Source organism: Calypte anna, chromosome 1, assembly GCF_003957555.1.
Source record: "Calypte anna isolate BGI_N300 chromosome 1, bCalAnn1_v1.p, whole genome shotgun sequence".
NCBI classification, from domain to species: domain Eukaryota; kingdom Metazoa; phylum Chordata; class Aves; order Apodiformes; family Trochilidae; genus Calypte; species Calypte anna.
The window spans coordinates 173326956-173465442 of NC_044244.1; the positions used below are offsets into that span (position 1 = coordinate 173326956).

The 138487-nt window shown below is 37.8% G+C and overlaps 1 protein-coding gene across 2 annotated transcripts; it reads left to right on the forward strand.

The window, feature by feature from the left end:
- The first annotated feature begins 25004 nt into the window (after positions 1–25004).
- Positions 25005–107627, forward strand: TRPC4 (transient receptor potential cation channel subfamily C member 4). 2 transcript variants are annotated; one of them, XM_008490107.2, is made up of 10 exons: positions 25005–25409; positions 47556–48074; positions 68683–69019; positions 82073–82212; positions 89330–89643; positions 91764–91959; positions 93636–93830; positions 102462–102503; positions 104230–104319; positions 106553–107627. In XM_008490107.2, the coding sequence occupies exons 1-10, from the start codon at positions 25032–25034 to the stop codon at positions 107267–107269; spliced, it is 2928 nt and encodes a 975-aa protein (XP_008488329.2). In that variant the 5' UTR covers positions 25005–25031; the 3' UTR covers positions 107270–107627. The 2 variants fall into 2 exon arrangements, with proteins under 2 accessions (XP_008488329.2, XP_030310159.1); XM_030454299.1 differs by lacking the exon at positions 47556–48074 and having other exon boundaries at positions 25032–25409.
- Positions 107628–138487: the final 30860 nt, after the last annotated feature.

Consider the following 138487-nt stretch of genomic DNA (forward strand, 5'->3'; position numbering starts at 1 on the left):
TTTTATCCTGATTTTTGGCAGCACATTGACTATTTGTAAATTGTAAGAGCTTATCAGCACACTCATTAGTTATTTTGACTAACCATATACCAAAAAAGTTTTAATGTGATTTGAGTTGTGAATTAATGACACACAAGATATTAAGTATGGAAGTCTGAAGAGAAAAAAAGGCCCCAAAAATACACTCAGACTACCTAACTGTTACAAGTTGTGCATTCCAGGCTGGCTTCCTGGGCAGGTGGGGAAGAGTCACCACCTTTGGCATCTTCTTTGCATGTTATTAAATTTTTCTGAAGAATTAATTTTTGATAAGTAATAGAAAAGATAAACAGAGTAGTGAGGGACAAACTGGATGCACCTTGCTCTAAATTTTCCTAAGTTCATAAAGAAATGCAATGCCCAGGGCTCTCTGCCTCTGAGTTGAATGTTTTTGGTACTGAGAGAGCAAAGGAAAGGAGAAGGTAACTACATAGGCAATCTGTTTGGTCATTTTAACCTTATTTTCGAGGAAATTACCTGGGTTGGTTCTGTTGTGGGGATGAGAGTGAAGATCACAGAGTGTAATTTAGCTGTTCCACACTCTCTGCTTTGAGTGGGGTTAAATCAAGTGGTATCTGGAGCTCTGCAGCAAAATTCCATGCTTGGAGCTACAAGAAAGTGGGACAAGCAGCTGTGCTGGAAAATGCAAGAACAAATTATCTGATGAAAATTTAACTTTTGAATTATATAAAGCAGGAGAAAAAGAAATACCAAAGAAGCAGTTTAATTTATTGACAGATTTGACAACATGGTGTCTCAGCTACAGTCTCCACAAGCTGGAGTTGCATGGATAACCACCTGTCATTTTTGCCATTTCTGTTCCAGCTCAGCAGGTTCCTGCACCACACCAGAAGGAGCTACATATTCACATCACATTCTGGAACTCCATGTTTAAATTCCCTGGCAGCAAATAAATCCAGCAGCAAACAGAGCTCTGATCCAAACACTGAGGAGGGATTATGTGTGTCTATATACAGTTCATAATGACATGTACATATCCTGAATGGGCACTGATAGGTTGCCTGGGAAAGGGCTGTACAGCCATATGCCAGCATTTACACCACTAAATACAAAGGCAGAAGATGCTTCCTGGTATTAATGAAGGACCAAACCCACCCTAAACCCATCAGAACACAAATTCTGAGCACATCCAAGGGACAGGGCAAGGTTATATTTTCATATATCAACACAGCACACTGTTTTAATTCAGAAAAGCTACAGGGAGTGTAATTTATTTTAGATTATAATTGCTGGGTTTCTCTTCTTCCATAAAAAGGAAATCACCAAAGCTGAGGTTATTATTATAACTTTAATTAGATATTTCCACACCTTCTAGCTTTCAGCTTATTGTTTGTCCCCAGCTTTCTCAGCCTCTATTGCTCTTCTGTTGAAATAGGTGTGGTATGGAAGAACTACTACAGCAGCCATTTAAAAAACAGAAATCCTCTTCTAAACCAGTAGTACTTGCTAGTAGTTATTTATACACTTAGTAGTTATAGGTGAAAAAACCAACCAAACAACAACAACCTTATTGGTTTTGGGTTTTTTTCAAATTTGGTTATTTTGTTTAGAATTAAAATTATGCAAATTGAATACAACTTTATGTAAGAAAATAATTTATTTGTCTAATAGTTTCTGTTGTGAGCTATTTCTGCAAGCAGGAACTTGTTCATACTCACAGCAGTGGATGATGATGCAATAATTCACCTGATTATCAGTTAAAATACTGTTCTCAAATCTGAATCTGGTAACCCAGAAGAATAAATACTCCTCAGGTTCATACTAAAAAATGTTTGATTTGAGAAAATTTGTGAGAAGTAAAACCTGGTTTATATTCCCTAAAATACGGGCTTATTAGAAAAAGAAAGAAATAACTTCACTCTTTCTTTGATTCTCTGACTCTTATCATTCTCTAGAAATAAATATCTTAAAAGATGTTACTATAAATTACTGAAGTAATCTCAATTATGGATGTTATTTGGTTTGAACAATTCTGATGGGACTTAAAAAATGGAGGATTTTTTCCCAGGTCTGACCCAAAACAAAAAAAATTCAAGCTGAAAAGATGCTCATTTCCAACTCATTTGTGTTCCTTTTTCAGACCTCTTTTTGTATTAACATTTTCCACACTTTATTTCAAAGACACTGTGGCAAAGAAGAAAAAAATTATGATTCCTACATTTAAGGCAAAAGTTAATAATCGTTGATTTAAGGCAGAAATTAGTCTATGTTACTGTTAAAGAACGAATTGCCCAAAGACCAGCTGTTGGAACTGTATGTAATGATACCATATTTGGTGATCTGTGTTAATATATTCTGACTAATTTCAAAGAAATTTGGTAATCATTTAGTAATAATTTAATATTCATATCAGCTATATGTTCTGTTATATTTAATAATTAAGGTGGGGCCACTAATAGTCAGTGAGTGTTTTTAGTTTAAGATTCTATTTTCAACACTTCCTTCAGGAATGTTCATATGAAGAGGACATACTATGTACACTCAAGGAGTAAGTGTCACTGATGCATTAAAAACAAAAAATAATAATCTTAGAGCAGTTTCTTAAATAGAATCTCTAATATGGATTAGAAGAATCTTAACATGACCTAGAGAGATGGAAAAAAACCTTCAATTAGTTAGAAGCCTTGAATTACTCTACTCTTCTTAAGTTTGGAGAGATATCTTTGAAAATATTTTCCAAAAAATATTTGTCATTTAGTTGGATAAGAAAGGCTGTAGTCACCAGAAAATACACCTACACCTCTAAAACTCTTATGGAATGGACAAGTGCTTTTGTTGGCCTAGATGATGTCATTTAGTGACGTAGTAGAATTATTTCAGAAAATTCAGATATTCCACACTTTCTCCAGTCTAAGGTGGATTGCACTCTTTCTGCCAGCTTTCTGCATCTGGTTTTCATGGGTGCTGGCATCTGGACTTCCCAAGTCATTGTATGGATCACTTTCTTCCCTCTCTGCAAGTCTCCTGGATCACTCCCCAACCCCTTGCAGACCTGAATTAGTGACAGTTTTCTCTATGAACTTATTTCCTTCGTCTCAGTTTGAACTCATTTTGATCTTTGCTTGATCTCATTGACATTGAAAATGTTATAATTTGAACTAGTCCATCATAAAATTGCAGGTGTTCTTGCCTCCTGAGTTAGTAGAGGTAGATGCTTCTAATAACAAAGTGGCTGTCTTTGTGGAAGAGCTTTCTCTGGTTAAAAACAGGAAATATGCTTATTTAATTATTATTAAATAATAAACATGCATTTTCACAGCTTACTGTCAGGGTCATCTTGTTGACCACAGTTTTTCTTTAGAACCACATGGAAGAAACTTTGATGTATTAGAGATGTTGAGGTTCTGTTCCATAGCAGCTACAGTGTACATGCTGCAAGGGTAGTTGTTTCTAAACATTTATTTTTATGTAGTTTCTGATGTGGCCTTAGTGTCTCTTTAAGGCTGTTGTGTGGGAATGAAATGTTTAGTGCTGGAGGATCAGAGCCAAAAATAGAAAAGAAATAGTTCTGAACATAAGCAACCCGACGAAGTACAAAACCTAATGATGAATATCATTATTAAAAATTGGAAATGGTGGTAGAAATGCTACCAAAGTATTAATTTCTAGTAACAGCTTATTTGTTCTATCACCAGTAAGATAAGTGTGCTGGAGAAACTCAATAGAAAGATGTGAAATTGAAGGTAGTAAAGTTTCCCATCACCAAGTTTTAAAAGCTGCAGTTCACACTCTATTACCACAGCAAGTCTACAGAATGCTTCCTTCTGGCTACTCTCCTGACCAAATTAATTCCAAAATAAAAGCAAAATGTGCAGAAGCTGACCTCTCCTGGAATTCAGTCTTTTGAATCTACACCAGGTGAAAAACCTATTTAAAAATGTATGGGCTTTTAAATCCAATTAATTCTTTACAACCACTGTTGTCACTTGAAGGTGGCACTTCCTAAATAGTATATGAATACTTGTGATGATGTTTCAGCCCATGTGTCGGGGGGGGGTGGTATGTGGGGTAGATGTTAATGTTTCGGTTTACAAGGCAAAGGGTCGTGGAATGTTTTCAGTCTTGAATTTGGCCCAGGAATGAGCCCTGTGGCTGCTTGGGAAGAAAATTCTCAGCTGAGAAGCAAAACATTCCACAGTCCTTAACCAACTGAAACATCAACATCTGACCTTCATGCAGTGGCATGAATGAAAGATTTAAAATCCAATATTCATACCATTTTAGATCTGAGTTCTCCAATGTGCCTGGCACTGTTTTGTGGTGACTCTGTGATTTTAAGTTACATATTGTACAAGGGACATTGTGTTCACCTAACGAGAAAGAGAAGAATAAGTGTCCTCATTGCCTTTACTTAAGTGTCCTCATTACCTTTATTTAGCAAGTATATAAATGACTACAGGGTTTTTAGTAAAATAAGTTAACGTAGATTTATTTTATAAGTGAAAAGCAAGTTTCCTTAAAGATATAATAGTAGGCTCCCAAAACTGATTATCAGAGTGACTATTTCAAAACATGAATTAAACTAAAACCTATTTGTATTAGGGAAGCAACTCTGAATCTATAATAAAGACCTATAAAGACCTAAATAACCATATATCCAAAGCACATTTTTAATATATTAGTAATCTTTCTCCTTCTGCCTTTCATAACTCTTCTGTGGCCCACATGGAAAGCAGTTTGTGGGCTAAATTAATTTTCTGGATAGCATACTAAAAGTCTTCTAATTATTTAGGTATGTCTAAATCTAAGCCTCCCTTATAGTCTTCAAGATCTCCAGGAGAAATTGATTTGATCCTAAAGGAAGTACCCAAGATATATACAGAGAACCTCCTTTTGCAGTGGCCTTTTTTGCCTTACACTGACCGTAGAGCAGGAATCCTCTAAGTTAATCAACTAAATTTAACAAATCCAACTGTAGACAACTAAATTAAGACAACTAAACTTAGGTGGGAGGAATTCCTCCACAACAGCTTACATGCCAGTTAGAAACGATGATCTCACTGTCGTGGGCAAAGATGAAACTGGCTGTTTGTCTTGGGGAGAGTGAAGGCATAGTATCAGAACGTGGGAAATCTTGCACACTTGCCCCATTCTGTGTCTGTTTTGAGAAGCTACTGTAGACAGGCATTAGTCACTCCAGGATGTTCTTCATGCAGTTTGCTTGGAAATTGATGGGAATTTCATTGCTATCTTGTTGTGATTAGATAATTCTTTTTTGCCTGCATTCTCTCACTCACAATGAGCTAGTTTGTTATACTCTTAAACTGTCAAGCCCTGGGTACACCTGCAGTATGAATTAATGGCCAGGAATCAGTAAAAGTACAGAAAAATCTCAGTTATTTTTTCAAACTATGTTTCTGGCATAGTATGCAATACTGGCATTTATAGCTCTGTTTCCTTTTTCATACATCATCTCTTGCATTCCAAAGTAACTTTTGCAATAACTACCATGATGACTTTGCATTTTAGATATCAGCTTCTAGGTATTCCAGTAAGATAAATTATGTATTTATGTGAATTATGAGGTATTTTGTATTTATTGACTGTGGAAGGTATGGTTCAGAACATCTTATTTTAGCTACATTCTTTCTTGATTTACAAGCTCAGGATGGAGGAGTTAGAAATACTCACCAGTTGGCTGACTTGGCATCTGACCTGTTTGAGATGGAGAGTGATGGTCTTAGAGGAGTAGTAAATTTTTTTAGTGCATTAACTTGCTACAAAATTACAGCCTTTCCCCCTTTAACGCTATATTGCAACTAGTCCTTGGAGTTTAATTATTCTGCAAATGTCCAGCTATTAAAAAGTCATAGCTGGATCCACTTTTAAAGGTTGTTTAAGCAGCAGGAAAACATCTCACATCCCCTTTACCTGGCAACCTACCAGACTACTTGGCATTTGTCTTCATCCTCCACCTGCGTTTTTCAAACTTGGCAAGCAGAAGATTCAAGTCATATTCATGTATTTGCAGAGGAAACATCCATGCAGAAGATGTATTTTATCCATATGATGATCCCTGTAATTTAGAATACTGCCACATCTACTAAAGCAAACATTAATAAAGAAAAACTGTCTAATGTGAGGAGCTCTTCTTCAATTTATTTTAGTAAAATCAGAAATAGTATCACAATACAACGTAGCTTCATTTAGGCATTTGTGGGTAGTGTGAGGAGAAGGTTATCTTAAGAAAAAGGATATTTAAAGCATCTTTATTCAGACTCAACATAGCGGTAACAACAAAGCAGATCTGCTTTTAAAAAGGCAACATGATAATTACTTCATCAACTCTTTTGTTTTTCTAGATGACAAGGTTCATTCTTACCTGAAAATGAACATAAGGAATTGAAAATCCATCAATTATTGTTTCTAGGAGACTTTTCCAGAGGTATTTTTAAGTGGAAAATAGTTTGCCTTGTTTTGCTGTCTGACACAATATTTTACTACCAAGGGTGTGATTTTCAGAATAGTAGAATTTTCTGTAGAATAGTTAGTAAAGCAAATTAATCTTTCATAGTATTCTGCCCATGTTAATCCAATACTTACAACTGTTTTACAAAACTTAAAAAAAGGTGTAGAATCTTCTTTCAGTCAAGAAGAAAAATAAATTAGAGGTAACTAGAGACAAATGACTTTTGACTTGTTGTGGAGATCAATAGAAATGGTGGATAGAGTTTAAAAAATATAATTTAAAAATTCTGTTGTGCCATCCAAAACAGGATGACTTTTCCTTGTTTCATGATTGTATATGGCCTACTTGATCTGTACTGTAGAATGTATGGAAAGCATAAATCCAAATTTTATTCCATGCATATTAAGAGCCAAGATTATACACCAGCAGAACAACATTTTGCCACACTTGGTTGTAGTTATAAAGCTTATAGGGAAAAAAATCACTTTATAATTTTCAGTTTATTCTCTGTATTTGTAGACCATGTCATGAATTTGAACATATTCTGATTGCAGTCCTGCTGTTATTCTAACATTGTGCTTGGTAAAAAGAATGTCTTGAAATCCTCTCCTCCCTGAAGGTTTGTATTTTATCTTCTAAACCTTTAGTACTAGCCAAGTGCTATCAGCAGTAGTCTCTAGCATCACAGTCTTGTCACTTGACATCTCTACTTCCTCTCATAGCTCTGCCATCAGGCTGAGCAGATAGATCACCCACTTGGTCACAACAGGGGAGCTCTGTCTGGATTGCCAAATCAGTTCTGGAAAGTGCAGAAGATAGAGCATCCTGATGGGTGAACACCATAGCCAAGCTTCTTCTGGGAGGTTGATGGTCACCAGTTCAACTCACTTTTTGAGCTGACAGGCTGATAGTACCCTTCTTGCATGCCCTTCCATGATTGTGCTCTCGTTTGCTATAGCTTTTAATATTCTGTCACTTTCAGCACCCCTCTTGAAGGATTAAGCTTTTCAGTGCATAGAGTAGGAACCTGTTCATTCACTAAAGATCATGATATATGTAACCAAACCATTTCCCTGATCAAGCTAAGTGCTTGTTAAAAAAAAATAAAAATAACCAGCTCCATGTACTAGCATCCAGACTGTCAACTACCAATAGCCAGAGGGAACTTTTTTAGATATTTAGTGGTCAAAGCAAATTATGTCAGTGCTAGAGTTTCAACTCTGAAAACAATTGATTCAGTTATTCTATCTGCTTCTACAGTATTCTGGTATCATTTCAGCAAAGGACCCTCTAAATTAATATCCTGGTTTTCCTTCTCCTGCTATGCTTTGTTTGGCACTGCAGAGCAGCCTGGAGAATGTGGATTAGATTCCTCCACAGGACCCAGAGCCAGTGCATGCACCCCAGGAACTGCAGCTGCTAACACTCACCTCACAGAATCAGGATAGAACTCATCTGAAATAAATCTCTTGAAATACAGGGCTCTCAGCAATTTTCGTGTCATTTTAGAGGTCTGCTTTATTGCACTGCATTATTTGCTGAGGCAGATATAGTCAGATTGTCTATTCCTCTAGGCATCACAGCAAGAAAAAATACTGCCCAAGCTCCAGGGTGCTGTCATGCCCACTGAAGGCTTGCAGATGTTTTTAAGGAGCACAGAGCAAGTCTCAATAAGCAAACTGTTGCCTTCCTTATGCCTTCTTTCTGTCACAGGGGAGATCTGTGGTAGCAGGTGTTTTTCTGAACATAGCCAAGAAAGACTGGGGCTGTTGTCATGACAGGCACAGATACACCTGGTCCTCCTTCCTCTTTGGTGGTTGCTCTTGATCAGGCTTGTTTGGCACAGTTAAAAGCAATGTTGGAGTGTTTAGCTATTTTAGCAGTCACTCAGCTCCTCTCATCAAATCACACTGGACTTGTAGAGTAGAAGCAGAGCTGGTCACCAGCCAGTTTGATTCTTCAGTTCTGCCTTCTCACCTGACACAAACTGAGGTTTGGCCGACAGGCTGCTAACAGTTTTCTGTTAGCCAGCCAGAAGGCTGGTTTGTTTTCCTTTACACTTGCTGCTTTTGGTTTAGTCTGGTTGTGGGGGCTTTTTTTGGAGGAGACGTGTGGATGAACTGAAAAGTTGATTGTCAAGGTATATAGGTAAGGATAAAGACCCTTGTTTTAGAGGTAGCGTGTGCTACTGTAGTCGTCGTATGATGTCACCCCTGAAATATGACAGCATATGACAGCAAGCTGTGAATGCACTAGAAAGCTTTGCCCATTGTCCCCTAGCAAAATGCAGACATACAGCAAAATCTTTTTAGTTAGCAGGTGTCACAGATGAAAACAACTTGGATGAATGGTTGTCAATAAGCAGGCTGTTAGTAAAATTTACTTAAGTAGGTCAGTCTGAGTATATTTAGAAGTAATGGGGTGAAAGTTAGCAAAGTAAAATATCAGCTAAATATCTGAAAAGCATTTTGAATAGTGAAGTGTGTTGGACTGTGAAACTTTCTCTTCTAGTGTTGAAATACTTGCATATGTATTAATCATTTATATTCTGTGCTATTTTGCCTTTCAAATGTATGATAATCATGCATCTATGAAAATTATTGGTGCCTCTGATTTAATCCTAGCAGTTATACGTCTTTTGTGGGGCAAATGGTGAGCCAGATATCATAGATCAGAAATAACCAGATGGCAGCCCAGAAGGGCTCTGACATCTGCTTGAATGTGGAGTAACGGGTACCAAACTGTGGGATGATGACAACGTGTTGCCTGTTAGCACTCTGTGTCAAGGCAAAAGCTTTAATTGCCCCAAAAGTGGAGCAGTGCCTGCAACAGCCTCATATGTGCCAAGCAGTAACTGCTAACATATCATATCTTCATTTTCTGATCAGATACGGATTTAATGGCAGAAATTCTTGACTTCCCTTTTAGTAGCAACAAGTGCCTGGCAAACTGTAGATCATGCTACTGCAAAGGCATCTCCCATCCACCCCTTCATGTTGCCGGTATCTTTGAAGTCTCAGTCTTTGCTGACCTTCTAAAACCATGGGCAGAAGAGGCATGATCCTTTACACCCTCTAACTTGGTGTGTGGATTTTTATAGACTGCACAGCAGCGTGCAGTTTGACAGTAACACCCCCAGTGCTGCAGCTGCCTTGCTGCACATAGTGGGCATTGCTCCTTCCCAGCAGACATCTGAACTTAGTGTGCTCCTTGGCTCTTGCTAAGGAATGACCTGGCAGAGAATACCTGCTGTAGAGGCAGCCAGTTTTGCCTGTCATGACTTCCACTTCACCCAGTTCAGGGGAACTGGCTCTTCTTTCCCTACTGATGTTTTGTGTTCAGCTACTGTTAATTACAGTGGGCAACAACAAGGAGGATGGCTTACCAGCATCTCTAGTTCTCCAGCAGAACCACTCTCTGGATGTGTGTGGGGCAGAACAAGCCTTGCCTGTCAGTCCAGAAAGGCATGGGTTGGTGTCATAACTATTAGTTCTCTGTGATTATCTCTGGTACCCTAATGTGTCATCTTGTGCCCTTACACCAATATTCAGGCAGCTGAATTCTGCTCAGTGTGTGGGATTTGCCTAAAGATCTACATGCAGGTGTTCATAAGTATGCTGGGTGAGAGGAAGCCTAGGAAGTGCTGCAGCTTACTGGCGTGTAGATACCTAAGGCAAGTTGAATCACTCTGCACATGCTGCTAATTCTGACAAAGGCTGTGATGATAAAGTTGCCTAAAGGTAGGTGTCTAGTGAAGTTTGAGATGGCATCCAGCTTGCCTTCTACCTGTGGTCAAAGAAGGGTAAGTCCCCAGGGATGTGTCAGGCACATAGGGTATCTTAAAGTTCATTAGACTGTCTAGAAAATATAATTCCATTCTGACTATTCACTGACAACAGAGGGATTTTAGGGACTTACCTCAAATGTCGATCTCTACATTTAGACATTCAACGTAGGTGTCTTAACCCTGAAATGAATCCCACCCACACTTTTATCCTTCAAAAAAAAAAAAAAAAAATGTAAGGACATGAGATTGCTTGAAGCAAAATGCATAGAACTTGCCAGTAAATGACTGTCAAATATGTGCAGCACTTTGACACAGCTCTCATCCAAACAGGTGGTTGTTTTCCAGAAATAAATATGAGTATACTTTTAGGGTCCCCTGCCACTACGTGTGATTCTTAGTTCTGTGTTACATCCATATTCAGATGGACATGTTCTGCTGCTTGGTCCACTGCCCATTTGTTGTTGTTTTGTTACAAATTAGTTTGTGGCACAATCCTGTCAGTTGTTAAGACACTGCTAAAATGGTGATTTTTTTTTTTTTGCTCTTACTGCTCTCCACAGCATGCAGGATCAAGATACCCTCGTTCAGTCAAACTGAGTAATTGTTTCTGAGCAGAAGCGAAGGGTTTTATTACCAGCTGTTTTTAATACCTTGAGATTGGCCTTATGTTTTCAGACAATTAGCTCCATTAAGTTCTTCCTGACATGCTGCTGTGCAATGAGCACACTATTAGGAGTGGAACTACTCTGCAAAGATGATGTATAAATTATACTACCCTTGAATTAGTCCTGCTTGGCTCAGTATCTAAGCAAGAAGCAACTGAGTGTTATTAGTCACTGGTAACAGTTTGACCTCTGAAAGACAAAGCTTCTCATTTTTACTATGAGATTGGTTACTGCAAATGACATTAAACTTCTTCCAGAATTTCCTTACTTAACTAGAATTGACTAAGCACTCAAGCAGAGCATGTACCCATGGCTTGTTTCAAACAGTGAGTGTAGAGGATGGATAGCCTTAATTTTTTTCTGCTTTAAGAAGGTATCTTGATTCTTAATTTTTCCCAAAGGGAATGTTCTTTCCATTCCAGATATCTTCATTTAAAATTAAATTATTTGAAGTTATTTGTCTTCTTTTCTCCTCAGAGCTCTGGTAAAGCAGTGTCAACTGTTATTATGGTGGATGATAATACTTTAACAGTTCCTGATTACTTGTCAAGGGCCATTGCATGTCTGGAGATGTGGCTCTCCATGGAAAGAATGTCACTACATAATTTTAGATTTCCTTGAAAAGAATCCTCTAATGCTGGCTAGAACATCAGGGCACTGACCCACTTCAGTGATACACAGTGTTCAGCATAGGTGGCTGTGACTGGTGTGGTATGGTGCTGATGTGACTCATATTGGGCAGCACAGCCAGGAGGGACCAATGGAGATCTCTGCTCAGGACACTGGTATGGTTGTGGGAAAGCAGTGGTTGGAGGGCATGTTGTTATGATGAAATTCACAAACTGTGCTTTCAGGGAAGATACTACTGTCAGGACAGAATAATCTGTTCCTTATTTAGATAATTCACCCCCCGCACATGGTATTTCTAACTGAGTATTTGTTAATTTTTCAGCATATTATCTTCAGTTTCGTTTGTATCCCTCTGTTTTACCATTTTATCTGTGCTGGATACTAATTCTTTTTTTCCTCAGGTCCTGAAAATTCCAACCAACTTTGTAGATAATTTTCTCTTTTGCTTTGCCTATTTTATTCTAGCAAGTTTTCCTGGAAGTGAAAGTTCTTGTCGTGGGTCTTTGTCTTTCATCTTGCACTTGGAACGTGAAACCAATTTGTTTGGTGTTGATCTCCTGTGCTCCAAAATTTATGTGTAAACACCATGACATGTTCCAATTTAGCCTGTACCCACTTGGATGGAACCTGATGTTATTTTTTAAGAATCATGTCAAAAGGTGGAACAGTGTTCTGATTATTCAGAACATTGGTCTGATCTCATATTAGCATAGAAATCTAGTAAGTGAGAAGATGCAGTGTAAAATGCTGCAGATATAATATAGTATCTAATGAATCTTAAAAAGATCAATTTTTAATAGCCACATGAAACTGTTCTCATTCATATTAGTTATACATCAGTTTTCCTTGCTCACAGGATTAGGTTTAATTTCAGAAGTTGAGGATCAGAATAGGATTATTTCAATATTGCCCTATTCCCTGATGTCAGAAGGAATTCCTTCTTAAAGGGATGGCACTGCAGGTAGTCTGTCTATGTCTGCTAAAGAAACTAATCCTTCATTTAAGATGAATCCCAGAATAACTCAAAAACTCAGTCAAATAGCCTAAGATGTTATTGTTTTCCACAAATGTATCATGAAAGGACGTGTTGAGGAGTCTGAAGTTATTCTGTAAGCAGGTGCTAGGACTAATTTCAGACTGAATATTAGGTTTGTTAAAAAGTATGTTTTGCAGAGATGTTCTACTAGGTGCACGGAGTCAAGTTTTTAAGCTGCTTTTAAAACAGAACATGAAGATTACTTACTAGAAGTAGATAGCAGTGTTACTAATAGCCTTTGGTTTATGTGGATTGTTCTCAGCTTCATATACTAAACATATATTTAAAAGAAAAAAATATTTACACATGGAAGCTACATCACTAGTAGTGGAATTTAAAAGAAATTCAGACATTCAGTATGTAACTGCACAGTGCTAGAAGGCAGGGAGTATGGAGAATGTAGGATACACCTGCACAGTGATGTTTAATTACAATAGGTTGCATCTGTGTATTTGAAGGTCATCCTCTTTAGGTAGTTTAAGGTAGATTTTAGCTCTTAGAAAACTAATTTCAAGGAGAAGTAAGTATTACTTCCCTTATCAGTGGGTTTTATGCATATATTCCTTGAACACGGGTGAGCTTTAATCTTTCAGGATGTTTCATGAGATTTCCATTTTCATGGTTTTTCCAGTTTTCCACTGGTTTACCACAGTATCTGAAGCAGGACTGTACCACAACTCATGGTGCAGGCCGTCTCCTGCTGCTATATATATATATTCATACTCAGAAGGCAATTAGAGTAAGAAATAGATTTCCTGGCAAGGAAAATCTTTCCAAAACAAGATAGGACCCTAGCTTGCAGCTGGGTTATTGCTGTATCTGGTTTGCAACAGTGACAGGAACCTGCATATCAGAGGATATTCCTACTCAGGGTAGACACGTGTCTTCCTTTGTATGTTTGTTTTCCTTCAGGTTTTACCAAACACAATTTGGTTGTGGTAAATAGTTCCTTTTCAGTTTGCCAGCCTTTCAGAAGTTGGGTTCCCTAGGGATTGATATTGGGCCCAACACTGTTTAATGTCTTTGTAAGTGATCTGAATGGTGGGATCAAGTGTACCCGGATAGAATTGTGGATGAATCCAAACTGAGTGGGAAAGTGGACACTTAGGAAAGGAGAGACACTGCAGAAAAGACCTGGATAGGCTGGAATAGTGGGCTAACAAGAACCTTATGAAGATCAACATGCACAAGGTCTTGCATCTGGGAAAATATAATCCAGGACTGCAGCATGGGCTGGGGAGTAATTCTGTGGAAAGGTGCCTTGGGCTTGGTGGTACCTTCGAAAGGGGGTCTTGGTGGACAACAAGCTCAGTATGAATGGACAGTGTGCTACAGTGAGAAAGAAAGCCAGCAGGATGCTAGGCTGCATCAGCAGGGACATGACCAGTAAAGCTAAAAAAGGCATCATTTAACTCTACTCAGAACTTGTCAGGCCAAACCTGGAGTACTCTTTTCAGTTTTGGTCCCCACTATATAAAAATTGTGTGGACAAGCTGGAGAGGGTTCAGAGGAGGGCCACAAAGATGACTGTAGGACTGAGGAGCCTGCTGTATGAGGAAAGGCTAAAAGAATTGGGTGTGTAAAGCCTCAAGTAAAGAATCACGAAATCATTTAATTACAGAATAATTTGGGTTGGAAGAGACCTCTAAAGGTCATGTAGTTCAACCCCCCTGCAGTAAGCAGGGACCCCCTCAACTAGATCAGGTTGCTCAGAACCTTGTCAAGCCTCAACTTGAATATCTCCAGGGATGAGGCCTCAACTATCTCTCTGGACAACCTTTTTCATTTTTCCACTATCCTAATGGTAAAGAGCTTGCTTTTAACTTCCAATCTAAATCTGCTCTTGTCTAATTAAAACCATTGTCATCACCCTGTCACTCCAGGCCCTTGCAAACAGTCCATCTCCAGCCTTCCTGCTGGCCCTCTTCAAATATTGGAAGATCACTATTAGGTCTCCCCAGAGCCTTCTTTTCTGTGGGCTGAACAACCACAGCTCCCTCATCCTGTCTTCTTAGAGGAGGTGTTCCAACTCCCTGATCATTTTCATAGTCCTCCTCTGGACCTGGTCCATCAGATCCATGTCCTTCCTGTACTGAGGACTCTAGAGGTGGATTCAATACTCCAGGTGAGATCTTACCAGAGTAAAGTGGCAGAATCACATCTCTTGATCTGCTGGCCACTCTTCTTTTGATGCAACCCAGGATGTGTTTGGCCTTTTGGGTTGCAACTATGCACTGTTGGTTCATGTCCAGCTTTTCATGCAGCAGCACTTCCAAGTCCTTTTCTGAAGGTTGCTTTCTAAAACCTCATCCCCAAGCGTGTATTTAGAGTGTACGTTGTCCCGACCCAGGTGCAGGACCTTGCACTTAGTTCATCTGGGCCCATCTGTCCAATTTTTCCAAGTCCTTGTGGATGGCATCCTGTCCCTTGCTGGTTTGTTGACAGGACCACTCAGCTTGGTAGCATCGACAAACCTACTAATGGTGCACTCAATCCTGCTGTCTATTTCACTATTAAAAATATTAAACAGTACAGGTCCCAGTATGGAGGGACACCACTTGTGACTGGTCTCCATGTGGAATTCAAGCCATTGACCCCTACCCTCTGGATGTGACCATCCAGACAATTTCTTGACCAATGAACAGTTCTCTGATCAAATCTCTCCAACTTTATGTGTAGGACATTGTGGGGGACCATGTCAAAGCCCTTGCAAAAGTCCAGATAGATGACATCCACTGCTTTTCCCTTGTCAACTGATGCAATAACTCCACTGTAGAAAGCCACTAGGTTGGTAGAGGCCAGATTTGCCCCAAGTAAAGAAGGTTTAGTGGACACCTTATCTCCATGTCCAGTACTTGAAGGGTGGCTACTAAGAAGATGGATACTACCTTTTTATAAGGCATCACATGGAAAAGATGACTGATAATAAGTGTAAGTTACTCAGATTCTAGTTGGACACAGAAGAAGAAGTTTTCACTTTGATGGGTGAGAACAATCATCCACTAGATGGTTGATTCTCCAGCACTGGGTATTTTTAAGATTAATTTGGACAGGTGCTTTACCTTCTTTTCTAGATCGTGCTTTCTCCAAGAAAGGTTGGAACAGATGGTCCCTTCCAACCTGGTATTCTATGATTCAAAGTCTTATTTTTTTGTTTTCAAAGTTAACTTTCTGAACATCTTTCATTCTGAAATTCCTTTGCATTCAGGCATTCAGGCCTAGAATCATCCCCAGCTATGACAGTCAAAAGAAAAATGGAGATTTGACTGAATTACTTGTAGCAACTTTTCTTCTCTTTCTCCCCTAACTTTAGGAGTCCAAGGTAAATGCATCCCAATTTAGAAACCTTAGCAAGCTGTCTAAATTTAGGCAGGTTGAATCTATATGCAGCACCTCTGAATGTAGTATTATCTACAGTATTGACCCTCTACATTCATTAGTGTGAGATGGTTGTAAAACAGTAAACACTGCAAAATTCTCTTTTTAACCACCTAAAGATGTTTTTCCCCACTGGTAGCTAAACTAAATTAAACCCAAATAAAGAGTAAATTAATGGCATATATTTATATTCAACCTATCTTACCTGATAAATAAAATAATGGCAAGTATATTTAGAAGAAAGTCTTCCACAATATAGTTGCTGTGGTTCATAAGGAAAATTTGACATTCGGAGTCAGAGACAGTATTACTAACAGAGATAGAGAACTGTGTGATACATGTAAATAAAGAGAAAACTGGGTAAAACTTAACCACTGTAGAAAAAGCTGGTTGATATTAAGGCTGGAGATAAAACCTTACATGTGTATGCACCATTGCAGAATTAAGTAAATTTATTTTGTTTTGTTCCTGAGACCTTTGTCTTGGGTTAGTGCAGTGGTGTTTTGGAAGCTGAGGGGCTCCAGTGAGAAGCTGTTGGGAGCTTCCCTGGCTTCTATTCTGCCCCCTTCTCTGGCCAAGGCTGAGTAGATACTGGAAGCTGGGATGCGCCTTTGTGAGTCACATAGTCAAGAAAGGGAAAACAAAAATGAAAAAAATGAAAAAAAACCAAAACAAGCACCTGCAGAGCAGAGGAGAGGAGGAGGTCAGAGCAATGGCAGAGAAAAGACACCAAGGTCAGTGAGAAAGGTGGGAGAGAAAGTGCCCAAGCAGAGATTTCCCCACAGCCCATGGTGAGGTGGCAGCTCTCCCCCTGCAGCCCATGGAGGAGCGTGGTGGAGCAGTTCCTGAAGGGGCACGGTGGAGTAGTCACTGAAGGATGACAGTGGGCAGATGTGGGGAGCTGCTGCTGGGGAGTGTCATAGGTGGGCAGATGTGGATCTGCATCCCTGGAGGACCCTGTGTCAGGGGAGGTGACTGCTCCTGCAGCAGCCGTGACTCTGTGTGCAGCCTGGGCTGGAGCAGTCTGTGCCTGAGGGACTGCACCTGTGGGAGGGACTCATGGCCAAGGGGTTCTTGAAGGACTCTGCCATGAGAGAGATCCACCTCTGAAGTGGGGAAAGGCTGTGAGGAGTCCTCCCTCTGAGGAGGAAGGAGCGGTAGAAACACCATGTGACCCTAAACCCCTTTATTGCCTTAAGACCAGGAATAAGGGATGGGTGGGGGAAGGTCTGTCTGTGTTTTCTCTTTTTCCTAGTAGATTAAATTAGGTGGGTATTTTTCTTCCCAAATTGAGTCTTTCTGGTTGTTGCCCATTACCACAACTGGGGAATGAGAACCTCCCTACCCTTGTCTTGATTAACAAACCTTTGGGTATATTTTTTCTTCACTATCCCACAGTCCCACAGCTGGGGTAGGGGGTGAGTGAATGGAGGCCTGGTTGCTACCTAAACCATGACACCTGTCCATCCCCATTTACAGGAGCAATGGAGGGAAAGGTGGGTCAAGCAGAGAGATCCCAAACACTTCTAAGAGGGAGTCTGTTTTATTCAAGGAGAGATTGTCTGATAGAGCTGCCCAAGATAGAGAGGCTGTATTTGGGGATGGAGGAAGCATCTTCCAGCCCTGGCTTCTCAGGACCATGAAGCAATGCTGATTTTCTCTTGACCTGCTTTATGACAGAGTTCAGATGAGGTATTTGAGCTAACTCTTGAATATGTGACTCTCTTATACCAGCTGAGATTCTTGATAGCTAGAATAATGTTTCAGAGAGTTTCAAAGAGCAATCAAGTTTCATTTTGCTAAAATTATAATAGCACTGTCTGTTCTCTTCAGCTTTTATTTGATTGTCTTGCTAAGCAAGTGTTCCCAAATCGAGAATTGGTTGCAGTTCTGAATTAAGCTAGTTTGTGTTTAGATGAACTTGTCCCCTCTGACTCTAGGAAACATACCACAGATGCTTCAAAATAAAGTTGCTTACTCCCTAGTTCCAGAGATAAATCTGAATGATTACTTTTTAAACTGGATGAGTGAAAACCTGTCCTAATATAGTACAGAATTAATCCTTTGCCAGTTGGAAATCATTACAAGATATATTTTCCACAGTAAAGTTTTCTACATCAATTTTTTCGTATTTCCATCTCTGTCAAATATAATTTCCTCTAAGTAACATACTGGAATAATGCTATGTTTGGGAGAGAAATCATTATTTAGGAGAGAAGACTTTACATAATATTTCAGAAAGCAGCTTGTGAGTCTTGAGAAGATGGATTTGTTAAGATTTTCAGGTGATCTGGTTTTGTGTTGTAATACAGTGATGTAAATTCTGACTTTTCCCACCCACGGAGGAAAGTATAAACTTCCTCAAGAGTCCTCTGAACTTCTTATCATTACTATTTACATTTTTTACTCCTCATTTTGCAGGACACTTTTAATCCTGGATACTTGAGCATAAGCATAAATCACAATTTACCATGCAGGCACATTTTTTGAGAGAAATATTCTCCTTGATTTAATATAATACCTCATCAAGCTATGCATTAGGGTATTTTCTGTGCTATAAATTTAAAGATCCTGAGTGACATGAAGCTGTCATTTCATGACTTCTGGCAAATAGAAGTTGTCAGACTTCAGGTTTTCTGTCAGGTTTTCTATTCCATTCTTTAAGATCATTATTGCTATAGGGGCAGGAAGGGGTTACTCATCACAGAAGAATAGAAGTTATTGAGAAAAAAACCCCATGATTTTTATCAGGCTTTGGTCCAGGTAGTAATTAGGTTTTGATGTTAAGCTACTTAAAGAAAACAATTATATATTTGATTGATTCCAATCAAATTCCTTTATTCAGGTTTATAGCCAATAGGCAACCATTTTTTTCTAGACTTGTATAATTACATTTTGTGTTATATAGTTAATTAGATTGTGGAACACTGTCTGCCACAGAGTCTAATTGTTTTGCTTTGATTCAATTTAATTTTTATTTGATCAGCTGTTATAATTATTTTTAATTGAGTTAGTGTGATACTATTGGCAACTGAGCTTAGGTAATAAGTTCCCCTGATTCTGTCTTTTTATGAAGTATTTTAATAAAATATATTAAATAAAATATATTAAATTAATATAGTTTTAATAAAATATACGTCTCTGAACATGTGAGGGCAGAACCATTAAAGATCTGAGTGGAAACAGGCCAATAAATTTTAAAGACTGATCCGTTTCCCCACCTAGTCTTTAATTCTTGCCAGTTTTTGCTTTATTTTAGTTCAGCTTTTTTCAAGGTTCCCACAAAATACACATACAGCAGTAACCAATATAAAAATTTTTACTGAGTTTATACTCAGCAGATCTCTTTACTGAGCAGATCTCTTTGCAGCTGTCTCTCTATCAGCTGTAAACACCAAGGGTGTGTGTTAACTTATCCTTGAGTTGGCTCATCTTGGACATCTGAAAATGGACCCACATTGGAGTGTTTTTATTAGCAAGTCTTTACTAAAGGTATTTAAGCAGTCTGCCTACACCCTCCCTTTTCTGGCCAAACTGCTGCTGGGAGTGTCATCACACGAAGTGTGGAAAGACAAATGGATCAGCATGTAAACACATCCTGAAGCATAGAAAAGCTACTGCCACTTGTACCTTAACTCCCACAAGGAATCCTTTTGTCTTCTACTTCCCAAGCTTCTCTGCCTCCTCTTTTCCTCTTCAAATGAACTTTACAGGCAGACACAACTATTATTTGATTTCTCAGCAGAAAGTGTGTACTTATTTTTTCTCCCATGCTTTTCTTCTGTGGAGATAAAAAGCCCACCTTCTCTGTGAGCAGGGGACAGCCCACTCCTGAGAAATGTTGCTGTGCTGTACGGAAATTGCAGGACCACATCCACAGAGTCACAAGGTCAGTGCTACTGTTAGAAATGCTGGAGGAGAACCTTCTGTGTAGCCAGATGACACTGAAGAACTTTCTCTTAAAAACTATTTTGGAGAGCTGCTTGAATTTACCCAGGAGAATAACACCAGCCAAGGAGACTGGGAGGTCAGCTCAGCTGGATGGCACAGTCACTCATTAAGATCATTATCTGTGTTATTGCCTTCTCTGTTCTTTCCACCCCAAACTGGCTCCCTGGTGCATGTGGGCTGGGCTGATATCTTTCATGCTTCAATCATTTCAAAGAACAAGTTAATGTCAGTCAGGGGAAAGCAGTCTTTCTCTCCTTTGCTCTGGTGTCAGGCTTTAAGGCTTCAGTATTCCCCTCTGAGCAGGAACAAGTAGTTCAGGCTTCAGGATCTTTATGTTAAAAAGATATTTGCATATGGCTACCCATCAGCAAGAGGTAACAATGCATGGTGTTTTTTTCAAGGAGTGTCTCTTTCTAGTTTAAATGTGAGTAGGAAGATGAACTAATTTAACATGTACTAGAGAGCTATTATAATCTAATGATATTTCTGTGTCCTTGTGGTGCTAATTTTTTTTCATGTGCAGAACTATCTGGTTTTTTCACCCAAATGGTAAGTGAAATTAAGCTTAGTTTTAGCTGTATTTGAAGCAGTACTTGAATACCTCTGATTTGCGCAGATATAGAGCTTTAAAATACTGCATGCCTAGCCCAAAAATGGTTTTACACTTAGATATTAATAATTTCTAGTATCTCTCAACAATGGCTTTTATTGGGGTTTTTTTTGCCTTTTTTTCCCCCCTTATGCACCTAAAATTCATCTTCTGGTATTTCTGACCTGCAGTGGACATTGTTAAAACAGTCCCTGGAATGGTGTTGGCTGAACCCAATTGACATCTTTCTTCACAGTTTCAAGGCACAGTTTAGTAATTAGCATGGACTGGAAATTATTCCCAGTAGACAGCTCTCATTCAGCTGTCTTATTTTGGACCGAGGGAGTTTAACAGTATGAGCAGAGCCTATCCAGTTGACTTCAATGCTAGGCACACGTTTAAATTACTTTACTGAACATATACCTATACACCAGTTTCGGGATTGTTAGGTTCAGAAATCAAAGGATTATCTGCATTTTTTTTTCTTGTTCAAGTGGAACATTGTGTTCTGGTGATTGAAAGTGAAGGATCTTCATGCTTCATTTGGATTGGGGTTTATCAGAGCTAGAGTATTTAAAAAATTCCTTTTTACTGTGTATTGAATAGAATTCTGTGTCAGGTAAAAGCTGGAATGTCACAGAACTATTTTAGAAAGAAAATGTCATAGTTTCATGAATATAAAAAATGTCAGAAACTTTACCATGAAAAATGCATATGAAATAGTTTCAGAAGATCACAGAGAAATCAGCATGGTATTTAACTGTTCTAAATGTTCTTGGTTCCTGAGGAAGGTGCTTGCATAGCTGCTTCTTATGAAGTTTCACATTTTTGCTTCTGCAAAGCAAACTTGGCAAATTCAGGTTTACTCTTGATGACATCATAAAAGAAGCTATATAGTATAATAATGCTACAGTAAGTGTAACCTAGGGATCTGTGATGGAAACACAAGCGTCTTTAGAAGAGCCGCAGAAACACAGAATACCAGGTTGTAAAGGAGCTCAAGGATCATCTAATCCAACCTTCCTGGCAAAAGTCAAGTCTAGAAAGGTGGCCCAGCACCCTGTCTCGCTGGATCTTATTAAGAGTCCAGTGTTGGGTAATCCACCACTTCTCTGGGGAAATGATTCCATTGTTTTTTCTCATCGTGAAAAATTGCCCTATTGAGTCCAATTGGAATCTTCCCAGGAGTAACTTGTACCAGAAGGGCAGTGCCAAGGAAGATTTCAGAAGTCACACATATGGATACTATGTGCATTCTATGTACATCTGTGTGCATTCAGCTGCCCATCTGCTGAAGATTTGTTGTCTTTGGGCATCTTCTTCTATGTCTGAAAGGTTTATGAAATAGTAAACACTGTGGCCAGCAACAAATGGAGTTTGTCACAGAGGCCTTTGGTGCCTGCTGGTGGGTCACTCTGGCACTCCTTCCTTTCCCTCACATCTGGCTATGACAGTGTTTCAAGGTAGAAGACAACATGCAAGAGAATGCAAGCCAGAGGCCTCTGGAAAAATGGTGGGAATATGACTGGCAGCAAGTAAGGCAAAAGCAGAGGTTGAATAAAAGCCAAGAAATTTTGATTGCTTTTTTTAAGCTTTAACTTTGATAGAGAGACTTCTAAGTACCGTTGGATACAGTATGTATGTATACACATGATACAGCATCAGAAGGCAATTTCCAATTATTTCTTTTCAGCATCTATAAAATTAATAATATCACCTTGTCTTAAAAAAATTGTCCTTCAACATTTGCATGGAGGGGGCATTCACCACTTCTCTGGGCTTCCAGAATATCACCAACCTATATGTCCTATTTAAACCTACTCTCTTTCAGTTTAAAGCTTCTGGCCCTATTCTTCTCATTACAGGCCTTGGTTAAAAAACTCTATTAGTCCTTATCATAAACCCCTTCTATGTAATTAGAAGCCACCATAAAGTTTCCCCAGAGCCTTCTCTTCACCACTATGAACACTAATTCTAAGCCTTTTTTGGAGGAGAGATGTTCCATCCCTCTGACCATTTCTGTGGCTCTACTCTGGACACACTCTGACAGGACCACCTCTCATACTGGGGACCCCAGAACTGGGGTGGCATCTCACCAGAAAGTAGTAGAGGAGCAAAATTACCTCTTTCAGCCTGCTGGCCACACTGCTTTTGCTGCAGCCCAGGATAGTTTGCTTATGGGCTGCAAATGCTCATTGCAGGGTCATGCCCAACTTTTCATCTGCTAGCATTCCCAAGTCCTTCTCCACAGGGTTGCTCTCAATCCATTCATCACCCAGCTATATGACCCTATTTGATTCTGGTTGTTTTTTTTTTTTTCTACTTGTGGGGAAGTTAGGCTAAGTGTTTTGTTGTTTTTTAACTCTATTTGGAGAAATGTACATGTTCAAAAGTTATATTTTCTGCAGTGATATAATTATTTTATAAATACTATTTTGAAACTAATACCTCTTTCTTTTGCATGCAGTGAGGTTTTTTTTCTAGCAGGAATCTTAATCCCAAGGCATTTCACAACTGAGTTCACATTTAGTCAACACAATTTTGAAACATTTTGTGCATATTTGGGCCTAGTTACTCATAGAATCATAGAATGTCAGGTTGGAAGGGTTGATCCAACCCTTCTAGTATTATTGGTTGCATGATATGACCCACACCCTGTCGAGCTGTCCACATCCTTTTTGTACAGCAGGGACCAAAACTGAATGCAATACTCCATGTGCAGTCTGACATGTGCCCAGTAGAGCAGGATGATGACTTCTTTGTCTCTGCTGGTGATGCCCTTGTTGGTGCAGCCCAGCATCCTGTTGGTTTTCTTTGCTGCTGCAGCATACTATTATGCCTGTGGTCCACCAAGACTTCCAGGTCCCTTTCCACAAGGCTGCTCTCTAGCCAAGTGGATCCAGGTCTGTAATGCACCCCTGGGTTATGTGTTCCCAGGTGCAAGACCTTGCACTTCTCTAAATTGAATTTCATGAAGTTCCTATTAGCCTACTTATCCAGTCTGTGGACTAATACATACTTTATGTATTAGTAGATCACAACACTGATCAGTGTACTATTACTTTTTAAAGCAGTAGCAGTTTTCAGTGCTATCAGTTGGGTCAGAGTAGTCATCAAATGTTTTGCAAAGCCACTTCAAAGAGTTTCTTTTTTCTTTCAAAAATACAAACCAACCCACAGATTGTGTAGAAAGAAGGTATTGCAGTATTTCTCCAAACTGACCAAAAGAATTTATTTTGCTTTACCAGGTCTATTACATGTTATTCCTCAAGTCAGAGAGGGATTCTCCGCATGCTGAATATATTGTGTTAATTACAGCACATCCTAAATGTACTCGGTCAGGATTATGGGAATGAAAAATTTATCTTGTTATTGTTGTTAGAAGGAATTGTATTATTATGTTATTGCACAAGTTATGCAGATTAAAAGAGAAGGCATTAAATGCTTCATTATATTTAAGATTTCAGTGTTGTTTATCGTTGCAGTGTTTCAGTACTAATCATAGTTTAGAACTGAAGATTTCAGAATCAAAATTATTTTTATCTACCAGTCCTTGGGAATTTATCTCATAGGGAATTTGTTTTTTTTTTTTAAGCTCTGCATTCTTCTTTATATATGAGTAAGTGCTGGTTGGAAAAGAATTTTATATGAATGCTTTTCTAATAGAATACAAGGTTGAATCAAAATCTTAGTAGGAGAGCTGTGCAATCTGTGCAAGCCACAGATAAGTCAGGGTATTTCAGCAGCATTAGGAAGGTGTAAATGCTAGTAACTGTTTTAACTCATATTATTTCTACCAAAGCCAAAGAAACAGATAAGAAACTGTATTTAGTTGTCTGCACAAAAGTATCCAGTGACACTTGGGTTGTGTAGAATATCAGAGATATTTTCATGGAGCTACCACGTGTGCACAGGCCTTGTGAAAGACCCAAGCCTTGCTGGAGTGTAGATAGATAACTGATGTGTCTCAGAGAGGCCTGGGTACTTTAGATGGGCAACTGAACCAATCTCTAAATAACACAACTACCATAATAACAATCTTAGAGGGCTCTGTAGTTCTGTAGGGCTCTGTAGAGTGCTCTGTAGTTTACTGAGCAGCAGCAACTGTGTATGAATATACTCCTAATCTGGGGGAATCACGAGGTAGTGGAACTTGATGAAGAAATTAAGAATGAAGTAGAGCTACACATTTGCTAGTAATGATGTGTTGTATCACCTCATGCTTGCCACATGTTTAAAGAAAAGATAAAAGTGGTTGGTTTGAAAGACCATGGCTGACAGATATTCTTTAACCTGTTAAATTGTAACAACTTTTTAGAAATTTTTGGTTTTCATGTTTTGCTGGTGATATTACACATTATATTGATAGATAACTTTTGTACTTGTTTCATCATAACATCTTATTATGAGTTTTAAATATTTACGTGCTGCATGTATTAATTTGGTACAGTGAACCCCCAAAATATACTACTGATTTAATCTTTCTTTTTGTATTTCAGAGACAAAGTATTATAATGGCATAAAATATGGCACAGTTCTACTACAAAAGAAGTGTCAGTGCTCCCTACAGAGATCGTATCCCTCTTCGTATTGTACGGGCAGAGTCTGAACTGTCTCATTCAGAGAAAGCCTATCTGAACGCCGTGGAGAAAGGAGATTATGCCAGTGTAAAGAAAGCTTTGGAGGAAGCAGAAATTTATTTCAAGATCAATATTAATTGCATTGATCCCCTGGGAAGAACTGCACTCCTAATTGCAATTGAAAATGAGAACCTTGAGCTCATTGAGCTGCTCTTAAGTTTTAATGTGTATGTGGGAGACGCTTTGTTGCATGCCATAAGAAAGGAAGTTGTTGGTGCTGTGGAGCTGCTGTTAAACCACAAGAAGCCCAGTGGGGAGAAACAGGTATGTGCAGGATTTTCTTAAAGTTTGTAGTCTGCTCCAATGCAAAAAGAATTTTGCAAAGGGACTAAGCAAAATGAAAAACAAAAGCAGCCATCATCCTCTCACGTAAGTATTTAAAATAAGAAAAACAGTAATTTTGATGTTGTATGCATTGAATTTATTTGTGTTCAGACATCATAGAATGGTTTGGGTTGTTGAAAGATCATCTAGTCCTGCCTCTGTGCCTTCTTGGCAGGACAGCATTCAATCTCTTCATCCTCCAGCCTGTATTCATATCAGGGATTGCCCCAGCCCAGGTGCAGGGCCTTTCACTTGACATTGTTGAACTTCATGAGGTTCACATGGTGCCTGCTTCTTGAGCCTCACAAAGTCATCTCTGTCATTCAGTCAAATTTGCAGAAGTGCACAAGGTTTATATAGTTTAATATAGTTAAGTCAAATGAGATCTAGCTTCCAATAAAATAGGGTAAAAACATCCTGCATCCTTCCTTCCTCCAGCCTGAATAACAATGTTTTTCACTTACAGATGAGTGAATGGTTAACTGTCTTCTATACAAATCCAGAACAGGGCTCATATTTAACTTTTCACACACAAAACCCCCTTTTTGGAAGACTGTGCTGTACAAAAGCCAAACTTCTTCAAGTCAGAGCTTTGTGTCCACTATAAATCCACTCAGGAAAATCTGGAACAGTTAAGTTTTGCTCATGAGACCTCTGACATGGTGACCTTCCTGCAGATATTAGTGGGAAGTCCTAATAATTGAAAGATGCAAACCATTCCAAAGAGAATAGTAGTGGTAAGATGTGATCCATTTTAATTAATTGTGAAACTTGCTTTAAAATCGGTGAAGGTTTCAGCCCCTCCGTGTGGAGGTCACCACCTCCTAACTCAGCAAGACAACACTGGGAGGTGTGACCCAATTGGTAAGAACTTCAGCCTGGTCTCCAGGAGTTGTCTGTCCTATCATACACAGCTAAAAAAGTATAAACATCTCTACCTTCCTCAGTCTTCTCTCAAAAGAAAAAAACCATTACATACATTCTCATTCATCATAGCTACGATACCTGCTCTTTTTCCCTTGCACTGCCTTGAGGCATCTCTAGAAGTAGCTAGCCTTTTGCACATCCTCCCTATTTTAATAAACTAGTGGAGAAAGGATAATATAGCCCATGAATTACATTATGCCTAGGACTCTTCCAGGAAGAAAAAAATAGTAAAAATACTTACAATATTGTAGTGCATTGTATTTTTTTTCTATTTCGATTTTCATGCATTATAGGTACTGTGTTAATGTATTTCAGTGAATACTGTGTTGAAATTATTGCAGCCCTTTCACAGATAATGCATACAATATTCTTTAATTAGAGTATATTGTACTTGCTGTGGATAGAATTGCATATAATAGGTAAAGAGTGTAATTTTTGCTGAAACAGGAACACAAATTCTACGCTTTTCTGTTCTGGAAAGAAAGAAATACAGTAGGTCTTTGTACAAATTTGGTGACTGCCTTCTCTTTTAGACTGTAAAAACAGAGCTCCTTTATAATGGCAACAGATTTATGTCAGAGAAAGAGAAAAAAACTATATTCACATTTTGATTAGCTCATTTCAATATTTCTTAACTGACAGTGCAGATGAGAATACAGTGTATGGGAATTTCTTAATGCAAGGAACCAGGATCTGGAGGTATTAGTGCACAGACTTGTGCCAAGCCAGGTAAACCACTTTTGTCTCCATTCTCCATCCTTTATAGTGGAAGTTGTCATTTGCAGAGTGGAGTTAATCTCACTTGACAGTAGCCACCCAAGTCTGTCTCATCTCTGATCTTGGTTTGTAAGGCTCCCCTTACAAATAGAGAAAAATGTAGATCACCTGGGAGCAACTCATGCTGTCTTTCTCAATTAAGATGGCATGAACCACTTTGCAGGATAGCAAGTGAGAGTCTACAAATTTCAGGCTCTTCAGATTTTCAGAATTTTTTGTATGTGCCACTGCAATGGAAACACTTGAATACAAATAATAAAATTTGTTTTAGGTGAGCTTCATGTTACAGAAGGCAAAAGGTAGGCTTGCTTTTTTTGTGTGTATTACAGTATTAAATTAGCCACAAACTGCTTTATTCCAAATTAGAGATTAGTTCTCTGGACTAGAGTTTAAGCATCTTGTTTCAGTGCCAGACTCCACTGCTGGCTGGTATGAAGAGTGCTGCTTCTCCCTGTCTTCCTTTGTTTCCCTAATTGTACTTGCTGAGAGTCTTCCCATTACTGTAAAGCATGAAGAATAACCATGAATCATTTGAGTACTGAGTGAAGACACATCCTTTTGTGTCTGTACAAGGTTAGGCTTGCCCATTGCAAAATGCAAGTATGGCTTGCAAGCCAGTGCTTGCAGAAAATGGTCTTCAAACAAGTAGGTTATTTACACACAGATGCTGCTTTTTGCACTGGGGACCCTGACAACCATTAAGCATCTGTTGGTGTCATATGGGTAGATAATCACATTGGTTCATTTTTAAGAACAGGTCATGCTGAAGGTTACATTTTTGCAGTCATGCTTTAATAAGGCAGATGCAATTGTACATATGTAATATGTTCAAACATACCTTCTGGCTGAAAAATAATAACAATAGGCTAAATATATGAAATCTGTATGCAAACAACTATATATTAAAATTTGTATTTTCAGTGTTAACTTACAATTACAGGTTTCAGTGTTTAGTTACACTTTTCCCCTGGAGAACCAAATTCCTTCTGAAACTCTTATTTCAAGCTACAACTTTGCTTTTTAATAATTATTTAATTTGTAAATATTTGCTGTGTTGTTTATAATGATTCATTTTCAGAGTCTGTACTTTGAATTACATATTTTCTTGTTTTGTTTTTTTTCCCTACTTTGTGTAAAGCTGGTCCTGTGTGGTAAAATCATGGCTCCTTGAAGGTAGTTGGAGTTTTGCCATTGATTCAGTGAGGTCAAGTTTTCACCCTTTTGCTGTTTTTTTTTCCCCTTAATGAAAAGTTATTCCCAGAGGAGGCAGATTAGAAAGCATGAAAAAAAAAATATCTTTGCTAGATACTGCCAAGCTCAATAAAAATTTTAGATTCCTAAATATTTCATGAGTGATGAAAGCTGTGAACATTCAAATGTAGAAACCTGATATTATTTAGACTCATGATTTACAAATACATGAATTAGTTCTGAACATTTTATATTCATGAGCTAATATACTGTGTTTGATTGCATAGCCAGTTTCAGCTTCATCCTCATACAGTAATGTAATTATATTTGTAAATTGAAAGAATCTTTAACCAAGAGCTCATTGACAATGTCAGAGAGGCAGAAGAAAATAACCATTTGCATCAACAGAAAGCTACAATTCTCCAGGACAGCTGATACATCTTTTGAAAGATATATCAAAACTGGATTCTTTAAACATTTAAATGTTTAGAAAGAAAAGGGTAAAAAATTAAAAACATGTTAATTTTGAGTAAGGATCAACGCATTTAGTTAAAATAATATATTTTTGCATTTTGGAAAAGTTTTCCAACTAATGTCTTCAAAATTAAGAGATGCCACTGAATCTTAAGTCTGTAATAATTTTCCTCTTCAGCAAAGCAAAACGAAACAAACCCCAACAAATACCACCCCCCAAAAAACCCAACTAACCAAGCTAAGAAAACTTAAAAAAACAAAACAACAACCCAACCAAAACAGTCAGAGCTCCTTGAAGTTATATCTAAACTCCCTAATGTACCTAACACTCAGCTATTGGGCTCTGCCTAATACCCATACATGTTGTGCTTTGCATGTCCAAGACCACATCTTACAGTGGGTTTAGGATGTTTATCAATATACAACTACATCTGGTGCCACCTGGTGACTAAAGATGAGGCATGTATTTTTTAACAGCTTCTGCTTTGTGTTGGACTCCTGTTACTCAGTTTGCAAGTGAGCTTTTTGTGGTATAGGTTAACACAACGAAGGAAAAGGTTATTGTGTCACTTATGTTTTCTACACTTTTTTAGCTGTACCAACTACAAGAGCACGTGCAAGAATGAATAACACAAAATAAGGTGAATGAGCTGAGGGAACTTGTCCAAGTGCTTTTAAGTTACCAATTCTTCAAAGCCATATGTCCTGAATTATCTGCCAAGTCACTTGTTACTTACCCTGACGGATAGCTGAATGCCAAATTAAGAGGAGAAAAAAAATTTTTCTTCAAAATGTATTTAAATAAAATGTTAAATTGCATGCAGCATCCACAGATAGGATGTGGATTAGGTAGTGTTAAAAAATGCACAGATCACCTTTATCTAAACCACATCGTGTTCTCCTGTTTGAGGAGCCCAGGCAGTGATCTCTAGATGAGTGGTTGACTGCCTAGATAAGAATGTAAAGTCAGGGAAGAGTGAAGCAGAGGTGTAGGTATCTTCTAAGGATGCTACAAAGCACATAAATGAAGCTGAAGTCTCAGTTATTAAACTTGAATTTTTATGGCATTGTATTATCTGAAAGACCAGATTTAGGGTATGGGAACCTGACCACAAAGTTCACAAGCATTGCCTGGCTAGAAAAGTACATGACAGTGTTTTTATGCCTCCCTATATTAGGTGTCAATCTTGTGATACTGTGAGTGTTTTTATAGGTGGACACCCTACGGGAAGCTTTCTGAAGATGTCTGAAAAAAAACTAAAAAACCCACCAGAATCTTGATAATTCTAGTTTGGCATTTGCAAACATAAGAGCATTTATAGAGAAAGGAGAACTTTAGGACAGGGAGGGAAGTGATCACAGTATGTCCTTGGCTCACTCCTGTGGTGTGGAACTCAGTCAGTGTGACAACACTGCTGGGCATGCAGGTAGGGTCATGGTAAGAAGATGCAAACTGACAGTCTCCAGACTCTGCAGCTTCCCTCCAGTCAGTCTGGAACTGAAAAGTTAGTAGCCATCAAAGCAGTTTGGGAGGTAAATCTCCTGTGTAGCAGATTACTCAGGCTGGGGGTGGTTTGGATGCACAGATCAAACATTGCATTTGATTTTTCATCTACAGAGGTGCTGGTGTCCTCTGTGAGACTTCTACCTGTGTTTCCTGTCCACTCTTCAGGCACATTTCTCTATTAACAGGAAGATACTTCTGCCTCTAGTATGTCAGTTCTTCATACACCACCTCTGCATTTCACCATTTCTAAGGTCTCCCAGCAAGATAACTGATATCTAAATTTTGCTCATCTCTTGCTTCCATCGGCAGTAGTTGGACAGTCAATGCATAATATATTATGATGTTCTGGCATAGTAAACATTTGTAAACACTGTTTCAGTTATCTCCACCCCTGCAAGAATGCTGTGAAATCTGCATTTCATTTACTGAAGGGGTGATGGAAGGTCTTTGGGATCAGCTTGGCTCCACTCTTTTTGTGTACTCTGCCATCATGCCACATGCAGTGAAAAGACATTTCTGGCACAAGGCTGGAAGTAGGAAGCTGAAATGAGACCATATGTACCTCTTGCAAACTTCATAGGCTGTTTACTCTCCTAGGATAACCAATAAGATCACATCATAAACTACTTTAGAAAAAATCCCTGGTCTCCTATTTGTGATGAGAAATATTTTATACATTGACATTTTCCATCTCATATCTGCAACCTCTGGTTCCACTGCTTTCTCACCCCCATGGACTCAGTTTAAGTCCTGACAAAGTCAAGCCAGCAATCCATGCCTCAGCTTTTCAAGGTGGACTTCAGACCTTGTTAGCCTCTAAAGATGCAAGTCTGTGGCACAGACAGTTTTATTTAATTGGTTTTCATGCATTTGCCTAGCAGTGCCTCAAAGGCCCAAGAAAGGATAAACTCAGCATGTTGGCTAAATATTGCATGGAGAAAGTATTTATTAGAACAGACCAAAGCCAAACCTTTGGAACTTAAAAGGTAGAGATATTTCTGAAGGACTGAAAGACATGCAGCATAGTCCTTAGTGAAGATCCTCTTTCATATGGGTGCCAGAGACAGGGTAACAGAAGGAAATAAGGGAAATGACATCTGGAAGAGATGAGTGAAGTGAGAAGTGGTAGGTAAGAACATGGCAGCTCTGATACTTTCATGCCAGATATTAATCCAGGATCTAACACAGCCAAACATAGCCTAATGCTCATGTACAGTGCTTGCCAGAGATGCTTTTACCTTGTGTGAACAAGATGATCCAGGACTTTTTGGAGTTTCTATATCCCAGGTGGTGGCAGCATTTTCTCCAGGGTGGCAGCAGTCCATCACTCCACAGCTTAGTGGTGAAAGAGCAAAAGGAGCTATGGCCAGACCCCTGATGGTAGGGAGACCAGCATCTCTGAACTTGTTCTGGCATTTATGTGCTACTCAGTGCTTTAACAACCAATGTGAACTCCTACACAGGAAGAGTTTTCTGGGTGGATCAGTAGGAAATCTTGCAATCTTGGGATTTTCTGGGAGGTGGGCAGAGAAGGGGAGTTCTTCTGCTGTGACAAGCTAGTTATATTTTGTATATATTGATGCATTTAGCTGCTTGACAGTTATTCAGGGTGAGGAAAGGCAGAGAGGAGATGTAGACGTTGAAAGTTGCCTTTCACTGAAATCTACTGCATGCAGTGTAGTTCAGATCAGAATAAGCAATGGTCTTATAGCAAAAGGTGTGTCAGTATCTGATTTTGTCAGCAGTGTAGCCGTGTAGTTTTGGAGACAATACAAGGATGTAAGAGAGCAGCCAGGAGGAAGTAATGGTCTTGTGTGAGGATGTGTCAAGGATGTTGTATAGTATAATTTCTAGGCCACTGGGCCAGGCTGCTGCATGGAGGTTTGGGAATTGACCTAAACTGACTGGGAAGAGATTCCAACAGCAAAGCTAGACTACTTTGCATTCAAAGTGCTTTTAGTCTGACAGCATTCCCATAAATAGATTAAAAGTCTAAACGTGAAAAGTCAAGAAACAGCATGAAAGCAGCACAGAGCCTAAAGATTAATTTTCCATTCCCCAGATGCTGGCAGCCTAGATTCTGCATTTCTGAGAGAGTTCCTATCAGGTCTGACAGAGCTCCTGTCTCCTGGGAAATTCCCTATGGTGGCCTCATCACTCTTGCATGTCTCTTAGTATCTTTGCACTTCTTGAAATTGCCCTTTGGGGAGCCCCAGGGTCCTGAGATGAAGCCAGAGCTCTTCTCTGGACCTGCACAATAGCCCAGCTTCAGTCTCAGTCAGGTTTCTCTTAGTGTGTGCAGGGCATTTTCAGTCTATTATTTTTCTTCCAAGCCTTGTGGAACAATGCTGTTTTCCCCATGCTGCATTGCCCCACGAGCCAGCAATGTTGATGGGGAAGCTTCTGTGTTGGTGTTCTACCTCCTCCTGGTAACAGTGTGTGCCGTCATGGAGAGGATCAGGGGAACATATACAGGTTGTGGGCCCAGAATACCTGTTGGACTTCTTTTAAGATGTTATTTTGAATTTTCACCTAGTTACAGAACTGACACTTATGGTGGTGAAGCAGGGGCAGAAAGAAGAAGGAAGATTTTGTGATCCTTTTGTCATGCCTTGCAGTTTTTCTAAACTAAAACTCTTTCTATATTAGCTTTGGAAAATACCAGTCACAATCACTTGTATTATGCTCTTCATCTGTTGAGATAAATGGATCATTCTTGTTTTGAAAATGTCTCCCACAGAAGATCATGAACTAAGTGCCTTTTTTCAATGTTCTGATTAATGACAGTCTAGGTAGTAATGAGTATGGAGGAGGCAACGAAAAACTATTTTGTCAGGCTTGAAGTACAGAGTTTTGAAGTGAAATATAAGGGCACAGAGTTGGTTCTTCCTACTCCTAGCTGCCCGGGAGAGTAGGTGAGTATTTTTTTCCCAGTGGCATCTGGTTAATGAGAATATTCTTACATGTTTTAATATATTACTAGACGGGGATGAGTGCAAAAGGCTGTGTTGGGGATATTTCAGTTTATTGAAATATATGTAGTAGCTTATCCACATGCTCAGTCTTCTGTGTAGTTCTTTGGGCACATAAATAACATGTAACTCTTCAGGAGAGGTGCCCCATAAAGGTAGAGATGAATAATTAACGTGTGCATTGGAGATACGGATTTGCAACACTATTGCTATTTGATGTTTTAGAAGGATGCTGACTATTTTCAGATTAAAAAAAAATCTGCATGTAACTGTTATTACATCTCAGCAATAAAGCCAAATTGTCTGTGTTTATATGCATCAGAGGTAGGGTGGGTGGCTGCGTAGAAAAGCCTGTGACAGTTACTAAGAAAGACTCCAGAAGCTGCTATGCTGGTGCCATTAGCAGAGCTGCTTACTAGTTCACTATTGAGGTAGGCAACATATTCTACAATATGTACCCATCACCTTGTAACAAATGCTAGATCATAATATTCCAAAGTGGAAGCAGTCACAAAATGTGCATGCTGAAATGTGGGGGAATGTGATGATTTCCTGACCTGTAGAAAATGATAAGCCATTTTTTTATTGGCAATAACCCAAAATACCTGCCTAAGAGGATCCTTTGGGATAGATTCCTGTCAGGTATTGTTCTTAATGATGACTTAGACCAGCTTTGAATTTATTCCTCCATTTTAGCATTTTGCAGAAGTTCAGAAAACATTGGTGATGATACAAACAGATTTAAAGACAACTGGTGAAACAAACCTCTACCAAACTTCAAAAGTTACAGATTTGGAATGATGAAGCACTTTTCTGTCATTTTTTGCTGGCTTATTCACATTTGTTTTCAGTTCATCCAGTGAAAGCAAGCACTTTTCTACCATGAGGAGATGAGAGTAGAATAGCAATAAACCGCTGAAAATGTAAAGGAAATAAAAAACTGTAGAAGGCTCATGCAAAAATTATGTCCATGGAAAAGCCATATTTCTCTTCAAGAGGTCATATTTTCAGTGCTGCTTTACTTTCCCTTCTTTTTATATTTACTGAGCCCCACTTTACAGCATTCACCTAAGTAGCAACTGCATACAAATCAGAAAAAAAAATGTCCAAAATCTCTGGTTTCTACAACCAGTGGCTCATTTTATAACCTGACATGCCTGGAATCCTTTTTTGCCAAACCTTTCTGCTTTCCCTTCCTGAAAACTCAACAGCTACACAGATAGTTTAAGCTAAAGATTTTAACAGCATGTTAGGGCTCGAAAACAGGTCTGAGGCCAGTAGTATAAATCTATTTAGAATACTAAGAGACTGAAAAAATAGAACCTTTTTTAAATTGATGTAGACTTGTGTTCTAAGGTCTATAAATCCCCATAGCCAGTTATCTTTACTTCTGGCTATAGAATTTAATTTACTGAGTGAATATATATATATTAAAGGAGCAGTATAAACAAACCAGCATCTTCTCTGCCTGGAGCACCTTCTCAGGACAGTTAATGATTTTGCCCTTGATATTGAGAAGATTTGTGCTGTATATGTGTATATGTATACAAACATATCTATGTAAGGGATGGAAGTCACGTCCAGATTCAGATGCCTGACCTGACTTTAGTGTAGCAGAGTCTATGCAGAGAGGTCTCTTGCATCAGGACATCCTTCCTGTACTGCACCTGCATTGCAAAGTGGTGAGAACTTCCAGTAGGTGTTGTGTCATATCTGTGCAGATCTCTCTGATTCTCTAAGGTATCTTAAAAGTACTTAATGCTAGGTACTAAATGTCTACTTATCTAAATCACTCCTTTGGTGTTCCCTTTTAAGCAAGATAGTTGAGCTCCCAGTCAGGTCAGTGAAGGGATAGCTGGTCTGCTGACCAAATGCAAGTGTCTACCCTACCATAATCTAAGAAAAATAATTATCTGGACTCTACTTTCTATCTCAACCAGGGGCCCAGCTTCATGTAGTGGCTAAGTGAAATGTGTGGCATCCTGGCATATCTATGAGACATGTGTGGGCCTGGCAGGTTTGGCACAGGACCCGTGCAAGATATGTGCCTGTGTAGAGTAGTGTCTGGAGGTCATATAGGACTCATGGAGACATCTGCAATAGTGCTAGACTCCTACACAAGGGCAACTGAGATGAGCCCTGGATTTGCTTAAAAACCTAATTCACATGTAGATTCTATGATTAGATGTTGAAATCTGGAGATAAACCTCATCCTGTAGGTTCATCTACAACATATCCTTTCTCTGACAGTGTCCAATGCAGAAATCCAGGAAATATTTTAGGAACAGGACTGCTAGAGCCCTACTGTTAAACTGTTTGCAAGTCATAGCAATTCCTGATGGACACAATCTTCCCATGATGTGGTACACTGAAAGCTCTTTTCTAAGAGTTGTTTGAGAGTTCTTCCTTTTCTATGTGCAACTGTGCTGAGGAACTTGCCTATGTAGATACCTTTTAAACAACTTGTATACAAGGAACAGTAGAATTTGACAGACTTCCAAAGTGAACATTAGTCTTCGAAGATCAAACATGCAGTCATACATAATAATATTTAAAACAAGTGGCTTTCCAAATCTTCAGCAATGGGAAAACCCTATGAAAATTTAAAAACCAGAAACATGCCACTGTATAGAATCTTGCTCTAATACAGCCCTCAATACTGTAAGCTTTGCTCTTGTCAGTGGGTATTCCTTGTAAAATTGTTTTGTGAACAGAAAATAATGACATCTGGTTTCCACACAGCTATGTGCATCATGATTGAATTTCCCATTTTTAATGTTACAAATGTTCATCAAAGATTTAAAGAGGCTGATACACCCGTAGTATTCACTGGTATCTAGTAATACTGTTGAGCTCACACTTCAGAATATCAGTTATATCAGGAAATATCACTTCAGATATCAGTCAGCCATCTCTTTTAGGAAAGTTGCAGGAATTCAATATCTCTAGTATTCGTTCCCTATCCATCTGGAACAGCCCAACAAATTCAGAAGTCACAATGGTGTGACTGACAGAGTCCTCTAACTTGAGTACAGAGTCTTACTTTTCTTAGAAGACTGCAAATTTAGCCTGTCAATTTACCAACTATTTTCTGGATGGAATATACATGTTACATACTGTACAGACAGAAGTGTTTTAATTGCCCTTCATGCCAGTGCCAAGATCTGTATCCTCCACATCTTCAACCCAGGCGAGCAGGAGGCAGAATTATTTCCTCTTTCAGTTCAAGTACTAAAACATTAATGAGGGTTGGTAATAAAGTATTATCTAAGTCTAAAAGAAGAAACTCTAAATGTCCACCCTTAAAATCTTACATTTCATTTAGTGAACTGCCCAGATGCAACTGAATATTTGTAGAAAATGCAAAAAAGTCTGCCAGAATTTTATTTCCTATGAATGAGCTTTGTGACATCAACTGTTAAGTACAAACAAGCTGGCTGAAAAGATAAAATTTCTCTTCCTTGCTCATTTAAACCTCTGCTTAGTAAGCCTCTGTTACTATGTGCGCAGAATTAAGTAAAAATACATAAGCTTAAAGAAAAAACATTCGTTAATGCCCATTAGGAATACCTCTCCACCCTTATATTACTAGTATGCACCATGTGAAGAAGGTATATACAGATCAAGATCTGCAATCAATCAGTAAGTTTAAGAGGAGTACAAACTAAGATCAAATTAAATTGAAACAAGAACTCACAGTATTAAAGGATTTGAACCAATCCATCCTCCTTAACACCAGTTTCAAAGGTTTCTTTCCAGAGATCTACCCTAAACTACATCAAACTCTTCTGCTCCTGGTCTTTCACTGCATAGGACAGGTTATAATAATATTTTCCTCTCCCATTTGTCTGCTCATCTCTTGGCAATGAAAATTTAAAAGGAAATTTTTGATTTCTAGCAATGTTCTATTGTTTACCCTTATGTCATCCCAAAATCTCTTAAGCAGTAGGATTGTTCTGTTGATTCTTACATGCAGGGAAGATGTAAAAGGGTCTATCATTAAGGAACTGAACACAGCTGAGAATATCATTAAGTTATAATAATATTCACTTGTCAATCCTTTGCCTCTCAAAGGAGGTTTCATTTTTCACTGCTAGCATAGTTGCATAAGCCTTGGTCTTCTTTATCAACTTCAGAAAGAGTCCTTTTTTTTCATCTCTGAATGTTGGAAAACTTATAATATGGTTCAAAAACTAAAGCTACTGCTGAATAACAAACCACTGAGTAACATACCAGGAAGCAGCTTGCTATGACATTTCTCTGCAACCTCTAAAGATTTATGAGCTTTCAATGTCCCTGCTATACTCTTTTGTATTCCCTTCTCATAATATTTTGAAAATATGTAAAGCATTTTTCCTTAAGTGATTTGCAAATTTCCCTGATTCACCCTTTGTTCCTTGAGAGTATAACCCTTTTAATTTTTTAGAAATGAAATTTACTTCCAGCTGTGAAGATATCTCAAATGACTTTGCTATGCTGGATAATTGCAATCAGCTATAAAGAAGTTTAGCTAATTCCCACCCTTCCCTCTGAGACTCTCATATATCTGAAACAGTTTGTTGATACCTAGAGAGGCCACCAATCTTTTAATGTTCTTTCTGTGAGAGCTCCTTTTCAAGAACCATCTTTCTCATTTCTTAGCCAGTGGGATGCTTTTTTCTTGTTTCTAGATCTGTGAAGCTCAGGGGAAAACACAGGATCAAGCTCAGTTTCTAAGAACTCTTTTTCTAACATTTCTCTCAAGACCTCTCTGGAGAAGCCAGCCAATTTCCTTCTGCTTCCCTAGATAACTGCTGGAGTGATTCTGGGAGAAGGCAAAAAAACCCCAGGAAAAGCAAGAGCATTTCCACATTTTTCTCATCAAACCAGAGGCATGGCTTCTCAGGAAATAGAATGTCAGATATAAAATTCACTCAAATTAGTTTTCCTTATGAACCATTCTGTGTTGGAGAAAAGTATCTGTGCATCCATTTTAAAAGCATTTGGTGGGGAAGGATCCCACTAGATCTGCTTCAACATCAAGGAAGTTTCCATATTGGCTTCTCTCATCAGGAAAACTTTGAGAGAGGCCTACATCATCTTTAATGTGATGTGACAGAAATAATCTGAGTTCTCCTTTAGTCATTTCCATAAGGATATTTTTTTCTTTCTTAGATACCATATTTTTCCAAACCATTTCAGTTTTCTTCTTTCATTGTCCCTGAGTGAAAACATCACTGTTTGCTTGTCATTTCTTCTTATGAGCACAGAATTCTTACCTCTCTGCCTCATTCCAGAAATATCTCTTGTGAGAGAGCAGGTATGAGTTTCAGAGCTGCAAATAAATTCAGAATGTAATGACAGTCTCGAGTATTTACTTTCAAGTGATTTCCCACCTTTGCTCAGGATATTGATATTGACTGAAGGAAGGACAGATCTGTACATTAATAATGCTCCCAGGAAAACTAAGAGAAAATGTATACTTTTGGGTACAGGCTGTACTTTAGATCTGGTCCCAGACACACAGGAAGAGAAAACACAAGACAACTAAAACACTGAAGCCTTTTGTCATCACTCAAACCCAACAAATGCATGTCCCAAATGTATCAAATCAAGTATCTTTCCATCTGATTCTGTCTGAAAAGTATTATCAATTAATTTTTCACCACTTCCTTTCCATTTTACATTCTCCTTTTTGACATAAAAGAAATCTATAATTTTTATACCAGGGAAGATTCTGAAGGAAAAAAAGTCAAACGTTCTTATTGTAAGCATCTGAAAGAAAACACAGACACCAATGGCAACAAATCTTGTCATAACAATATAATTTTCATTCATAACTAGATAGCAAGCTCTATATGTTGGGGGAAAGCAGTACATATCATATGGATGGAGTTTTCTAAGATTTCAGAAGCTGTCACTCAAAATGCAATCAAAGCAAACCACACTCCAGTTGTGTAGTTGGTAGTTGCCAACCAGACGTGGTGAAACCAGGCAAAATAAATCAGAGGGATGAAATTCTCAGTTCTACAGGTGTCTATCCTAGTCACTTTATTATGTTGTGACATTTAGAATAGTGAGAGAGTGTTTTAAATATGCAGAAAACAGAAAGCTGAGGGGATAACAAGGCTGTTTAGGACACAATGAGATTTTAGGATGGTTTTTGCAAAGAAGGCAAATTATTTCTGTAAAAATCCTTACAGTTCAATAAGGAAAAGTATAAAATACTGAGTAAGTGGAAAAAAATAAACCAGGTATATATTGGAATTTAAAATTATTTAGCAGTTCTGTAGGGTAGGCTTAAAACAAGACTAATACAAAAATACTGAACAATATCATATTACTGTGCAAAAATGTCATATTTAGTCACACAGGTGATAAGATATACATGAATTTTTCCTTCATGTTGCTCAGAAGTAGTAAGGAGGATGCAGAAAGGAGAATGAAGGTTCAGAAAATTAGAAAATACTCTACATAAGGAAAGTCTGAAAGAATGGTTTAAAAGACAAATCTGAAGCTATTGTAAAGAAAGAATGTATTTGTATCCACATTTTTTAAAACAAAACATTATATGCCTAAACTGCACCAAGGTAAAACAAATTACAAATCAGAACCATATTCTGGAAATTATACAACACATCCACACACCCACTGCAGGACTTTAAGTGTAGATAGCTCAAATATCCTGGGGGATTGATCTAGGTGTAGTTACCATACTTTGGGTTTGGGAGGCCAAACAAGACCTTTGACAAGTTCCTTCCTGTCATCCAGTGCTTTTACTCTTGAGCCCTTTTACACTTTTTGGCTCAAATGTTCTGCAGATGTGTCAAGAATATACTATTATTTGTATCATGGAGTTATGCAAGTCATCCTCATTGTTTAGAAAAGTGGTGGTTTCAGTAAATTATTAAATGCTATTGTAATACTTTTTCTCAATGTATGACTCAAATGCCTTTTGTGCAATGTGGCTGGCACACAGACTGGAAGCCATCAGTCCATGCTGTGGCTATTGTGACACACAAATTGTAATAGAATGAGCATGAAAAAGCATCTTGGAGTAGGTTAAGTGTAACTGATAAAAAAGATGAAAACCCTGAGGTTTTGAAAACTCAGCTGGTAGTTGGAACAAAAAGAATGGAAATAACTCAAACTTGCACATTTAACTTTGAAAAATTCCCATATCCACAAAAAGACAAGCAATAAAACCTCCCTATATGTGACAGGGATTTGGTATTTGTGTTAAACCATGACAGTTAGTTATAGCCACATCTCTCCTGTTTCTAGCCATGTCCCAGCAAAACTAAAAGTAAAATTTCAGCAAAATAAATGGACATGAATGAATGATGAATCTAGGAATTCGGAAAAATAGTCATTTTGTATCCCAGCAGTGTTGTTCAGGAGCTATGGTTAGCTATGGGTTAGTATTATCTTGAGATAATAGAGCCATCAAGTTTTGAGCTGCTTCAGTGTATAGCTTGTGTCTGCTGACTAAATTCTGTTGGGCTGTATAACAAGGGTGGTTATCTTACTCAACCATATACTGGTGGTTATCTTACCCAACTCGAGCTATCTAAAACTAGGTATCTATTTTGGGTTGCTTATCAAAGCCTCTCTCTGATAGGTGCCTTTCTTGACTGACCTGAAATACAGTATTTTCATAGGAAAGTAGTAAGGACATTTTATAAAACTGCTTGTTAGAATTCCTTAAAATCATATTAATTCAATCCAAAACAAGCTGTTGAGGGTTGGTTTTTCTTATAGTTAAAATACAGGGAAATTTTGGAATGGAGTTTCAAAATAAATAGAAAAATCAGAATATTGTGTTCAAAAATGCCCCCCTCCCAAAAAAAAAAAAATTATTTACCTGCTTTTGCTATGTCTTTCTGTTATTAATTCATAGCTGGAATTATACCTTGGGTTTATAAAATATTTGTTAAAAAAAGTGTACTCAATGGGGAAAAGAAACAGAAAGAGGTGGTCTGCCTAAGCAGCCTTGATCTGAGATGGTTAAAAAACCCATGTCCTGAGATCCATGTAAATTGCCCATCTGTTACTGTCTTAAGTCAGGCTTATATGTTTTCTTCCCCTCAAGGAAATCCCCCACTTTTTCCATTCATAACATAATTGGGAATCTAACAAAAGATACTTCCATCTGAAGGCAGAAGCCCAAAGAAACCTTCCAACCACAAAGTCTTGTGGTTAGGGTTTCATTTTGGCCAGTCAGTCCCTTCATTTTGCTGTGAACCACATACTATAATTTAGTAAAAAAGGGATGTTTTATGTGCTTATATGCTCCAACTTTAATTGGAGTGTTTAGTATGTTTTATATAAGAACCAGTACTTTTGGTTTTAAAGCACACTTCATATAAGACTCGGTATTTTATTTAAGACCCCAAAAGATGCACATCACTTAACCACAAATATGTATTGCCCCATTTCTATCATCTTTATTGCTTGGGGTTAGACTACAGGGAAAAGAAATCTGTAGGACAAGCATTAAACATATTGATAGCATTCAACTGAAGTGTGGATGTGAAAATGTTAAAGGATACAATTTCACACATTCACAGAATTTCTAACGAAATCTTATCTTTTAGACTTAGGCAGCATTTCAGATGTTTGATTAGTATTCAAAGTGTGCTTTCTTAAGTTACAATTAGAAAATTTCATTGCAAATTCATACATTTACATGTCGTCTCTCAGAATGTTGTCAGTTACCTTACAGAGCCATAGAGCAAGGGTGAGGCTTTGTGGATTCATCTCTTTCCCAGAAAAAGAACAAACATGGAGGCAGAGTATTATAAAAGGAAAGAAAATACTTCAGTAGCACATGACGAGTGTGGTGATTACCTTTAGGAAGTGTAGTGAGTCCAAGGACAAAAAAAAGGTGGACTCTTTCTAGAGAGGTCAGGGAAGCTACCTACACGAAGCAGAAAACAGATGGGTTATGGCTGGTGTCACACACACTGGTCTCAAATGATGATGTCTCCAAGCTCAGTTTGCCGATTTCAATCCACTTGCCTGCCTTACGTGCTTGATGGGAATACCCTGGAATGGGGAAGAGGTCTTTTGACCAAATCTGGGAATATGATTGCAGGCCTGCAGTTTGTGCAGTCTTGAAAGGATAGTTTCAGCAGGATAAACTGTATATAGACTCTGTCAGTGATATGGCAACAGAATTAAAATTGTCCTCAAGTTATTCAAGTTATCTGGTACTTTATCAGTGACTCACTGCATGCCAAAGGAGTTGAGGTAGGAGGATGGATACTTCCATCATCATAATCAGGTTGTACTTCAGATGATACAATAACACATAACCAGACAAGAACTCAAAAACCTTAATGTAAACCAGTAAACTGTATGTGCGTAAGGAGAACTTGTATGCTGTAGGCAATACTGAATTGTAGAGTTCAGTATTTTCAAGATGCATTTGTTTGGCTGATGATAGCAATAGTGCTAAAGTAACTGATGAACTTGATGACACACCTATATTATATTAATTTCCTTGCATAATGTGGTACTGCATAAGATGACCTTGTTATCTGTCATGTATCCTTTTTAATTTTGCTTTAGGTTTTTCCTTCAATTTATTCACACAACTTTTTGCAGACATTGCAGGATTTTATCTCCCTTACAAGCAAAAGGCAAAATAATTGTAATAAATAGAGACAAGACCCAGACTAGCTATCCATTTGCCCAAGGAAATAGATTGCTTTATGTAGATTCTTCTACTTAAAAAGTAGGTAAATGTACACTGCAGTTTTCATTCTTTTTGTTAAGATATTGCATAAGAGAGCCAATATGAGACACCCAGATGAGAAATGGATACATCTGGAATTTTGTTTCTCACTTTTCAAAAACTGGCTTTTTTTTTTTTTCCCTCTGTTTCTGGAATAACTAAGAGAACATGAGCAATCGGTCCCTCTCTGCTTTGATGCTATATGGACAGAAAATGTCCTAAATGGCATTAATTTAGCCTCAGTTTGTCTTTCTTTCACAGCAAAGGGGCTTCTTTTCACACAGACAGAAGAGGGCTGTTCCCCTTGGTGTCTGCACTCATTCCCACTCACAGTTAAGTGCAGGAAAAAGCAATGCAACAAAAAATCTTATATCCTTGAGCACTGAAATGTACAGACCTTGATCTATACTTTCTTCTTTTCTGCTTAGTTTTCTTTTTACCTGTTCATCCCCTCACAGCTACACATACAAGTATACGCAAACACCAAAGAGCTTTGCTCAGTCCTGTGAATAGGGGTAAAGTAGAAAAAGATCAACCAAATGTAAAAAGGCAAAAATCATTCGAGCTTTCTAAGTCTAAGTAGCCTCACTTTATGTAATAATTCCAAAATGTATAATATATTTACAGTACTACTAAGCCTTGGGAAGTCACAGTCAGTGACTGTAAGACCTAGCAGCTTCCCATTCTCCCAAGATTTAAGGAAGATTCATATGTTTTCTGTTAGGATTTTGTCAGACTTGTAGGTTGCATGGCTAATATCAATAATGTGCTGATTATTTAGTTTGGCTTCATTAAACGATATTATTTTTCAGTAGTTTGGAAGTAAAATTCATCAGAAGTCTGGTGACTTCAAAGTATTCTGGGTCAACAGGTAAATACTGAGATATTCAGAGTGCCATGAGAGCACTTGGAACTTCAGAAGATAAGTACTTCATCATGCTGCAGATGAGGGAACAGTTTGACCTTATTGTGTTGGTATTCTGTATATCTTTGATTTAAATGAGTAGGAAACCTTAAAATAGGAGGTAAAGGGTCAGGGATTAAACTCATGATGTAATTAAAGTTCCAGTTTTAGGGTCTGCCCTCTAAATTTAAATGTTTTCGTAAGTTAAGGCTGAAATTATTTCATACACACCTCTATATTTGGGTAAATTGTGATGGTATGAATTCCATAATGTGTGCATTAGCCTTGTAGCTGAGCTACCTTGAGATGAAAGATTTTGATAAGCTATGAGAAAAACAAGCAGCCTTTGACTTAATGAACCCCACATACAAGTCAAACACTGTAATGCCACGTTGTTTGAAGCTGTGTCTCTTGTTAAATTTTCAGAGAAGATTGCTGCCAGTGACATGTTAAGATAGCCTTCAGTTCTGGCAGGGCTTGAAGCAAGTATTAGTTTAGCACTGTCAGATAGTGGAAAGATAATGACGTGGTAAGTGACAGAGGAAAACTCTGAGCAGTCAGTGAGTTTGGAGTTACAGCTTTGTATCCTTGAAGTTTTTACCCTTCCAGCTCTCTCCTCTACCCCTTGGTACCCTGACCCTGGGCCCAAGAAGGAGCCTCACTAATTGTGGCAGACAGTCAGAGCACAATACATCCCTCCTTGTAAACCTTTTTTTCTGGCCTATGATAGCCCAAAAGCTCACTTCTATTAATGCAAAGGTTGAGCCTTTTCTGCCCTTTTCATCTGTTTCTAGCCTCAAAAGCATTAAACACAGCTGTAAATTAGAGAGCAGGTCAAGTGTGTGTGTGTACACGTGTTCTATTTTCTACATAATAGGCAAGTAAAAGAGATGATAAATCTAAGAGTACAATAGCCATTGAATTTTGAGGCTGGAAATGGGTCTTGTTTTCCCCATTGATATCAGAGAGGAGAGAAAACAGGTACAGACTTCAAGCCCCAGTCCTCACTGGACAGGAGTAATGAATCCATCTGGGCACATGGGCATCTCCAGGGGGACTCTGCAGTGTTCAGCCTGGAGCTGACAGATCACTGTAGGTGCTCTGGAGGCTTCCAGCATTAGGAGAGACCTAGGGCAGTGTAGACATAGCCAGAGAGTCCTCTGAGAAAACATGTACCTAGGTTGTTTTTCTCGTCCTGACCATAGCTGAGACTGAGCACAGTGCACAGACCTTCTGCTTGTTTTTTTTCACCCGAGTGTCCACCCCAGCCGTATGAACTTTCAATATATTCTCATATGGGTTCCTTACCTCCCAAGTGATTTTAAACACTTATGTCTCAGTAGGCTTGCACACAGTACACAAAGACATTACTTTTTGTTTGTACCTCAGAATCATCATAGAATCATAGAATGGTTTGGGTTGGAAGGGATCCTAAAGATCCAAACCCCACTGCCATGGGCATGGACACCTCCTACTAGACCAGTTTGCTCAAAGCCCCATCCAGCCTGGCTTTGAACACTTCCAGGGAGGGGGCAACCACAACCTCCCTGGGTAACAGGTGCCAGTGTCTCACCACCCTCTCAGTAAAGAATTGGTCCCTAATGTCTAACCTAAATCTCCCCTTTTCCAGTTTAAAATTATTACCCATTGTCCTGTTGCTACATGCTCTTGTAAAAAAATTCCTTCCTACCTTTCTTGTAGACCTTCCTCAGGTACTGGAAGGCTGCTATGAGGCCATTATAAGAAATAATAAAAAGGAAACCAAAAGGGAATGTGCTTAAGAGATGGTCAGCTTTGTTTGAGATGGTTCTTAGCATCTGCTCTAAGTCTGTGGAAAGGACTGTAAGGATGGCTGCTGCCTTTGTGTGGGGTCATAAGTGTGGGTGGGCTAGCCCAGGCATCCCACAGCCCTACTGTAAAACAGTCTGCATGCCACCTTTACCCACTTCTAAGCCAAGTGTGCCTGTTTGAGCTTGTTGGAAGGGGTAAGAGGATTTTGCCCCTTGACGGCACACACCTTTCAGAATCCAGCACAGCTTCTTGAGGTCAGAAATATGCTATGTCTAGGCAGGGATTGTTTCCCTAGGGATGTGTGATTACAATCCCAAATGCTGGATCTCCAGTCTGAATTTTCACTCCATTTTACATGAATAAGTGGCCACCTCCTGAAGTAATTCTCTCATTCAGCTAATTAGTGCTTCAGGCCCCTGTCTTACAGCCCACACACATAGCAGCTCTTATACATGGACACAGTCCCACTGAGCAAACATTAGTTATTTTACACACAGAACAGCTAAAAACTGTACAAAATACACGGTCTCTTCATTATAAAGAGGTAGAAAAGATCCATCATCTGCGGATTTTATTTATGGATTTAGATCCACAGACAACTATTTCTTTGCAGCTTCATTTCATTCTAGTTTTGTTTTACACCAACTCTGTGCATTTAATTGTTTTTTCTCTACCTCTTTCCCCCTCAAGATTCTAAACACAGTTCCTATCAACTCATTCTTACACTGTTTTTTATCTATTAACTTCTCTTCTTAGTTATTTGTGGTTTTTTCCACCTTGTAACAAGGCTATTATTCTATCATAAGACTTTTGTCAAACAGTGTGTTTCTCTAACCTTCAGACACCTTTTAGTCAAATGAGCATCACTCAGAACACCTCACTGATATGGACTTGGCGTGTACTTGGTTACAGACCAAAGGCAATTCATAAGTCATGCTTCCAAAACTGTATTTATTTTATTAACATTGGTTAATTACAATTACGTGGCTTCATAGTACTAGTCTAATGAACTGTATTCATCTGGGAAAGACTTTAAAGTCTGGTATTGTAAAATAAAGGAACAAGCTTAAGATGAAGGACCTTGCAGTCTTTGCAGTCTTAAAATATAGAAACACATCAAAAGTCTGAAAATGCAGAAATACACACCAGAAGAGGCTTTACAATAGTTTCATATAGTTTCTTCTCAGGGCCACTTCTGGGCTAACAATTCTCCCATTTTCTTATGAAGAGCAGATATTTGTTTGCATGAGTGAATGTAGAACTGAGCCCTAAGACATTAAGCTCTTTGCAGCAGGTATCCATGTTACTTTACACAGTCATATTTCCAACCTTCTTGTTAGGAAAACATATTTACATGGCCACTTTATTTTGTAACTCTGTCTTGTGTCCTATTCACTTCTTCCTCTGAGAATCACAATTATGCCGCCATGATTCTGTCTCCCCTATAAAGCTGAGATTAACCAGTGGGAGACAAGGAGGCATTTCCATCTCGCTCACGGCTGGCACTTCAAGGGACCTGACAGGAGTATTTGTGTCTGGTTTTCCTTGTTTATCTAATCACTTGCTCTAATGAATCGTTGCCCATGGGCTGTTTGTGTACAAACAGGTTTTATGAAAAATCACAACCTGTTTGTGGCAGTATATTAGATGGAAAAAGGCTATTTTAGCTTATTGAATTGTTACATTTAAAGTGTTTCCATCAACTCCATCCAGAAGCAAAGATTCATCAGTCAGTGTACTACCTCACGTGCTCTTCACAGCTTTATTTTCTGCATCTCTTGTTCAGTAAAGAGGTCTGTAAGGGGTTTTGTCTTTTTTTTCACAGGTGCCACCGGTGCTTCTGGACAAGCAGTTTTCAGAATTTACACCGGATATCACACCCATTATTCTGGCTGCCCACACCAACAACTATGAAATCATCAAGCTCCTTGTGCAGAAAGGAGTCTCGGTGCCCAGGCCACACGAGGTCCGCTGCAACTGCGTTGAATGTGTCTCAAGTTCAGACGTGGACAGCCTCCGACACTCTCGATCCAGACTCAATATCTACAAGGCTCTGGCGAGCCCATCACTGATTGCTTTGTCCAGTGAAGATCCTTTCCTTACTGCTTTCCAACTGAGCTGGGAGCTGCAGGAACTGAGTAAAGTCGAAAATGAATTTAAGTCAGAGTATGAGGAGCTCTCTCGGCAGTGCAAGCAATTTGCGAAAGATCTCCTGGATCAGACACGGAGTTCCAGGGAATTGGAAATTATTCTTAATTACAGAGATGATAATAGCTTGATAGAAGAACAAAGTGGTAATGATCTTGCAAGATTGAAACTGGCAATTAAGTACCGTCAAAAAGAGGTGAGTGTTCTGGAGAATACCTAAGCATATTTAGAAGTAGCAGTGTGATAGATAATAGTCTGAAATTAATCCTTTTAACTGAGACAAATTGCTGCTTATCTTTCTCTGTTCTACAGGGTCTCTTCTTTTTTATAGTTTTAATTAGATGAATTTTAATAGCTTTTATAGTTTGATAGTAGCAGAATTAAAAAACCTGTTACACTGTGGATCCAAATAAACTTTTTTTTGTTTTGCACCTCAGTAGACAGTCTCAAGTAGTTGTGCTCTGAGGACCTCTTCAACAATAGGATAAGAAATTTACATGACATAACTGAAATGAGCTTTAATTGTGTCTGACAGAAAAAGGCGATGTGTTTATACACCTTGTAAATACTACAGGTAGTACTATAGAGAGGTTTTTTAATATATACTGAAACATAGATAGTGAAATGTAATATTAGCAGCAATGCATAACTCCACAAAATTTTGACATTCAGTTTCTTTTTCATAAAGAAATCAAAATGGAGGTGCCCGAGTATAGTGGTATTTAAAAATTAATGCGCTTTTTTCACTGATGTAAATATTCTAATCGGATCAGAAGGTATCTATATTTCTTTTAAATGCACTAGAGTTGTTATGTGCATGCAAAAGCCAAAGAATCAAGGCAGAAAAAAGAAAACAATCCCTCTGCTGTTTCTTAAACTTCACTTGATCCCTGCTCCTCATCATGTTAGAATGTTTTATCACCTCATTTGAAGCCTTTACATCCAAAATCAGCTGAACTGTGAATTGTGTGGGCAAGACAAATGCCATTAATAATTAAATGTTACTTGTTCATATAAATATGTCAAATGCTTAAGAAACTTCTGTATTATATTGAATTAGTCCGCCTGTCACTGCAAAATGTCTTTTCTGAAAAATACAGTAGTAAAGGTATTAATATATTAAGTATATGAGGAATGTTTGCTCTTAAAAGTGAAGCGATTAAACAGTGGTTGGTGTAGTGGTAAGCCCCTGGTACCACCTCTGATTATGTGTTATGAAAATGAAGAAAGCCTATTCATTCACAGAGCTATCTGCTTTGTTCATGGTCACAAAATTGCCCCTGAAACAGATCTTCACCAAACCAGTTTATGCCAATTGGATTTGAGGTTCTCCACAGTGAAAGGTGCTTATCATTTATACTTGCCATAATACTGGGACCATCTCACTCATGTGCTGTCAAAAGGCACCTTGGTGGTATCAGGGAACTTCCTTTGTGTTACCAAAGAGGAAACTTTCCTGATAATACCATCTGTCTTCTTTCATTAATGAACTAGTGAGGTTGAAATAGATTTATAGTTACAAGTTTATACTGTAGAACACTGTCTGGCAAGAGTGCAAAATCCCTCTTCTGAGTTAGGCTGCAGAACCAGAGAGCATCTGCACGTATGTTTTGTCTGCTTACCCATAGGGTTGGGTTTTTCGAGAATAGCACATGGGACAGAATATCCAAGGTACCATTTTTTTCCCATTATTTTGAACCATTTTGATGTTTGTTTATAAGCAAAGACACACAGAGCATGTTTCCTATACCTCCTCTTGCCTGGGTTGCAACTCATAGCAGACGAGAGATTTCCTAAAGTCATGCAGCCAACCTGCATTGGGCACAAGAATCTTGTTGTCTTATTATCTAGTTTATAATGTTATCTCAACTGAGGGAGAGTTTGGTTTTATGAAGACTGTCAGTCACAGTTTCGTTGTGCTAGAATCTTAAGTGTGCAAGGAACAATGAGACACAGTTTCCCAGTAAGGGTAATAACTGCTATTTAAATATTTATACTTAGAATTTATATCTATTTCTCATCTTACCCCATACCAACTGGCCAGTTCATTTAAGCTATAGCTGTATAAACTCAATCACAGTAGCAGGATGAGGTTATAATATTTGTCAGTACTATCAGAGGAACACAGAGGAAATATGAATTTTTAAGTTTATAGCTGTTAGCCTTTTTCTTTCATTTTTCAAATTAAAAAGGGTTTGGTTGGGCTTTTTTTTGTTTGTTTTATGGGCTTTTTTGTTGGTTTATTTTGTTTTTTTTTAATTTTCTGCATTTTTTTTCTTTTTCTTCTTCATTCTTAGTTTACTCAGATCATTTCTCATTTCCTTTGAACGTACAAGTTCAATGGAAAATCTAGAATACTTTATATTAACTGCATGTAAAGTAGGTTAAAATCTGCACAATTCAGTTTGATGCTCTAGAAACATCTTCATAAGGTTTACTTTTCTGCCATTATTTTATTAATTTGATTAGTTGTTTTTAAGAAGAATTTTAGGGAAAATATTTCAGGGCAATCATCTTCAGATTACCTTGCTCATTTATTTGCAGGCTGACAAGAAGTGAGGTAAGACTCTCCCACATAGGAAACATGGATCAACTGCTTTTGACATAAACCTTCCATAAAGGTTTATGCTTCCATAAAACACAGAGCAAAAATTATGGGTGTGATCAATATAACAAAATTATTAATTGATTAATTAAATCTTGAAAACAATATTATTCATAATTCATAGTTTAGCTCTTCTTTTGTAGGAAAATGGTGCTACAGGATAAGAAAAAGTTGTTTGTTACTGATAATAATTGCTATGATAATTGCTCCTTCACAAAAAAAGGACTTCTAAAAATGCAGTAATAATTTCTTCACTAGTTTTCTATGAAAGACAGACCTGCAGTGAAATGGAAGTATTTCACAATAACGTCACAAATTCAGTGACATTTTTAATGAAATATATCAAATTATTTCAAATCTGTCATTTCATGTCAATGTCTAAACATTTTATTTCAGTAAAGTGTTTTGTTTGACTGCATTCTCTTCTTACCTCATTTGGACTTTAACATTTTTTACAACGTAATGTTTATACTTAGTACTATATTATACAAAGCAGTATAAATATGATAGAAAGCAAAAATTATTCCTTATCAAAACTTAATATCTCTACAATGCCTAGAGAAAATAATTTGGAAGTACTGAATTGAAAAGTTGCCATGTTCTTATTTTTTATACTGTTTAAACAAACAAAAAGCCATTCTGTTGGGAACACTGACTTTTTTTTTAGATATGTAATATAAAATATGTCTAAAAGGCTGGAATTTTCAGTAGAGCTGCTCTGGCAACAATAAAGTTCAAGAGGCTAAGTCAAGCTTTGTGACTGTCTCAGACAGTAGAATTTTCATTTGGAACCACAGACTGATTTTGAGTAATTTTAGGAGCCATTGGAATAAATTTTCCATTCAGATTCTTTCAGATGCAAGGTCCTGAGTTATTGATTCTGCAAGCAGGAATGGCTGTAGTAACACAACATCTAAGAATTATCCTGTGTTTAAAAGAAACTCCAAACCTGACAGATAAACAGAAACACAGCAGTCGTGTTAGCAAGTCACTGTGTATCTGAGTATTTGTCAAAGGGATGAGAGGGTGCACTCAGAAGACACCATATTAAAAATAACAAAACCACACACAAAAAAACAGACTCTGGTAATATTTGGACATTTTTAACACCACAGGAAGATATGTTTAGTCTATAAGTCCTATAACTGAGAGGAGTGATGTGTGAACATTGGGGTCCATGTCTCTAAAAGTCTAATTTCTTTAGACTCTCAGCCATATTATTTAAGAAGTTTGATAAATATTTTTCCAGGCGAGAGCCAGGTACCTTGAAACAGGTCATATGTTTGCTTTATAAATCATGTGAAAGTCACTGTGTTTATGGATAGAGACTCCACAGATTGTTAAATAGCATAAATTATGTCTTATCTGCCACACATGCTTGAAATCTTACTGTAGTTGATTATTACCCCAGGTTTGAATGAAGTGTAGGTGTCCCTGTGGAAGCCACAGTTAAAGCTGCTACAAAAGGATGTTCTTTAATCATAGGGTGGGATCCATCTGCTTAATACAGCATTTAATTTTGCCTACATTTTAAATGCATGGTGAAGCAATCCTGTTGAAGTGTATGAGCAAATTCCTTATACAGTCAAAAGACAGAGTAAGGCACAGAGGGAGATCCTGTTTGCTCAAGATAAGAGATGTGATTTAACTCCAGATACATCTCTCGCTGCTCCATTGGCTGAATAAGGAAACAGGACACTTTAATTAGAATTACTTCACTAGGCATTGTAAATGCAGATGTGGGTTAGACAATTTACTGCTTCAACAGCAATTTCTATCCTGTGGTAACAGACTTTGGATTCATAATGCTGAAGGCCCATGTAAGGGAAAATGAATCTCAGCACTAACTTTTTAATTATGTCTCAGAAGACATTGATAGCCTCTGAATGCTATATGCCATACACAAGTTGCAACCCTCTCATCACAGTTCTAGTTATACTACTTAGGAACTGACACAACATCTTTTTATTTTGAACACTTGCTAGAAGTAATTAACTCAAAGAGCCAGAGACTTGCTGTTAATGAACTACAGTGGAAATATCTAATTTCAGTCCCTTTTCTGTATCATCTTTAAATGAAATGTTGCTGGGATGTCTGCCTCAAGCAAGAGCAATCAGTAATGCCTATCCCTAGCCAGCACAATCCTTCTGCTAGGATGTGACTGGCAGCAACAGAAATTGGCTTTTGGTTTGAAAGAATCACTAATAGTAACTACAATCTTCCCTACAAACCTGAGGTATATTTAGCATCACAAGCTGATTTTTTCTACATACAATAAAAAAATCTTTAACCATGTGAATAAATAAGATCGTGCACAGGATTTAATTTTTATTATAAATCTATAGCTATATGGATTTTACATCCCTCTTTCCCCCCTCCATATACTTGGTGGAGATCTAGCAGTTTTTCCTCCACTTGGGCAAGAGCTCCTAACCCACAGATCAGGTTAGTCAAGTTTTGCTGGGTGATGTGCCCTAGACTGAGCTGTGGTGGGATCTGCACTTTCTGGCTGTCTCTGTGCCTCCCATGAGCTCCATCATCCACTCCCTCCCTACTGCTGCCACCTCCTCTCTTGTGTAGCTCCTTTTTCATGCTCCTCACACCTTCTGCAGTAGCTCCACCAGCACCTATACTTGGCTTCTCACTGGAAGTCTTTTTGGCAAAACCCAACACCTTCAAATAGTTTGGATTACTTCAGCTCTAGTAAGAGCCCTTGTAGTTTAAAGAGCTCACACAGGCATCTAACTTGTAGAGGAGTATTTAACTCCCTTCTGTTTTTTCTGTTTCTTAGGTCCCAGGACATTCTTAAGCAAACTCTTCTCTCTCACATATCATGTAGGAGGTTCTTACACAAAGCCTTCTGTCCTCCTATCCAAGATCTAACCTTTCTGGGCCTCTGCTAGGTGCAATTAGCCCAAGAGTGATTGCTTTAGCAAGGCACAATGGAATATGCTGTCTGAAACTTCTGCATGCTGCTGCACTGCAGATTTTTTCACTATTTGGCAGGACTCACTTCATTAAGATAAAGTTTTATTGAACAATAAAACAAGACAGCCAAAGCAAACTTGTTTTAGCCCTGTCTTCCTCCTCTTTGCTGCACCAGATGTCCACAGAGCATTCTTCTCTTCCCTTCTTTCCCTTGTTTTTCCTGTAGGTCTTAGCTATCAAGGCAAAACTATTAAAGGGTTTCTTTATCTGTTGCCTCCATCAGTATGTATATCCATTTTCAAAGAAAAGACTTATGAGAGAAAGGAACTCTTGTTCTATGAACTCATTCTTGTGCCTCCAAAGAGATCAGCTCTTCACTCAAATTTTTGAGTAGAGAATAAAAATTTAAATGTACAACTCCAGGAGTTAATTAGAATCGTGAAGAGAGATGTTGATTATGGCACAGGTGTGACAAACAGGAGCCTATGTTTGTGAAAGCCCTAGAGCTCAAGTTTGATTCCTGGCATTTGAACCTCTTAGGGTACTTTTCATACTGAAAAGAAAATGTTCACTTAAAACTACAAACAAGTACTCCTTACAGAATACTTTCTATTATACTGAAAATATGAGGATGAGGTTCTTCCTTACTCCATTCCCTCTTCATCAGATCATCATCAGGCCATTGCTTTGGTGTGGTCCATTAGTGTGTCCCACTTTGATCCACTTCCTTCTAATGCAAGCCTTGATAAATTACAATGCACAGTGGGGGTATCACAAGTAAGAGAAATTTCCTAGCACTCCAACAATGCTCAGTTGAATACTGTGCTTTTGCATTCTATTATTTCACAGTTATCCCAAATACTAGAATATCTTTCAGTCAGTAATTTCGATTGAATGAGACAGCTGAGAAAATTAGTAACTCCCTTGGTTGTTGTTCGGACACATAAAATATACCAGGAGAATCTGTATTCTTTTGATAGCATCTCAATAGCTTTCCCTTGTGAAACAATAGATGTTCCCATTTAGACATCATTTCTGCTTTTTACTGGCACACTCCAGAAATCTCAAGATCCCTATTTATTTCTTTCTCATCCTTTGTCTCCTCTTTTTTACTAACACTCCCTCCCTTTTCTTACTGAATTGCAGACGCCATTGCCCATTATCTATTGCCCTGATACTGTTATCTATTGCCCTGATACAGAGCTGATAGTTTTACAAATATTCCTTGGCCTTATCCACTGCCACTATTTTTGCCTCCCAAAAAAGGAGGCTACAGACCCATAGCAGCAAAGAGGCAGAAAGAACCTGAGGCTTAGAGACAATCAGTCTCTAGGCTGATCACCAGTACTGTGTTTCATGCTTGTGTAGTGTTATGTGCATGCATTTGTCAGAAATGTTATGTTTCCTATTTGAGTGACTCCATCTTGGGAGACAAAGCAGATTAATCAGGAATTCTAGGAACAAAAACCCTTGTAAAGACACAGAGGTCATGAAAAAAGTCTATTTTTTTTTAACAAAACAAAACAGACAAATCATGGCAACAAAGTAAATTTAATGCCTTTTCAGGGTAAAACCCCAGAAGAAACTGCTGTTGTTAGTTACAACTTCAGTTGACTGGAAAACAACACAAAAATACCCACTAAGCCCTGTTGTGGGGACTGCAGGGAGGAATGCAAAAAAGCCCCAAACATGTTGAGTTTTTACTAAAATATTGTGAAAATCTCGCTAGTTTTTTTGATTAAATGAGTCAGTTTTATTTCATTAATATCACTGAAATATATTAATACAGAATATAATCAGTCTTTCTTCTTACTTTCCTGGTAATCTCACTTGCATCTACATGGTGCTGGATTTACAGCACCTGACACAACTTAAAAGCAGTGCAAAGACATCTTGAACCAGAATCAAAAGAGGAGAGAGTGGAAAGCACTCAAGTTTTCTTCATTGCTGTTTATTAAATTTTAGACTCAAAATAATGGAAGTAGACATTTAGCAAGTTAAACGCGTGTTTTGTAGACACACTCAGGAACTGATCTTCTTATCTGATATGTAGCTGCTTACAGTTTTGTGTTTTTTTTTTTTTAAATCTGCCTATGCAAGTGCTAGTATGCCTGGGACAAAGAACCAAGGTTTCAGAGTCATTCTGGTTTGTACACTCCACATTAGAAGGTGTCAGGGATTTAATACATCAACAGTTTTCCTTTATACAGTAACCCATATTCCCTGTGGCATGAATCTGAGACATGTGGAGGTATCTTGGATATACCTGGGCTTCTCAAATGATTCAAAGGAGGTACAAGAATTGAAACCCCTTTAAGGTGTACCCATTGCTTACGGATGAGTTAGTTGTGTAAGCTCCTGTTACAGTCCCAGTTCCATGGGTCCCAGAGTATTATCCAGTTGAGAAGGTAATAAGGACTAACTTAGTTTCCTAAGCATAGGTTTCTAGTGTTATTTGAGATAACATAAGCTTTCTGAGATTAATAAACGGAATTTACAGATATGGCATGACACTTAGGGGCTATGTGACCTTCCAGATCAGGCCAGAATACTTCAGAGTATCTGTAACATCACTAGAAGTCTGTATGTAGGTGACTGAAATGTATCTCCAGATTTAAGGTAAATGTCTTCATAGGATCCATCATCTGTATTAACTGGATAGTCACTGATAATGAGAACTTAGTTGAAAGGCATGCAACTTACTTCTGCCTAAAAGTAGGTGTTTCAACCTGAAACTGGAACCATAGTCTGTGGTAGTAATTTATGAAGAGGAGTAGGCACTTGTTCATGTAATCTAAAATGATCCATCAGTATTTCCACTCAGATTTTTTATTTCAGTCTTGTCTTGAGTTATTAATCTCTGTGAAATCTCCAAATAGGGAAATAGGATGTTTTGTTCTTCTTTTTTTTTTTTTTTTAAGTCATTCTGCTTTAATTCAGGTCCTGTCATTCTAATCTGATATTTCCTGTTTCAATTATTGTATTAGTATCAGATACTCCTCTGGTGAAAGATACAAAGCTTTGGTGAGGCAGAAGGCTAAAGGAATTGTTGTTGATACACTTTGTAAAAGTAAGACATTTTGAGGAAAGATTTTAAAAAATAAAGTATTTTGCTAGAAGCAGAAAAAGCTTAGTGGTTGGTGAGCACTTGCGAACAAGCAAGGACTTGACAAGGAAGGATTTTATGAATGTTTTGAAAAACAGGAGAAAGCCAAAGGTGAATGCATATGAGTAGGAGAAGAAATCAACTAAGAGCTGAACATCCTCTGGCATGTTCTTTGTTAGTCATTCCTGAATGTAAAAATGTGATGTCAATTCCTGATGTAAAAAATGTGAGGGTCCTTAACACTTGTGAGAAAGAGCAGTGCAGATCTTCAATACAATGAAGTGCATCGTGCCTGTTCTCTGTTGCCCAAGTACAGGATCTGGCTCAGTTTTTGTTTGTTTATGGGGTTTCTGAAGGTAGATGAAGAGGAAAAGGAAATGTTCTACTCTTTCTGATGTACAGAAAAGATAATAATGTTCAATTACCAGGGAAATGTAGTCATTTAAATTAGTGTTTGCTCTAAATAGGTAATCTTAAGGGCCTCATTATTAGCATTGTTGTGGTTCACCAAAAGACATGACTCAATTACACAGTGTTTGACATTAAGACAATCTGAAAGTGTAACAGGAGGTAAAAAAGGTTTGCCATGTTATTAATAGCATGTAATTTCTGGAAGGTTTGTAACAGTAGATATCAGCTAATTTCTTTAGGTCTTGGGCTTCTGTTATTCTGAGAACTTGAGAAGCCCCTTAAACTGAGACAGATGAACCTTGATAGCCTTTTTACTGGGATCCCTTTGGTAATCTAAGATGCACCTTTTCTACTTTTGCCTTAGCAGTTAAGTTCACAGAGAAATGAAGTTTACCGTGTACTATCATGGACTGGTTATAGACAGTTACAGTTTTAGATTTAATGGGCTTAAACTAACTAGAGTTTGTTGGAGGTGAAAAGCCAAAGCAGATCATCCTTAAGGTGCCTTTCAACTCAAAGCATTCTATACTTCTGTGTAGCGGGAGGAGCCATTCTTGCTCCTGATGCTCGACAAGCTGCTGGTCTCTTCCAGGACTCCAGCCACCACACAGCGCTTCCAGGGTAGAAGTGTAGTGGGAAGAGCCTTTCTTGCTCCAGAGGCTCGACGAGCTGCTGGCCTCTCCATGCCTCGCACCAGAGTGAGCTGAGGTTTCCTCTGTGGGTGTGTGTTCCACCTTTATTGGCCCCCTGGCCTTGCTCATGCCCAATAGGGGCCTGTCCTAATCAGGCACAGGTGGACTCACACCCACTCACTGGCAATTCGAGGCACCTGGTTGACAATGTCTCTCTACACTTCTGTGAGTCTATATTAAGAATTTGTCTTGCTTGAGGGACAAGGCCTCACTCATGCAGTCTGGACAGGTCAAGTTTTGGTTATAGAAATGATTAGACAGTCACCTCAGGTCACCTCTTGAGGACAGACAGGCAGTGGCACAGGTTCCCCGGGCTGTCTCCACCCTTTGAGGTTTTGTTGTCTCCACCCTTTGAGTTTTTCAAGACTTAAGTGGCTAAAGCCCTGAACATCCCTGTGTGATCTCATAGGTGACCCTGGTTTGAGCAGGACAGGTTTGGACAAAAGACCTCATGAAGTCCCTTCTAGTTGAAGTTGTGATTGATCTGATGACAGGTTCTGAGGAATCGGGTGCGTTTTAGCCAGTGTGCTTGGAAATCGCTGTGAAGCTCTCATCAAGGGTACAGAGGGTGACAGATATTTGTCTCTCTCTTCTTATATTAACACATCTGGCCACATTAATTTCTCTCACAGGTGTTTGCTGGTAGTCATAAAGGGATAATAAGCATTTTTGTATTGTCTTTTTAAGGGTACAGAAAGATTATTGCTGTTGTTACTAATATTGTAGTAGTCCTCCAGAGACATTTAATTTTACATATGAGCTTGAAATAACCAAGAAATATGAATTTTCAACTTACAAAGGAAGGAAAAAAGTACAAAATTATTTATTACATGTGAAGATAGAACATGTATTCTCAGTTTACAGAAATCTTTCCATCTGGAACAAAACATGATACTTTTTAGTAAAAAGAACAAAACAAAAATTTAAATAGACTATTTAGCAATTGTACATTGTTCTTCTACCTTTCAACAAATACCATGATACTACCTCAGAACATTAAAATTAAAGCAAAGAAATCCCTTTCCTTTTTGCTTTCCTCCCTTTATACTTGCAATTAATGTAAATTGACTGTTGTCATAACACTGCTAATATAAATATTCTGCCAATACAAAAATAAATATTATTCTCTCAGCCTTGGGACTTTTGGCTTCTATTATCTCTTAATTTCCATGGAAAAGCTGGGTTCTGTAACAAATGCAGCAAATTCAATACTTCAGAAAAAAAAAAAACCACGTTCCCTCAAAGCAGTGGTGAGATATATTGCCATCAAGTCTTTTCAAAACAGGAGGCCAATTTTTTGCCTTTGTGAGCTGTCAAGTTTAGAGAATTAAGGAGTTTGTCTGCCAAATCACATGTTGGGGTTGCTAAAGTTCTCCACAAAAAAAAAAAACAAAAAACAAAAAAACAAACCAACACCTGGTGTTGGATTGTCTATGAAGGTCCTAAGGAGCTTGCAGTTAAAACTTAGAATATTGCCTCTGTTTCCCTGCAGAATTACCATGTCATTTAGTTGATGTTATAGATTTATTACCAAGTATGAATGGTTTGGGCTGCCATCCTCTCTACTTCTCACCCCAGTGTTTGGAAGCTGAAGAAATCACAATTTTGTTGCTGTGATGGAGGCTGGAATTGGGAGCATTGAAGCTGACTGGCTAAGAGTAGACAAGTGGTAAGGGAGAGGACCAGGGATCTCACCACCATCACCTTAGCAAGGGGGTATTTCTAAGTAAACTTGAGAGGGGTGTTTGATAAAGAAGAGGTCTTGCTTACCTGATTACCATAGAGGTAATATTCAGCTGCAGGCTGGATAATATGAAGAAAAATAGGTACTGAATGTGACTCTGGATCGGAAGGACTCATACAGCCTGCCTTTGGCTTTTGGCTGAGTTTGCTAAAAGCCTGTATGTTAATTGTAAGTGCAGGAGATGGGAAAGGCACACATTCAATCTAAATTTAAATTGTACTTCACATAGGAACTTCAGTGTTATTGCAGGTTTTCTTCAGATTTTCCCTGTATTTTCTCTTATCCCTTAGTATACGTTAAGGTTTTTTTTAATTCAAATCATAGCATATGTCTGATTCTTGAATCAATTTCAGCTTAGGGAATAATGATTTCATGCATATGATCAGGATATATCTGCTTAACAGCACAGAAGGGCACAAGGGAAGCAGCAGAAAATATTCCTTCGGAGTACCAGCAAGCTACCTTTCACAAGGATTAAAGAGCAGGTTTTTTTTAGAAATGTACTCTTTCTGACTTGCTGGAGCAGAAGTTAGGGCATGCATGTCATGCAAGCAGTGACAACAGCCTAAGGAGTGTATTTCTCTGTCAGTGAGCAAATTGTCTGTGATTTGTAGATGAAGAATGTAGCCTCAAACCTTCAGGGACTGAAACAAAGCCTTTGCTTATATTATTCCACATATGCCTCTTCCACCTCTAGCTTTTTGTACATGGTCCTTTTCTTCCACATGTTAAAATAAAATATATTCTGGTAGCTGGAATTATAAGCCAGTGTGTTCTACTTCATCTCCATAAGAAATAGCTATGGAAGTTGGGCAAACAAAAATACCTCCCAAGTTATCTAGGTTTTGGGACCATGCAATGAATTTTAGAAACACCAGTCTAATCAGAAATATAGCATGTATTTCAGTAAAATACTGTACAAGGAACCTGTCTTTGAGACATTGTCTGTACTGCTAAATGAAAGCAGACCTTAGCCTTACTTTAAGAACAAGTGATAGTAGGGGATCTATATGTAAACAGGATTCACTAGGTTGTAGGTTTGCCTTGCATAGAGCTGGCTGGAGAGGTGAAAACTAGAACCAGGGAAAAGGAAATAGGTTGGGGGGGTGACCAGGGTCCATGCCCAAACTCAGTCACTGTTTGATTTCTTCAGTCTAGGTGTAGCATGAATATCCCTAAAAGAGACTCATGCAAACTCAAGTAAGACAGGCTCTTCATTGGTTCTTTTGTCACTCTGATTATACACCATAAAAAAATGTCAATGTTCAGACATCTCTCTGTATGAGAACAGTGAGGGTACCTCCAGCTTTTCATTTGAGATACCCAAGTTTTGCCACAAATAGGAGAGCTTCGTAAGGTGAAAGAACTACTCAAGGACAGACATCAATTTTCCAGGCTGGTAGATGCTGGGTACACAGAATTCCATTAAGAGCTATTGTAGGTGTTTTCCCATTATGGGAAAGCAAAGTATGTTTTAGATTTTTAATCTAGAAGAGCTTTTGGAGGGCAAGGCTTTTGAGCAATTACAATCCCTGCAGTTCTTTCCAAGGTTCACATTCTGTGTTTAAACCTCAGAAGCTGCATATGGTGGCTGTCAAATGGCCATTCAAGAGCAGTTCCTCTGAACACATTTAAGTCAAAACTGGGAAAGTGAATTGCACAAGTAATGAACAAATTGAAAAACATCATCTTTGAAGGACAGAAGGAAGGTTCATGAAGACCACACTGTTATAATTGATGCATCTACTACAGCCTCACCTACATTTTTCCTGCAAATGCTCACTAAGCATCAGTGCCAAGACCTTTTATTTTAACTTGATCTTAGTGCAGGAACTTGGTGATTAATTTAATTTCTCAGCCTTTAACATTCTCAGATAAAGATATAGCCAAGTTAAACAAGAGGAACTTTGAGATTAAATCATTAAAGTATTTGAAGAGAAAGAAAAACAGATTGAGTGACTGTATACATTCTGTTCCTAAGCATTAATAAAATTACAAAGCCAGAGGTTTATTGCTTTATTTAGCTTGAATGCTTTGTAATCAGTCTGTGGTTTTATTTTCCTTCATCTCCCTAATTCTGTATACAGTCAGTCTTCAAATGAGTGCTATTCTTTCAAGAAACTGGATTCAAACTTATTTTGAGGAATTTAGGCATCTTCATTTCCACAGAAGCTTCACGTAGTAAATAGCCTTCTTTCATGAAAGAAAGTAGAAAACCCTGGAGTTCAGCATGACTCCGTTGTTGACTTTCTCATCATATTGCTTAGAAAATATATTGATTTTGGTCTCCTAAAATGAAATTGGACTTTTGAGATTATCAGGAAAATGTATTTATAGTTTTTCATCATTAGAATGAGTACTGGAAGAATGATAAACCACTATTTCTGTTCTCTTAGAAGTCCATTTATTTAGTAAAAACTTATCGGCGCATTCATTAAGTTTGGTGTCAGAGGTGTCTAAAGGCTTCTTTGGGAGTTGCAGGATTGAAGTGAGAGAGACCTAAGCAAATAATTTGTCTATTATGTCTTCTTCCTTAGACACAATGCACAGGTTATTGTAGCACAAGTGTTTGGAACAGCTGAAAAGCTTTTATGTATTGTTTGGTAATAATGTGGTTGAACAATATGAGAGAGACAGGCTCTCCATTTTTTCAAAGGGTGAAAAAGATCTTAGTAATGCTTTGTGTTTTTATAAAAATAATTAAAATCTAAATAAATAATTTCAAACCTCTAAACAAAATTAAAATGTATCTTATTGCATTGGGTAGTGGGAAAAAAAAATTCAGAAAGAATTTTCAATCACTGGAACAGGCTGCTCAGGGAAGAGATAAATTTGCCATCCCTGGAGGTGTTCAGAAAATGTGTAGATGTGGCATTTCAAGACATGGTTTAGTTGTCATGATGGTGTTTGTTGGATGGTTGGACTTGATGATCTTGCAGGTCTTTTCCAACCTTAATGATTCTGTGTTTCTGTGATTTTGTTGACCCAGAAAATACTGCTCATCTTAATGCAGTAAGTATGTGGAATTATACAAAAATACTTGGTTGAAAGATAACCCTCAAAGTCATTTGGTCTGACTCCCTGCTCAAAACTAAATTAACACTGAAGTTTAATCAAGTTGCTATGAAAATTGCCCAGCAAAGTTTGAATACTCACAAAACTGTAATCTGATTTTCCTTAGGTCAAACCAGAATTCCCTTCATGCAGTCTCTGATTATCCTCATCCTTTTATTGTCCTCCTGAGAAAAGCTTGCTTGTGTCTATAACCTTCCTTTCATTTGTTAATCCAGAAAGTGAGTCCCTACCATGATTCTTCTCTTTTTGAGGCTGAGCTCATCCAGCTCCCCATCCAGCCCTGTAACCCCTTGAAAATGTTGTGTTGCACTCAGTTTGCCCATGTGTCTCTTGTAGTAGGGGACCCAAAACAAGACACAGAGCTCCAGGTGTAGTCTCACAAGTGCAAAAGAGCAAGATTATTACATATCTAGACATGCTGGCTGTACTACTTCATCCCAGGCAGTACATTTGCACTTCATGGGGTAAGCCATATTCAGTTTCTTGTTTATCAGTGTCTCCAGGTCTGTTCTGCCAAACTACTCCTTAGACAATAAATTCCAGCCTGGGCTGTTGCTGAGCATTATTCTGTCTCAAGTGTAAGACTTTGCATCTGGATATCTGTCTTAATTTTTGTTTGCTGTGCATGGAAACACACCAGCTGAAAACAGGGATGAATAGCAGAAGTTCACATTGTATTTGCTCTGAAAATACTTAGAGAGGTTAATTTTTTTTCCCTACAAAATGTTTTCAGTTGTGGTGAGTCTAACACGTGCCCAGAATGGGAACCAGAAGTATTATATCAACATCCCAGTTCTGAAGTCTGGAGCTATTTTACATACTCATCCAAAACCCTTAGAAAGGAGTGATTTTTCTTTACCACATGTAAGTTTTAACCAGGCTTTTCGTGGATAACTAGTTCCTTAAAACTACATTCTGGTTTCAGTCAGTGTTGCATTTTCTAAGTAATTTATTAGAATCACTGACATTATAGATAAGTCTTGACTTACTTAATAGATATTTAATAGCTTTCTATGTGCTGAGAAGGAACAGTGAATCAAATAAGGAGCTTCTGCTTGTTTTGATGTGGAAAAAAATATAAAATGATAAAAATAAAAACTGCAGTTCCATTGTTTGTGTAATAATGTCCATTAATCCTTTTAATGAAGCGTTTCAGCCTTCTCTTTTCATTTTCTTCCTCCTTATATTTGCAGGTAAACAATAGGATAATTACAATTAAAAAACAAACAAACAAGCAAAACTGGCATTGTATTCTGTTCTTGGTGAGAGCAGTATAAACTCTGTATTTTGTGATGAAGGCATCAATGCTGTGAATTTCCTTGTTTTCCTGTAAGGACCTGATGTGGCACAAGTTGCCCTGGTGATACAAAAGCTGGAGTGCTACAGTGTTCTGATGCTGAGTGAGCTGGTTTGTTCTTTTAATGAGGAAGCTGCAGACAGAGATAAAGAAAATCTGACCCAGTGGTTTAGATCCATCAAGATTTACAATTATAATGATAGTCTGCTTCAGTCAGCACCAGGCTTAGGATGGACATGTGAATATTCACAATAACTGGCAGAGGAAATAGGGCTTCTGGCCTGATGCAGAAAACAGACAGTGTAACTATACCCAGAGGAGTTCAGAACATAGTCCCCTAGCTTTTATAAAGGAAAATGCAGTGTCATCCAGTCAATAACATTAAAACATTTTAATTGCAATTAAATGTTATTTGTCTTAATGAACCAGACCTCACAGAGTAAGTGTTGAAAACCAAAAATGTAATCTTTGGGGGAAGATATAGAGAAGAATATTCAGTGATGTCTCTAGAGGGAGAAACAAACTACCAAATTTGGGATTCCATTTAATGAGGTTGGGAGTTGAATCTGTCATTAGTGCCAAGCAAATATACTTTTCACAAGCAGTAAATAGAGAATTTAGACATCTAAATTTGAACCTAATAACTGGAAGAGCTTGTGTTTTTATTAAATAACTGGGAAATATGTAAATTATGAAAAGTAAATTGTTCTAGAGAAAGCAAAAAGAATAGGGCTTAATTCTTTTTGAGCTGGAACACAATCACTGGAAAATGTTTATGACAAAGTAGCAGACCTCAGAGCTAACATTTCCCACCAGCTTGGCTGTAATGGCAGTACAAAACAGCACAACAGAGAATCTGTCCATGACTTTCAAAAAGTATTACTGAGGCCCCTAATGATAACTATTCTCTTTTGCTTTTTCCTCCCCAAAAGATCTTTAACATTCAACTGTTAGAGAATTCTATCAGGGACCGTCCTTTGCGTGACAGCATAACTCACTTGTACATAAGTCAAAAAGGAAATCACTTTCCTTTGACAGCTTTAATTTCTAGATATCAAGTCACATTCTTTTTCTATGTTACATATACTAAACCACCTACTGTTCTGAGAATAAGAACTTAATTTGGACCTCAGATTTTATTGGACTCCTTTGTAAATGTAAAAATGAGCATGCTAATACAAGGGTGAATTTTTTGACATCTTTGTGTGCTTCCTAATAAATGCTCAAAGGTAATATTGTTCTATAGTAAAGAACTGAATTGACTTACTCTGATGATATGTGATTTTGTAAAAGTAATTGCTTTTAGAAAAGTATTATTTCTGTAAAGAGAATACCTATGCAAGCCATAAGATGCCTACTGTAGAAAAAGATGAGGTCATCTCTAGAATGATCACACAGTAAAGCTAAGTAGTCATGTAAGTCCTCTGCTGAACTGGGAGAAAATATTTTTTAACATTTTGCACATTGAGTATTTTACAACTAGCATAAATAGAAATATTCTGCAAAAATAATTTCCCAGTTCTGCATTGCCTATGCCAAAATATTTTAGATGCATCCATTATAACTTGTGTTACTTCTTCCTAATTCCTATTGGCTGAAGGATATGTATGATAGAAAAACTAAAGATCAGATTTAATCAGCAGTGAAAATGAAATTCTGGGCTATGTATATGCTTGGATATGACTGGAATGGATCTCTGCTATTATTTGCACCAGATTATTTCTACTGGCAGTGTGAATAATTTCTGATTTTCACCAGTCTCAGGAAGGAGCCAATTCTCAGCATGACAATTAAGAAAATGAATACCAAAACATTTTCAGACAAGCAGACTCTATGAAGGAGCCAAAGATGTGCAACCAGGAATGATCATTACATCAAAATCCCTTGAGTAATTACAAACTGCTGGAAGCTATTGGAAGCCATTGTAATATGAAAATATAAACTTGTTTTTTTGCTAATTATATGGAGACAATGTCAAAGTCAAATAACATACAACAAAATCCTGACAGTACAAAAGATACTTTGGATGCCTCAGAATGTAGTATCTCCAATTAAGGAAGAAAAAATGTACTACAGTGAAAATATTTTGGCATAGGCAATGCAGAACAGGGAAATTAATGCCACATAATATTTCTATTTCTGCTACTTGTAAAATACTAAATGTGCAAAATATTAGGAAAAAATATGAGCTCCCAGTTCAGCAGAGGACTTATATGGCTACTTAGCTTTACAACATGATCATCCTAAAGGTGATCTCATCTTTTTCTACAGGAAGCATATTATGGCTTGCAGCATGTCTTTTCTCCATCCACTTCTTACATTCATTTTTAATAGAAATGTTTACAATAGGGTATAGAACTCCTTTGACCAGAAAATTTTGTCATGAGCACTTTTTTTTTTCTGTATAGAAAGAGGTTTTTTAGGGAGTAAGCCATTCAGTATCAAGTAACAAAATATATTAATCACAGATAAATTTGCTTGACCTGTATAACCATATGTGAATTCTGAATGCAATGTCAGAGACAATCTATACAAGCAACATTTACACTGTAGATCCTAAATTGCAAAAAATTTCACTGTTTGGTTTCCAGGATTGGAAAAATTTCTGCACTTTGGAAAAACTTTCTGTCCTTCAGAAAGCAGTCCTTGCCCTTTACACAGAGTACCTTAGCCATGCAGTCACAACGTGAAGAGATCTAATATGGGTATTAAGAGACAACAGTCATTTTTTCAAGTCCAGTCAGAAATGCTTTCTGTATTAATATTAATTGTTTCACAAATTAATCTGTTTAAAGATTAGAACCAAGCATCTATTGCCCAGTCAGTGTGGAGCACTCTCCAAGGGGAGTTGGACTTGATGATCTTACAAAGTCCCTTCCAACCCCTAACATTCTGTGATTTCTGTGATTCTGTGATGGTACAAAGTACCTCTGCATCACTTCTGATCTTCTCAACCCCAGGGCAGCCCAGTATTTGGTGGACATTGGATAAAAATCTCTTTTTACTTAATTTCCTCCACATTGGAGCAAGGAAGTACATTCCTTTTTACCCATGTTTGACAAGGAGTAGTCCCCCTCTGTCTTCCACTATCCTTTACCAACCATTGGAGGTTGTTGCTTCACCTGGGTCCCCAACACAGTGACAGCACCTCAAAGGTGTTGAGCAAATGGACACAGGTAATGCTTAGGAACTGATTACTTTGTGGTGAAAGTATATGTGATAGGAAGATACTATGAAGAAAGAGAATCAAACATGAATCTGACACACTTTGGAGAAAAAAAAAACAAAAAAAACCCTAGTACGCAGGAACTTTCCACTGATCAAACAAAGCACTAATTTGTACCACACCTACAAAGTAAGGTGAAAGATTTTTTAGGGGGAGGGCTGTTAAAAACTTGGCAAAAAAATAATTTAGAAACCATCTTGCATGCAACATTATTCCAGACATTTTTGTCTTGAAAGGAATACCCTGAAACCTGGTGAATGCATTTCTTCTCATTGGAAGTGAATGTTCTGTTACTCTTCTTTAAGGCTGTTTTCAAGATGCCTGTGGTATCAGTCTTTCAGAACAATCAGGAGCATCTTCAGTCCTGGTGTCTGGTAGGCAAATATGTCTCTGCTCAGGACACTGGCATTTCATTAACATACACCAGGTTTTAATTTGGCTCAGGTTAACATTTCTGACAAGACCCAGACATATATAGAAAAATGCATGTTGACTCTCATTTCATTTTGTAGACTAAATAGCATTTTGTAGAAATCCCAGTGATTTCAGAAACTGAGAAGCTATCTATTTTTCATCCCTAAAAGAACTTTGCTTCTGTGGTTATTATCAAAATAATGTCAAATAACAAATCAAGTGCTTTTGATTGGAATTAAAATCTGTAATTATCTGGTGTAAATTGTCATATTAATTAATAAGCTAAAGAAGTTTGTGCTTTCTTATATATTCATCTAATTTTAATCAAATTTAAACATACATGCATTTATGTAACACAAGGAAATTCCTCTATTTATTTTATTACTTTATTTTTTAAAAAAGTTAAATGTAACAACTATCTTTGATGCATATTTTGTTTCTATTGTATCTCTCTTATGTCAAGTCTAGCATACTACTACTCTGTGTCCCCTTTATAAAAGAAAGGATTGGGAAAAGAAGGAACTAGTGATCAAATAAAGATTTTAATTTTCATTTCAACTTCTTTGAAAATCTATCTGAAAAATATGAAATATTCACTGGATCTGAATTTTGTTGTTGTTGTTGTTGTTGTTATTAAATGCAGTTTTAAAGATCATATTTTAAAACCTGAAATCACATCATAGGGAACAGACAGACCATAAAACATTGTACAGGGTAGGCATTTAACCTAGCAGGGATTAGTGAAGCACCAGGGAATGTTAGTGCTTGGTTCATCTTGTACAAGTCTTATGTAATGTTTCTGCAAGCGTTTTGTCAGTGTGGAAGCATGTGAGCCTCATTTTTAGAGAATTAACAGGGAATATAACTGAGAGTAGTTTATTCATGGCTGTGGAATTCTGTTTCACTCCTCACAGACCTCAGTTGTACTTTTCATTTTTATAGTGGCTTCCACTTCATATTCTATGAATTCTCTACAAATGTTGCTGGTTGAATAGTGGAAGTATTTATGAACCTGTTTTTCAGTTTGTACCTCAACTTTTGAGGTAATTGTATTCTATAGTCCATTTGTATAGTTTTTATAGTTGTGTTCTCAACTGATGGGGAAATCAAGCTTTTTTGTGAAAAGTGAATTTTGATGGCTTTGTACCATGTTTTCTGAACTGGAGGAAGGGAAGGGTCACTCAGCCTTGCCTAACTGCTATTACCAGTATGAGTGGGTTTGCACTAAGTAATTTAGACAGCATGGAAATAACTTTACAAAATTAACAAGAAACTAATTGTCTTCCTCTTCTTTTTCCCTCTGTAGTTTGTTGCTCAGCCCAACTGCCAGCAGCTGCTCGCATCCCGCTGGTACGATGAGTTCCCCGGGTGGAGGAGACGACACTGGGCTGTGAAGATGTTGACCTGTGTTGTGATAGGACTCCTTTTCCCAGTCTTCTCTGTGTGCTACCTGATAGCTCCCAAAAGCCCATTGGGGCTGTTCATCAGAAAGCCATTTATCAAATTTATCTGCCATACTGCATCCTACTTGACTTTCCTGTTCCTGCTGTTGCTTGCCTCTCAGCACATTGACAGGTCAGACCTGAGCATGCAAGGACCACCACCAACCATCGTCGAGTGGATGATATTACCGTGGGTCCTGGGTAAATGTATTACTAAAGAAAATACAGTGAAAAGTGTTTTTTGACCCTGTGATTTTGTCAAGCGTTCCTGAGGCAGGAAGATAAAGTAGAGAGTCTGTCATGGATTATTGACTTACCCAAACAGGCAAATGTGCTGTCTCCTCCAATACTGAGTAAGAGTAGTAGACAACTTGGAAAGAGTTTAAGAAGAAAAAGAGGGGAAAAAAAAAAAAAGTATCACCATCTTTTACATTTTAACGAGGGAGAACAAAAGATATTGGGGTTTCCTTCACATGATTAAGCAGTGCCCTGGAACATATATATATTCATAATATTTTTTAGTATCTATTTTCTCTAGGCCAGAAATTGTTCTGATTCTTCTAATTGTGCATCTATTTTTGTCTTTTTTTTTTCTTTTGAAAAAGGGTTCCTTTGCCATGATAATCATTTTACAGGTATCACAATGAGACACAGTGTCTTTCTAATATGAAAAATATGTCTATTGCAAATAACAATGCCTAGCATTTTCATCAAAAAAGTATTTTCACCAAAATATACATGCAGTACAAAACCATTCGTAAGAAATTGTCACTCACTGAAAAAAACCCATATTTTATATCACAAGGAAAAAGAAAATCCCCCTAGCATTTTTAAAATGGGGGGAAAAATGTCTCGGATCTGCCCTAAGAGTTTTAAATAAAAGTTTCAGTGTAGGATCATTGAGCAGTGTAGGATTATTTGTGTGGGTCATGTCAGCCTTAAATGTCTTCCTGTGTGACTGCTCAATCCTATGAGGTTGGACTGTTCAAGGTACTCTCTACCTTCACAAGTCTCCCCTGGTAGATGGTATCTCTCTTGGTGTTGTGTTCTCTTCCCTGTTTTTTGTTTTAGAAACTGACAAAAATTAGGCCATATCAGGCCAAATATACTCAGTCCTGATTGAAATGAAATTGTAGAAGGGTGGACTTGGTAGTCTTAACTACAAGAATTTAAGTTTGATGTCATCATTTAAATTGTCATCACATAGTCAAGCTCACACAGAAGCGTTTCTGAAATATTTTTGTGTGGGTTTGATACTTTTACCTCTCCCAGAGCTTCCCATTAGGATACTATTTCTCTTCACTTCTGCACTTTTCCTAGACACCTGCCTTTTTGTAGACCAACTACTATGATAAGACATTTGGTACCACCGATCATATAAAATTTTAAGTGGAGTGGTGAATTTATAATACCCTAATGGGCAGTGCCTTATATTCCAGGGAGGAAAGACTCAGTGGCTTTTCCTCTATATGTTCCTTGGTGGAGCACTGGGGGAAGCAGAAGGCAGGGCTACATCTGTCTTTCACTTAAGAGACAAGGATGGATGACTGAAAGCCCTGTGTATGCTGACTTGTCAGGAACCTCCTGGAAGGACTTGCCTTCCACAGATGAACTCCTGTCCCAGAGTTCCTCCGTGACAGCACACTGTAAAACAGCCCTCATTGCCAGCCTCCACTGTAACTTGTGTTGTCCTTCTCTGGGGAAATACTGCTCCTAGAATTAAAAATGCCAATATCTACTATTGCAGCAAAGAAGCTAATCAACCTGGTAGGCTGCTTAGAATTGCATTTCCTACAGACAAGCCAAACTAACTTCAGTGGATGAGATTCACATTTATTAATTAAAAATAAAATACCCCAGTAAATTTTCCCAGTTTTGTACCATCAAAAAAATAAGAAACCAATATAAAATCATTAGTTTGATACATTAGTTCCATAGAAATAAATGTACAATGCTGATGAGGAGAAGAGGGCCCTCCTTTGCTGTACCATGCCCAGAGCAGACACTAGTAGCTCTTCTGTCTGACTTTCCAAAGCATCTGGTAGTCAGTATCTCTCCAGCTTTCACAGAATCCTTGGAATGTAGGATAATAAGAACAAATGCATAGCTGACACATAGACCTTGTCACACCAAAGTAGATTTCATCATTAATCTGCCTTTATAAACAGAGAAATAGAGTCCAGAGAAAAAGGCAAAATTTGAGAAGGGTAGGGGATAGTTTCAGCTAGAGGCAGTTCTAAAATTTTGCTGACTAACTCTGCTGCAGAAAACATGCAGTGGGAACAGGAAGAACCACCATTACCCTCAACCTCTGACACTGTTGTTTACAAAAAGGTTTAAGTAACTCAAAAGTGCAAAGCACTTGTTTGAAGAAGCCGTTATCCTAGAGAATTCTGACTGTAAAGGTGGCTACTACTACTAACAGCAGCATTAATATTTGTAGTGTAGACTCATATGGCCAGATTATATTAGTACATCTTGTACTGACAAAGTCCTTCATTTGCAACCAGTAGTGGTTGTGTCAAGGGAACTGCTTGCATAAAAAAATTTTCATGAGCATGAATAAAGATCAATAGTCAGATACCATGAGGTCGGATAGCTTGTGGTCAGTCTAGACTGTAGTGTTCAAAGGTACTGTGCCTTCCAAAATCTCTTACAACTAAACCACTGTATTTTACACACTGGCCTCTAGCAGTTCCTAACTAGTGATTTTCTGTAATTCCAGCTTCACATTTGTCAGGTTAAGTTTTCAGATTCTGGTTGCTGCAGTTCCTTAGCTCACCCAGGTCCCATCTTCACACATCATAATCTCAGGCAATTGATTAATTACCTAATTTCCCATTGAACGAGCCAGACACACATCTCCACAGGACACTTCAGCTCTCAGTGTGTGATGAACGTGTCTTATTTCAGCTTTTCTAGCTTGGTTGGTTTTTTTTAAAGGAATGAATCTTGGCCAAAACCTGCTGGTTTTATATGCCCAGACACAAAAACTGTGATGTTGTAATCTTTTAATAAACAAAATAGTTATGTTAAGTCCTTATCAATAAGCTAAGGTTAGTTTCCAGAGCATAATTTAGTCTGTCATCTCAGGTCTTCAAACTATACAGTTATACAGTATCCTTAAGAAGAGTAAATGCAACACACTTGAATGACACAAGGGAGCCTAAATCTGAGGTACATAACTATATCTTTGTATTTTCTGCATGTAGATGAAAAATGTTGAAGTCTGAGACAAAACTAATGTGGCTCTAGGGTTAAATTTTTTCTCTGAAACTGTGGAAACATGAGCAAGTAAAACCATTTTCCCAAAGCAAAGGTTATCCTGGAGAAGCTACAGCATGTCAAAACGATTAACATTTTGACACAATAGATTTCTTTGTTTGTCTTTCTCTTAGGTCACATAACTCTGCATATAATTTTCATTTCAATAGCTACTTCCCTTAAAATGATGAGAGAAAGAAAAGTTCCACAGCTTCTTGTCAACATGAATTTCAGCATACACTATTTCATAGAACTTAAGATGTTTCAAGATTGTCCATAACTATCTAAGCTCTCTAGTGATCAAACAGTAATTAGCATTTACCTTCTACTATGTAATGCAGGGCTGAATGTGTCTAATTACTACATATTAAAAGTGTCACTAGAGTAGGAAGCTCATAGGAAAAGCCTGCATTGGGCTGCATTTCCATGGAGGCTATTGATTTTGTATTTAAAACATCTCTTCAGGAAACTTCTGCCTTAATTTTGTGTTTTACAAGATTAGATGATTACACAAGTGCTGTTACAGTACGTGGTGATTATCCATGGAACAAGTCAGTATAACAAGGCTAAAGTTACAGCTTTAAGAAACAATTGTGGAGAAATATTTGGGTAAGAAGAGTCAGCATCTGCTGCCCTTGCACAGGAAACAAGATTATCCTGGTAAGGAAACTTTATTTTGTTTATCTTACTAGCTATCAATTCAGATGCCCCAAGTATACCAGATGCTTCACACTGCAGCAGCATAGGTCTTTTTCCTATATTTGAGAATCCATCACCACTGAAAAAAAAAGGACAGGAGAAACAAGAATTCTATCTCATGAAAAAAGTGAGGCAAAACAATATTTTCTATCATCAAATTCTCAATCTAGTTAGCTACGAATGGCCTCTGAGCATAATGGTGAGACACAGGGAAAATTGAGACCCAGCCTCATCCTCTGTGTGACTTGACTGCTGCTCAAATAAGGATCACATTGATCCTTGTAGGCTTGTCATATCTTGTCTTTTGCCTTAAGCCCTAACCTCAAACCTAGCAGAGATCATTCTAAATCTTCTCACAGAGGGCAGTTGGCTCACCAGGGAATTCTACAAAATTCAGAGGAGAAAGCCAAGAAACAGGCAAATGTGGTGTTTAGTGAATGTGGTTAAAAAGTTCCCTGCCAGTTGTTCAGGACAAACAAAAAGAACATTTTTAAGAAAATACATTTTGATGAATTTTTTGCTCTTTTATGGGCATCTTTAAATACTCATTGTAATTGTGTTGTTCAGAATAGTGCCTAGGGCAGGAATGCAGCCGTACTGAATCTGTTAAACAATGTGTTCTTCATCCTTTCTGTCAGAGTGGTTTATACTATTGGAGTGTGTGGCTCTACAGAGAATGTGAATGCTTGGGAGCTGTGCAACCTGCAGACGTTTGTAGTGAGCGAAATGCTGGTAGGATGTATGGGAGTGTGCAGTCTTGTCAGGGATTATCACAATGTACATCCAACTGGATGGCACATCAAGGTGCTTCACATCGTCATAGAGGTAAATACCCTGTGCATCATCTTCTAAATTTGGTCAAGAAAAAATTGTGTAAAAAATTAACAGTACAAATTGATGTTATCCGGGGAGCAGATAGAAAGGGTAATATGGACAGCATGATGAAACAATATACAACCAGTAGTGACAAATAAAGTGCAGAAGAGGTAAATAATCGCAGAGGAAGCTGGAACAGAACTTCAGTCAGAAGGATAATGCACATGATGATAACTCAAGACCATTTAGTCCAAACTACTGCTTAACACAGGCTAGCTACAAAGATAGGTCATATTGCTTAGGTCTTTGTCCAGTTAATCTTGAATTTCTCTGTGGACAGATAGTCCGACCTCTTTCAGCAGCTTGTGCCTGTGTCTCAGGCCATTGGTGAGCTTTTTTCCTGGTATCAACTGGAACATTCCATGCTACAACATGCAGCCATTACCTCCTGTGCACCTTTAGGACAAATCTGGCTCCAGTTATTCATAACAACAATTTCATTAGTGGATGACATCAGTACTGTCCGTCCCCCCCCCGATTTGTGTCCCCTTCTCTAGGTTGAACAAACCCAGCTCACTCAGTCTTTTCTTTTACATTATATGGTACTGTCCCCAGTCACCTTGATCACCTTTTGGTAGATTTACTTCAGTCAGTTAATATCTCTTTCTTCTTGGGGATCCCAAAACTGGACCCAACAATGAAATTATTTAAACATCAGTTAAGCCACTTCTTGTCAAGACTGCCTGATTCTTGTTGTAATAGGGCCCTTTACTTAGTTACTTGTAAGTTTACCAGGTTTAAAATATATGAGGTTAACATAATTTATGTAGGTGATTTTATTTTTTCCTTTGGTTGTTGGTGGTGCTGGCTCATATGTGTCTTTTTGTGCTTAAGATTTAATCTAGAATGATGCTGCCATTTTGAAAACTGACATCAAAGAAAAATATCTTCTTTTGATTATGATAAAAAAAGTCAGGAAACTTTTTATTTGGGAAAATGCTTCCAATGGTGCTATGACCTCAAGTTAAATATAAGTAGCCATATATATTTTTTTTTATTCTAGTAAAAATCTATCCTAAATTTGTAAACCTTTGTAAATGTGTCCTCCACCTAAAATGGATCTTTAGTTCCTGAATCTCATCCATAGTGACAAGCCAGCCAGAATCCTGTTGCTCCCAGCCACAGTGGCAGAGATGTGATCACTGGACAGGGTTACCCCTGCACTCATCAAACCTGGAAGGTTTTAATTTTTTCTGCCTTTAAATCTTTTCCACAAACATTCAAGGTCATCTGCAATTTAAGCTAGATGGAACAGTGCTCTTCCTGTATTTAACATCCTTTACAGTAGTTAAATAGAGAAACAAAAAACAAAAGGAGTTTTCTTTCATAGCAAAAATGATAAATGCCCTACAGGAATCTTATACCTTTTTTTTGTCCTGCATGGGGTCACCAGCTTGGATATATAGGGAATCTAAAATGGTGCTGTATGCATCTGTGTAAGCACATGATACATTCCAAATACACAGCACCTTTCTCATTTCCCTAGATCATGACAACTTCTTCATCACCATCTACAGTCCACTGGTATGGAAAGTTTAGGTGCATGAATCTGAAATTGTCTGAATGAACATCTTAAATTAATTTCAACTTTATTAACCTCACTAAGCAGTTCATACTGAGCACAACAGTTAATCCAGGTTTACAATTTATTTTCACATGCACTCCAGGACATTAAAGATCTTTTAGCTTATATTCCTAATCTTTAGTAGACCCCTGTTTTACAGAGGCAAACAAAAACAAAGAAAGAAAAGAAGACATCAAAAAAAGGGGAAAGGGCTATGATAATGAACTACAATTAATTTGTGTTTCAGAACATTTTACAAAGGGAATTCAAAAGACTGCTTTAAAAATAAACTGCTAATTACATATATTTGCTTTTGGAATGTATAGGAATACTGTGAAAGTCAGGCTTCTTGCTATTCAAGTTATTAAAGCAATTGTGTAGTCTAAAGATTCTGGGTACTCTCCCTTCTAAAGGTACTGGGTTAGGGGAACAGATGTCACACTTACTTATGGATGTCTTACTGCATAATTACTCAAGCAACTGAATAATTTGATACTGTTGGACTGGACGATGAAAATAAGCTGTAAATATTTGAGGGGCTGTTTAGTTCTGATTGTCCAAACCATTGGCACCTTCTGTTTCATAGTGGGTGAAATACATATGTATAGTATCATAATTCACTATGTATACCTAGAGAGTTTTATTTGCCGCTGAACACTGTTTCTTAGAGATTATACTTTTCCTTGAACACAAGAGTAAACCTGTACTTTTGGTTCTTAATCAGCACTGAACTCTGCTCTGTCGTAGTATAGTTCATATGAAAAACTCTAAGGCTCCAAAATCCTTTTATTGTTCATTACCTTTTCACTGATGTCCAGAGGCATTACTAAACTTGTCTTCACTGATTCTATGGGAGAAGAAATTAAATTCAGTGCTACAGATAAGAAAGTGAAGACAAAGAGTGAGCTGAGGTTATTAAGTATTCCCAATGTTGAGTTTTGTGCACGGATAATTTAAACCAGCAATGTCCAAGCTCATCTTGATTTTAGTGTAGCTGCCCTGGGAAGAGAGCTGAACCATAAATGGTGCCTCTGGCCATGTTATTCCAGCTCTTTGCCTGACCTGCACACAGTTGTTCCCCTCACAAACACCCATTTCCCTGTCCCCAGGGAAAAGCAGAAGACACGTTTTTCATTTTGTGCACATTCCTATAGAATATCTGTATTCTGTTAAGAAACTATGCCCCAAAGACTGTGAGCTCTTCAGTCATTGCAGGTTGCCTCTCAGTTCCTCATTACATTCATACTTTTAGCAGAGATCCATTCATGAGCTCAGGTGTAAAACAGAAGAGATATCAAAGGTCACTGAATTTCTTAGCATGATTTTGCTTCATATGGCTTTAGATCATTAGCAGCTCATCTCAATTCTTGTATCTGTGAAAAACTCCAGATCCCATAAGAGAGCAAAATTGAGTTTTCAGTTAAATGATTTCACAGTCCAGCAAAAAAATGTTCTACCAGAAACATACTAAAAGGTCGTTGTTGAATTTGGCACACAGAGATTGACCTTGAGGAACCTCTTGCTTCCCATCACCTAGTAAGGAACAAAAATAGTTCAGAGCAACCAACCTTTTGTGGGAAAGGTAAGGAAAAAATTGCCTAGGGACCACAAATCTTTTTAAATCCAGAATTAGTTCAGGATGCTGCCTTTTCATATATTTCTTTGGCAAATCTTGATGTTAGTATTTAGTGAGACTTTAACCGCAATTATACACAGTAAAAGTCATTGTTGTGGAGATGGTGTAAATTTGTGGTGCATTTTTGGTAAATGCATTTCAATTTTGTATTTGCTCAGGTTTCAGTACAAGTAAGGAATTTAGTCAAGGTGTAGCTAGTTTTTTTTGTCTTAGAACTAAATATATGTTTGAATGGATTTTGTAAGGGAGTTATTTTTGTCATTGTTTGTTTGTTTTGTGTGGGAATGAAATACATGTTCCATGGGAGTAAAACAGTAGCTGTGAATTGATATTGAGGTCAGTCAAGATAGGTCCAGAGTTTTTACCATCTGAAAATTATCTGCCATCCTGCACAAAAAAAAAGGTATTGTGTCTAACTCAAGGCTTTATCTAAAGGGATGGAGAACAATTTTAAAAGTATTGAGCTGTGGCCCTTCTTAAATTTGCATGGTGTGAGTGTGTAAACTAAGTCTTACTTTATCAACAGAAAATTGGGTCCACCGTTTTAAAAAGACATTTCAATGTCTTAAAATCCTAAGATTTCAAGACTGGAAATACAGCTTCGTATTCTAAGTCTATAGATAGATATATAAAATAAAAACTAACCTTATCAGAGTACCTGTATTGATGTATCTACATACACAAAAATCTACAGATTGATGATATGCAGTATGTGATAACCATTATTCAGTTCTTAGGGATTTTTAAAAGTTTTATGAGGTAATTATAATGAAAAATGGTATTATTCTAAGAAAGTATGTATTTTATTTTAGTGCCTTTTGTTCTTCAGTAAGAAACATTTTCACTTCTATCCATTTTATTAGCTTGGATAAAACTTAGTTTTTATCATATGCAGGATTTATTTTAGAAGAAAGAATTTTTTCGTCAATGTCCAGAAATGTTTTCTGCAGAAAGGAAGTGTATTTAGCACAATGAATCCATTTTTTCCTCCAAATTTATTCTATGTGATGTATTTTAGTTCCTTCCTTTCTTGCATCAGGCAAACTGGACTTCAGTCATATGGTCACATTTTTCAGTTTGCATTTGTAATACCTTACAGTGCCCAAATAGAAACACTCCCCATAGTGTCCGTCATTCCTAGGGCCTCATGTTGTCTGTGGGATTCTTGCCCTGAATTTATGTCTATTTGCTCCCATTAAAACCACAGGGTGTTTAATGAAATTAGTTTCTATCATCTCAGCTGGTTTCACAGTATCCACACTGTTATTTCTCTTTTCATGCTCCAGTATCTAGTTATAAATATTGCAGGAAATGCTGGAAAGTCTCACGTTCAACTTTTCAACTTAAGTCCTTGATTAATGAAGCTGAAGAGCTGCATAATGTTGATAATTTCCTTCCAAGTGGCAATAAATGATAAAAAAAGCACTTTGACAGCAAATGGGTAGGTGAGAGTGTAAGAGGCAGGTGTGAAATTTTAGCTGATGGGCAAAGATAGGAAGGACACAGTTGGAGCAAGGAGACAACTAGAATAAAGGAAAGATTATCCAGCTAGAAGAGTAGAAATAAGATCTGAGTGGAATTACTTCAGCTAAATACAGGCACCTGGAGGTTAGACATCTGTTTTAATTCAGCCTAATGCTCCATGGCTCCCTTTTGGTCAATGGGAAGATTGAGTCACCTGCAGATTGCAGGGTTATTGCCTTGGAGATGCTTGTTTCCTTCCAGAGAGGTGAAAAGAGCTTTGGGTAATGAACTTGCCCCCAGCTTGACTGTGTAAAAGCTCTTGCTTTTAGATCTACCCTTTTTATTTGGCTGGTTCCTCCTAGCAATTATTCCCCAGTACTTGTTTGCAGTCTGTTCCCTCTGCTCTGTTCAGATCTTGTCTTTCTTGCTGCAGAAGGTGTACCTTTGACATGAGCTGTGTCACTACGTGATAACATTGCTGTTAGCACATTAATAAAAAGAAAATTCCTGGAGTCTAGATCTGTTTCCTACTTGTAACAATGCATTCATTAGACAGGCTTGTCACTGCATGTCTTCTCCTCTTCAGTCATGTCAGGTCAGATTGTATTTTGGAATTACTCAAAAGTCTCCTTAGATAATAGTCAGGTTGTGTCCAGTTTCCTAAAAAGAAAGGGGAAGTATGCAAGGTCACAGGGACAATTCTGTTTTGTACAATGGGTGTCTTTTTATTAAAATAAAAAAAATATTGGATTTCTTAGACTTTCCCTGATGGTACCACTTGTCATATTCTGTCAGGTTCTGTGAAGATAAGAGCTGAGTGATCTTCCTTCTTGCAAAAGGTTATAATGTAATATAGTATAATATAATATAATATAATATAGTTATAATATAATATAATCTACGACAAGATTTCAAGAGCTCTGAATATGAGGCTGTAAATTAATCTTAAACAGCACAACTTGGAATCCCTAAGGTTTGTTCCTCAGAAAGCTCCTTCATGTAAGCTTACCAGGTCTTAGAGAAGTCTTCCACTTTGGAGAAAGGCTCTGAGATTTCTGAGAATGCTACCTTTCAGGTACACTTTGAAGGATTTGCAGAACTCCAGAGATCCCAGTTCTTCCAGCATTCATTACATTAACTGAGCATCTCTCAGAATACCTAGCCATAGAGACCAGGTAGCTCCAAAGACTTTAAACTCAGCTTTCATGGTGAGATTGCCCTTGAGTTATGAAGAGAGGCAGTCAGCCTTAGGCTTTTTGTACCTTCAAATATTTGCCCTCAACAAGGAATGTCTGGGAAGCTCTACTGTGCATACATGGATTCTTTGCCTGTCATTAACACAGTGTCCCTCAGTCAGGCTGGATTCAAGTTCTTTGGAGTTCCATCAGGTCTCATTAACTGGTGTTTGCACCTACTTTGGTTGTCATGAGAGGCTAAACAATCACATCTACAATACAGGCAACAAAAATGTAGAATTGTCAGTTTTCCATTATTGTTTGCTTGAGAAAAACAAGGCCTGCATCAGGTTAAATGTAAGAGTTCCCTTGAGCAAAGAAAAAAAATTACAACCACCACTATTATGATGTCAAAATATGCTTGGAACTTCAGGCTTCCAAATAACTTGGGTATTATTGGTAGTTTGGATTAGTTGTGTTTCTAATTCAAAATAATCAAATTCACAATAGCTGTATACTTTCTTCCACTGTTCTACAATAAGTCAGCATTTCTTTATTAGTCTCAACTTTAAAATTATATTTCATTTTCTGAAGCTCAGGAAGTGCTTAGGAACAGCCTGGGTTTTCAGTCACAAAACAGATCAAATGCAGCAGCATTAGTCAGCATTTCTTTTTCAGTCTGTACATAATTCTATTACATTTTAGGTAGTGCTACCAAAGCACATGATGCTGAGCAAGAGCCTTGTTGCATTTGTATCAGTTCATGTCTGGCTCATTGTGAATCATGGAGTATCTCAGCAGAAGACATTAATGAACCTACAGCCTCTCACTTAAGCATTCATTAATCAACCCATCCTATTTCTGCTCTGGCTTTAGAGTATTTTGTAAAGAGAATTCTTAATTGTGATGAATTACAAAAGACTTTATTTAATCCTATAAGTATTGATTTCCATAAATCCTTTTTATTCAGGGATTTTCTATCAATGCGACTGTCTGCTTTCTATGCCATAGCTCTCTTCCCATGATCCTGAGGCTACATCTGTATTATTAGATAAAAATAATCAAGGCATGGTTCTCAAACACTAGGTCTTAGGGGCCATATCCATATTACACAGCCTTCGCCTCCAGGTCTCTTCTGAGCCTGGAGCTGCTCAGGCTCCTGCAGCACAGTGGTGATTTATATGGGCCGTCCTGCAGCTGAAGCAGGGAGTGTCTGAAATGGGAAGGGTATATGCAGCCCACAGAACAGCTGCTTTTATGATCTGGTTGTACCCAACATGTTGTGCCTATAAGGTAGTGGAAGAGACAGCAGCAATATTTGCAAGCACATGGATGGTATTCAAGGTTGGAGGGGACCATGGTGGGAAGGGAGAGCCAGACCTACTGTCCTCATGTTCATACTGTGTGTCAGAAGAGACCAGGTATTTGAAGAATAGGTATTTAAGCCATTTCACAATCTGAAAGGAGAGGGCAATGAACCTGCCTGATAGTTCTGTGCATTCCCTTTGTGGTGGCACTTGGGCACTTACACCTTACAGTGGCCGGGTCGCTGTTAGTGGGTACTGACCCCTTCCATGCATTAATATTAAGCTGTTTTCTCACTGTGATGAATCAAAATTGGTTGTGGCATGAAACTAATCATTAGCTTCTTAACCCTGCTGGATGCTGCATATTTGTTATATCTGACAACCTCAAGGTAGAGTTGCAGTCATCTGTTGTAGACACTAAAATGGACAAATTCCACTGTGAGTGATTAAAAGCTCTATTGGTATTACTATCAAAAAAGGAAAAAATCTCTGTAGGTAATAATGTGAGATATGCATTGAAATGTTCCATGTTGGTTTATCATAGCATATATTATACAATCATGCGGAGTATCTCCTTCAGAGAGGTTTTAATGTTTATATCATTAAAGAATCTCCACACAATCCTCTCTGAAGATATTAAACCAAGTTTGATTTCCCATTGGGATTGAATATTTCTCTATTAATTTTTGTCCAGTGCAATGGGTGCTCTGCACACCTGAAAGCATTTTCCATTCCTTCATGTCCAAAGAAAGGAATCAACGAAGGTATTCTGCTGGAGATACTACTCTTCCCTGTGGGAAAGGGACATTTTACTGCAGCAATGACAATAGAAATTCTCTTCCTTATTGTGTTGGTTCCACACTTAGGATTAACTTAGTGAAACATGTTACTGTGCTGGATTGACTCCTGAAGTCATAAATTTTCCAATTTTAGTTACATTGCAGCAGATACCAAGGACAGAGTTGGCTGTGGTGACAGGTTTTAAGACCCTTTTAATATTTGATTAGGATATGATGGTGAAAGAAATTGAAGAAAGCCAAAGAAATTTCCCCGTATAACCAGATTATTTTTGTTTATTTGTTTTGCCTGACAAATTAATTCCAGAAACATTAATGGGAAAATAAAATTTCACCTTAATGTGTAATTTAGAGCACTTATCCACTTTTCCTTACAAGTAAGAAGAATCAATCCAGTGGGAGATAAGTGTCTAGAATAATCACAGCCTTTTTATTTCATATTCGTACTTAGTTAATTATGTTCTATTTGCAGGTTTTATCTGGGGTGAAATTAAACAGATGTGGGATGGTGGACTGCAGGACTACATTCATGACTGGTGGAACCTCATGGATTTTGTAATGAACTCCTTGTACTTAGCAACAATCTCTTTGAAAATTGTTGCATTTTCAAAGGTAAACTTCTTTTAAAAATTGAGAAAAATATTTAAAATAAATTAAATTAGGTTTCTTCAGGTTTCCTTATGTATTTGGAAGTTCTCAGGCTTAGCAATGCAAGAGGTGTGTGATATGCTCATCAACTCTTCTGTAGCTGTTTTATGCTGTCTGCCAGCTAGACCTGGATAAAACCAAACAAAATGTTGTGGTTTATATTTTTTTTCTTCTTGGCCCAGAAGTCTTCTGGTATTTGCTCCTGAAAAGTCATCCTGTCATTTTTTTATGAAAAAGAGAAATCACTGGTAATATTTAATAATGTTTGCAAAGATTACATTTTGTGGTAGTCTTTGCCTCTTTTCTGCAAGAAATTACTGACCTTAAGACAATTTTCTGCACCATGCAAGACTTCCAAATGGAACTACAAGAAATAATATTTACTCAAAATTAGGGAAAAAAAATTAAACCTAAAGATCAAGATTTAAGTTTTGCTTTGAAAGTTTATGATAAGGGCAACGTGAAAAAGTAAAGCTGAGGGGGATAAAATGGTCACTTCAGACTAAATATGTCGATTTTTTGATTGTTTTGATAGATTTTCTTATGAATAGTTTTATAGTCCCACTGTTTGAAGTATCTTCCAGCAAAACAGCTCTTCTTTCCAAAGCCCTGCAACATATCACATTTTGTATGTGTTCAACATGAATACATACAAGGAGAGAAATTCCTCATAAAATTAAATATTTTCATTTAAAAGAATAAAAGGTCTGAAACACAAGAAAGCCACATCTGAATGGAAATGAAAGCATTTCTTACCATCTGTTATGAAACTTTTACCACATCCAGGTAAAAAGAAGAAGCCCATTTTTACTGGCCACTGTGCTCACTGTTGTATTTAATTTTTTTTTCAAGTTCCCTTCTGGCCACTGTGATCACTGTTATATTTCTTTTTTTTTTTTTTTTTTTCAAGTTCCCTACCACCAGTTACCATGTATGCATGGAAGGTGATTTTCTCCTCTGTCAATCTCCTTTCCTCTGGGAAAAGGAGGGAGCCATCAAGTAGCTGGGTAGAGCTTTCTGTCCTCATACAGCAGCTCTTCATGCTGCAGCCCTGCCAGAAGCATGGAGGAACACAGGAATCTCTAATTTTTATCCTCTTTTCTCTGCACATATCTGCTGATCAGTGGTAGGGATGCACAGAGACCTGTGATCTGGTGACCTACCAGCCTCCTCCTGTGACAAAAGGTTTCTGGCATGCCCTCTCTCTGGCTGCAACCTTTTGGAAGCCTTCTCACACAAAGAAATTTGTAGCTGTTTCCTAAAAGAGGAAGATGCTCAAAAGTGTCATTTAAAGCTGGTGAAATGGCTTTTTGTACACAAGGATGCCTGATCATAAAGTGACTGGAAAATAAATAGTTATTTAACTCTCCAAGTATCAAAGTGAGCAGTTCATTGAAAATGCATTTCCAAAGCATTGGATATGACTAATTATTCCCTTTAGAATAATATTAATTAGAAGATATTATAATCCTTTCATCTCCCAGACAGCTTCTGCTTACCGTAATCAGACTCCAAGGTGACAGTGTCTGGGAAAATACACAACCATTACTCTCCAAATTAGTGCCTGCATGCCACTCATAATCAGCACAGTGCATAAAGCACTGTATTTGGTTCTGCATCTTTTTTTTATCATGTGCAATTTTGTACCCAAACACTTTCTCTTCCTTAAAAGCCCATCAGTTGTGGTAGGCAACTGAACCACAAGACAATGTAATGAACTGAGAAATGCAAGTGGAACTTAATATCCACCCAAAACCAGCCTTCAAATAGCTACAACAGTTCCCCTCCTCTATACTAGATGAGTTTGAGAGGATGCCAAGCGTAACCAGTGAGTTTTGATATAAAACATTTATTCTCATTTCCTAAACCTTACAAGTTTTTTCTAAAATACATATTGAACAAATCCACAACCCAGCATTCTTAGATGCATGCTACCCTCTATGAATCAGCTCAAGCACCCCCTAAAACATATTAACCAACTCTCTTTAATAAAATTATATCAGTGCCTTCAGTACTCTCCCATGTGATAGATGTTTCCAGAGAAAACCATGGTGTTTATTCCTCATTTTTTGGGGTCTCTGAGTGACACAAGGGTTAAGCAGATACATATTATTATTTCCAGCAGCTAGTGAGATAGTGTGAAATGCACCAAAGACTATGTATGAGAGGATGAGAGAACTGCTAAGGTAATTTAGAGTTACGTGTTTCACTGTCAGTATACAAATAAAATGAGTACTTATAATATTTTTCAAAAGACCATGCTTTAAGTCTCTCTACATCAACATTTGAGGTCTTTTTAAAATACACAGTACATCCACTGAAAATGCTCTCTCCTCTATAAATAATGTGACTATAAATAGTGCATTGTCACATGTTTTATAGATGATTGATTTCAAGCAACACATTCTTTGATGGAGTGCTCGAAGAAAAATGGTTCTTTTTAGGTTTTTGAAAGATAATTTATTTTGTACTGATGTATAAATGTAGGTATAATGTCATGTTCAACCCCTGCTTGGTTTATCCTAAATATTTGTTAAACCTCAGCATTGGACCTGGTGCAGCTTGTTTTCCACTCTACTAGAGACCGCATGCAAGTTCATATTGGTGATTATGTGTCTCAGCCACTGACATGAAAAGCTACTAGAGGAATGGGTTCCTATTCAAGGCAAGAACTCTGAAAAGCAACTGAAAATACATTATTTGTCTCCATATGTCCTGGCTTGATGGTCACTGTGTCAGACCTGGTCTGTTTCGTAGTAAATAAGATGCCATCTCTCCTCTGTCACCAGTTCTGCAGAAGCCAACATCTTCTTCATATATTTTTATATTGTAATGTAGTTTTGATTGATGTTTCACCAGATTTACAGATCAAATGTCCACTTACATAGGAGTATTAACCCTCCTTGACCCTGAATAATTATAGACTTGATTCCTCAAGGAAATCACTGTTTTAAAGCTCTTTTCTCAGCCACTCCACTCCCATTCCTACTGCTGCTCTGAAATTCAGCATAATGAATGCATAGATTGGAACATGTATTTTAAAGTAGGAAAGTTTGCATTCACATATGACCTTTGAGAAAAGGATTTAAAGTTCTTTTCCTGAATTGGATACTATTTAACCTTTATTTTTTCTATCAGAATTAAGGGGGTCACATCTGACCAAGATCCAGTAGCCCATTAAACATTCAGCTAGCCTAATCTGTATCTTATTTGATCTCTCTTGGTGATATCATAAGATCATGATAAGTTCATGATTTTTGTCCACATGGGACAACAGTGGTCCCACCAAGTTTTTCTCACAAATGGTTCTTATTTTATATTTTAGTTTGCATTACTTTGAGTAAGGATCAAGAATTATTATCTTGCATTCTCTGGATTGCAGGGTCATCATAATTTTGCCTTGAAACTCAACTGTTTATATGCTGCTCAATTTGTTTTCTGTTCTTAAAATTCTGTTGATGTGCCATGTACATTTCATCCAACTGATGAGCTAATTGCATGTATTATTTAATCATGTTAAGTGAAGGTTGCCTATAGTACCTGTCAAAAGGTTATGTTTGAATTTGAAGGAGATACAGAAGTTCAGCAGTGTCACAAAATAGGAACAGAAAGACTGTAAAGTATAAACATCATAATGTGCAATAAGCTCAGCCTTGCTAGATTTGCTCTTACCATTTTCCATCCCATAAAACAATGATGATTTCTTTATTTTATATAGAACAGAAGAAAAAAGCATGAGTGAGAGAAAATACTTGAGCCCTTAATGTTTCGGGTTGTTTGGTCCTAAGATACAAGTTTCATATTTCTTGTGTTTCTTGACTTAATATGTCGAGTCCTTTTGCTCCTCTGCTTTCTTTTTCTTTTAACGTGTGGTTCTTCATTCTGCTGGTTTTCATTGATATTTCTAGGTTTCTTTTCAGCATCCTTTATTAAGTGAAATCAATAGGAGTTTGTTTTCAGTGACCTCTTATACTCTTGATTTTCTTTATATTATTTGCTTTCAGCCTAGTATATTTAAAGATCATTTCCAAACTTAATTCTAGGGCCTTCACCTTTCTCACTATTTTTCAGATAATTATTTCCAGTCTTCTCAAAATTAAAATAACAACCCTCTCTCTGCTTACAACCATGAAACCTTTTGCACTGTGCATGTTCAGGAATCATTTGAACTCAAGAAAGGCTGTAAGTAAGGAGTAAGTGAAGCTGAAATAACACAGTTGTGCCATTTATTTCCCTTTTACAAATAAGAGGTCATTTGATTTTCTCTTATTTGGATAAGAAGTCAGTAAAACCCAGCATCTGAACATCTGCTGCACTGTTCAGCACCTAATTTTTGCTTGCACTGACAGTTGTTCCTAGTCATTTATTAGATGTAAGTTTGCACCTACCAGGATTGTAGGGTGCCATCAGAATTCACAAAAACACACCATATAATATTATTCAAAGAAAAAAATTATAGAAAACATGCTGAAGAGTTCTGCCCTTTCTTTTCTCAATAAATATTGCTAATTTTTTTTCATTTTCTTCTGGCTTTTATATCTTAGCTGGTGTCTTTGATAACTCAGCTGTGTTTTCTACTGCCTGTTACTTCATCACCAACCTTGCATCAATCAGAATTGGACTGAAGGGCAATTTCAAATGAAGCAGGATAGCATCTCTCTTGGAGCTGCTATGTCATATGCAGTGAGACTTGTTTTTACAGCATGATCATTAGGGAAAAGGATAGTCTAATGAAGGCAGTACTGACCTTTGACTCCAGGAGGTCTAGATTTAATTCCCTACTTTTTAAAGAACAAATATCACTGGTGTTTGAACTATAAGGCTGAATAATTCATAACTCTTCAGTGGGCTACCATTCTCCATTTTTGCAACTCTCATCCCCAAAATCACAAGAAATGCTATTGCTGCTACTATATAAGTAAATAAAACTGTGCCAGGGATTGCTGTTAGGAACAGGAACCATCTCGCTTGTGCAACCAGTTGGCTAGAGAAAGCCCAGCGTGGTGAAATCTTGTGCAAACTAATACTGCCCAAACTGGTCCCCAGTTCCTATCCACAATTTAAATCACAGAATCACAGAATCATAGAATTATTATTTAGGTTGGAAGGGGCCTTTAAATGTCCAACCCTCTCTGCAATGAGCAGGGACATCTTCAACTTGATCGAGTTGCTCAAAACCCCAAAGGACCTGATCTTAAGTGTTTCCAGGAATAGGGCACCTACCACCTCTTTGGGCAACCTGTTCCTGTGTTTCACCACTCTCATTGTAAAATAATTCATTCCTTATATCTAGTCTGAAAATATTGTCTCTACATTAAAAACCATTGCCCTTTGTCCTATTGCAAAAGGTCTTGCTAGAAAGTTTGTCCCTGTTTTTTTCCATAAGTTCCTTTCAAGTCCTAGAAGGCTACAAGGTGTCCCTGGAGCCTTCTTGTCTCCAGGCTGAACAACTCCAACTCTCCTAGTTCTTCATAACAGGAGAGGAGCTCAAGTACTCTGGTCATTTTTCTGTTTCTCTCTACATCCTTTCTCTGTAATTGCTGTAGTGAGGACTCAAGAGCTCAACACAGTACTCTAGGTGGGGTCCCAGCAGAATAGAGTGGATGGCCAGGATTACTTCCCTCAACCTGCATTTGGCCTTATTAACCCATTAAGTTCACATGGACCCACTTCTCAAGCTTGTTCAGGTTCCTCTGGATGGCAGCCTGCCCCCAGGTGTGTCAACCACACCACTCAGCTTGGGGTTGTCTGCAAACTTGCAGTGGATAAGTACTGCAGACATCCAGTAAAATCTTATCCACTGAACCGTCCATCCATCAAATCCATATCTCTCCAATTTAGAGGGAAGGATGTTTTGGGGGACAGTGCCAAAGAGCTTACAGAAGTCCAGATCGATGACATCAGTAGCTTTTTGTCCACTGATGTAGCTGCTTCATTATAGAAGGGCAGTAGGTTGGTCAGGCAAGATTTGCCCTTGCTGAAGCCATGCTGTCTGTCTCAGATCACCTCCCTGTTTTCCATGTTCCTTAAGCATAGCTTCCTGGCAGATCTGTTCCATGATCTTCCCAGGCACTAAGGTGAGGCTGACAGGTCAGTAGCTCCCAAGATACCCTGTTCTACCCTTTTAAGAAATGGGTGCTATGTTTCCCTTTTTTTATAGTCACCAGGGATGTTACCTGACTGACATGACTTTTCTAATATCATTGAGAGTGCCTTGGAATCTGTATCAGTCAGTTCCTCCAGGACTCTGGGATTAATCTTGCTGGGTCCCACAGGTCTGCATATGTTCAGGTGACCTTGAGATCAGTCACCTTCTTTGAAGAATTAGTATCATGTGGAAATGTTGTGATGTGTGACTGCCTGGTTTCATCTGGCCCCAGTGACACAGAAGAGTCCCTTTCCTTGCTACCTGAGGGCATTTTCAGCATCTCTGAAGGATGCATCTGGGTGGCCTGAAGTAGGTAAATACAAACCCCGCCACAATCCTTTGAAATCTGCCTCATAATATATTATCCCATGGTTTTAGAATTCTTCATAGCGTAGATTCTGGCCTCTGATATGTTCGGTAAAACAGATTAATGAAACCCAATAAATAATAATGAGTCTGCCACAGTAGTTAAGCCTCAGTGCAAAGAAACATCATTCATTTTCAGTGAAGAGTCTCAGTTGCAGGGATCAGACTCTTTGATAATGGGACACACAGGCAGTTTGCCATGGCTCATTAGTAAACAGCTTTTTCATCAGTGGTTCGGTGTTAGTGATTAAGCAAAATACTTGTGCCTTGATAAAATGTTTTCTTCCAACTTGCCGAAGTTCTTGCTGGTTTCTATCTATCATTGTCATGTATGTACCATTCTGCAAAACAACTAATGTACCTGATTTTACAGGTACAGGTTCAAAATTTCTATAATTTGAAAATTGAGGTGTTCAAAAGCCATTTCTTTTACTGTCAGTAGAACTGTTAGACTTGGTTTTGCCACCATCAAGGTTATAACCAAATGCAAAAGCCCTTTTAAAGGAACAGACACATTTGTTTATGAAGTAAACCAGGATTAATAACTTCCCTTCTGCTTGTTTTCAGTACAGTGGGTTAGTTCCACGGGAGAGCTGGGACATGTGGCATCCAACCCTGGTGGCTGAGGCCCTGTTTGCAATCGCGAACATCTTTAGCTCCCTGCGCTTGATCTCGTTATTCACTGCAAATTCTCACCTGGGACCTCTGCAGATATCTCTAGGAAGAATGTTGCTGGACATTTTGAAGTTTCTCTTCATATACTGCCTTGTGCTGTTGGCTTTTGCAAATGGATTGAACCAGCTGTACTTCTACTATGAGACAAATGAACCTGGCAACTGCAAAGGAATACGATGTGAAAAGCAGAATAATGCATTTTCAACGTAAGTGGCTCATCTTTCCCTATCCTCTCCCTCTGCTCCACTATTTTAATCACTTAGATGTCGTTTATGGGAAAGAATCTGTCTGTTTTCTGTTGGTATTAAAGTGGTGCCCTGACAGTCACATCTAAAGTTAGCTTGATGTAAAAAAAAAAAAAAAAATTACGTCACTCTGTAATAATGTTCATTCAATATCACAGCAAAGTCTGTACTATTCAAGTTATCTCAAAAGATAAAAAGATAAAAAGGAGGGGGAGATGATATGACATTAGAAAGTACATGTTTAGTATTAAGGGAAAAAAGGTCATTGGATCAGAGCTTGCTTATCCATGCAGCTGTCCCCCTGCATTTCTTCCATGTCTACTCAGGGATATTAAGTAAATTTGATGTGCTAAAACATGATTCCTGGTAGATGTGGCAGGAAAAGTCATTCTGTCCAGACTCCTAGTGACCCAGAGTCTATGCAGTCAAATACTGTATTCTAATTTCTGTTTTAAAGGTTTATTCTTTTTCCATTTAGGAATCAATATTATTTCACTGTGTTCTGTAGTTCATTTATTGTATGAAATTGCTACCAAATTGATACTAATTCTCATCTTTCAACTTCGAGTATGAATCAACTCCTACTATAAATACCTCTTCCCTTTTACCTTCTATGAATCCTGTCTAGGCTTTAAAAAAAAATATGTTATTACCAATGGCTTCTTTCTCAAAGCAAATAATTTTACCAAAATAACACCTTTACATCATCTTAATCAAGCGATTTGCTCAGGCACTACATATTTATCTTGCATATTGAGAACAACCCATTCAGGTTTAAACTTTGTGTGATCTGAATAAAACAGCACGAGCAAATTTTTCAGAGCTGAACATCAAGGGAAGTAATATTATTCATCTGGGAAACAGTGAGAACTAGCAGTACTACTGCCAGAAGAAGGCATCAAGGCAAATTGTCATGCCTTATGAGCCTTTTCTGCTACTGTGAGCAGGGGAGAGTAGTGGTTGTTCAATTTGTGTTCGTAATTTGTGTGGCTGTAAACCATCCAAGAGACTCCAGATCAGCACTTTTCACTCATACACACTGTGCTGCAGTAGCAGAGAAGCAGGACCTATGGTTTCTATAAATAAAAGCACACTGTCCCCTCAGCTGTCTCTGTAGGACAGCACTGCACTGGACTGTATGACAAAGTTGGGTTTCACAGATGTTACTATGTGGAAGGAACGTGGCTGAAGGGTTAATTTTTGCCCGGTTCTGGAAAGTAGATCCAGAGTGCAGGACAGCCCTGGGTGGGACAAGTCCCCACAGTTCAGCAGCCTTTCTGCTCCAGGCATGGTGTGGACAGCACTGGTGGCCCACACATCCTGTCTGGGTAACCTGCTCCTGGTGTCAGGATGAAGGAGCAGGAGAGAGGCCATGGGAAAAACACACTCCAATTAATCTCAAGATATGGGAACAGACAAGCAGAAAATTTTGCTTCATACTTTTTAGAAGCAACTGGGCTAACCAGGGCCCATGCTTATGACACTATAATTTAGCTGAATATTGTACTAAAGGGAAATTATGTCAAACTCTGGAGTCACAGAGGATTTTTATAAAGTCATTTATTGTTATTTAGCTTTCTTGTTGCTGTCCCAAACTTCTGCAAAGCAAAAGATCTTCTACTGATAGTAATGTCCTTCTAATTATGCAACTCCTTTTATCTCAGTGGCTCTCAAAATAGTAAATGCATGAACTGACAACACCAAGTAGGTGTGTTTCAACATCTTGATGAACACAATCATTTATTTACTTTTGGATCCTTCTTCTACCCTCTACTGTCAGCTGTCCAAAATAAGAACTCTAAAACTATATTTATCACTCAGAACTTTCAACAAAATCAGCATTTTGCTCTCAGGTTTATTTATAGATTCAATATTGTATCATTGGAGGCTGATTAAGGCTTTCTGTTTCCCTAGAAGTTATTCCATATATGTTGCCTATATTGTGATAAGTATCATTCATCTCAACAAAGGGCTTTTGTGTATTTGGGGGGAAAAATCTGGAAAAAAATTAAATCTGAACAATATGGCAAGTACATGTACTGTTATTACACAGCTGTTCCTCTTGGGTTTTTGTTTTTCAGACTATTTGAAACACTGCAGTCATTATTCTGGTCTATATTTGGACTCATCAATCTCTATGTGACCAATGTGAAAGCAAGGCATGAGTTTACTGAATTTGTTGGGGCCACCATGTTTGGTACCTACAATGTGATCTCTTTGGTTGTTCTACTCAACATGCTAATAGCCATGATGAATAATTCTTACCAACTTATTGCTGTAAGTGGTTCCTTATCTTTATTTGATTTATAATATAAACCTCAGTTCCTAAATCCTGTTTTTCTGGCCATAATTTTTTTTACAGGCAGGAGACTGGGACAAATTTTCTGATTTGTTCTAATTCTTTTGCACTGTTCTGGAAGGACACAGAAACCATACCCCAGCTAGACTAGGCAGAAGGGAATTTCCCCACAACCCTAAATGGAGAAGAGGTGGTCCTGCTGCAGAAGCCAGCTCATGTTTTGTACATATTTAAAAGGCTTAAAAAGCCTCTGAAAGGCTTTAATTTTTTTGATTTTTATATAGTGTATTAGGCATTCAACAGAAATTGGACGCCCATGTTTCATGGACAGTTTTGGACTTCTTAGCAATTTAAACAAAAGGTCATGAGTTCTCATTTAGCAGTGTCATTTTTTCTCCTTTAATGAAAACCAGTTTTATCCTTTTCAGACCAGTTGGCTTATTATTATTTTCCATCTTCCTGTTAAACAGATTGATGAAAATAAACACTGATTCATCATATGATAATTCATGTATTATGCAGAAAGCAAACAAATAAAAGAAATCTTCACAGCCCCCAGATTTCAAAATGTGGGTTTTTTTGAATCTGGAAATTTCAAGTTTTTCCACAAAAGAATTACGGACTACAGGTGTGTATATAATGCTAGTTGGCAAAGTCTGGTACATGAGATCATAACACATTTGCATTGATCAAAACTCAGGCTGCAGGTGGAATACTTTTCCTCCTACAACTTTTAAATTACTATTTTGATAACCAAATGTGTGGATAAATAATAAAGGCTAAGACTAGACTTGTAGTTTATGCTATTGGCTACTATATTTTTTGTCCAAATTTATCAGTACTTTAAATTTCTTCACCTCCTAGGATTTGGTAATCCTAGTTTCAATTTTTTTCCTTTAGTTTCCTTTAGTTTCAATCCTTTTTTCCTTTACTTTCTTTTTTTTCTTTAGTTTCAATTCTTTTCCTTTTAGTTTCCTTTAGTTTCAATCCTTTAGTTTCTTTTTTTTCAAATTTTTCAAAATTATAAAATATTATGAGAATAAAACAAAAAAAACCTCAAATAAAAATAAACCAAAAAAACCCACAACCCCAAACAAATACCCAACAACCTCTTCCAAACATATCATTCTGAAGTAGGAGGAAAGAAAAGATAATTGAGTCAAGAGTTTTAAATATCTTCATGACTTTTTGGTTAACCTGTTTGTGAATTTCTGGAACTAGCAATTATTACCAGAGCACATGAGACTTACAGACTTCTTGAAGCTGCTACACAGCAGAGTAATTAGAGTGAACAGTGTGGAATAATGATGAGATGCTATTATAAAAAAAATATTTTACAAAAATCCAGCATTTTTCTGCCTGTAATTTTCCACTGTTGTTTGAGAGAATTTAATTGTTTAAAAGCCTGTAGCAAGAAAAGTCAAGAGTGGATATATGCTTTACATATCAAACATCTCATTACTGAAGTAAACCACCTTAGCTATGATTTGTGTTAAAGACCTTTCTGTCAAAAGATAGTAATGGTATTTTAACCAGAAAATTAATTAGTATTCCAGGGTTTCTCAAGTTTTTGTCTTTCAGAGTTTTGTAGAGGTTTGTTTCGCCTCCTTAATTACAGCATTATCTGTACTGGTGCTGTGTTTCTTGTGTGCAGGATCATGCAGACATTGAGTGGAAGTTTGCTCGAACAAAACTCTGGATGAGTTATTTTGAAGAAGGAGGAACTCTACCCACTCCTTTTAATGTCATACCAAGCCCAAAATCTCTGTGGTATCTGATCAAATGGTTATGGAGACACCTTTGTAAGAAAAAAATCAGAAGAAAACCTGAAAGCTTTGGAACAATAGGGGTAAGACCTCTATTTTATTCTTCCTGTAGTTCTCTTTCTCTTTGCTATATAGGAGTTTCCCAGCCTTATTGAGCATCCAGACTGTCAAACAATGTGCATCTGAGTTACAGAATAATTCTAGCAGACAGTGTTTATTGTTTTGTTCATTTTTTACATTCATGTCAATCTACTTGACTGAAGAGAAAGCATCATCATACTGCTGTGCAAGGACAAGATGAACCATGACTGTGCCTTGTCTACAGAAAATGCAATGAAGCTTAAAAGCAATACAAATCAAGTGTGTATACTCGTTTATCAGTCTCAGGGGTCTGGTCAATGATCTCTAGCTCAAGTATCACAGTTCAATTATATTGATAAATCACAAACCACAGACTCTTGTATCAAGTATTCATTATGAACTACTCTCCATCTCTCTGACTCTCCATCTCTCCCTCTCTGTGAAATGACAAGTGTTTACCATAGAAGTAAAACATTTTGAAAGGTAACAGCATTTATTTGGAATTGATTAGTTGATAAAATTATTTCAAAATTGTATTGGTACCCTATTTTAATACTTCTGATTAGCAGTGAAATTTCTAGAAAAGAAAAAGAAGTAGAAGACATGCAAGGGGAGCAAGAATAGTCTTGAACATGGATTTATCAGATATCAGTGTAATATCTCAGATTTTCTCTGGTAGCTTCATTAAGTAAAGCAGATTTGGATTCGTCCCTCCTATCTTTATCCAGTTAAGATACCTAAATCAGTAGCACAGTTTTTCTGTACTGGCAGAGGAAATATCCAGGCAACAACCAAGCTCATCAACAACCAAATCCCTAGTTATGTTTTCTGTATTCCCCAGTGTAAGCAAGTACCTAAGTAAATAGACTTCATTCAGTCAATTCCAACATAAAGGAAGCCACCATAAGTAAAAGGTGCATAATGGCACTTCCTCTATACCATGGGAATTATGTGAATATAAATGTTATCAAGTCTGTTAGGAACTCAAATAGCAAACCCTTGAGTGAGAGTATGAGAGTGTGGTATGGGGAATGGGAAAAAGAAAGGGTTATAGTCCTCCTGCTATTGATGCTGGTAGCAAAACCTCCATTCAGTTCAAAAGACCCAGGGAATGTGATGCAATTATTTGCTGGGCCATTACTTTATCAGCTTCATCTTATCATTGTATAATTCCCACTGTCTTGAGAGGAAAGGATAAGGATAGGCTTTTCCTACATATTCTATTGTCATACGTTGATATGCAGTTTGATTACCAGATATACTTGAAGTAACAAGTTCACAAGTTCACAAGTGAAGAGATATATGATAAAGAGGTAAAGTGACATATTAAACTGATCCACAGTACCTACACTGATTTTGTCCTCTTCGTGGAAAGCTTCTACTCAGGCTTACTGCAATTTCCTCATCTTGTTGGCCAGTATCTACATTATGAAAAGTAAATATGCTTTATTTAGCTGTCATACTTATAGATAAGAAAGAAACAGCCAGAAAAGGAAGCTTATATGCATGAGGATGACATTGAAACAAACCAGTAATAGACTTCAAGAAAGAAGCAAATTTGCAGATGACACTAAGCTGGGGGGGAGTGTCGATCAGATGGAAGGCAGGAGGGCTCTGCAGAGGGACCTGGACAGACTGGAGAGTTGGGCTGATTCCAACAGGATGAGGTTCAACACGGCCAAGTGCTGGGTCCTGCACTTTGGCCACAACAACCCCATGGGGAGCTCCAGGCTGGGCACAGAGTGGTTGGAGAGCAGCCAGACAGAGAGGGACCTGGGAGTCTGGATTGACAGGAAGCTGAACATGAGCCAGCAGTGTGCCCAGGTAGCCAAGAAGGCCAATGGCATCCTGGCCTGTGTCAGGAACAGTGTGGCCAGCAGGTCCAGGGAAGGGATTCTGCCCCTATACTCAGCGCTGGTGAGGCCACACCTTGAGTACTGTGTCCAGTTCTGGGCCCCTCAGTTTAGGAAGGATATTGAGCAGGTCCAAAGGAGGGCAGCTAGGCTGGTGAAAGGACTTGAGCACAGATCCTATGAGGAGAGGGTGATGGAGCTGGGGCTGTTCAGCCTGCAGAAGAGGAGGCTCAGAGACCTCATCACTCTCTACAACTCCCTGAAAGGAGGGGGTAGCCAGGTGGGGGTTGGTCTCGTTTCCCAGGCAACTCTCAGCAAGACAAGAGGGCATGGTCTCAAGTTGTGCCAGGGGAGGTTTAGGTTGGATATTAGAAAGAATTTCTTTACCGAGAGGGCGATCAAGCATTGGAATGGGCTGCCCAGGGAAGTAGTGGATTCTCCATCCCTGGAGATATTTAAAAAGAGACTGGATGTGGCACTCAGTGCCATGGTCTGGTAACTGCAGAGGTAGTGGATCAAGGGTTGGACTTGATGATCTCTGAGGTCCCTTCCAACCCAGCCAATTCTATGATTCTATGAAAAAATGATTAAAATTAACATTAGAAAAGCAATGAGGAGACCTAAATAGTGTTTCAGGTAGATATCAAAATCAGACATGTACTGAGCATGAATGGTGAAGAAATTCAAGAGTGAAACACTCTTGTGTAACCTAGCACAGGAAACAAGATAATGAAGAGACCAACTGAAAAAAAACACCATGTGAGGTTATGTTATAAAAATAAAATCAAGAGAGTGATGTGTTTGTATCGGGGAGAGTAGGTCATGCTGCTAGGCATTTGTTAAAAATTTGGTAGGGATGATTAGCTAGTGTGTACTGATAAAGTGGCATTAAAATTAATGGAGTGATGCTACTGTATAGCAGGTAGGGTTGATTAACACAATATCCCTGGTTGACTGGGACAGGTCTAGAATACTCTTACACATCCTAGGAAAACCTTCAGGATATAATTTTCTGCCAGACTTTCCATCCAGAATAAGAGTGGTTTTTTTTTCCTTTGTTTCCCTCTCCATCTGCAGCTCTGGGACTAAACGCATTTGTGACTTTGTGAAATACCAAGACATGGTGCTCTCAACCCTTTGCTGAATGGCAGGGTGAAAAAGGGGATTCAGAAAGATCATTCCCTGGTACCTGCTGCTACATCCTTCTGAGGATAGATAAATACCAGCATCTAGAAATCAGCAGCTTGGGTTTTGCAAAACTGGTTCAGCAAAGGGTCAAAAAGGCAAGGGGTATATCTATACAGAGCTAGCTGGGAGTTTTACCAAATGGAATTTCCTTTTTTTTTTTTTCATTAATACACACCAGTTTCAAAGAAGTGGTTGTTAGGACAGACTTCTCAGCTTCAGGATGGAATTTCTGTTTGAAGAGAGAAGAAGCAGGTGCTATGCAAAGCAAATAGCTTGAGCTATGGGAGACCCAGCTTCCCGTCTGTTCTCCAGGGGATATTTAATTGTTTATCCCAAGTAGAACAGCTCTGACATGAGAGATTTCCATCTCAAAATCATGAAGACCCTGGTGAGGAAAGGTGGTCTCTTGGGAAAAGTGAAGAGAAGTAGATTAACCTAGGTTCCCAAAGACTTGAATGTGAAAAGCTAGTTACTGAACTCTTCGGGAGTGGAGGATATAAGCAAGGGAAAGTTGTGGGATGCTTGTGATTAATTTCTGTAGAGCAAGTTTTTTTTAAAAATTGCTTGATGAGAAAATGTGAAAATTCTGAAGTCTGTAAGGCAATAGGGCCATATCCACTCCTAGTTTCCACTACTGAATAGACACTTAGCTACAAGTACGGCTGAAATCACTCTGAAGCAGAGAGAATTTTGAATTTTGAATTTTTCCAATTTCAAGGTCTGATATTGCATCCAATCTCTGACATGGGATAAAATGTGGGTATGCACTATGAACTTTGATGTCCACATTAGGAAATTCTATTCTTAGCCATCAGAGTGGAAGAACCACTGTTCTCTCATTCAGACAGGTCTGCACATAGCTTAGGTAGATGTAAACCAGATGCTGTTAGCAAGATTTTCCCCAAGAGGTTAAGTCACTGGAGACTGAAAGGGATAACCATGGTGATCTCAGAGTTTGCCCTGAGGGAAAGCACTGCCTTCTGGTTTTGAAAATTTATTCCCATCACCCAAGCTCAACATTGCATTTTCAGAACTTCAGTTGTCCCAAAGGGATGACTCACAAATTGAATTTAGGATCTCTATGCCCTTACAACTGAAGGGTAGCCTTTTTGGGGGGGATCTAAGATGACAGCTCTAATTCCATCTCACTGGAATATCCCCTGTAATAACTCAGGCCTCAGAGCTAGAAGTTCATCCTTGTTGGGAACTACTTCTCTTGAGTCCTGCCTTATGGTGTCTGATTCCTTCCCTATTACCAGTAGTGGGGAAGAAACATTACAGGCTCAGTTTCTTACACTGACTATATGGATATATGGATGCTATGTTGTCTGTAAGGTGCAGCTATTTCAAAATAGGTTGTTCTCAAACCTCTAAATGCTTAATTTCCTATTAGGAACATATTATGGTGTTTTCCAGTAGAAAAAGCGTTAGTGTGCATCCAAAGGCTGAGTCAGTGCTAGAGAATGATAGACAGAATGCAGCTGGCTTGTTCAGGGATCAGACAGCATTTTTCAAGGATAAGGCATGATATTGCAAGCCTTAATATCAAAAAAATCCCAGGAATCGTGAACTAGGAATGAATCAAGGATGTATTAAATCTGTCACCAACAATTCGCTGTAAAAATATATATGTGTGTATATTTGAAAGTTTGTTACATGCAGGTAAAACTCAAAAGAAAAGGTTCAGTGCCAGGATAGTTTACAGCAGACATGCTAGTGAAAGGATTTATGGGGCTCATATAAAGAAGAAAAATGTCAGTAGAAATTAATATGGCATAGTTGCTTGGGAGAATCATCTAGAGTGCTGCTTATAAAGAAAAATCACGGGAAGGAAGAGGGTCTGAGCAGAAGAGAAGTGCCTCTGAAGAGAGCTGATTAATATGCTTCTTGGATGTCAACTCTGGTTCTGCCATCCTTTGCTGTACTGAGGAATCTGAAATTAATTGATAGAGTCAAGGGAAGGTTTTTCAAGGGACAGGATTTTTCTCCAAAGCAAGACAGTGACAAGCCATGCTGATAGCAGCTCCTCTAGCCAAAGCTACAGGTAAAGGAAGGCCAGGATGCTTACATGTTATTTACTAGTACTCCAGCTTGCTATTAACCAGACAGAAATCTATCTTTCAGATTTCAGCACCTTTTTACTTTCTGTCCTTTTGACATATCCCAGCTGTGCAGCATTCTCTTTATTACACACATTATATCACAAAGTATCTTTTACACTTTAAACTTCAAAATAAGTGTGTGCTGCTCTTTATATGTATATATATTTATATACCTATATAAATATAAATATCAGTTCTGTTCACTTTGTCAGCTCACCTTTGCAAAAGCCAGATTAGTAACATAATTCTATCGATTAGATTGAAGATTTCCTGACTGCCTTTGAGTGTCTCAGATACTCCTTTTGGTCTTTTGAAATCCACTGCTATTTTGAAACAGAAGACATGCAGCAAAAGAAATCCCACTTTCACTGGAATAAATGGTACTATTTTCCACAAATTGCATTCCACTTTATGTCTGATCGGTCAGCAAAATGTCTTTTACTCATAATTTTAAATGTTTCAGAGGAGAAAATTAAAAGGATTGTCAGGGACATCTTCAGGATTTTTCTCTGCTGCATATAGTGTTTAGATAAACAGTTACCTCTTTTCTACCTATCCAAATTTTTATGATATTTTTCCAAGCAACCTACATGATAATTATTCTCATTTGTCAGAGAAAATCTCCTTTTCCTTTCTCCTATTCTTTGTTCTTCAAGTGGAAAACACTTCAACTCCTAAATCCATGTGAGTATTTTGTATTTTGTCTGTAATGTGTGTTGAAAGCTGAGCAAAGAAATAACAGCTTCCACCTGAATGGAAATCACGGATCTGGAGTGTTTATTGTATAGCCAAGGACTATCTCTTGAGTAATCCTCTTTGTCAACACAGATGAGTTCTTACCTTTTTTATGGGATACTTCTATTCTTGATGAGGAATAAATTCCATGACTTTATGTTTCCCGGACCTTTATCACTACGAAGTCTAAGGTCAAATAGACATTAAATTTGAAATCTTGCTTTATAAAATACATAATTTTGACAAAGCGCTTCAAAAGAGGTAATTTAACATTATCAAATTTTTCATTGCTAAAGAGATTTTTCTTCCAATACAAATTACTAGGAATGGTGTAAGCAGGAAGACCAAAATCATTATCACTACCAGCAGAAGTGTTAAAGCTTCCTAAAGGACATTAGTGCTCACTTTTGCAAGTTATAAAAGTATCCCACTCAAATAAATGATTTCATACAACATTGTTATCAGAAGTGTTTCTTCCCCTTTTGCAATTTTTAGTTAGAACTTTTATCCCTTTCTTAGCCATAGTTTTCAGCCCTTCTTTCTGCACTTAACACCATTTACTTGAAATAAATTTCGAACAACCACAAATTTAACTATGACCCTGTAGAGAAAAGCAGGCAGGCTGAGAACTAAATATGGACAATATGAGTGCTAATGCCATTTTATTTATAGTTAATTCTTTGGTTTCCAGCTGTGTTTAAGCAAAGATTCGTTCTGCTCTCAGAAGGAATCAAACAGCCAGTATGAAGTAGAAACAATATGAAGATTTAAACAGGAGAAAGAAAACTGATAGGGTTTTTTGTCTCTTTTTGAAAACACACTACTAAATGCATTCTCTTTCAGCTTCTCAGTGACATGGATCGAAAACAATAAGAGCAGTGGAACTGTTATGGATGTGTTCATCTGTGTATAAATTTGTTTAGATATATATCCTATATTGCACATTTTGACTTTGCATTGAGTGGAAAAGCCACAATTACTGTTTCTGGGAGTTTCCAAATGGGTTGCAGAGAAAGGATAAACCTTATTTAATTATTTCTTATGGATACAGAATTAAACCTATGGCATTTATTTTGCATTTTTTGTAAGATGAAGCAGATCAGACAGCAACTGCAGAAAGCAGTCAGCGACACAAGGGTCAGCTTTTCTTTTATTTATAGGGTTTATTAGCTTTACCTGAACTGAAATGTATTTCAATTACACCTTGAAGTATTTTTCCCCTTCCCTATGAGTCAGATCTATTGTTCTGAGCTGTTAGCCCCTGACTCCCCTAGTGCTCTCTCAGCAGGAATGAAACATCCCCATCGTGTGGTCAGATGCAAAAAAACCAGATTGTTTTTTTCTACAAACCAGCTAAAGATAGGTGCTGAGAGGGAATTGTCCTTTCCAGGGCTGCCTTGCCCCCTCCAACCCCAGAGGCAGGCAGGATCTCACAGCCCCCTACCCTTATACACAAGGAATTTCCATCATCTCTTTGGAGGCAGATACTGAAACATGATCTGGAAAAATACTGAAGAAAAGGTGCTTAGGTATAAAGCCCTGCTCCACAATTCCTCTTCAGAGTGATTAGGAAATAATTATTTTGCCTTTTCTATTACTTTTGCCTAGCCCAACTGTGTAGCAGTTGCATCCCTCAAATAAATTGCAAGCAAGAAATCAACTCTAAGGTGTAAACTGATTCTGAACACAGTGAAATTGTAACTCATAAATTACCAATCTGTTTCAAGTAAAAGCATATGACAAATTACTTCTGCTGTGCCTGCCTCATTATGCAACTGAGGTCAGTTTTAACAAGTCCCTTGGATGTCCTTTTATCCTCTTTTAAGATGCTGTGAGTGTTCTGTTTTGTAGAAAAGCCATAAGAGGTCATAAACCCTCTTTTCTCAGCAGCAGCAGATATAAGAACCCAAGTTAAAATTGTGTTTCACCAGTCAAGGATAATTAGGGTAGAGCACAGGGAGTCATGACTCAGTATGCTATTGAGGACAACAGTAGTTCAAGAGCTACGTAAATCAGGGCTGTTTTTCCCTATCATCTACTGGATTATACTGCCCTTAGACATGGCAATACAACCTAATACAACACTTTTTTGAAGCCTGTAGCATGTTTTCATTGTACCACTCTTCTTTTTGCTCTTCCTCTTCACAGTTCCTACCCTCTTACCCTCCCTCCTAATCAACAATGCATTGCAGGCTGAGTTTCTTTCTTCCATACCCCTCTCTGTGACCAAGTGTTTTTAACAGGGTAATAGGCAGGAAATTTTCTCTTTAATGTGATTTTATAGTGTGGGTTTGGCTAGGTGTATGTTAAATGAGACATTAGGAGCCATAGCAAGTGTCTTGCTAACACCATTTTTATGTCAGCCTTTTCTAAATTTAGTGAAATGTGCTTCACTCTGTAGAAAGGAGTGACATGATCACATTGTCTCCCTTCCATCTTTCAATCTCAGATCAGGGACTTCAGGGATCTGCAAGGAGAGACCTGGCTGCCACACCTTATCTGTGTCGATGCTAGAAGAGCAGCACATTGATTAAAATGTAGATAAAACGCTTTACCTTCCCAGTGACAACATTCTCCCTTCTGTAAAGCTAATGACAGGCTTTGCTCAAACACTGCCATTTTTTCAATCAACTTTAAACTATCTGTCTCAGCTTGCTAGATACCACATAGTGCACAGACCTGCTGTTTTGCTATGTGACAAGTATTTTACTACTAGATAGGTATTCATAGGGTTTGTTCTTTTCTTTTTTTTCAGAGGCGTGCAGCTGACAATCTGAGAAGACATCATCAATACCAGGTACAGGTCCATGTTTATTTTGAGGGCAATTATTTTTCTATGCCTCCAAAAGCTCCGAAGGCAGATAAAAAAGGAAGAATTTAATAAGAAAGCAGGCAACAGCAACAAAAAAAACAAACCAAACAAAAAAAAAACCACCAAGCCAAATAAAACAAAACCAAAAAACATATTATTTTTAGTGTTTGAACAACAGCACTTGAGAATTAGGGTTGTTGATTCTTAGAGTGCAAAAGTATATCTACTAGAGCAATAACATACTAACCAATCTTGGTTAGTAAAATTAGTAGTTTTTAAGAAAGCAAACACATAGTCTCATCTTCATACTGTGATTCATTAGGATCACTGACACCCTCCATCAGAACATGCTCTCCACCTATCTGACCCCTGTCCCATAATAATACCTCTGCCTTGATCCTGTGTAAGATATTCTTCTCCATTCTCCTGCCTCAGCTTCAGATTTTTTTGAGACCATTGTAGCACAAAGGATAATTGTGAGACATATTTCCAATTTCTTTATGTGTTAAAAGAGCTTAATTAATCAAGATGTGGGCTGCACACCTGTAGGTTTGCTAATTAATGGATTCTATGCGGGAAATCACTAGGTAAATAAGGACTTTCCCAACTTCAAAAAGAGAGAGCTGTGGGAAGTACAATAAGGATCTATAAAATCATAGGGAGGGTGAACACAGAGCAGCTGTTTGCCATCTCTCCTCAAACTGAGTATTAGACTCATTCTACACTCTATTAGTAAGGCTGTAGGCAGCACTTGGAGGGAAGTGAGTGTTTTTCTTCAGCCCACACTTGTAAGACTGTATCTTGAACACTGTGTCCTGGTTTGGGCCCCCCACTGCAAGATGATGTTAACAAACTGGAAGAAATCCAGCAAAGGGCCATCAAGATGGTTAGAGGGCTGACATAAAGGCAGAAGCTCAGATTTCAGCCTGGAGCAGTTTAAGGGGGATCTAATTGCTGTCTTCAATAACATAGCAGGTAGTTAGAGAGAAGAAGGAGTCATATTTTTCTTGCAGGCACGGCAATAGAGTAGGAGACAATGGACAGAAGCTATAGGAAGGGAAACTCCCTTAGGAAAATCATCATGATAGTAAGGGTTGCTCAGGGAGGCTGCATCATCTCCACCCCTGAAGATATTCAGCACTTCACTGGCTAGATCTGATGGCACCCAGGCATCCCTTTAACATGAATAATTTTAGAATTCTTAGAAGTAGAAGGCAACAATGGAAACTACAATAGATCAGGTTAAAAGTAAACAAATCCCCGTGTGGAATCTTATTCCAGCTATACTGTGGAACTCACCGACAGAAGATTTGTGGATGCTGAAAACTTACATGAGTTCAAAACCACCCAGGAAAACATGTCATGGCCCATTAAACCAAGAAGTATTATTTTTAATTCAGAAAGACTCTGAATATCACATCACAGGAGGCTTGGGAGAGTACACCTGGAAATATCATTATACAACTGCACTTGTGAGGCATCAGCAACTGCTCACTATCATGAGATGTACCTTTGGTGAAACTCAATGCAGCAGTTTCCAGGATAATTAATACCACTGCTTTCTGTTGAAAAGCAGAACAAATTTTCAACCTTATTTGAGGTTTATACATTTTTTTTGTCATGTCTTAAAGCACAAAGTCCAACCAGTTCCAGTGAGTGTAGGTTTAGTAACTAATACTGAAAAAGATAACACAATATTTTATATTTTCAGGAAGTTATGAGAAATCTGGTTAAAAGATATGTTGCAGCAATGATAAGAGATGCCAAAACTGAGGAAGGACTGACAGAAGAAAATTTTAAGGTATGTGATAATTTATATATTCATAGGTATTTCACTAAGATATCATAAGAATGTGAAGAATATTTCTCAAACTCCCCTCACAAATGAAAGTTATTCAGGTAGCATGTATTCTGCTTCCTTCACATGTGAGTGATCAGGCCCAGTCACCATGGGTTTAGGAAAAGCAAGTCCTGCATAACTAACCTCATCTCCTTCTAAGACAGGGTGACCTGCTTAGTGGTTTAGGGAAAGGTTGTGGATGTTGTCTACCTGGACTTTACTAAGGCCTTTGACGCCATTTCCCACATCATTCTCCCTGAGAAACAGCCTGATCATGGCCCAGATGGTTGTGCTCTTTGCTTGGTAAAAATCTGGCTGAGTGATGAATGGAGTTAAATCCAGCTGGAGGCCAATCACAAGTGGCATTCCTCAGGGATCAGTGTTGGGACCAGCTCTCTCTGATATCTTTATCAATGATCTGGGTGAGGTGATAGAGTACATCCTCAGCAAGTTTATAAAAACCACCAAGTTGGGTGGGAGTGTTGATCTGCCTGAGGGTAAGAAGGCTCTGCAGAGGGATCTGGACAGGGTGAGTCGGTTGAGGCCAATTTTATGAGATTCAACGAAGCAGAGTGCTGGGTCTTGCACTTAGGTCACAACAACCCCATGGAATGTTACAGGCTTGGGGAAGAGTAGCTGTGAAAAAAAAAACAGAGGAAAAAAAAAACAGGAGTATTGATCAACAGCCAGCTGAATATGAACCAGCAGTGTGCCCAGGTGGCCAAGAAGGCCAATGGCATCCCGATTCTGTTCAATATCTTCATTGATGATTTAGATGAGGGGATTGAGTCCATCATCAGCAAATTCGCAGATGACACTAAGCTGGGGGGAAGTGTCGATCAACTGGAAGGCAGGAGGGCTCTGCAGAGGGACCTGGACAGACTGGAGAGCTGGGCTGATTCCAATGGGATGAGGTTTAACACGGCCAAGTGCCGGGTCCTGCACTTTGGCCACAACAACCCCATGGGGAGCTCCAGGCTGGGGACAGAGTGGCTGGAGAGCAGCCAGGCAGAAAGGGACCTGGGAGTCTGGATTGACAGGAAGCTGAACATGAGCCAGCAGTGTGTCCAGGTGGCCAAGAAGGCCAATGGCATCCTGGCTTGTATCAGAAATAGTGTGGCCAGCAGGAACAGGGAAGTAATTGTGTCCCTGTACTTAGCTCTGGTGAAGCCACATCTCCAGTGTTCACTGATTGGCTCCTCACACATCAGGGTGCTGGAGCGTGGCCAAAGAAGGGCAACAAAGCTGGTGAAAGGTCTAGAGTGTTACGAGGAACAGCTAGGAAACTGGGATTGTTCAAAGTAGAGAAAAGGAGGCTGAGGGGACACTTTATCGTCCTTTACACCTACCTTAAAGAAAGTTGCTGTGAGGTGGGTATTGGTCTCTTTTCCCAAGTAGTTCATGATAGGACAAGTGGAAATGGTCTCAAATTGGGCAAGGGGAGGTTTAGATTTAGATATTCAGAAGAACTTCTTCACTGAAAGGGTTGCCAGGCACTGGAACAGGCTGCCCAGGGAAGTGATGGAGTCACCAGCCCTGGAGGTTTTTAAAAGATATGTAGATGTGGTACCTAGGAATATGGTGAAGTGGTGGACTTGATATAGTTAGGTTTATGCTGGTTTAAATGATCTTAACGGTTTTTTCCAACCAAATAATTCTATGATTATCTTTTAAATAAAAGGAAGGGAAGTAGGGAGACAAGCCTTTAAGATACAGAGGTTGAAAGGAACAGCTCTGACTCCTTCCTAGCTGCCAAACATGCAGAAATGCATGAAGCCCAACCTTCACTGCTGCTCTCAGGGAAGCAGGTACACGTGTGTATGCCTTGTGTGTCCCCATGTGTCTGGATAGAAGGCATGATGCTGACAGATGATCCAAATGTTGTTATGATGATGGTATAATACTGTCTACCAGACTGGCTGTAGGTCTTCAGGGTGCCCAGACTCCTTCCCTCACCTTTATCAGTGATGTCCATGAGTAGTCTAGGCTAAGGCACATTTTCTTTGAAGTTTTCTTTTATAAAACTGCTCATCACTTTTCTGTCTCAGCTAAAAAAGTGATTTGGCAGTCTGCAAAGCACCTTGAAGATGTCAGGTTTTATCCAGATGGTGAAGTTTGTTACTAACCTCTAGCATAAACCTTTTTCAAATTAGTTTTTATACAATGATGTTTCATCTTTCTTCCAAATTTGTAGGAGTTAAAACAAGATATTTCCAGCTTTCGTTTTGAAGTCTTGGGTTTATTAAAGGGAAGCAAGCATTCTAATCTGCAGACTCCAAAGATGAACAAAGACACTGCCTCTCTGTCAGAAAATGAAGAAAATAGTGAGAATGAAGGAAACACGAAAGCAAAGAAAAAGACCTTCAGCCTTTTTGACATAACAACGATGATTCACCCAAAATCAGCCACTATTGCCTCTGAAGCATATAATGTAATCAATGGCTCAGCAACGATGGTGTCAGAGTCCACGAAGGAGAAACAAAAGCGTGTGAATTTTGTAACAGACATAAAAAATTTCGGGTTATTTCACAGACGATCAAAACCAAATTCTGCAGAGCAGAGTACCAATAAAATATACACCGTTTCTGAAGAAGTTTCCCGTCAGCAGGCAGAAGAAAAATGTGAGAAAACTACTGAACTGGAAGAGGGAGATCAGACCATGAACTGTGAATTGAACATCCAAAGCCCTGACAAAAAATACATCCCTGCTGGATCACAAAGCAACAGCAACTCCATGGATTCACGGGAGGAGGGAAGTGTCTGTTCTTCTCTAACGGAGAAAATGGAGTTGCAGAACTCAGAACCAGCCACACCACAGGGCCAGCTGGACAGAGAGTTGGACCTTAGCATTGACTGTGATGGGAGACAGGAAACAATTGATCAGGGTGATTATGTGATAACAAGGTTGTGATGCTTACAGAAGGAACAATTTATAAATATATGTATTTTGCATAGTGCTTGGGAGGGGGGGGCAATGTTTTAAGAATTATATTAGCAAATGCAGAATTACACTTTCTAGTACTCAAATATGGCACATGATCTTGTAACAGTAGTCAAGAGAAAGATAATATGGGAACCTTCTGTTTTGTAGCCTGCTTTAGCTTTCACAGTTTGTTTTACATTTTTTAATAAATGGAAGCATCTTGTATTCTTGTACTGTTGCAATAACCCACAGAAACTTTTTAGCTATCTTTTTCAATTACAACAAATGCAATTTCTCTCATATGATAGTTGACTCCTATGATAAATATTTTTCTATGCAAATAAAAAGTAGCTTAAGAGACTTGTAAGCCTTTATTTAACTTTATAGGTTCATAAAAGGGCACTGTAATAATCATAAGTGGCTCCTGTCAGCATAATTCATGTCAAGCTGTTAGAATAATTTATTTAAACTGATAGAAACTTGATTTCAAAACCTACAGAGAATCACAAGATAAGGTATATTCTTTTATTTATTGAAGGAATATGAAGACCTGTAAGTTATGAAAGACCAGTTTCTTTGATTATTTAATTACAGCTTCTCCCTCCCAGCAAGAGGATTATCGTTGTCCTGACACCACTCTTTGAAATGCCTTTTCAGGATTTGAAGACTTGTAAAAAAATCTTTCTTACAGTAAAAGAAACATCTGTGGCTTGCTGAAAACTGATGATGGATTACTCCCTGGAAATCTATAATCACAACAGCTACTGCTTCTTCAATCATTTATTTTTCCAACATGGACAACCTATGCACTTTAGTATTCAACTGCTTATTAGCTTTTGCCTTTACAATACACTCGTATTTGCGAAGAGAGAGATACTTCAGGAATAAACAAACATGCAATGGTCCCCTGAGTACTTGGAAAAACACAGCAATTTGTTGAGAAGTTTCTAAGGTAAGCCTTAAGAAAGCTTTTGGACAGTTTTAGAGTTTGGGGGAACCTGATTGGAGGTTTTATAAAAGAATACTTATACATTTAAGTGTATAAAGAAAACCTAATAGTATTTTTCATAACTGATGAGTGATTTATTGTCTTAGTCAAAAACAGTATTTTTAAAATTAAACAGTCTGTTTCTTTTTAAGCGATGACTGGTGTCCTACATTATTAAAAATGTAATTTTACAACTGACTTAAGAGTGATCACCCTTGAACTCTCAACACCATCCTTCTCCCTTGGAAACACATGAATATTCCATATCAGTGAGGTAATTTCATCCTTAACTTCCCTAGTCCTGTCATAATAGGTTTTGTCATTCATATTAGCCTGTCCTGAGGAACCTTCAGATGTATGAAGTACATTTACATTCCAGATGGAAAAGAGCACATGTAGTTCCCACCTTGTAGCACATGACCTAAAGCCCTGCCATTCTGGATCAAACTGATTCTGGTACTGAATTGAGTTTTGAAAATCAAGACAAACCTCTCTCATTACTTCTAGGTGAGTTTTCTAGCTTTACACATAAGCTACTCTGTCTTAGCTCACGTACTGAAAGCTGTCTTCCTGCATATCTATCTGTGCCATGACTCCTAGGAGTGAATTAGTGAACCAAAATGGAAAATATGGGCAGTAATTGACAAATAATGTGTGTAGCTTTGCCATAATGCATTCAAAACACATTTAAATGCTAAGATATAGTTGATTTCCATCTTGGCATCGTTAATTCTCTGTGGATGCCTATCCTTCACATCTCTCTCCTTGTTCAACTTTAGATTGTGAGCTCCTTGGGGCAGGGCCTGTAGCTTTTCTGTTCAGAAATCACCCAAATTATTACAAGTATAAAAAAAAATAAATAATAATAATAATGGTGGAATAACTTCCTATCATTTTTACTTGGTCAGCTCTTTTAGAGACTACTCTTTTCTGCTGTAGCATTTGTGCTAAGAATCACATACAACCAATGTGTCACATGTTGTCACAAAGCTCTCTATATCTCAGATAACAGTCCTTCTCTACCACTGATTTCACTTTTTCATTCTTCATTAGGGTTTGTAACACCTTGGAGTGTTAAGCTTAATACTCTTGCACTATGAAAGCAACTGGTCCATGCTCCAAAGAGTTTTCAGTGCATTCCAGCCAAGTGTTTTCATTCCAGACAAAATGTGCCTGAGCAGAGTATTTATAATGCAACCAGCACCATTCTCAGAACAGCTTAACTACCACAGGTTTGAGAGCTCTGCATATAGTTCTGTCACTAGAGGAGACTTTTTCACCTGTTCCTGAGGTTCCCAACAGGGCAAAGCCACAGGACAGGTAACAGCATCAGCCATGCTGTCACACCATGACCCCACTGTGCTGAGAATTGGTCTAAATTTTGGAGCAGATGCAAGACAGAACAGCAAAGATACCAGAGACAGGCAAGATGCTTAGCAATAGGACTATGAGATTGTATTGAATAGCAATAGGTGGTCAGTCTTTTGCTGTCTTTCTTCTTTCTTTTACAACCAAATATTGACATGAAGATCTATGAAATAAACCATACTTCAAACCAAAATTTGCTCTTTTGCTATGTGATTCTCAGGGATGGAAGACTGACACCAATAAAAGCCTGGTTCCATTCCACTTCTAATTAATGGCAGATAAGCTCCTTATTCTGTGAAAACAGATAAGGACCCTAAATATGTCTAAGTTTGAAATACTGGTGGACTTTTATTGCTTTGTAGATAATTAAAAAAAAAAAATCCCTTCTCATTGGTTGCCTTCAAGAAGACAGCTGTGCCAAAAAAGATTTGAGGTGCACAGAACAAGGTTTGTAACACCACAGCAGAGACATTATTAAGCTCTGCAAAGCTGAGTATACTTGCCATCACCTTCTTCAGCCTCCATTAGCATCAATATAAGAGGAACACAAAAAACAGTATATAAACCCATATAAAAGACACTCTTTTGAAGCAGAGCATGAAATCATGAAATGTCTCAAGGAATTAGAAAATTGTCCAAATACAAAGAGGTTTAATCCCGATGTTATGTGATTCTGAATGTTCAGAAAATATTTTGTAGGTTTATACTTTTTTAAAATTTCATTTGAGTAAGGACAAAACCCATCTGTCCTTTCAATTTTCCTCATCTCCTGGAGAAACAGAGAGTGTAGACAGTACAGCAAGGTTCTTCTACCCTAGCAGAGCTGGGTAGGAGCCAGGTTGAATTCTTGCAACCCAGAGAAACAGAGAGTGTAGACAGTACAGCAAGGTTCTTCTACCCTAGCAGAGCTGGGTAGGAGCCAGGTTGAATTCTTGCAACCCAAGAATAGCAGGTCAGACCCAAAATGGACTGGATAGACTGAGTAGTGGGTGTCTTCTTCGTCAAAGTGGGTTTGACTTCCACTTTCCCCAGGCCACACACTGAATCACAGTCAGAGGTCAGTGATGCAAGATCTGCATGCCATGCTGTACCTTCAAAACAAAACTGCAAAAGCTGTTTCTGACTCTGTTTGCCTTGCTGGCCCTCAAGGATGTTGCAGAAGTAAGAGCTGTGCATAGGAGTGCTCAGACTGTGGGGCCCTGTGATCCAGGTTTTGCTGTGGCACTCACTCCAGGTGGTACCATATCAGCAGAGAGAAATCCAGGGAAACTGTGGTTCTGCAGCTGGTTTTAACCTTGTGTTCTCGGTCCAATTTTGGCAGGTGTGAGCCAAACATCTCACACAAACTTTTTGTATAAGGCACTTGGAATACAGCACTACAGTGAGTAAGTAAGGTCTTCAATAACATGTTTGAAACAATAATGCCTTCCTCAAGCACATCCTTGGACCAGACTTTCAGGAGAAAAGTTCTTGCATATCTTCCTCACAGGAATTAAGTGTAGACAAAAAGATGCAAATTACTGTATGTTCTATTTCAAATTCTGCTTTATATTTATTGCTATAACATCCTGTTTAATCTCTGAACTTCAAATAAATATCCACTCAGATTCTGAGAAGTAGCATGATGTGGACCATGCTTAAAGACTGTGATGAGGCAATGAAGTTTTTTTGTCTGATTCAAAACATTCATTGCCAAATTTTCTTCTGGGCAATAAGAAGCACAAGTTGGACAACGTTAATCCATCTTTATTTTAAAGTCTCTTAAGAGATACCAACTGCTTTACTGAGTAGGGCAAACACACAAAAAATATAATAATGGTATTTGGTAGTGGTGGTGTTTGCAGTAGCAGTAATAATATCAGTAGTTGTACATCCTGGCTTGTATCAGGAATAGTGTGGCCAGCAGGAGAAGGGATGTGATCGTGCACCTGTACTTGGCACTGCTGAGGCCACGTCTTGAGTCCTGTGTTCAGTGCTGGGCCCCTTGCTACAAGAAAGGCATTGAGCTACTGGAGGGAGTTCAGAGAAGGACAACCAAGCTGGTGAAGGGTCTGGAGAAAAAGTCCTGTCAGGAGAGGCTGAGTGAATTGGGAATGTTTTGTTTGGAGAAGAGGAGGAAGACATTAGACCTACCTGAAATTAGGTTGTAGGGAGGCGGGTGTTGTCCTGTTCTCTCAAGTGAAAAACAACAGGCTCAGAGGAAATGGCCTGGAGTTGTGCCAAGGGGAGTTTAGACTAAATATTAGCAAGAATTTCCTGCTAATATTTAGGACAAGGAACTGCTTGAAAGAGTCCCACATAGAACCACCAGGATGATTATGGGAGTGGAACATCTTTTTGAGGAGGGGCTGAGGGAGCTGGGGCTCTTCAGCTTGGAGAAGAGGAGAATGAGGGGTGACCTCATCAATGTTTATAAATATGCAAGGGGTAAGTGCCAGGAGAACAGAGCCAGGCTCTTCTCAGCTATGTCCAATGCTTGGACAAGGGGCAACAGGCAGAAGCTGGACCATAGGAGGTTCCACATAAATATAAGGGAAAATCTTTTCCACTGTGAGGGTGACAGAGCACTGCAACAGGCTGCCCAGGAAGGTTGTGGAGTTTCCTTCTCTGGAGACATTCAAACCCCATTTAAACAAGTAATAGACATCCACAGTTAGTAAGGAAGATAAAGTAATCTTCTAGAAATCCATGTATTTCTATTTGGCAGGTTAGGGAAAAGATTTTTCCTCCTTTAACAGAAAATCTTTGCACACTGAAATTCTTTATCCCAAAATTTCAGTCATCATTAAAAAAACCAAAAGCAATTAACCAAAACAAACAAACAGATCCAAAAACCCAAGCCAAAACAAAACAAAAAACACAAACAAACGAAAAAAAAGGAAAAAAACCCAACCCAAACCAAAACAAACAATAAAAAAACCAAAGCCTCAAACAATAATAGATTTTCCAGACTTTGGAAATTTATGGGTTTTCATAGAATAATCAGTACTGTAAGAACATCTGAAAGCACTGAGTTAATTTTTCATAAGTGTAATGAACACCATATACTGCTCTTTAAATGAGGCCAAATAAGAATAGTAACTGCAAAATAACTCATCCTGCTTAATGAATAATGTTTTTAATATACAAAATGCAGTTTACAATAGGGGAGGTGCATACATCATCATTTTCTGAAAGTGTCAAGTCTGTCTTGAACGAGAAGAAGTAAATATTCATAAAAACATTCAGAGAAACTCATTAAGTCCTGTTTCTGCAATAATTTTCCTTCCATTTTTCTTCTTCTCATGTACCTTATCGGATGATTTTTTTTTTCACAGATTGTGGTGCTGCCCCAGTAAAGGTAGATATTTTACAGTTCTCCACTTCGTGTTTCTAAAAGTAGACAGTAAGACTCAGTTGTGCAATATTTCATGTTGCATCATCTAGACTTTAGTCTGGGACCTTGTGTACATAGGATTACTGGATAGCTTACTAAGGAAAAATATCAGTAGTTTGGTTAGAAGGAATTATGTACTGTACTGAGAAATGTCATTCAGCCTTATCACAAATATGAAGGCCCAAATCCAGCTACCAAAGCATGGAAATAATATTTCTCCATCACTGTTTTAATTTAATGGAGTTCTATGATAGGAAAAACAAGTAAGCAGAAAGAAAGAAAATTCAAAGAGATACTTTTTAATTTAATTAGACTTAGTGTAGTGTTTATTCCTATCCTTTGTTCCCTTCACATTTATTAAGTAAGTAATGTTCTTTCACTGTCCATTTTGAAATAGTATAGTTTCTTCCTTGGTTTGCTTTGCAAGACACTCAGACTTGTATTTAAAAATTAATAAGGATTTCATTAACTGAGATATTGTAAATCAGGAGACTATTAAGGGAAACTGCATCTGAGGACTGGTTCTATTGATTTTATTTGTACAGGATTGCAATTTCACAGGATATAAAACTCCCTGTTCATTTCTCAAATTAATTTACAGTCCTTGAAAATTTACAGTCCTTGAATTACGTGGCTCTGATCTGAAATCAGATTCACATGAAGAAATCATCAGGATTCCAGCCAAATTAAAATATGATCATTTTAAAAGTCTACAGTAATTACTTCCTTTCAGGAGAGTGGCTCATTAGGTCTGGTTTATGGTAACTGAACAGTCATGCCTAAATCATAATCATACAAGTTGAAAAGTAGAGACAATAATCCATGTTTTTATATTTAAGCAACAGATTTCTATCTAAAACAGGCCAACCCAACACATCAGTCCAAACATCCAGACTTTTAGAAAGTCAAACTCAAACCCAAATCTGGCCCAAATTTCCCCAGAGAAATGAATACTGAAAAAGTTTATTAAGGACCATGTATGGTGGGGAGAGAGCATTTTGGAAGCTACTTTGTTTGTTTGGGTTTTTGTTTTCTATTTCTGCTGAACATGAATAACCTCTGTAACCTGAAATATTCCCACACACTCACACCCTGGAGCTGATGAAGAGAGAACCAGATGTATGATACTAAGCCAAGGGTTATTCAGCCTGGTCAGGAAAAGTGATGAAAGACCAAATGAAAGCAGCTATAGACCTGAAACTGGCTGCTCCTTTTGCAAAATGCAAAAGTTTTTATAGGAAACTATTGAAAAACACATTTTCCCTGGGAAATCGATTTTCCACATAAAGACAGTATTAAAATCTCATCTAGAGTATTTGCATTAGTCAGCTTCTGATTTGCTTACTGATCTGTTGTGACACTGTCATCAGTGCTGAAGGAAGAATAATATCATTGACTTATGTCCTGACTGTATCTTTCTTCAAACAAGAAGCACCATTTAAGGCTTTATTTTGCCTCATTGTTCTGCTTGACCTGTTTTCACTTTGAAAAAACAGAGAAGGAATGCAACTGGAAGAAAAGACTATTTAGCTCAGAACCTTAAACTTCAGACAAGAGTAACTATCTTTAAATAGAGGTAATGATTCATCCCAGAGATAGGTACATTCCAGAGAAGGATGTAATAACTCTTCTCTCTAAGTTAACAGATGTGTTGGAAACTGCAGAAGTAATCTACAGAAATATTACTATGTAGTATTGCTGCATCTACAGGAGAAGACTGCTGCCAATTGGAACTATTTAGTTCTGTTGCAGTTTAAACCAAGCTGCTGCTGTTTGAACCAAGGCTGAGCTGTGTAGTATGAAAAATAGGGCTATGTCTCAGTTCCCATGCCATCTCAGTAGGAATAGCCATAGTGAACAGAATTCATCAGGAAAACACAAGATGCTAAGTCATGTCCTCGGCATCTGCTTCAGTAATCACACAAAATCATTCAGTCAGTGGTTCTTTGAAATCAAGTCAATAATTAAATTACATAGATGAGCAATATGCATAACTCTATGTTCACTTTGGTCTCTATTTTCTGAGCTGCTCTCTGGTATTCTAAATTCTCTTTTTTTCTATTTCTGTCTGTATTTACTACTGAAGCCTTCTAAATTCATTTCTTCAAGTATCTCTTTTTCTTCTACCATTCTTTGCCCTGTTCTCACATCTCCTAGCTTTTTGCACACTTTCTTTCCCTGTTCTGTCCTTGATGCTGACTCAATCAAGTCATTCATTCACATACAAACCCTGAGATAATATATTCAGTCTTCATATATCACAATAAAAATCTGTCAGCCTGACACCAGTCTATTATTTGTCTCATATGTGGGATCCAAAACAATTTTTTTTTAATCATTTGTCAGTATTAATCATGAGACAGAACACCAAGGAACACTTTTTGTGTCAGGGTCATCATATTTCATAACATTTTTTCAAATTACTTTGGATTTTGATGCATTAAACAGACACTACAAATATTGAAGAGTACTGTAAAAGTTGAATCTGAGACTAAAGAAATCCATATCCATCTGGAACTGCAGTTGAAATTTACCTCCAATACATTTTGGTTAAGACATTTAGTCTAATGCACCTACTCACACAATAAGGACATCTGTTTTCTATTGGTGATAAGCAAAGAGGATTTAGCATATTTCATCATTCTAATTTCCAGCTTGGGGACAATTTTTTTTTTATGTCTTTCTACCTGAAATTCATACTGGTGCTTTCAGAGAGAACTATTTCACTTAACGGAAGGAGAAAGTGAACTGGAAGATGACTAGAGAATTCCCATCACTTGCAGGAATACCTACTAAATGATCTTTATTTTGGTTTGTCGGCATTTTAAATACAAAAGATTTTTTTAATGAATTGAAAGAACCCCACTCTTTTTTTTTTTTTTTTTTTTCGGTTCCATACTTTGTTTACTGGCTATGAAACAAAGTTTTGGCTTCTCAGCTTTTTCCCAGAAATGCTCTATTCTTCCACTCCCTGGGAATATCTTACAGTTTAGTAGTTTATTTTCCGCTCTTAATCATGTTTTGTTTGCTAATCGTGACCTTGTGATCTTTGTATTTTTCCAGTAAATTACTTGGACATGTTTAGGCTGTGGTTTTGGATGTGCTCTTTCTTCACAAGGCAGCAAAGAAGCATATATTTGTAATACACAAGCATGATTCCTACATCACTGCTATACCTGGATGCAGAATTAGGAATTTCTATTAAAAGTAGTCTGGAGAAAACTGGAGAAATAAAGGAGGAGGTCTTTCCCTTTGGCTTAAGCTCTTAGGCAAGAATAGGACTGGTCCTCTTTCCAAAATATTGGTAAGCCTGTTTTACAGGTCACTCAGCTCAGAAGCACAGGCTCCAATTCTTAATATCACAGAGGTTCATATCTATGAAAAGATTGTCCATACCTCAAAGATCCTAGGTAGCATGAAGGAAGCTTTCCACACTTAGATGAAATTTGTAGTGTAAAAGTAGCCCAGATGTCCCAAACCCCAGCCAAGCACCCTGAACACTTTCTTCATTTCTTCTCATAGAATCATAGAATTTTCAAGGTTGGAAGGGATCTTTAGGATCATCCAGTTCCAACCCACCTGCCGTGGGAAGGTACACCTCCCACTAGATCAGGGTGCTCAGAGCCGTATCCAACCTGGCCTTAAAAACTGCCAGGGATGGGGCTTTCACCACCTTTGTTCCAGTGTCTCACCACCCTCATGGTGGTTCCTCATGGAACTTATTCCTAACTTCCAATCTAAATCTACCTTCCTCTAGTTTGAATCCATTCCCCCTAGTCCTATTGCTACATGAAACATCCTTCTCATTAAAAGAAGATACTTACAAAGCAGAACAATTGCAACAGGAAAACCTAAGATCTTTATTACTATAAAAAAATCCAGATGGATTTATCATTTGTTCCAGCTATGATGCTCTTTTTCATGGTACCATCAGTTGCAAGGAGCTGGGTCTACCTCCTATAATATTGTTTTTTCATCAAACCATTCTGTGATGAAAGGCACAAGCACAGCCCAGACCTAGATGAGAAAATGCTTCATTTGCCAAACAATTTTGTCCCTCTGGCACAATGAACTTGAACCTGCACCTTAGCCCAAGCTTCAGAGGGTTCTTCACTGCAAAGAAAAGCAGCCACTGAGCAGTTGCTGTGACTTCAGCAACAGCACCTCCACCATGAACTTGAGCCCACAAGTATTTCTGGAAGCCTCCCAGCCCCACCCACTACATCCCTGGGAACACAAATATATCAGATGCTGAGCATTCATTTCAATCCCATAGTAGAAAAGCCAAGAGGTGGCTTAAAATAATTTCTCCTCTATTCTTTGAACACATTAAGAGGATTTATGTCTAATATTCTGTGAGACATGGGAGCTGATGCTTCCAGCATTATATTATTGGTTTGACCTTGCCTTTGAAAACACATATCTTGAAAGAATTTTTGATATTTAGCTATTCCTTCACATGCTTATCAAGAATTATTTCTTACCTACCTTTATCTCTTCATTGTTGTAGAACCTCAAATTGACTTTTTAGAGCTTTGTATGGAACGTAAAAGCCCCAGGAAGCTTTTTAACATTAGATAGGCTAAAAAATTATAAATTAAAACAAATGCTGTATACATATATAAAATGGTTGATTTGGGGGTGGGGGCGAATGCGAAAATGATAGCTGAAGCATTGGAGTAGCTTTATAGGTCTGAAACCAACACACTTAGAAGTTGAAGACTTATTTCCAAGACAATTTTTAGGAAATATTCAGAAGAATAAGAATAACTTGGAATAATTTAATCTGAAAAGTCTACTCTGACTCATATTTATTTCAAAGGATTTTTTTCCCTGCTCTTTCAATCATTTATTGACAAACACCACCATGCTTAGTTTTCCACATACAAATACTCCCACTGAAAAAGGAGATGGATTGAACTATGGATTTAATACATACATACAGCTTCCCCTTGAAAACTGACTGGCCTTCTCTCATTTTTATATTGCTGTTGATATGAATAAATCTGTGAAGTAATAGAAGTCTCTGCACTCTAATGCAGAGTGCTATCAATTGCTCAGCTGATTGGGTTGGAAAATGCTAGAGTCTTGAGAAGAGGGGTGTGTACATTACTAGTAGTTTCTTTGGTTAAAAGAGCAGTATGTTTTAAACTCTTGTAGACAAACATGAAACACTAAATTTCAAAAATACTTTGCTCTGTGGAACTCAAAGGGAGTGGTTCCCTTCAAAAATTGCCCAGAGTTTTGATAAAAAGCTACAGGCTTCAGCTCTGCATGGATTTAGGCTAAATACTTTGTTTGCGAGTCTTTTCCTTTAGCACAACGGGCTCTCCGAGCCTCTGAGGAAAGCCAGGAATGTTACACATCATTAATCTTTACAGAAAATACTCCAGAAATTCCAGAATACTGTTCTATTTGTACTTTCTGAGTAATAAGACTTGATTCTACCTTGATGAGGAAATTCTTCACAATATATGAGGTCTCACATCCCTAGGGACATATAGGAGTATAAAATGACAGTTTTGTGAGCTGTTTTTCAATACATTGCATTGTACAGAATTATATTCCTTCCTCAAGGCTGGCTTTTAGGTAGCTATTAAATTAAAAATAATCCATCCACAAGCTCAGAATTCACATTTAGATACAATATGCTGAAAGTTGAAAATTATATCAATGGTGTGAATGCCCTTGTATTGTTGCAAACACATTGAAGCAGTGTTTCAGCTTGTAGCAACACTATTTTTTTAATCCATTTCCTTCTTCTCTACTTATACTTTCTTCTCATCTTACAAGCAAAGTATTTGGGATATTTGTGCTGGGACAATCTTAAGGATGAATCTAGATCAGAGCTCAGTATCTATATCTTCATCTGGAGTATTTCTTGAAAAAAACCTCAGATGCTATGATAACATTTAAAGCTTTCCTTGCATATAAGAAAAGCAAGTTGGTGAAATTTCCCAGTCAGGCTCTTTTCTGTTTGGTTGGTTTGTTCACTTTCTTCTGATCACTGTTTGAGTTTTGGGTAAGAGATTGCAGAAGAAATTGTACTATACCATACTTTACTCTACTCTACTCTACTCTGCTCTACACATTAAACAACCAACCCTGATATATTTTAGTTATATGTCATTCCTATTGTCAGTAAAGACCTGATAACAAGTGGTAAACATAGGGGCTTACTACAGACTGATCTTAATGTTAAAAAGGGGAAGAGAACAAGAAGATAGTATTACAATAGTTCCATGATAGTCATTACATGTCATATATGTGGAATAAATCATTGTAATTGGGAAAAGGATTTAGAGACATTTTCATAGAAATCTATTAGATTATAATTTTCTCTGTATGGCAGTGATAAGGGAAAAAATAGTGGTTTTGACTGTTATAATTAAAATGTTATTCTGTCACTCAAAACTGTTACAACTTTTTGAGAGATACATGCACTAGAAAGACAAAACAGGTGAGATTCTATTTTAAATATACACCTATTTTAAATATACACCCTTTAAAAGTATTGAGTTAAATAATAAAATAAAATAAAAAAAAACTGATTTAGAGGACTCCATAGGATTATTTTTTTAACATAGACTTTGAATTGGGCTTTTAAAATTTTGCATGCAGCCTTTTAACAGGCACATTAATTTACCTTGTAATGACAATTCATAATATCTACTTACATGATTACTTTCATTATTATTCAGGCCATACATTTCCTGAAATCACCTTTAATTTATTTGAATACTCAAAATTAACCAGCTTACAAAACCTGGTGAACTCAATTTGAGCTGTAGATTGTATATGACAGCTTCTTCCATGTAGTCAAACCGAATGGCTTTTCTGTGAACCAAACCTGAACTGTCTGGTCTTGATTAGCTCTGAGGAGTCACACAACATTTATAGTGGTTGTGTCCTTATTAAGAGTTCACCTACAGCTCTTATCTACACTAAGTAGCAAGTTTACCAAACAGCTTTTAAAGTTTGTTCACATCTACAAATTATTTTAGTGAGTCTGCTTTAAATAGTTCATTGGAAACAAATTTCTTTGAAGTTCATCATCTCTGATTTTATTTATTTTCTTATTAAACAGTATTCAGATCATTCTAGTACGTACTTGTTGGAGTTAAGGTTAAGTTAGGTTAGGTTAAGATCCATGTTTAAGATCCTCTTTGTGTTTAGAGAAGATTGTGTAGAAGTAACACAAAAGTAAGCCACAGCAAATTTAACTTGTCTCATCACTTGTTTTAAGCAAGTTAAATTTGCTGTGGCTTACTTTTGTGTTACTTCTACACAATCTTCATTGGAACTAGATGATCTTTAAGTTTCCTTCCAACCCGAAGCACTTCCAACCAAAGCACTTTAATTTTGATGTATTCTGTATGTAAAAAGCTGCAGAGTGCATTTCTGAAAAGCCAGTTTAAAACAGGTGAAAATTAACTGTTCTAGGAGTAATTAGCTGAAAGCTTTACGTTTTGTATCCAGAATTCCAAGGGAGTGTAATGTGAAACACCCTTTGCTACATATGTAAGGGGATATAAAAGATCCATTAACAGGCCTAATAGCAATATAGCACTGGGTCTAAAGCTGGCAAGCACCAAGAATAATGCTTGACATGCTTTCATATAGATAAGTTTTCATGCTTAAATCTCCTGGGTTATTTTGCCATTTACTTAGTAGTAAAACAGCGGGTGAACTTCTACATCCCTGGTTCATCTGTTCACACAAACAAGATAAACCACATTCTGCTCTACAAAAGAGTCATCTGAGTTTCTATAGGTATTTTTGGAAAGAATTGAGATAGCTGTTATTTAAAAGCCATATATCTAATGGGAGGGTGTAAAGCAGACAGATACCAGTGGTATCTAGTGAATGGGCAAGAAGCAATGAGCAAAAACTGAAATATAGGAAATTCCATTTAAACGTGAGGAAAAAAAAACATTTCATTATGAGGGCAGTCAAACACTAGAAGACATTTCCCACAGACCATATGTAGTCTCCATCCCTGGAGATACTCAAAAACTGCTTGGACAAAGTTCTGAGCATCCTGCCTGGGTTGATTATCCTCTGAGCAGTGGACTGTGGCCTCTGAAGGTGCCTTCCTGCCTCACTCTTTTATAGCTCTGTTCATCATATCTGAAAAACCTCAAATTCAAATAGTTCTCATCTCCCTTGTGCATCTACAATGAGAATAGTATAGAGCCTGGCAATACAGGTTATGTTGTGGTAAACACTGGCTAGGATGGAGCCTGCAAAATACCACTGAACAGGATACAGAGACCCCTCTGAGGTCAGGGAAACCACATGACCTGTCCTAGCTTTTCCTCATACTGAAAGCCATCCATCCTTGAAATGTTTATTTGTGTCCAACATGATCAACTCTCCTTCCTTGAGAACTAGTCCCTCAGTACAGGAGATGAGATGGGTGATAGCAAAGCATCTGATTTCTCCAGCCTGTGGGAACCACTTTTAGATGGACATGAGCTTTTTCTTATAAAGAGTGTGGACATAAGAAGAATTATGTGCATCTGAGGTAATTTATATCTGAGATATGATATTTTCCACATACGTAATAATCATTGCCATAGACAATCTTATAGAAACACATTTGGTAAAACAACTATTATTTTCTTTATAACCTGCAGTGTCTCATTTAAAACTTGCTGTTTATTATTTCAGAGGGTACTTAATCACTTCCTAAAGGACCCGTGGCACAGTTAACTATAGCTTTTCTTTGAGTAATCACTCTTATTCCAGCATCTTTGGTCCATAGAGAAATATTTACTTGAGCAATCTGTAGCTTGATAAAGCCATAATGTATAAAGCAAATGAAACAAAACTATGTTCTGAAAAACAGCCTTCTTTAGTAAAGGAGGTGCCTTTGGAGTTCCTTTTTACTGTTTATGTGAGGTCACTTATTTTTAACTATGACAAAGCTATAAAGCTGAAGAGCAAAACAAGTTAGGATTTTTTTGTTTGTTTGTTTTGTGTTTCTTTTTTCTCTAAATTTAGGGATGTTTATCTGAAAATAACTTTAAAATACTCAAGTATAAAATATTTAACCACAAGGCATCCTTTTTTTTCCATTCAACTCATAACAAATTGCTGTAATACTTAGGTTTTTAACTATGACAAAAGGAAATCCCCTCGCTTCTGTTTGGTTCATGTATTAGGTTCATCTTCAGATTTTTGTCCTGCCAATGACACTTATCAACACCTATGAACCACAGCAGATAGATAAAGGGTAAATGCAAGACATCTGATAGAAGTAGACTGTTACATTCAGTTTCCATCTATAATTTCCTTATCCCAAGACATAGAACTGGCCCAGACTCAAGGCAGGGCAGTTTTATCAGTTCTCAGTTGTCCCAAAGGGCTAAGCAACAAAATCTCAGTACAGCCTTCCACAGACATAGCTCCTTGTTCACAGCTGTTACTCTGAGTACAGCAAGAGCAGTGGCAGAACATCTGTCTGACTGCTGCTCTCTGCAGTCCCTTGATGCTTCCTGGGACAGGAATGTTTTTCCTTCCCTACTAACACTGATTTTGAGCAGTTGACAGTGAGCTTAATTTAGCATCTTCAATTCTATATCTAGTGTAAGATAAGAGCATTTTAGTCACAAAAAGAAGGTAATATATTGAATTACAGAATCATGATCTTTAGTTCATATTTTGTTTGGATGCTGGTCAGACTGCAGTTACTCTTGAAGAGTAAGAATCCTACAAATATTCTTCCATCTTTTATTTATTTTTCTGTCAAATGTCTTTGCATTTTGGGGGTCATTCAGTTAGAAAGAAGGGTTATTTACTGAGCCAATAGGCTTTCTTCAATTAAAATTTCTGCAGGCTCTTAAGGATTTTCAAGCATGACATACTCTTCTGCACAGGAAAACACTATCTGGAGCAAGCTTCTCTGTGGTCTGTATGCACATCAACGTGGACACACACAGCAAACACACTCACATCTCACATATGTAACACACGCCAGAAATATCATCAAAGCCCAGGACCACTGCAAGGCTCCTTGGCACAGCTGTGTTTACAAGATATGTTCTATCAAATTTGCTTTCCATAATCATTCTCTGGAACCCAACAAATTAATATTTGCCATTTCCAGAAGCTGTTTCTGCAAAGGAACTTTGCTGGCAGAAATAATCACAGATGACACACAAAACTTATGGCTTCAGATATTCAGACAGGCAGTTTTTAGCCCTCAATTGAATAAGAAAACAAATAAAACAATGTTTGGGAACTAAATCTTCCCCATAACTCGTTTATTTCCTGAAATGCATGCACATATTTAATATCTCATTTGATGAACCATATAGCTTCAGGATAGCTGCTGAAAAGATGTGAGTGAGAACCTTTGTACTGAGAAAGTCAAATTAATCAAAGTCTTATGGAGAATAAAGCCCCTCAAGATATCTTGTGATTTAAATCCAAACAAATCCACTCTTGTCCTCAAATAAAAGTCATTTAAAAGAAAGGCTAAAATTCATATCAGGAGAATCAGACCTTTCTCATGGGTAAAACATTTCTTAAAACAGGTAAAAGTATACAAATCTGGAAAGGAAGAGTGTGGCAGTTCATGATGACTACCCAGGAAGACAAAAGGACACCCAGCATATCCCACCCTTCACTTTGCCAAACAGGTATTTAAGAACATTTTGAACCAACAGCATTTCAACTCCACCCTCTTCTCCCAGGTCATGGGACCTGACACTGTGATGGCACACACACCCCCTCCCTACCAAAATGCCACCTCTTGGCTCCCCAGAACACAAAACCATATGTCTACCAGCCCCCCAAAATTACAAAGTACACCCCTGATCCCTGCCGAATGGGATATAGAACCAAAAAACTAGAAGCATATTACATTTTGTTGGGAGTGGGGTCAGAGGTGGATTGGTTTTTCTGTTTCTGAGCTCTTTGGAACTAACTGGAACTTGTGACTTGAAAAGAGAAGTCCCAGACTCTGCCAGCAGAGTTCCAGGGGCAGATGTCCATGGTTATTTAATGACATCTGCTCAAGATGCTCCCAAACATTCCTTCTGTAGATGAAGAGCTGCCATGTGCTGTGTAAGAGCTAAATTCTTTCTCTTAAATCTCTGAACACTCAGCTGTGCAGGGGGGATTCTGCAGACAGAAATTAAGCATTGCAACAACCTTTGTATTTGAACTTCTGAGAACCAGACCAAAGCCAGGTGTCATTCTTTGATGGCATTTTGAGCAAACAGGAATTTCCTAAACTCTGTATGCAGGTGGTTCCTCAGTACACAGGGTTTTATAGGCTGGGCTGTGCCCTCTTTCACATACCCTGTGTCTATAAAACTCCAAAAGTCAAAGGCTTCACAGGACTTTTTTCCCCCATCTTTGATGGTAACAGGCAGAGCTTTAAGGTAAGTCTGAGCAAAGCATCAGCATGAATGTGCAGTTGTTCTGTAATGACACAAAACCCACATGCAGTCACAGCTCTCATCAAAGGTTAGCAGTATGTTTTAAAGTCTGGTGTGATCTCTATAATCATTTGTACTGATTATAATTTCCTTTGGCAGCCTCATTCTCATTTATATGTTTTCCATTTAGTTCAGTCTTGAAGTCTTAAGGGCTTCCTTAAAGTGTCTACAGTTTCCTTTCCAATTCAGCCATTCTTATCCTGCCAGAGGGACCTGTGTGAAACAGAAGGAGGCTTTAGGTGTTTTTAAGCAATCGTGTGACAAAGGGCAAAGCACTTATAAGCACTGCTACAAATGACAGAGCACACCATTACCTTTTTCACTATTAACCTTTATGTCTACACCATCTGTTAGAAACAAAGATCAATCTTAATATCCCCAGGGCTGCTGTTCTCAGATCTTTAGCTCTTCATCGTCTTTAACTACAGGTTTTAATTATAGATGAGAAGATTATCATACCCAAATTGAGGTTTATGTGAGCAGTACATGGGAAGAAACTCTAAATTAATTTAGACACAACCTAATACTAAAGAGAAAACCTCGTTCTACTCCTGCTAAAATTATTTAGCATTACTCAAACTAGAACTTGAGATTATTATTCAATTAGAAGTTCCATGAGAAATAATACTGACCAAGTATTGTTCTATGCAATTTTGATGGCATGCCCACATCAAGGATAGTTTATGTCAACCTGGACAAATATAGAAGTCTGAAAAAAAGCATTCAGACTCACTCACAGGAGCTCAGCTCAGGAGAAATCACTTTTTATGGAAACATCTCTACACAATGTTATTACTCTCTAGTCAATCTTCTATAGCATAGATTCAACAAAAACAAAGAAACAAAACAAAAATAAATAATAATAATAAAATAATAAAAACCAACCACACAAAAAACCCACGTGATATATGCCTACCAACCACAGTGTGCTTTTTGTGTGATGCATATCAAAAACCATCAGATTGTACCTTGGATGAGTTTAAATATATTCTTTGTGAATTGTAGTGCACTGCAGAAGTGACTTAAATGAAGCTTAATGGTTTAAGATTTGTATCTTGCTTCTTTCTCCAGTCATCACAAGGGTAATTTCTTGCATGAGCTGCCTCATTTATGTAACTGGCAAGAGCCATTGCAACAGAATAAGATAAATATTTCTATATTCACTTCTTGTAACAAACAGATGTAAGTTTCAAAGAGATCTGACTTCTGGAAACTGACAACAGTAAAAAACCAGTTGTAGATGAAAGGACATCAAACACAGTAACCAGGACTCATTCATGACCTCTTTCTTTCACCTACTCTCAGTCCAATGGAAGATCACTTGCTGTAGCCTTACAATTTAAGCAAACCACATTACTAACTTAATGTGTCAGTGAATAATTCTAGATATTCTCCAACCTTACAGCCTAACCCATTCTATGATTCCATGATGAGTTCAGGCCTTCCTGGATGATAGTATTTCCCAATGAGAACTAGAGCAGGAATTAAATACACAGGTACTATTTTATACTAACTTGGAGAAAAAGGAAAAAAAAATTTAGTATTTTACTGCAGTTTTACAGCTTCTGTGAAGTATTTATCAGGGTACCTTTTGCACTATCGTGTTTGTATACTATCACTATAAAATTTACCACCTTATAATTCAAAACAATCTGAATTTTTATCTGGATGTAAAATTGACTTATCGATTACCTGCAAAGAGCAGAAGCACAGTGCTTATTCCTTCCTAATTCAGACATAAAAGAGTCCAATCTGACAGAAAACTTTAAGCTTTCTTCCCATACTATTTATTTGCTCTTAATTCTGCAGTCACAGTTTTGGGTTTCCTATTAACACAATTTCTCATGCATTGTACCAGCAGTTTTCCAATCAGTGTTTACATTATCATTTATTTTATTGTAGAGTACTCAAAGTATATGTTTTCCACCCTACTTTAATTGATTAAAACAATGCCACCTGGGGCTTCTTTTGTATTCAGTGGAAAGAAGAGGGGTATTATTAGAGCATTGTCTTTCCCAAGCTAATTAGGACCTCCAGAGAGGGTTATTTCATTCCATCAAATGTAAAAAACCTAGAGATTTGGGTAACTAGATTCAAATTTCTAAATCTAGATAGGACTAATGCCACTTTTTTTTTTTTGTTTTCCGCTTAGAAACCCATGATTATCCTTTTTTCACATCAAGCACTAAATTCATTAAAATTGTCTAAGTTCTGCTTTCTGCAAAATAAATTTTCTTGTTCTATATGTCCTTTTTATTCAGACATGTCTCAACAGTCCATCAATGAAGCTGAAAAAGGCAATTTTTACATCTTCTTGCTTTACCTATTCCTCATTACCAGCTATTTGTCAATAAAGTGTTTTTTGCATTTGAAAATTTTAATATATTTATGATGGATGAAATCAGCAGAGGTGATTATGACCTTTTGCATTCTGATTAAGAAGCAGTAGAGTTCAAAATGCCTGGATTTTCCTACTTGTGTTTGAAGAAGAAAAATCCCAAGGTTATATTAATTGTAGGATAATTATTTAACTATCTAACTTGCCTAATAAGAAATTCAGGCTGCTTCTATCATTAGTGCTGAAAGCTTATTTGTATCTCTTCAGAGAAAATTTGTGCTTCTTCAAAACCAGGCATCGTCTTCAAAACCAGGGTTTACATCTCTGATGTAAACCAAAACACACAAGACTTGAAAAGAGCCAAAGTCCATCAGGAGAACAAAACCTGTAGATGCACAGGAGGGAGCCAAAATTAATTAGTAATGGGAAACATTTATCGTGGTAATCAAAGCTATGAAATTACTGTCTGTATTCTCTTTAATCAGTGAATAACCATTTTCCTTCACTGCCTATATATATAAAGCAGCTATGAGCTAAAGTTAACATCAGAGTAAGTGAAAGAAATTCAGAAGCTCAATGAGCTGAAGAAGACACCAAAGGACTCTTACACACCGTAATTTCCCAACCCAGCAAATTATTATTACTGAAAAAATATCAGTTGTGGAAAGGCAGAATACCAATATTCTGTATTACATCCAGCTCCTGTGGCAATCTTGTTTCATCCAGAGAGGAAGAACTTTGATAATGTAGTTATTTACAGTAGTTGCTGCCCTTTCTTAGGCAATATTATCCAATATGGTTTTCAACTGTTTCTGATAGGATTGGTTTGGGTTGGGATGAAGGCAGCAGTTTCACTGGATCTTTAAAATGAACACAAAATATGTAGTTTAGATAATTCCAGTAGGGTGAAACAACTCCTCATTTGTGTCTAGATCAGATGGGATCCCTGATGGGACACCAGGAGATGTCCTTCAGGTCATGCTGGATGGACATGGACAATATTGATCCAAGACCAGGAAGAGGTGCTATTTCCCAACATCTAGGGAAGCCCTGCATCCACCTGCAGCTACATGTCTGTCTTGCCCCCTAAGTCAAGCAAACATCTTTGTCAATGCTAAACACAGGATCCCAAAGAACCTTCTGACTGGCTGCCAGTTTTCTTTGGATCTCATATAAAAGTAATTTTTATACATAAATTTTTATAATTTTTTTCTCTCTCCAGATAGAAAGACATAGATACGTTACATATCCGATGCATATAGCAAATATATATATATATACACATATATAAATAAAACATATAAATCCATACAAGGGTTGATATAAAATGTAGGAAATATTCTTTAATAAAACAAATAAAATGAAAAATTTAATTTTAAATGTTAATAGAAAGCAGTTACACAAAAGTAAATGGCAGATTTGGAGTCCCCAACTTTACAAGTTTTCTTAGCAAGTCCTTTTTTCTCTGGGGTGGGGAAGTTCACAAGATTGGGAAGGGAGGTTCCAAACTGGGCTGGGGGAACGGACACAAACAATCCTATGTTCCAGAAGTTCTCTTCTGGTTTCTGAAAGAGAAACTTCAGTAGTGCACACTGTCAGCTCTAGTGCTGACTTGGAAGTATATCACCTTTTCAAAGGTGCCCTGGGGACAAACTTCTAAAAGAATTTAAAGTTGTGTGGACCTTGCCATATGGAATTCTTGCCATATGTGAGAATGCATCTTCTAAGTTGCTAAAGAGCTTTTAGAAAGCTCGTCACTCAGTGATTTACAAATCTGGTGTACACTGAAATTAAGTAAAAATATGTTCATTTTTACTTTGTCCCCTATCAGGTATAACTAAACCCATAAACTTATTTCTATGTGTAATGATAGCATCTAAAAAGCTAATCCTTGGAACATTGTTAATAATAATCCATCAAAAGTCTGAGTTTTATGTGAACTGTAGGGACAGATTATTTGCTTGGGTAGCCCTAGAGTCAATCACATAATATATAAATTTTCTGATTATCAATGATCCAAAGCAGTCAGCAAGAAAATCACAGTCTAGTTATTTAAAGAGCTGCTTGTCATGTGTCTAATCATCTATGTCATAAAAAAATCACATGTTCAGTGGAGTTAAAATGTATTTAATGATCAGCCAGATTTGTGCCATCTGTAGTGCATTTGTTAGCACTATAATGGATTCTTCTGTACTGTAAAATATATAAATTTACCCAATCAAACAACCTGATACAAACTTTTATGCATAATTGGAAAGGAAAATCTGACAAAAAAATGCATCATTTTCCAATAACTCTCTCCAGAGATTATATTTCTGGCATCCAAGTACAGTACAGTGGCCTTACTTATTTTGGGTAATATCAGAAATAATAAAACTTTTTTTTTTTTTTTTTTTTTTTTTTGAGCTGAAAAAAGTCAAACAGCAGTTTTGTTAATTACCACAGCGATCCAGTAATTTTGCACATAGATCTTTCAATGAACTTTCAGGAACTCAGTTTTTAATTTTGCCCACATTTGATCTCCTATGGATGTGGAATGCTCATTTTGTTCCATGGCATTTACTCCTAAAAGCCATTATTATAGTTCAATTCCCATTAATTCAGATCTCCTTCAGCAAGAGGCTCTCTGATACTGAAATGCTTGGTATCAATGAATAGTGCCTGCTATACAAACAAGCTCTGACACAGTGCCTCAGGCTCTGCACCTGATTCTTACAAGGATACTGTTTGTGTTGGTGCCAATCCACAGCAATGAGCTGTGTTATGTAACTATAAACTTTATTGTTCTACAAGAACCACAAAATAAGTGGGAATCACACAAAGCCATGGATGAGGTCCTTACAGCATGAAAAGTGACAACTTGACTGATTCTCTCTTGGTCCTGCATAATATATTGATTCATTCCTTAGCTCAAGTAATGATGACTTCAAATGATGGATCTGTAAGCAAGCAATAAACATATTTTGTGAAGCTATGGGATGTTTACTGTAATTGGGAGAGAAAAAATGATTCTATCAGGTTGATTAAGCTTGATTCTGAATACAATAACCCCTCCCCTCAGTGATCAGGCTAAGTAAAATATTTCAAAAGCTACACGGTTGTATTGCTATGGAAACCCACTGAACCACTGAATTCATAATTGTGTGCCTTACATTATACATAAAGATTTCATTTTCCCTCCAAAATACAATACTGATATACTTAATCTTTTCCTCCATTCTTTCCCCGCATCAAGGAGAAATTCAGTTTTCTTTAACCTTGCATCATTAAATCTAATGATTTTTCAAGGAAGATCATATTCTGCATGGTTTTGTTTGAAAATTTGGTCTAAGAAGCTAGGAATTTTAAACTGAAAAAAGTTTCAGGTTACTAATAGAAACTACGTTGATGTCACTTCCTATGGAAAGTTACATGTTCTAGAAAGGATCAAAAAGAAAACTGATGTGCAAATGGTGAATTGCATCCATACACACAGAGTAGAGATCAAGTCTGACTTTGCATGATTTGAAAAGTCTAAGATACAGTAAATGTGCCCATATAGTAAGTGACTGAATTGAAATCTAAAGCTGAACCATATATGGTTCTAAAGTTCAACCATATATGTTTTGATCCATCTCTTTACATCATATAGGAGAGTGACAGCCTGGCCACAAAGAGAGACCTAAAATTGATTTTTGATGTTTTTTTTATTGTGGTTTGTTTTGTGCAAAAATGTAAACCCAGTGAAACACTGAATCATAGAACAGTTTGGGTTGAAAGGGAACTTAAAGACCATCTGGTTCCAACCCCCCTGCATGAGCAGGGACACTTTCCACTCAAAGATTCATCCAACCTGGCCTTGAACATTTCCATGGAGGGGGCATCCACAACCTCCCTGGGTAACCTTTTCCATATCTCACCACCCTGACGCTGAAGAATTTCTTCATAATGTTAAATCTCAGTATGCCCTCTTCAGCTTTCCTATAGGCATCCTCCAGGTACTGGAAGGATGCTCTAAGGTCTCCTCCAAGCCTTGTATTCTCCAGGCTGGACAATCCCAACTCCCTCAGCCTGTCTTTAGAGGAAAGGTTCTCCAACCTGATGATTAGCTTCATGGCCCTTTTCTGGGCTCACTCCAACACCTGCATGTCCTCCTTGTGTTAGGGACCCCAGAACTGAACACAGTAGTCCAAGATGGGGCCTCAAGAGAGTGGAATAGACAGGGAGAATCAGCTCCCTCAACCTTCTCTTCATACTTCTCATTGATATGAGACAATGTGTCTGCATTCAGTTCTTATCAGCAGGGATCTTTGTGGGGTTTATTAGGCAAAGCCATAATTTTTAAAACCTAGATATTTCACTTCCTGGAAGAGGTCGTCTCCTAGAAAAGCATGTGCATATTAAACTTCTCCAAGGCTCCAACAAACTACCTACTTTTTGTAGTACCAATGTTTATATGAAGAAATAATGATTCAAAACCCATGATAGTTTTTTTTATTTCACACTTACAACACAGTAACCTGAACACATACTGAAAATATCTAAATTTTTTGATCAAAGGCTTAACTTGGAATATCCATTTTAGTTTAAATGCTGATTATTCCCATTCTCTTCTTGTATTATTATGCAAAGCTATCTTGTACAAAGTTTTCTCAGTGACCCTATTCCCTTTCCCCTGCCCCCCCCCCGCAAGGTAAATTCCAGTATCTTTCTCATGGTTTTGGTTCATGTCCTAGATGATCTATATATCTATATTTTAGGTCACAAAGGCTGACATGTCAGTCAGGTCTGTATAGTCTAAAAGTAAAAAGAACCTGAGAATTTTACCTTAAATTGGCAGTAACCAACCTAAAATTAAAATAAGATTACACAGTTAGCATCTTTGTCATATGTACCCTGGGGACCCCTCCTTAGTGTTCCTGACAATACCGGAAAAACAAATGGACTTTTTGATGAGTAGAAGTATGGTAACTATTACTTGCCCTAGAGTAAGTAGATTAAATAACCATTTACTTGGGATATTGATACTCAATATCACTTAAAATTTGCTGTAATTTCTATCTCAAGAAAAAAAAAAGAACATTTTCAAGGAAGTGTATTAACTAAAAACAGCAAGCTGCTACTGGCACTACTGGATTTTTGTGTGTTTGTCTGGTTTTTTTTTCCTCTAAGCAGTAAAGATCAGAAATTGATGGCACACAGTTCACATTTCACAATTATATTTTCTAATACCAAGGCGATTTTGAAATATTAGTGGCAGAGAGCACAAGCACCCTTGATCCAGGCTCTTTCTGTTTTCTTGAGACCATGTCTAAGATTCCACTCCTGCCTGAATCACTTATAAACTCCTGTTGACTGTGGTTCACTCAGTTCTTATCTCAGTGTTGCACTGACACTTGCCATATGCCATATGAACACAGGGGTAATATTGTAATCTCAGGCTGCAGTATCAGATGATGTGCTCCTTTGCTCAGGGAAAAGAGATTTTTTTTGCCTATGACAACAGCATCACCTGCTGTTGGATGAGGAATTAAAATTCCCATTTCCTGAGGAGTCTGATGAATGCTTATTTTATTTTTTGGACTAACTGAGATGAATATGCAGATTGGGATTGAGGAATAAAATTGCATATATTTTTCTCAACAGTTATTTTTTATAGAAGATTGCCATATGCACATAACTTTTCTCAGTAAATCATAATTCATATTCAGGACCTCTAATGTAACTTTTTTGTTTTCTCCCAATATACATAAGGCAGCTCAGTGTGTACTATGAAAGGCTTCTGAGGGATGTATTAGAAATTATCCTTCCCTGAGTTTCTAAATCAACCTTAATGGTGGTTTCCTAAGGGAAAATTAAAAATAAATAAAAACTGGTATATTGGATACTACAGATTTTAGTTTAGCATCATGTCTAGAAACATTACCGTTTAAATGTAATCATTATGTATAAACACCATAGAATGATTTTGTAATAAACAAAAACTAGTACAAATCATGATCATTTAAAATTTAGCAATATCTCTTCTGTTAGAATTTAATTATAAAATAATACTTTCTAAGGGATCAGATAGATTTTACAACTTCTGTTGACTTGCTTAAAAATTAGACACCTACTGCTTCCAAATATATCCAGGGTGAAAGCTTCCTTACATATTGCAAGGGCAAAAATTTTGATTGGTATCTTCAGTTCTGAGTTACAATAACGTTAACTTTGAGTCTTCCTTCTCCTTCCCTTCTCTACCAAATTCAGATGGCTTAGAGATCTCTTTCTGTTCCTCCACCTAGCAATGCTTTCTGTGATTAAGTCCCATACTATACACATACTATACCATGCAGCTGTTGGGAGGATGTCATGGGGAAGAATAATACAAAATTACTTTACTGAACACCTTGCATTATGTGTTGATCAAGCTAGTGAAGACAGAATAATATGTAGAATAAGCTTAGTTAGTTAAAAAAACCCAAGGAAATACAAGGAGAAAAAACATTTGTAGAGGTGTAGTGAATTAAATTTTAAAATCAAAATAATTTATATGTAGGAATGGAGTCTTCTGTGTAAATGCTGCAGTAAATGACCAGAGATAAATGAGGCTATAAATAGTTTTACTTTCTTTTCAACCATCCCACAGTCATTTTGTATATCCTGTTGAATGAAAGATTTTTGACAAGAGAGGGTATGTTCAGAAAAAAGTATAATATTTGGGAGAATTGGGTAATCGGGTAACATTAGAAGATTCAAATTGCATAGATTGACAGTGAGAAACCTAGAGAGATTTATGAGAAGAGTTTGAATAAATAAGAAGCATTTGAATAAATAAGAACATTTTAATAAATAAACCCAACAGTAGGAGGAAAATTAATTAGCTCCTGCAGGTCTTATGTAGCTGTATTTAGTAGGAAGATCTTAAAACTGAAAATTTAGGCAGCACAGCAGCAAAAGGCCCTGGAGACTAGTTATTAGGTTGGGAACCAGCAGAGAAAAAAGGTAATAACACAGCTGTTCACCAGAAAACATATGGCAATGTAAAGTAATCTAAGAGTGGTATATTTCTGAGTGTTTATTCTCTGACAAAGCACCTAAGAAAGGATGCAAAGAAAGGGTGGGATATTGCTCATATGACACTGGGCTGTCTACAGATTAGGAGCCTAGTTCAAACCAAGCACCTCATCAGCTCTGCTGTTAGAGAGGCATTTGGCGGGAAATCTACACCTAAAATCTGACTTGCCCTTTCTCCAGCTAGGATACAAGGGGAGCCAAGCCATTTACCTTTAACTTTGGGATGGCTAAATCTGGGTGATATGAACGCTAGTCTGAAGAGTGATCACATCAAAAATTGTCAGTTGAATGGGATCATGATGTCTCAGAAGTGAATTAGAATACCAACATCTTAAGATAAAACTCTGATGTGAAAGAAAATACTCATGGTAGTGGAGGAAAATACTAGGAGCCATTTTGGAGCCTTAATTTCACAAGACAGACTATGATTATCAATCCATGCACTCATGATCATCCTCTCCAAGGGACCTGCTATCATCAAGTCTTTCCTAGTTATTTCATTAAAATTTATTTACATTTATCTTTTCATATATATATATATATATATATATATTTATATATAGATTATCTCCAGTAAAATAAGTATGTAAAGGAAAGAGATATCTTACAGCATCAAATTTCTGCCAGGAAATTACATCAGAAATTCTGCAGCGAATGTTTTGGGGATACCTCATCCCTTTGGAAACACACTTAAAAATTTCTATCTTGCCTTCAGTAAACCAAAGCCTGATTTTTTTTTCCTTCACTATCTTTCTCTTATTATTATTAACACTATCACTATTTCTATTACTATTCTGCATTGGTGAGGCCGCACCTGGAGTATTGTGTCCAGTTCTGGGCCCCTCAGTTCAAGAAGGACAGGGAAGTGCTTGAAAGAGTCCAGCGCAGAGCTACTAAGATGATTAAGGGAGTGGAACATCTCCCTTATGAGGAAAGGCTGAGGGAGCTGGGTCTCTTTAGTTTGGAGAAAAGGAGACTGAGGGGTGATCTCATCAATGTTTTCAAATATGTAAGGGGTGAGTGTCAGGGAGATGGAGTTAGGCTTTTCTCAGTGGTGACCAGTGATAGGACAAGGGGTAATGGATGTAAATTGGAGCATAGGAGGTTCAAGTTGAATATTCGAAAAAATTTTTTTACTGTGAGGGTGACAGAGCCCTGGAACAGGCTGCCCAGGGGGGTCGTGGAGTCTCCTTCACTGGAGACATTCAAAACCCGCCTGGACACATTCCTATGCGAAGTGCTCTAGGTGGCCCTGCTCTGGCAGGGGGGATGGACTAGATGATCTTTCGAGGTCCCTTCCAACCCCAAGGATTCTATGATTCTATGATTCTATGAAAGGACCTCTGGAAATCATCTAGTCCAACTCTCCCACTAAAGCAGGATCACCTAGAGCACATTACACAGAACTGCATCCAGGCAGGTCTTTAATATCTCCAGAGAAGGGGAATCCAAATTATGGCTGAATTAAATTGATTATGCTTTACATTTTTATCTCCAGTGGTTTGCTGCTAGATACTCTCAAGTAAACAGAAGACTTTTTACATGCCTTTTTCATGCTTTATTTGATAGTGTTCCAAAGTGGTGTTGCAGTAAAACACCAGGGCTTCAGTATTTTTTCCTTGACTGCAGCTCCCTCACAACACTCTTGTGAGGCACACATGCAGAGAAACGAAGTACCTCAGCTGTGACTGACACAGATGTCTTTTACAACTAAACCCTTTTACAGCTAAACAATAAAACCAACATAATAAAAAATTTGAATCAACTCAGAAGCCATCAATGCTGAACTTCTCATACCCATGCTACCTTCAGCCTCTTAGTTTGTCCAAAAGGACAGTGGGTTGCTTGGGTCCTTCTAGTACTTATCAATGGCATTCCTAAAAAGAAACTGATTTATCAAAAGAGATGCTGAAGGCTGCTCCAGATGATCAACAATAAAATTGATGGTCTAGGTTAAGTTAATGGCAGTAATCCCAAACTTACTGAATCAAGATTTCTAGGGAAACTAAAGATTCAAGCAACAACTGCATGGTAGATGGAGCCTCTTTTCATCTTAAAACTGTTTTCTCTATTTGCTCTTCCCACTGGGTACACACACACTCACAAAACAAAAGTTAAACACATAAAGAAAAACACTTAAACACTTAAAAACTTTAAGTGTTAAACACTTAAAAAAAAAAGGCAGAATATGTATAACATATGACACACATTGTAAGTGATCTGAAATATCTACAGGCCTAAACTGGGATGAGAGTATTTGAAAAACCTTTCATTTCTTTCTGGTCTTTTTTGCTAAATTTCTGCACACCATCAGCAGAATTAACCACAGGTGACTAACAGACAGACACGTCTGTAACTTCAGTCTGGGCACTTACTGAAACTCCTGAGTGTTTGAAAACAAGGATTCTTGAATCATAGCATGAAACTGATAATATCCTGGAAAACTGAAACAAATTACTTTATCATATGATAGATTTCTAGTGTAAACACTTAAATCAGCTTTGGGAAAATTACTTTTACAGACTTTTCTCCACTAGAGGTCTCTAGAGAAATGCAAGAAACAACACAGAGTACCAGATATTGACACTTCTCTTCTTGACACTATCTGCTTTTTGTGGAAGATGACAATCTGCAGTTCTTACTTGTTCTATACTTGTTCTATTTCTTTAAATATGCTTCTTCTGCTATGGATAGTAAAAATCCCTACTGCTACGATAATAATTCACATCCATGAGGGAGTTTAATGTATTTCATAATTAGAATTTCAACAATACATCCCTTAGGAAGTCTATCTCATGAAGCATTTAGCCAAGGGAAGAAAAAACCTATGGTGGTTACTTCCTGGGGTAGTATCCTTGCTGAATAAAGAAAAAATTAAAATAAATAAGTACCAATGATCATAACTGAATAAAGTGATGATTAACAAAAACAGTATTTCATTTAGCAAATGAGAAAATTATTATTATGGTAAGTCATTATATCACAGACAAAACAGAGCCTGGCTTCATAATTTGTTTTTATATTAAGGTTAACAGAAATATAAATGAATAATAGGTTTCATGTAGTTGGACTGTTCTGTTTGGGTTTTTTTTTCCTCTTAATGCTTTTTGTTGGATTGTTTGTTTTGTTTTGGTTTGGGTTTTAGTTGAAGTTTTTAAATCATAAGTTTGTGCAATTTCCACTTGGCTGATGATTTTCAAATTTTTAATTTCCAGTTAAAGATGAACTTTTATCCATTTTAGGATCTGTGCATTTTTACTCCACTCATTCAAGGAACTCATTTGGTTGTTCAGAGATTTTTCAGGTAGTCAAGCTTATGGACATGAATTTTTGCCTTGTGCTATTTTATTTTAGTGGACTTTGCATCTGCATTTAGTAATTTTTTACCAACATTTGTCTCATTTAATATAATGATGTTACCAAGTTTGCTGTAAGGTTTAATTTGTATTATCCATTGGTTAATTGATATGGCTTCATATTTGCATATAACTTCATCATAATTTTCTGTGCAGCCCTGTAATTTCTGTCACCATGTCTGATGTTAAGCTTGACATATAACAATCCTTCTGACCTTTTCTTCTTTGCCTCTGAAGTGGAAAGGGGAGTTTTATAATATTAATGTATGGAAGCAGGAAGCTGAATGGTCTTAGAATCATTATTTGTTCCCAATGTGTCCAGCACCTGTCAGAATCAAAGACAAGTGGAAGCAGAGAAGAGTAAGCTATAATTAATAAGAAATACCAGTTTAAGAATTATTATAGCCTACTCTACTTGGGCACTCATACTAGCAAATGGGATTCTCTGCAATTTCAGTTTGGGTCGATGATTAGAAAGCTGGAAAAATGTGGAAATAAAAATACTTGCCCTATTCAGATTGGTCCTTCTTTAACCATAGTGAATAACTCTATAAATATCAGAGGCTCAGTGCATGCAGCAGAATTAGTTTGCCCTCCTTTTCAGATGTTACATGGGAAGTGTGGAAGAGAAGAGCGTGAGCTGTGCTAAGAGTTGTGAGACTCAGGAGGGAGGCACTTCTTAGGAGACATTACTGGGACAATTTTGGGTCTTTCTGAAGTCTGTCAGGTTACTTTAATGGAGTACCTTCTTATTTTTTCATCTGTAGAATGAGAACTGCAAAGAGTAACCAAGTGTTATCATTATCATTGATAGACATCTAAGAGATGATATATATCACTGTATTTTTGACTGCAGAGAACAGAAAGAGATAAAAAGCTCTGAGAGGAATAGGAGTGCAGCAGTGGCATCCTCTTAAAATTTGGAATGTTGTATCAGAGCTGACCCATCACTTCCATCAGCTGATTAAGTGTAACTTTCTGGCATGGATTTGTACTGAATTCATGCAGTTAGTCTAGATATGCTGATACTTTTTCTAGTTATGTGGAGTCCATTGGAGGTAGGATGCATGCAGGCTGCAGAAGGAAATAATCTGCTCTATGCATTATACCTCAAATTGTATTAATATAAGAACACTTCTATATAAATGGCAGAATTTTTTCAAGTACATGAAAACTGCAAACTCCTGGAATGCAGTTCAAACACCATCTGTTCCTGGAACCTTAAGACTCTCACTTCTCTTGAGTCTTCAGTCTATCATTTCACTCTTGTGCCTCAGTTCTCTCATTTACAT

Coding starts and splice junctions, on each gene's coding strand:
- TRPC4 (XM_008490107.2), top strand. CDS start 25,032: ATGGCACAGTTCTACTACAAAAGAAGTGTCAGTGCTCCCTACAGAGAT. Junction 25,410..47,555: donor AGCCCAGTGGGGAGAAACAG/GTATGTGCAGGA, acceptor TTTTTTTCACAG/GTGCCACCGGTGCTTCTGGA. Junction 48,075..68,682: donor TTAAGTACCGTCAAAAAGAG/GTGAGTGTTCTG, acceptor TTCCCTCTGTAG/TTTGTTGCTCAGCCCAACTG.